The 144,179-nt window shown below is 44.5% G+C and overlaps 1 protein-coding gene across 2 annotated transcripts; it reads left to right on the top strand.

Annotated features, from left to right (window-relative positions):
* Positions 1-34,176: 34,176 nt before the first annotated feature.
* ELOVL6 (ELOVL fatty acid elongase 6) lies at positions 34,177-112,030 on the top strand. 2 transcript variants are annotated; one of them, XM_087737699.1, is made up of 5 exons: positions 34,177-34,306; positions 34,464-34,525; positions 86,390-86,521; positions 107,409-107,560; positions 109,543-112,030. In XM_087737699.1, the coding sequence occupies exons 2-5, from the start codon at positions 34,512-34,514 to the stop codon at positions 109,965-109,967; spliced, it is 723 nt and encodes a 240-aa protein (XP_087593825.1). In that variant the 5' UTR covers positions 34,177-34,306; positions 34,464-34,511; the 3' UTR covers positions 109,968-112,030. The 2 variants fall into 2 exon arrangements, with proteins under 2 accessions (XP_087593825.1, XP_087593824.1); XM_087737698.1 differs by lacking the exon at positions 34,177-34,306 and having other exon boundaries at positions 34,319-34,525.
* The last annotated feature ends 32,149 nt before the right edge of the window (positions 112,031-144,179 follow it).

Here is a 144,179-nt window from a genome sequence, read left to right as displayed (position 1 = left end):
TCAGGAATCCCTCAGAACCTCTCTAAGTGGAATACAAGTCAGCCAAAACTAAGATGTCACTGTTGAGGGCTATAGCTGCCCATCCTGCAGATCCTATCTGCATTGCTTTCTTTGGGATGTGTTGGTTGAGATAGTACCATGGGGTAGGCAGATCCTGCAGAGTGTCCTGGAGTCAGAACCCGGGACCTTATGAGACATGCTGTGACTCCCCCCTGCAAGGGACTTGGGTTTCTTCTGATAAGAAGGACTTCTTCAGCCTCATTGCTGGACCAGATCCTGCCCGTGTCTGGGAAGGGATCACTGAAGACAAGTGGCCTTTCTAAGTGAAGACCTTCCTGGTGGCTTTGAATCTATAGCTGAATCGACAAGGACCATTGTCCTCTGTTATAACTTAATAAATTAAGCTATGAAACCTTCAGGTTTATTTTATGAGTGATCAAAAATGTGGTTACATGACTGCTGCAGCTATTGTGCTTATTCAGTTGACTCTCTTTCCTACAACTTCCTTGAGATTTATTCTCTTGTTGGCACCATTGAATGGGAAAGCCTGAGATTGTCTGTTGTTCTCTTAACGTAGGTAGAAAAGGATTATTTTAACACTTGGACATTTAAACCCATTTCTTAAATTTCTAACTTTCAAGAAAGGAAAAAAATTCCATTCCACACACTTGTAGAATCTTAGAATCTTAGAATCATAGAATCATGGAACAGTTTGGGTTGGAAGGGATCAAAGGTCATCTAGTCCAAACCCTCTGCAATATAAGCAGTGACATCTTCAACTAGATCAGGTTGCTCAGAGCCCCATCCAGCATGTCCTTGAATGTTTCCAGGGATGGGGCATCTACCACCTCTCTGGGCAACCTGTTCCAATGTTTCACCACCCTCATCATAAAAAATTTCTTCCTTATATCTAGTCTAAATCTACCCTCTTTTAGTTTAAAACTATTACGCTTTGTCCTATTGCAACAGGCCCTGCTAAAATGTTTGTTCCCATCCTTCTGATAAGCCCCCTTTAAATACTGAAAGGCTGCAATAAGGTCTCCCTGCAGCCTTCTCTTCTCCGGGCCTAACAAACCCACCTCTCTCAGCCTTTCCTCATAGCAGAGGTGCTCCATCCCTCTGATCATTTTCGTGTCCCTCCTCTGGACCCGCTCCAACAGGTCCATGTCCTTCCTGTGCTGAGGACCCCAGAGCTGGACGCAGCACTCCAGGTGGGGTCTCACCAGAGCAGAGGAGAGGGGCAGAATCACCTCCCTCGACCTGCTGGCCACGCTGCTTTTGATGCAGCCCAGGATACGGCTGGCTTTCTGGGCTGCGAGTGCACATTGACAGCTCATGTCCAGCTTTTCATCCACCAGTACCCTCAAGTCCTTCTCTGCAGGGTTGGTCTCATTCCCTTCATCCCCCAGCCTGTACTGGGGGTTGCCCTGACCCAGGTGCAGGACCTTGCACTTGTCTTTGTTGAACCTCGTGAGGTTCACACAGCTTATCGAGCTTGCCCAGGTCCCTCTGGATGGCATCTTGTCCCTCAGGTGTGTCAACCGCACCACTCAGCTTGGTGTCATGAATCTTAATTTAATTTAATTTCTTGAATTTATTCAGCTGGGACTAGGTCTCATTAAAGTACCCCGAAGATATTGACTGTGCTTTTGTCCATAAAGAACAGTTCCCTTTCTCTTAAAATATGATAATATAGTGCATATTTGCAAAAGGAACTTAAGCTGCATTCTAAGGTGGATTCTTTTGGACAAACAAATGGAATAAAACTGTACCTGAAAATATAGTTTAGTGCAAGAACACAAGCTGAGTTAGTTAGAAAAATATTATTTTTTACAACCAGAGGGAATTAAACTTTAATTAAATAAAACAGAGAAGGAATTGCTAACTGTAATACACAATGTTAAATTAGCAATGCATCTGACAAGGATACATAATATTCTGGACTATCTTTGCAATTTACAACTACCTAAATTGTCGTTTCACTATTAGGAGGGCTCAGCAAGGTAAAAAGAAGTGACACAGGAGCAGAAAGCTGAACAAAAAAAGAGTGAAGGTGAAAGGAGAGAGGAGAGAAAAGTGAGTTAGGCAGCAGCAAAAGGAGGGAAGGTGGTCTCCACCAATTCAGCTGACTATACAGCAGCTTGAAAAAAATATGTTCAAGCTGTGAAAGCCAGCCTGCTATTGGCATCATCAGTGGCCTTTAAAGACACAAGGGAGAAAGCAGAAAAGCTGTTGTGCATCATCCCTTGCCGTACCGATTCATACCTGCTGCCGGGGACAGCCCAGCTGGCAGCACCAGCTGCCTCGGTGGCAATGAGGTGCTGCTGTGTTTCGCGCCTCTGCCCCTCGAGGCTGGCAAAAGGAGCTGTGCCACAGCGACTGCGCGACCCTGGGTGCGCCGGACCAAGGGACTTCCCTTTCACGGAGTGCAAAATTACTTTCTCCTAAGTTTCACCAGGCTCACGCAGGTGGTTTGTTTTTTTTTTTAAGCTTACAGTGAAAATAGGTCATTGCAGGAAACAGCTATTATGTCGACTCCTGAGACATTATTTTTGGATACCAACACTCTCAGAGTTTTCAAAAAGCAGCTGAGAGAAGAGCTGGTGCTGCAGTATGTGATCAACTTTGTCATCACCAGAGCTTTCTTCTTATCAACATCTTTGATAATTCTATTTACAAAGTAGTAGTAAAAGTTAATGTTCAGTGTATGGTTTGAATTTCAGCACTGTCAAAACATGACTTTTTTTAGCAGACTTGCAGCTACTTTTCAAGTGTTAGCATCAAAGATTCAAGGCAACTGCCGGAAAGCAGATAATCAAAATACATATCAGGGTCTTTTGTAGGCTCCGCAAAGGCAGGCGTAGCAGTGTCAGATGCTGGTGGATGCAGAGGTGGCCAGAGCAGCTCCCGCTGCCCGGCTCTGGGGCCTTCCTTGAGCAGGGCAGCCAGCTCCTCCTCCCACCCACCCTCTCCTGCCTGCTTTGGGGCAGTGGCTGTCCCTTGTCATATGCTTCTGGTGTCCCACACCATGGGACTGTTAAAGACGTAACTGTGCTAAGTCTGGAGTTTTGGAGGGAGTCAGGGCAGGTAAGGAAACTTCAGCTACAGCACTTTCATTTAGGTGCATAATCACCTCTTATCTCTAAGCTGTATTAAATCTAAGGGCCTCTCTGCCTTATCTGCTGCCAAATAAAAAGGGAGTCCGGATATTCTGGCAAGATTTATAGGCAGGCTGTAGGATAAAATCTAAAGAAATACAGGCAAAAAAGGCTAGAGACAGCATATTAATAGCCTCTTTTTGATTAAGTTGCTTTACTGGAGAAAATGGTTTATTTTTGGTCATTCCGTCTTTTCTCTGTCTCTTGGACGGCAGAGTTGCAGGCAGACAGTGGTAGTCGTAAATGCCATCCTCCTCCTTCCACTGAAGTAGCAGAAAGGCAGCATGTCTGTCAGGCAAGTACAATAGAAGAAATTGCTATGACGGTTTTGAAACGTTCAGCGAGATTGCAGAACCTGGAATGGCAATGCTCCCACAGGTCCCTTAGCGTTACCTTCCTGCTTCACTCAAATAAATTCGTACATTTTAGTCTGCTCCTGCCTATTGTGCCCGGTGATTGTACCAGAAGGTCTTTGCTACCAGTGTACATCCATTTTTAGCAGCTGAGCAGTACCTTTCTGTTTTGAGTTGGGTTTTCAAGTGGGAGACAATCTCACGAGAAGCTTCAGGAATCTGAAAGAGCAGTAAGTTATTTAGTAGTCATGAGATGCTGCTGTGAAGAAATGTAATCCCCACAATTTAAATATTCAAAACACAGCCCTGCAGTTTTGATCAGAAAACAATCTTTCAATTTAGATTGTGCTTCCATCCAGACAGCGGCACAATTTTGGTCACAAGGGAGGGACGTGGTTTTGCGTTAGCAGAGATGCAAGCAAGGCAGAAAGAAACAAAGTCAAATATTTTACCACATTATTTCCCATGGCTTTTTTAATAGGTCTCCATAGATTTGATATAGTACGGGTGCTGGAATCACCCATGCATCTAGCCAGTCCTATAAACCTGTTCAAGGAAACAGAGTGGACCAGATGTAGCTCTTCATACATTTCGCACTTAGTTGTCTGATAGTAAATAGAATTTGCCACCTATTGTTATCTGATTATATAAAACAAGCTTGGTAGTACTGCTAGGCACTGATTTAAAGCTGAGATATTCAAGGTCACAAATCCACCATTTACTCATGCGGTCTGTCAAGTGTTGAGGCATATTTATGGGGAAGTGTGGGAGGAAGTTTGTGCATTTCCAGTGACTCTCTGAGACTGTCGGTCAAGGAGCTTTGAACACAAAATTAATTTGATTTTATTTTTAATCCCATTCATTTCTGCCACTGCAGAAGTGTTTTTTTCTCAGATGATCTTTTGAAACAAGCAGTCATACCAAGGGGAAGACGTGAGGGGCTTGCATTTGTTTGAGGCCATTGACCTCCCAGGCTCCCTGTCATTCACACCGATGGAAGTGTGCAAGGAATTAACCCTGGTTCAAATTTCCATCATACTTTGCAGGCTTTTTTTTTGTAATGAAACCTGGAAGTTGCTTAGCCACAAATATCTTTATGTCCTGGAAAAAGCAAATGCACCGTGTTACTGATTATGGATAAAATGTTATGATAAGCATCTCTGGAGCTTTTTTTTTAAGAAGAATAAGAATGATAGTCAACTTCTAAATGGAAAGAGCTTGCTGAGTCAGACCAGCTTTGGTGCCAAGTTCTGTAATGGAAGTAGGAGATACTATCATTTCCAAAGTATTACTACTTTATTCCTTAATTGACAGTACCATGCACATGGGCGAAATCCACCTTCCCCACTGAGTCTATATAATAAGAGTCAGGACGTGCTTTTGTGAGGACGGTGGACTAGGAGTTATGGCAGCAAAAGGGCTCTTTGCATACTTGAAGCAAGATGTAAATATCCAACTGACCTAAAGCAAAGAAGGTACTCACTCATGCTGCAGAGCATGTTCACTCTGGGAAAAGAAGGAAAGTGTCATTGATTTAGTTTCAGCTAAAAATATTTAACTAACCAATAGTTAATAGTTAATTACATTCCACTTAAAACACTGTAGGAGACATTGGAATGAAACAGCGTTTAGCTGTATCAGTATACAGTGATCTAATACAATATCCTTCAGCTGTATACAGTATCCAGCTGTATATTGGGATTTTTTTAATTTCAGTGTGCAATTTGGGAGGAGAAAAGTGGGCAACAATTCCAACAATATAATTTCCCTTTCATTACTTGATTTTTTCATGTTTTTTGTCTTCAGTTATTATCCTGTTCTGTCTTAAACACACAAGCAAGTATTGGGATGAGCTCCAAAATGCCTATCTGTAATTAGCAGCAATGTCGAGTTCCACCCACCATTTATTTGGGATCACCCAGGGATAATCAGTACTAGCACTCTCAGGGACACCTATGGGCACTGCCCTGCAAGAGCAGCTAATTCAGATCCAGCCCCAGTTCTGACTGTTAAATTCAGCTGTCTGCTTTAACTGTGAAGAAACCTTATTTTCGAGTACAAGTTGGAGCAGTGTATCTACCCTGTGATATTCACTTTACATTTTTTTCTGGAAATGGGAATGGACCTGGGCCAACAACAGCAAAAATCAGCTTTTTGTTTAAGAAATTGCTGTAAATGGAGGTGTAAAGCACTGGGCATATAAATCTCTAAATAGCTAATGAAGTGTGCTTGCAAGATACTATCCCAAGAGCAGGTGAGAAGGGCTGGGATCTCCCTTGGCACGCTGCTCTTGGCAAGGCACAGATGGGGCTCCATGACTCAGCTTCCTTGCTCCACTGGAAAGACAGGACAAGTCCTTGGTAGATCGAAAGTGTTATTTTCCCTGTGCCTAGACAGGTCCAAAGACAAATTCAGTTTGGTGGTACATGCAGGCTTCTGCCGAGACCACAGTCCTCTCTCCCTACCTACTTACACAGGAGATGGAGTGCTGTCAGCATTATGTTGTATAACTGGCACCGTGTTTTTCCCATACAGCTACTGCCAAGGCAAAATCGCTACTTATCCATAGCCTAAAACTGTAGCTCAGGGGGCTTCGTGCCCCTTAGACTGCTTAAACTGCCTGCTGAAAATTAAATATGTTGTCTGTATGGACACAGGCGTTTATGACTGACTGGTGATACCAAGTTTTCAGAGAGAAACGTTACGCAAGCAGATGGTAGCTGCTTTCAATTGCCTTTAACCAGGAGATGAAGGGACCAGCTGGAGTCTTACTAGTGCTCAAAAAGCAAAGGCAGCCACTCATTGACATTTCCCTGAGCCACCCAGTTCCCAGCAGAATGATTTTTAATGTCTGTTCTGCAGTATAGAGTTCCAGCCAGGAGCTACAGCCCAGCGTGCAGAAAGGGAAGAGGAGGTTTTCTCAGCAGGGACTGATACTGATGTCGTCACCGGCCGTGAGCAGAGAAGTTGATTGCCATATAGTCATATGAGAGAGGGCCATCTAATTCAAGAATTAATTCTTAGCCAGGCATCCCACTGATAACTGTAAAGTGCTGACGGGGCTTCTAAACTGAAACGTGCAGTAGTTCAAAAGTAGCCAGCACGTGCCTCATGCATCCAAATTCCCTTAGTGTAGGGTGGCTTGCTGTTTTTTCAGACTGAAAGCTGAACAGCAGCCCAAGTTTTTTATACATTACTCAGGAATCTCAGAATTTCTCTGATAGTTTAGTGCTGTTTGCAAATTGCTATGCTGCATGTGACTGGCTGGTTCCAATAGGGAAAAAATTGCATGGAAACTGGATTGCTTGGAATTCAAGCACACAGGTTACTTCAATTATATTCTTAAAAAAAAAAAAAAAAGAGGTTTTCTCCTTTTAATTTGGACAGCCCCCTCTCTTCACCAAGCATCATGTATGCCAGGGCCAGCCTAGGAGCAAATCCCAGTCCCTTCCCTTTCTACTCGCAGTCCTTTTAATGACTGCAGGCAGTATTTTGGCCTCTGTTGAAGTACAGGTTTTTAAAGTAATAGAATGGATAATTTTGTAAAATGGCTCGCGGAAGTTCACATGTATGCGTGCAAGGGCACTCAGTAGATATTGCCAGTTCGGAATTACTGCCAGAATCCACTTGACTGCTGTCTGGAGAGCAGACTTCTGCTCCACTCTTTTGGAAGCTGTGAAGCAGGGGCTGGGGAGCTCTGCTGCAGTGCTGTGCTCTTCTGTAAAGCCTCTCTGTAGTGTGTGCACATCATCGCTTGCATAACCAATGCCCAGTTGACCACCAGATGGCCTTTGCAGAAGCAAGAAGATAAGGTCAAGATTTTTATTTCCGATTTGTGGGTAGACACTGTTTCCAGTCCTGCATAATCAGATTCTCTGTGCGCCAGCTGATTTCCTAAGGCATAATGTAATTGATGAGTAGAAAATTGCTTATGTTATTATCCTCAAAGCACTACAAAGGTAAGAAACATCCTCAGTATCCTTCTTGTACAGAGGCAGAATAGAGACATGAATTGTTAATCACAGAGGTTCTCCATTCACTCCCAACAGGCACTGCGGGGTAGCGGTGTCTCCAGCTGGCTCAGGAGGGTTCAGTTTGCAACAGAGCGAATAACATCTGTGTGTTGTACCCACAACATCACGGAGTGCAGAATGTGCTGCAAAACGGGTTGGAGAAGCTGAATGAGTAGCAAAGTGGTTACTTCAACACCAAGTTTTATGCTGCAGTGGTAAAACTGCTGCAGCAGTAGCTAACCTAAAGAATTTCTAACTTAGGTACGTCTGCACTGTTCTGTCGTTTTGGCAGCGGTGCCTGCCCAAGTGGCAGGGGCAGGAATAAAACCCAGCTTATCTAAGTCACTGTCAGGAAGCTAATCACTGAGCTGTGCAACTTTCAGCATTGGTAGTGATAATGATGCTGCACCTCAACCTTTACCTCTGTTGTATGTGGAAAATAGGAGTGTATACAGGACTGCGCTGGACAGAGTTGTGTCTGGTTTCAGGGAACTGGGTGCTGAAAAGCATTTCCAGGTGGTTCCAGCCCTGGTTAGAAGTTGCCCTTCCTGTGCCAGACTGGCACAAGGCTCCCACTCTTCCTCCCACCAGTCCCCTCAGGTACAGACAATCCCAAATCCTTCTCTGCTCCCATCTCACTTTTGCCTCTGCTGCAGCTCAAGGCCATCAGTCTGTGTGTGCACGTGTGTATGTGAGCGTGCAGTACTGCCTCCCACAGCAGCGCCAGGTACCCTGGATGAATAGGTGTGCTATTTCATCATTCAGTTTGCTCAAGGGCTATTTCTTTCTTCAAAAAGAAAAGGCAAAGGATGCTTGCGACTCGGTGTTTATGTCGCATGGTGTGCTGCTGGGAGAGAGACATGGCATTTCTGGTTGTGCTCATTCAGCAGATGTGGTGAAAAGAGGAGGATGCTTGGGGTACTTGGAATTACCCTTGTCTGTCTTTTTCCTCGGTGCCAATGGGTTAGCAGTTACCTTAAAGCCTTCAGAGATTCACAGCAAAGGGTGGACTCGAAAACACACTAACAAATTCAATCCAATTGTCAGCTTCAAATTAGATGGCAGGAATAGTCTTCAGCTCCTCTTCCAGGTTAGAGGAAAAGTCAGACCAAAATACTGATGGATTTTGCCTTTCACCATCAATAGAGACTTGTGAAACGGTCTCGTATGCCCTATAACTGTGGGTCACATCTTTTACTGAAGTAAATCACCACCCGTTTCTTGCCATTGTCAGAAATATGCCACTTTACGCAAAGCGCAAATGAGTAGCACTACTTCTGACCATATACATATGCATATATTCACATCAATGCATGGCGATTACTGTATTGTTATACACTTCTGTGCCTTTTCAGTCCTCCATTTTCAATCTCTAGCGACTGTAATAATGCTGTTTTCTAAATTAAACACTGCTTTACTCAATTCCTTAATACGTTTTAGAAAATGAATAACAAAAGCATTAAATGCTTCGTTCAGAATTAGTTAGCATTCATGATAGCTGTGGAAACTACTCAAGATTCAGCAAAATAAAAGTATCAAGCCGTAGGGACGAAGCTGAGGCAGAGCTGTTTCTCAGAGCATCCTGGCTGGGGGAGGTTTGCTGTTCCATGGGAGGGAGGAGTTTCAATTTCGCAGGTGCAGGAATAGGTTAAAGCATTATACCTTTGTCACAGGGCTTCAGAGAGTTGTAGACCCAGTGAGCAGTGGAGTTTACGTGCATGCAGAAAACTACAGCTCAGGCTCTAGCAAGGCAATCATGGGTGGTGGTCTTACTGAATATACCCCCCCAAAAGAAAGTGGGAGCAGAGGGTATGGAGGAGCTGCCAGTGGTCTCCTGCAGAACCAGGAAGAGAGTAAGAAATCTGTGCATCCTGCTCCCAGAATACCACCATCACAGCAAAGGAGAGGGTCAGTGTGTATCTCGTGAGAAAAGGTGTTTTTACAGTATTCCTTACCACACAGGTTGCGATGTCAAACCCAAATCATGACTATAAATGAATAAAAGTGGGAGTCCTGAGCAGGAGCTATTGCAATGGCTGGATTCACAGGTCAAATCTGCTTAATTCTGTGCTGTCGCTAATTGTTGCCTCGTAGAGTGCAATCAAGCTTTGGGTGAATAAAGCCGAAACCAGGGTCTTGTATAAAACCATCATGTGCTTTTTGCTAGGTAACAGATTAAAACCATGGTAGGTATTTATGGTTTTTTCCAGCTCAACTTAGAGCCTTGTTTTGGCACAAAATCAGGACATACCTCATTCAGATCTTTGGCCAGCCAGGAAATTTCACCTTTGGTTTCTGACCCAGCCACAGTTCTCCTCATTTCTTTTCCTTCCCCAAGCCAAGTTTCAGTTAACGCACCATGGGCAGAGACTCGGGCCCCACATGACAGCGTTTAGCTCAGTATGGAAACTGTGGGGGATTGCTGGGCAACCAGGCCTGCTAAGTAGCCCTTGGGAGCTAGTGCAGAAAGAAGAACTGAGGAGCAAAACTGAGGAGTTTGTGTGGCTCACGTTCACACAGGCATACGCAAGCCTGTTCTCAGTTGCAGTAGCTGCAGTTGTTCCTGCTAACAAATCTCAGCTGAAACCAGCTGGTTTTACAGTTGACAAAGGCTGTTTGTGCAATGTCAAATAGTCGAAACTAACATGTTTGGGTAATTTTTTTCCTCACTTTTAGTGTACTATACATTTCGTGAAAGCAATCCCTTATAAATCTCCATTATGTAAGGCTATTTTAAAACACTCTTAAGCTCCATGAAAAAAAATCTCTTTTAATTACATGATCAATTTCTTCCTTTAGTGTGCTTTTTTTGCATGCTACATACCTTTCTTTCTACCATATTATCATCATGGGAGGGTAAAGAATAGCACTATTTACTTTTCTAGGATTACAGTTCCATAAATAAAACATATAGTGAGAATTACCACACCTAAATAGGATTAGCATTATTTTTCTACTTATTTTTTAGGTAGATTATTTTTATATAATTTCTTCTCACCCACCCTTTCTATAGCAGGACAACAGCTTTAAGCTCCTCACCCTCTTCTCCCCTTCCCCTGCCTGCTGAACATTTTCTTAACACAGAAGTTGCTCAATAAAGCCAGAGGCCAGGTCATGTATGGCACAGGATCTGAACCTTTTATTTTTTTTACCTGGAGCCATAAACTTAAAAGTCTATATTTCTCTTTCATCCTTTGCTTGTGCTTCCCACCAGGAAACATGCACTAAATGGGACAGTTCAGATGGGCAAACATGCCCTCCCCGAGGCTGAATTCCCAGGAGGGGTTTTATGGGCTGTGCCTGGAGCATGCTGATGGCGGGGCTGCATGCATCCTTGGCCACACGGAGAGCTGGGCTGTAAGCAGTGGGAAGGGGGTCCTTGCTAGGCCTTGGCCCCAACTGTGGGGACGGATGCTTTAGGGAATGCAGCTTGAAGCCTTCACCTCATTTTAAATCCGGGCTGGTGGGAATCCATTTGGGACACTCCAAGCAGGAACATCCCCTGGAGATAAGGACCGCAACTAGCTCCTGTCTCACCAAATCAAACCAAAAAGCTCCAAGGAGCAGGTACCTTTGCCTTTCACACCACAGGTCACCTCCCTGGAAAGGACATAGGGGGGGCTCAGACCTCTCACTGAGCTTTGAGCAACGCCCAGACTAAAGGGGCTGTTAGAGATGCCTGGCGTGTTTTTGCAAGAGCTGGTTTTGCAAGTATGATACACGAGCAAAAGTACCAGTTTGATTGTTCAGAAGGGATTAGCCCCAGAAAGAGGAATACAGATGCAATGGGGATACGACTGCTTCCAGGGGCAGGTGGCAGCTGAGAGAAATCTTGAGGGCACCTACCTGAAACGTAGAGCCATCATTGATAGTTTTGTTTGTTAGACAGTCTCACTCTGTTCTCAGACATGTTTGAGACATCTTAGACAAAAACTTTGTTAAAAATCTCCATTAAAATGAGAGAAAGAAACTATTTTGCTTTCTTGACACCCAGGAGACTTAAATGAGCTGGTTGAGGACCTCGGTATTTCTATGATGAATTTTAAATAAATCTTTAGACAAAGAGGAATCTCCAGTGCTATGCCAATGTTTACAATCAGAAGATGGCATGACCTAGATGCTTTCAACTGCTATTTCTCATTCTGACATTCATTCTGGGTAAAATATTTTAAATGGGATACAATAAGAAAATAGAGGGGAGAATTAATGGGTTTATAATTATTACTTATTACTATTTATTAAAGAGCTTAAATGGATACTTTCATATTTGAAATAGATTGCTAGATAAAGATAGGATAAATTTGGATAGCATTGGGGATGTAATGTACTTAGACATCTGGTAAGAATTCGACTAGATCTTACATAATATTTTGAATAATAAATAAGAATGCCACTAAATTACCATAGCACGTCTTAAAAGTAAGATGGATGACAGGTCTTCAGTCATGGCTATAAGCAGGTAACCGTGAGCAAGCATATGTGCTTCTAGAGTGGTCAGCTGGTAACTGCTTCTTGGCCACCGACTAACAGCCAGTAACCAATAAGGTTTACAATGACAGCAGTGCTGGACTTAAAAGCAATACAGAACAACTTGGTTCTCTGGATAAACTGAGAATAAGCTAAACAATGTAGGTCTTTTAGCCTGAAGTTTATTACATACATACATGATATGGGTGCAATTTAGAATAAAAATGAGGGGAGAAAAGCTTCCTGCGTCCCTGAAAGCAGCATCTCTGTAAAGGATTGGAAGGGTAATTTGAGCTGCTTGGGTAAAAAGCTTCTCCTTGACAGGGTAGTGTCTAATGCAGTCCTTGGATGTATAAACAGAGGTAGCTCAAACAGCAATGGAGTGATGATATTTGTGTTTGGCACTGGAGAGAGCACTAATGGAATACTGTGTCCAGTTCTGTCATCCGCAATTCAAGAAGGATATTGGCAAACCGAAATGGATTCAGAGGAGAGTTATGAGAACAATTAAGAAGCTGGAAAATATTTACTATGGGCAGAAAATCCTGGATCTAGGAGCTAGCATCTATTTTATAAAAAGAAAGTTAAAGGGTGACTTATTTGCAGTCCGTAAGAGCTTACAAGGGAGGAAAGCTTTGCTGATGACTCTCTGCAGTCTTGAAGCCAGAAAAATGGGACTAGAAATAAGATACAGGATTTAACAGTGAGGCTTTCATTAAAATTTATGGTAGCAATTTGTAAAACTTTTTTGTTTGTTGTTTTTTTTTTTTTTTACAGTTACACTTAAATGAGAGTTAACATGGGGGAGTGCTGCTCAAGAGTCATCCCTGTTGGCCTCGGGAGCTATGATTCTGAGAAAACTACTGAGAGTATCTCAAACAACACGTGAGTGAAAATCGCACAATCATTCACACACCCATAAATACAAGCATGGGGTCGGGGTCTTACCTAGAATCAATTCTTTACACTGCTTTGAATGTTGAGAAAATTGTTCTAGACTGCTCACATGTACATAGAAAACAGCCACCTTGCAGCACACTGGCTGTCATAAGAGATACAAGAAGGTTCCAGTGTTTGAGGCTAAAATGAAAAAGGAATCCAACATTGGAAGTGAAAAGGGTTGGTTGGGCAAATAACACAGGTAAGGCATAGAGCAATGAGAGTAGCAGAGAAGCCAAGTTACTTCTTGGCATGCAAGGAGGTCTGAGAAGAGCGGTGTTTCGCACAAGCACATGAGGGTGAAATGAATCCTAAAAGGAAAATGGATGAGGTAGGGATTTGTGTTAGGCTCGCTTTTTATGCAGGTGTCCTCGTTAATGTAAGAGTAAGGGAAACTGCAGATGTGAAAGTATAAGTAACTGCCCTGGTGGAAACAGAAGAGACAAAAAAAGCTGTAGAGGATAACAACACGGGCATAGAATAACAGTGTGAGATTTGGGATGAAAATATGTAAATTAACTCATTGAGGCAGAGGAAAAGATGGAAATAATCCAAAGGAAGGAAAAATCACACAGAGCAGCTATGTTGAAAGATAAGAAATGTGCAAAGATGGGAGCACAGAGCCAGTGAAATGAGTCTGCAGTGTGATATGGTGGCATAAAAGATAGCATTAGTTCTGGATTTCAGATGTAAAAACACGAGCTTGGAGTCTAGGCTTTACCTGTAGGAAGGTCTGCTACCAGTTCCCAGGCACAGCATCAGGTGAAGTTGGCCTGCTAATGTTCTGCTTTGCTGGGAACAGAAATACCCCTCTGCGAGTTGAAATATCAATAATACAAGGCAATTTTGAAGTCATCGAAATGAGTTCAAGCAGGACCCAGATGTGGGCTGAAGTACGTTTGGATCAGAATTTAGCTGGGGTATTTTGATATTTGACTGGCTTTAGCCAAACTTCCCTTTGCACATTGAAAAGTGACGCGGATTGGATTCAGCACGTTGCTGGAAGTTATGGGCTGAAACTGGGGGAAAATGAGACTGACACTGATCTGGACATCTGAGCCTTCCTTGGTTGTCAGGCAGGGGATTTCCCTAGAAAACTTCTAACGACATTTTCGCCAGCTTAGGTACAGCGCTAGCGAAACTGTGCAATAAAGAAAAACCTTTCAGAGGCAGGGAGATGGATTAGATGACCCACTAGGCTTTTTTCATCTTTAACTTGCGATGACTTTATGAAAGCACTTTGTCAGCTCTTCACTAACTACTGTGTACTTAGCTCTGATCAGTCCTGTCAGACTATGGTTTGGGAAGTTAGATTTAGCTATAAATTCCTATCTGAGTCTCTCTGAAATCTAAAAATAGAATAGTTGAGAATGTACGGGCTGAATTATGGATCAAATGTGTCACTGCAGGAACCAAGGACAAAACGTGTGACATTAAACTGATGTAAAAGAAAAATTCTCTACCTGACTATTTCTCTACTGATGGAGTGCATTTGTCATGCACAGAGCTCTGTCAAGACATTAGCTAATTAATCCTCACAGCACATCAGTGGATCATTACTTACACCTCCATTTTTCAGACAGAAAAGAAAGTTTAGAGAACCTTTCCATGTTACAACTGGAATCAGGAATACGAATATCTTGCCCATTGCCCTGTGCTGAAGTCTCCAGTCCATACTGCCACCTAATGCCTGTCTAACACGTGAGAAAATGCAGCAGGCGCTTTGAAAAACAAATTAAGTAGATATTTTCAAACTATCCACAATGTTTAATAGTTAAAAAAATTATATGATACATAAATCGTTTTCAGGGAGGGAAAAGCAGGAGAACGTGTGATACGAGGTTGATGGTAATTGCATGGAGAAGCATTGTTTCCTCCTGTAAGAGGCTGCAGACAGCCTTCCTGCACTGGTTTGGTACAAATGTGATCCCTAGCAGCACAGTGCACAGCCCCGGCTCTTCCTTGCCTTTTTGAACATCGCTAACGTATCACCCTGATACCTCCTGGTTGGGGCGAGCAGTGACTGGGAGGAGTTTTCTCATCACTTAGGGGGTTTCAGGATTGATATTCCCCACCATTGCTGAGGCAGGCATTGGCATATGAGCTCCTCCTTTCTGGTAGAGGGGAAACTAGGCCAGCCTGTGAGTAAATCTTCTAAAAGACCTCATGAGCCTGGGAACCCCAAGCCATCATTTGCAATTACAGCAGCTGCTTTGCCCTACATACTGATGAGGCCACAAACTTGTCATGGGACCATGATGCCGAATTGCTGCTCCCTCCATAGCAGTAACTTCTATCGCATCATCAGTCACAATTTCATCAGTTTTCAGATCTGCCACGAACAGTTACAGTATCTATTATTCACAGATTCAGTGATAGCACGGTAATGTTCATAGCTACTCAGGCCTCTGTGTTGCCCCTAGACTGTTTGCAGCTGCTGAAGCAGACGGACGCATCCATACTGGCGCTGGACCAGTAGCAGAGAGTTTACGCAGCCTTCGACTGGACACCTGCAAGATGCAAGCGTCCTTGAAATAAAAAGATGTGGCATAGTTGTTGCACAGAGTTAACATTACAGTTCACTCTCATTACGTACCTACCCTCTTGACTAGCTAAGGAAGCATCCTTATAACTACAGCATGCAATTAGCAGTTGCCCAGAGGCAGTATAAAGCAATCATTCCTCTTTTTTTCTCAGATTCTGTAGCAGCTAGAGTATTCCATTAACAGTAATATTTGCATAGCCCTGCTACTCATTCAGCAATTTTCCTGTAACTGTTAGGTTTTGTCAGTATTAGTTTAATAAATCCTGGTATTTTATTGTCCAGGCAGTGCTAACAGCTTTGCCACTGGAAGAAAATAACAAAGGAAAATAAAATGATTTTGTCATCTTGTTGCCATTGTTATGAAAGTGAAATTCTGTTTTGCTATCGTTGATTAACCTTTAAATGGGGGAAAAATCAGGCCTACACAAGCACTCTATTTTTTTAAATACAGGATGCTGAATGGGGTTTGCTGACAAGCAGGGGAGCCTTTCATAATGAAAGCCAAGCTTTTACCGTTGGAGAATATTTCTAATTGTCTTTCTGACCATCATTCAGAAATCCCTTATTAATGTAATTAGTGACTTGTCCAAAACTAGAAATCTATGCAGAGAAATGTAATTCTCTTTGAGGATTTGGAGATTTCACAGTTTGGTTTTGCCCTAATTCGAGTGCAAAACCAAAACATTTTGAGTCCCCTATGTCAGTACTGAAGGCATCCTCACCCTCGACTAATGTTGTCTGCGTAGCAGACTCTGGTAGAACCTTCAGTCCTGGAAGTCCCCAAAATTTTGGCTGCCAGTGATCTGTATGCCAGGCAGACTAGCTTCCCTGGCGTCTTTTCCCCAGGGAAGAGAGCTGCCAAGGGACTGGGAAGTGGGACAGGCAAGAAACCTGCCGAAGAGATCTTGCTTGCTTTCTTTCTGAATTTCACTGGCATGGGCACACATTTGCAAAGCATTTCAGGTTCAGTTAATTCAGCAACTTGTAGTGAAAAGAGAGTTTTCTCTGTTCTGCCCTGCCCCCAGCGCTTCTAATCTTACCAGAAGATGGCTAAAATTACTGATTATGAACTTTCATTAGAAAATGTCAAAGAGAAAAATTCATAGCCTAATTTTTAAAAGGTAATGACTGCAAACTTTCCCACTGGAATGCTCATACCCCAAGAAATTAGGTTATTTTCCTGTTTCAGTTTCTTCCAAAATAGGCCGAATTCAGCTCTGGAGGAAGTAACGGTATTTATTGCGGGAGAACTCAGGTTCATTGGAGGTCAGTGGTTTTTTCCAGGACAGCCTTGTGTCATTATTTTTTTTTTTCTCTTAATTCTGTATGGCAGTCCCACTATGCTAGGTAATACAAGAGCACCTAAGAAAAAATACCCCTACCTCAAAGAAGGCAGATCCCAAGCAGACAAGAGCAGAGAAAGGAGAGGAAGGGAGAGGAAGGGAAACTGAAGTTCTTGCACAGGATCATGTGTATAGGCCTTATTGGTTCTTATTGGTCATCTTCCAACTTTCCCCCACTGCCACTCAAGTTTAAAAAGCAAATCTTTTTGATGGCATCCACCCGTGCCCCAGAGCACCACAGCGAAGGAGACATGTCGGTGTCAGTGTCAGTGTCAGTGCTCTGCTGCCGGGTTTCCAAGTGCATTCCCAAGCAGCCAATTAAAGCAGACAAGATAGGTACCAAAGGAAAATATAAATATTCGTCAGCCTCCACCTCATTACCGAATCCAAGCGCCTGTCTCTTGTCAGAATCACTGAAAGGTTTTTGCAAATGCATAAATGCATAAATTGTGTCTGCACGATTACAGCTACCATTGCTCCTGCAGAAGCACCGTGCATCTTGCTAGCTTGCTTTTTAAGTGTAATAATTAAAGGCATAAGTGAGGATTGTGCAAAATTCAGAGATACTGAAACTAGAACATGGACTTTTACAATCCTAACAGTGCTGCCATCCTCCCCATTTCTTGTCAGATATCCTCCTTTGCCAATCATTTCCATTCAGCTGTTTACTCGACCTGGGACAGACTGAATTCAGGAAGAAGCAAAATTCTGGTTTTGCCTAAGAGTGCAGACCCAATTTCTTGCTTGCACAGTCAGGTAGATGCAGTAGTCACTCAAACGTTGAGACTTAGGTATGTTAAAAATTACAAAATTCTCCCTCAGAAGAATAATATCCTATACCTATGAGGTGGCAGACTTCAATTTAGATTATTTATCAGGGATCAGCCATAGTTAGCATCAGGGGTACACGCTAGACTTGATCATTTTATCACCAGTTATGTGGATACTATATTTGTATAATAGGAATACTATCCTTTTTTTGTTGCTGTTGCTAAAACCAGGACATAATAGTGTGATTTGTACTGAAATAGCAACTGTGGCGTGTAGACCTCCCCTCTGCCCCTTGAGCAGAAGGTGGGACAGAGGGTATTTCAGACTGTGATTTTCACCAAGGCCTTTAATTGCTACTATTTTGTGCTTAGAGGTAGGTTAGAAACAATATGCATTTCTAAGCCTGACAAAAGAAACTGAGATTGAATGGTTGATCGTCTTCTTCTTAGTGACATTGCTGTAACTAACTATATTACCTGGGAATGCAGAGGTAATAGATACAGAAAATGGATTGGAAATGTTCCCAGAATACCTTAATGAAATTACAAACAAAGTAAGCATTTCAGCAACACACTGATCATCCCTTACAAAGTCACACACAACAGTTAGCGCACAGTGCAAAGAACTGGAGGAGGGAGGGCTTACGACAGTGAACAGCTTCCATTAAGGAATAAAAAACTAAGGACTGAAGATGTTTGCCTCAGCTTCACCATTGACGAGCCTTGATAACATCAGTGAAGTTTCTCATGAAACTTCAGGTTTCTCAGGTCATTTTAGGAGACAGCAGAAGGGAAAATCTTTCCATTACAGGTAATTGTTTTAAATATAGTCCCAGTTGCTAGTGACCAGAATGCATCACTGCTTGACAACTGCCTGCTGGCATACATGGCCAACACTGGCAGCCCAGCTCTGATGAGATGAAATTCCACATCTCGGAGATCACCGTGACTGGCTTTACTTGTGCTTTCAAGGAAGGGTTGTAGCTGGAAAGTGATCTGCCTTTCCACTTCTGGAGGCCAGTATGATCATGCACGCTGCTTTTGGTATTTCTTTTCTGGAGACGGATGATTGGCCTTCAGTCCTGAAGTCCGAGGCTCTCAAGGACACCTTACTGCCTTGCTGAAGGGGAATTGCCGGTGCAATAGGAGTGAGAGGAAGGAGTCCATTTCATTTGCAAGTGTGCAAGAAATCTGGCTATAAAAAATAATACCCACAGACCTTTGCAGAATAAGTAAAAACACACTTTCTGTGTCAAAATTCAAATGCCAATTAGCATTTTGAATTAGCATTCATAGAGAAAAACATGGTTTCCCCCACGACCTTTTAACTCTATGGCTCCTTGTAACCATAACCCTTAGAGACTGAGTACCCCATAATAATGCAGTAGGAATATAACAGTACCTTAGCTCTGCCAGTTCCCAGGTGCTTTCATGTAGTGCTTAAAAGCCTGGCACCTTCGGCAGGAAAACCCTGCTTTGTAGAATCTGGGTTGCTGTTTTTCCGGCAGAGCTGAGAAAGTTGTCGGCGGCTGAGCTGCACAGGAGCGCACCTTATTGTTCTGCTTGTCAAATACGATGCCAGGATCATTGCCTGCACGCTTCAGTGCACACCTCACAAATTATAGCTGTACCTGCATGTGGGTTTAATTAGGTACATTCGCGTACAGGGGAGCTGAAACATTTCAGTGCTGGCTCTGCCAGTACCTATTCCCAGCACTCTGACGTGGAAAGAAAGAGTAAATGGACTGCTTTTCACAAGAGAGAGCAGAAGAGCTAGAAAGGAAACCTACGGTTAAAGCTGGTCAGTGCTTCCCATTATAACATCTACAATGCAGGCTGAAAGATCCAGGGTAGCAGCAGGGGCCTGAGACGTGCACAGGCGATGGGGGAGGCAGGAGAGGAGTGCCGGTGGCACCGCGGGGAACCCAGGGCAGGTGGCAGGGCCAGAGGGAGGCTGGGAACGGAAGCAATGAGCTTGAGCTGGTCTACAATGGTTTTTCTCTTCTTTTTTTTTTGGCAAAATAGAAGAATGGAACCACTGATGAATATTTCTCTGGTTTTGTGGTAACTGAAGCCTTTAATTTTACTCTTGAGCTGAAAGGCAAAAAGAAAAACCTTTTCAGAATGAAAATTTGAACCTTTAGGTTTCTAAGGTGTTGAGATGAAACTTTGGATTATCCTAAAGCATGTTATTGGGGGCAGAGGGGAGCACAGGATCCAACCTAATTCAGCTGAATTCACGTGTGACCACCTGCGACTGAATTCTCTATTACACTTAGCTGCGTTTGCTAACAAAATTTTGTCCAGCCTTGCTCTTTTTTTTTTGTTTAATAATTAAAGTTTATGGTACAACTGTGCTCATGCTGTAGTCTAGATAGATCCCACATGTCTATACCTGGCTCTAATGTTACTTCTCATAAATTTGCACTCCTTTTTATTTTTTATTTCTTTCTATTTAAATGAAAATTATTTCTGATCTGAAAGTTTTAGATGTTGAAGAAAAGGTGTTATAAAAATGACATATTGCATGTTTGAAGACTTGATTTTGGTGAAGACAGATGGGTTTAAAAAGTGTTAGCACTTGCTTTGGTCAAACTAGACAGATCTTACCAGAAGATCCATGAAATATTTCTACCTAGGGGGCGAGGGATGGTTATAATCTATAGAGCAGGGTTTGCCCTTGAAGTGTCTTCTGCAGTTAAGGTCGTCATGCCACCTCTATTTATGAATTATTTGAATAAATGAGATATCAACCAACAGGTGATAGCTTCCGTTCCTTAACATCTGACTGAGGTCAGCGTTTGTCAGCTAGGCTCTGAAAATGTGAAGAGAGTGAAGAAACAGATGCTGGAGCAAGGCGGCGATTATTGTGGCCAGCAGGAGGACAGGGGCTACAGATACGCTATAAAAGTCCAAAACCTGCGTTTCCATCATCATACCGTACTTTGACTCAGTCTTCCCTGCAGCTTGAGGTGCACAGCTTTTTGTAGAGAGGGTTTGTCCTGTTAGAAAAAGAGGGTGGTGACTTTCCAGGCTGAAATTGCAGATGAATGCCTTTCAAAAGGCAGTAGAAAAACTGTCCTTAGTTTCAGCTGTCAAAAATAAAAAGTGTGCCTGTGTCAGTCATGACATACCTAGGTATATACAGTGCTGAACTGATCTCTGGTCCTACTTCATTTCAGTGTTACAAACAGGTTACAATATACAAAATGCTATTTTATTGCATGTTACATTGTACTTTACAAAATACCTAGGAGATATTTTACATTAATAAGGTGTATGGTAAAGTAAGGTGCATGGTTGTTTAAAACACAGGCATAGAAAAGAAATATATTTTTTCATTAAGTATTTCTATACACAACATCAGCGGTGACAAAGTTGAATGAATATAGTTGTGTAACACTCTGCCAAGAATAATTCCCCTTTTCCTTTGGTTTCCTTTTTCTCTTCTCTTCCTGGATCCTCAGTAGTTTTTGTCCCTGCTCTTTGTCTTCTAGTTCAGAGCATAGGCTCCCCTGTGGAGAAAACACGGATGAGAAGAGTTTTGCCATTGATTTCAAAAGGGGCTTGATTTGACTCCAGATCGTCTTCCTGGCCATCACAACACAAGAGTAAGGGCTGAAAGACAAAGTCTAGGAGCTTTTATGGAAATTCAGGGCTTTATTCTAAATGCACTCAGGTGCAGCATTTCACAGGGAATTTCCAAGTGTCCAGCCAGGCAATACAAATCAAAAGTACAGTCTCACAGCCAGTCTGACCACTTTGCCTGAGACTGAAAATGACGAGGATTTCCTTTGAGCAGTGCTGATCCCAACAAGTACATCAGGTCTTTGAGGTTAAATGTAGCCCTTGTGAAAGCCAATCATTAATGTCACTGGAGTTATAGCAAGGAGGTATTTAGGCCAATGTGCTTAGAAAAATTTGTGGTGTAGAAGTACAAAATGCCAAGTGCAGTAGAAAGGTTCTGGGGCATGTGTGTGCAGATGGGTAGAAAGATGTGATTTCTTTCTGCTCTGTTTGGTATTTGTTTTTTTTTATTTTATTTTATTAAATTTTTGGAGTAATACTTTATTCTATACAGTGTGTAGTGCTGTTTGTCATCTTTATTCCCTCAACTATTCCAAAATCAAGGCTTACTAGTTTTGGGTGAATTGAGAGGTGACAGGTTTCAGGTCACTAAATTGGGAAATGAAATGAAACTGGAAAGTCTGTAGAAGAAAACCACCAGGAAAAAAACCCTAAAAGACTGCTAGTTTCAGAGGACTGAAGAACAAATACGAAAAAAATATGTCTGTTTCCTATTTATCTGAGTGAAACGGTGACTGTGACCTACATAAGCTGTGGGCCTGATACGCTACAAGGTCTGTTTATCTAGGCACCAACCACAGCATGGACACATATAGCGCTGGCTTCAGGGCTCCCGAGGGGACACTTTAGACTGTCCATGGCAAGTCAGTCCGGAAGCTTTCATTTATAGATGCCAGAATGCTATTAATATGGGAGGATTTTCCAGTATCGCTCTGCAATTGGATCGAAATCCCTCCCATCACTATGCGTAGACCATAGTAATTGTGTGTGGGCATGAATATTAACTTTCATGGAGCACAATTTCTCTACTGAGGAGTCTCCCCTTGAAAGGAGTCTCCTCCACAGCTTAACTATTCTAAGGTAAATTCAAGGTGATCCCACACCCCTTCTTGTATGTGAGAGCAGAAACTATCCCAAAATGCAGATCACGTGCGTCAATAAAGGCATCCTAGAGACAATAAGCCAGTAACACATGTTTTATTATTCATTTTGGTCTCTAGGAGGTCTGTGCAAAACCATTTAATGAAAACATGATTTGGGATGTTTGCACTGGATGCGAAGGTGAAATAAAGTCCTTCCTTACATTGCTGTCAGTAAAGAAAAAAGCTGTGACGAAGTTCATAGCAGACTTGGACCAGCTGATGTAAACTGCCCTACCTCTACTGACTTCCACACAGCTAAAGTGGTTGACCCTCAGTAAAAATCTGACCCAGTAATTCTGGCCCTTACGCAAATCTGTCTCTTATTAGCAAATGAGTTTCATGAAGTACCTTCATCCATCTTGTGCCCCTCTTCCTACCTAACCATTTTCCAGGGTAGAATACGTTTCACTAGGTTCATTCCCCTAAGGTTTATGAACAAAAAGTTGCATAGGCAGAGCATCATAGTTGCTGTATCATCTGCTTCATTTAACTCTATATGAGCTGTGTTTCTCTGCACAGAAGGAAATAGCTTGCAAGTACCTAACAATACCCAGGACAGTACCAAAGATGGTACTGAGTAACGCACCCAGCACAGCTCAAACATCCAGTGAAGCCTTGACAAAAGACTCCCACAGTCTGCATCTCAGACAGCCAAACTCCAAATTACCTCTTGGTGCAACAGTCTTGATTCTCCCCGCCAAATCGAGGAGGAAGCAACGCTACGAGCTAGCTCAGCAGCAGGACCCCCTTATCAGGGTTTCCCAGTCCCAAGACTGGCTCTTGCCTTCCCTCTGTTCAGTGCAGGAGAGAGGTGGAGTTATCACCAGGGAAGAAAGCATTCTAGCAGGCTGGAAATTGCTGTACAGACTGCAGGAATTAATTAAACCCCCACTGGAGCAGAGAGGGACCAAAGCAGAGTGTTTCTGCACTCTGTGCTTAAAACTCACCTGGGAGCAGGGTGCCAGAGCTCAGGTGCCTGCCCCTAGGGCTGCCGGGGGGGTTTATCCAGTGACCATCCCACATCCAACAGCGACACCATTGCAGCCAACAGGGACTTTAAAACCCGCGTGGCAGAGCTGTTACCGGCCCCATCCCTGAAGCACCAGCCTGGGGAAGCACAGCCCACCTGGCCCTAAGGGGCAGGTGCTGGTGGGAGAGGAGGGGGGGCTGTGGATGGCTCACTTGGACTTTAGCACTGACTGGCACCTTTGCCCAAGCCTGGTTTTGGGTCTGGTCCTTACCCAGCAGTGTCCAAAATGCAGGCTCCACCAGAGGGCACAGCCACCCAGCAGAAGTGGGGAGCTGGGGCAGCGGCAGCAGCAGCAGGAGGATGCTCCTGGGAGCAGAGATTCCCCCAGCAGCTAGCAGGGCTGGCTCCTGCGGACCACAGCTACATCTTAAAAGCGGCTGAGGTTCTACCTGAAAAACACACTGGTCCCTGCCACTTTCAAAAGAGATGCAGCCTCTGCTTTTGGCACTGGAGCACATGATCTCCCGGTCTGGGCAGGTGAAAAGAAACTAGCACAGCCAGAATGATGCTTTTTTGCAGTGTTACATTTGATTTTATTTTTGGATATGTGCATCAGGCAGGCTTCCTTGAGGTAGCAAACGAGAGTTAGCATTTCTTCCCACTTATATGGTACTTGATCCAGGGGTAACTGATACGAGGTCAGGATGTATGACTCAGATCAGAATTTGGCTCTTGTTCTTTATTTACAAAAAACTTCCACTAATTTGGAGGCTGCCTGGTGACCACTGTGCTTCAATAATTAATTTTCTTGCATTGCAAGAAACAGGAAAACCACCAGCTTTAACTTGTAAGATGATTATTTTTTGTAGCTGTTGTGCCCAGTCCTCCTGTGAGCCGTGGGACTGAGAAGGAGGGCACGGAAACCTTTTCTCTCTGACCTGGGACCACTCTGCCCCCTTTCCCCTCCAATAGCCTGTGCAGCATTTCAAAGGGGACAAAGCAGAGGAAAGGCATCCCTCCTTTTGAGCCAGCATGTGCAGGGGAACTGATGTACATGCTTCAGGGAGGTACAAATCAGTAGATGTGCCCTCCTTGTGTGAGGGAGAGCTCAGGGAGCCCTTCTTCCTACGATGCCTCCCATTGCTCATTTTACCTCTGCATTCCCCCCAGTCAGGGCTCTCCCTCTGTGGCATAAGTAAAAACACACTTGAATTTTCTCTATTTGTCTCAGTAGATCATCATGGCAAGTCCCATCCTCATATGACATGACATCCTCCTATGACATCCTCATATATAACATCCTCATATGACATGACATCCTCATATGACATCCTCATATATAACAACATATAACATCCTTATATGACATGACATCCTCATATAACATCCTCATATATAACAACATATAACATCTTCATATGACATGACATCCTCATATGACATCCTCATATATAACGACATATAACATCCTTATATGACATGACATCCTCATATGACATCCTCATATAACATGACAGTAATTAACACCTAGCTACAGAGCTATGGCATCTAGATCTTTCTTCACTGATGAGCACAAATCACAGAGAAGCGTTTATGCTATTAACAGTATGGATATGACACATTTTAATTTTATGGACAATGTATGTAGCAGATAAGCAACACAATAATTACGCTTTGTATGTAAAATAACACTTCCCTTCTAAGGCTCTCCAAACTTTTAACGCTCAATAATGAATTTAGTCTCGCTGTATCTGCTATGATGGGAGAGCTGTTAGCTTTGCTCTTCAGAGAAAAACTGAAGCAGAGCAGTGACTTGTCAGAAGCATCTTGGAAACTCTGCCACTGACCCATTTAGGCTCAATGAATAAAAGTATTTTAAGTTCACAGTTTTGTGGTATAACCATAAATTGTGTTTGTGCGTGTCTGCTTCTGGGGCCTGACTGGAGTCCAACAAATATTTGGTTGATTCCTGTAAGTAAGCACTTTGACCTTTGGAGCTCAAGCCATGAGTTTTGGTGACAGAAGTTATACACGTATGAAGCAAGTGATGAAATTTTCTGTCTCCTGGTTTGAACAGATGAGGTGCTCAGATAAGAAATGCATTGATTCACTGTCCTTCATAAGGAAGTTAGTGTAGAGCCCTGGATGGAAACGCAAAGAATCTTCCTTTGGTCAGGTCTTCATGGTGATCAGTGGTCTTATCTGACCTCTGCATATTCAAACTTTCATCTGATAATCATATGAGCATGCTGGAAAACTCATCTCTCTTCTTTGCATTGTCCTGGAAAAGGGAGAGGGAAATGACTGGGAAAAGGAGTATGGGATCAAAGACAGTGGTATATTTCTGTATCTTCCTATGGAAAGGCAATTCTTATCCCTGGAAAGATCTTTCCCAATATCTGCACCTTTAAAAAAATGGTGAAAAAATAATAGGTCCAGACTTTATCACCCTTTTTTTTTCATATTCAGTAATACTTAAACAGATATATCCACATCCTACCTTATGTCCATGTGACAACTTATGGCTTAACCCCTAGTACCAGAACTCTGAAACTCCTCATTTCCAAACTGGGATCACTTCAAACAGGGCCCTCTCCAGATCAAGCGCAAGTCAACCAAGCCAAGCAAACCTGAACTTGCCTCTCTCTGGTCAGAATAGCTGGCGTAGGGCTAATCTGTTTCAAGCACTCTGCTCCTGTTAGTGAGAAGTTGCTTCTGCTGTAAGCTTGCAGTGGTGCAGGCTTATCCTTGGACAACACCTGGCTGCAGCAATACGCATTTCCCAATTTAAAGATTGGTAGATAGATGACCTCTGAAGCAGTAAAACAAGATAAAAACAAGCAGATAGCTGAAACTGAGAAACAACCTGCCTGCTCAGGAATATATAAAACCCAGAGAGAATTAACACTTCACATTTGAGCACCCCTGCCATACTTAGCAGGTGGTCTTTCTTCCTCAGTCCCTCCCACAGCCCCTAGGCCAAGTGCACTGTTGCAAGAGTTGGCCGCTGCAACCAGCTGGCTTGCTTGGCCCCTTTGAGAGAGACTGCAAGGGGGCATCCCAACTCCAGCTCCACCACCAGCCACACCACTCACCCCCTCCCTGAGCCAGACCTCACCCTTCAAGGAGCCAATGCAATTCACTACACAAGCTATTTACTTTCTTTTTTTTTTTTTTTGGTGACTTACCCACCCACTGTAGAGAGCTGAATCAGCTGACGGAGGGGTCAGGGGAGTGCCAGGCATGGGGAAGCAGGGGGAGTGCATGACCAACAGGAGAGCAGGGAGCAGAAACTCCCCTTCTGTGGCAACCAGGCTGGCTCAGCCCTTCCACCCAGGCAGTCTGTGCCTGCTAGTGTGGTAATCGGTTGGAGCGCAGAGAGCAGGATGACCTTTTATTTTAGAATGCTCCCAAATAGCACTCATCCTCCAGACGACCGGCAGCCTCCGGGAGAGTCATTCCCTTGGCTGCTCTGTTGGAATGCAAACAGCTTGTGGCACACAGGCATGGTCATGTACCCAACTGCAGGTGCCTTCTTCCACAGGTAGGTGTGCCAGGGTATCCAGCACATCCCTGGGGCCAGCTGATAGGACATGGGATTTAGAGGAACAGCTGCTGGAGGCCACGAAGAACACTGGAGGACATCTCAAATGGCAGTACCAGACACTCATCTCTGAAAATGGGTTGAAACTGAAGCAACTAATGTTACAGTCCTCAACAATGACACAACGTAGCTCCGGCTACACTGATAAAACTGTCTGGGAGATGGGGTACTCCTAGGCTTGAGTAGCAGTGGCAGAACCTGCCCGCAGACTTGCCCATTCCTCTGAAATAGTAACAGCAGATTGAATACACAGCAGGCTACAAAAGCTTCCCCTTGACCCTACTGACTTCCTACAAAAATCCTGGCAGTTTTATTATCATCTTAATTTGTTCTTATTTCTTCATGTATTCAATCTAATGCTAACATAGAACGCTTTTTTATGCCAACAAAAAGCACTTCTGAGGCCAAAAAAATACCTATGCTGTCCAGAAGATGTTCAAAGATGTGTTTAAAAATTAAAGGCATCCCTTTAAAAACAGATTCTCTGTGCAACTGTGCAACTACTTTTCTGTATGACTTTTCTTCCTTGTTCTCTAAAGTGCATGCAACTCTAAATTGCAAAGTAAAGTTCTTTTGTAGACTGTTTTTGCAGAGATTCCAGATGGCACAAAGCAAGTGACTTTGCTATGTAAAGCTAAAGATTTTAGAGGAGGTGACTATAAAGATTTACTGCACTTTTGTACCCCCTTCATAGAATCATAGAATCATTAAGGTTGGAAGATCATCGAGTCCAACCGTTAACCTATCACTGCCAAGTCCACCACTAAACCATGTCTTCATCACTGACTGCAGGATTAGTCCAACTGATGAAGTGAAAGAACAAGAGGAAAGCTCAGCAATCATTTCCCATTTTCAGTTTTGAAGAATCAGCCTAGGCATCATTTTGGTGGTTTTTTTGTAAATCCCTAAAATAGAATACAATCAATATTTGTATGGTTAAACATCACATTGTTACATGGAAGAGCAAGACCTTCTTTTTTCCCTCTCTAATCAGTGAGCCTTTGTGCATACCTGTATGATCTCGTCAGCTGCAGGGAGATTATACAGCATAACCGATGACTGAGTCTTGTCCTTCATTTTAATAATCTCTGCACAGGATTTGTGTAGCACATTCACATTTGGTTGAATAACAGTGGTAAGTACTAGTAATCTTAACCATAATAGTGAAGCAATAATTAACAGGAATGAATCCTCTTATTGCCTTCCTGCTGAAGGAGCCCAAGTGATGGCGTTCATCTTCAAATGGGCAGTGAGTGGGCTGAGCGCTATTTCCAAATCCCAGTGCTGACTCCATTGCCTCAGATAGCAAGTGTGCCACCACATCTCATCTCTGCTGACCTCAGCTTTCCAGGGCCACTGCAAGATACAGCACAAACCCCTGTAGCAGAATCACGATCTGTACGTATCGCAAGCTGTGACAGTTGGGATAGAGCCTATGAGCCATTTGGTAATACCACTGTTGCATTAGCAGTTTTTTTTAAGGAAGGGAGTGCACTGATTTGTTCAGGAGAGATAGCAATATCAGTTGTGCTGGCTCTGGAAGTAGCTAAACCTGCACAGAGCAGAAGCCAGTGAAGAGTCCAGACCTGCTTGATGACACTTTCCTAATCGCAGTTGGCAGGCAAGCTCCACGCTAGGCGCTGAAACCGTGAGGAGAAAAACCCAACCACGAGATTTTCAGGGTGCCCAGTATTTTGCTCTGTGGCCACTTCATCAAAGTGCCTGTCAGCTTATTGTTCACTTTCCAAGATTGTGAAATATGCAGAAACAGGCTTTCAAGAAATTGGAAGTATAAAAAAGTACAGAAAGTTAGGGTTGAAGTACACACACTTTGTATCTCTCCACTCATCACCCAAAATATACACATACCCACCCATAAATAGACATCTGTAATAACAGCACTAATCACTTGAAGCAGTGCTTTCTGCTTCTGTGGCTCTTTTGTACTGCAACGTAAAATTAAATTAGTCTTTAGAACGTGATTGCACAGACCCCATCATTTCAACTGCCTTTTCCGTTTTTAACCTAATTCAATTAAAAAGTAATATGTAGGAATGTCAAGTAAATATATGGATTGACATCAAACACCATAAAAGTCGGTTCCTATTCCAACTTCTACCATAGACTTTTTAGCATGACCTCAGCATGTCCACTTAGGTGGTTCAGTGTAGGCATCCAGCTCCAAACTGACATGCCTGTGTTTGAACTTGCCTTTTGCTTCTCCATCTCGCTTCCTTCCCATAAAATACAGGCTATTTTTGTTGACCTCTCAGCAATGAAAGTCAATTTATTTCCTCTCAGATTTACTGGTATCGTCCAACCCAAGGTTGTAGGGATGGAAGTATGCTGTTGGTGTCGTGCTTTCCCCGGCTTGTAGGGATGAAGCACTCCACAGGTCTGCAGATGTACTGGCAGATAATGTAGAAAAAAACTCGTGTCTTTTGCCGATGAATGAATACCATCTGGGATACGCTTAGAACTGCTACTAGTGTATGCAAAGATGGGAAATTAAAATTCTGTGATTTATATGGAAATGGCTATAATGAGGGAGGTCTTGCTGTTGGATTGTATTTTATGCTACAAGACTTCATGTGCTTCGAAACCGCAGAGATTTTCCACTTCTTGCCACAAACCATGGCCTAGAGCTTCAGCACGAATTGAAAAAAACTTCTGCTTCTTATGGCTGTGAAAAAAGTACTGAGAGGGGCTGAGGAGATGAGCTGTGTGAAGACAAAGATGCAATTACCCCACTTAAAACCACAGTGAGCTTTTATCGAGCCAATCATCTAAGCCATAGCCCCGACAACGAGGAGGGGCAGATTTCCATCTGCACACAAGGGCTGCACCCTGGAGCTGCTGCCTGGCCCCTGCGGTGCACTCTGCAGCTTGCTCCTGCCCATCGTCATTTCTGTTGCAACTGGCTTGAGCTGCACTAAAAATATTGCAGAAGAGCTCAGATCCAGGTGGTTTCAGAGCACACGGGTGATTTTTAAGTGCGTGATCAAGCTGAAGCCCCTAGGTGCTGTAGCAAAACAGAATGGGAGTACACTGAGACATGGCTTATTTTATAGACCTGAAAGATGACACAATAATTCTGCTTTAAATCTCATCGTAACATTTTAATTCTGATGACTGCTTACTATTGATTTATTATGAGCTGACACAATTCCTGAGTACAATGATTTGTTCATAGGGTTTGCTTAGGCTTACGGCGGGATCCGTCCAAGCAGCTTCCCAGCTGTCTGCCATTGAGCCCAGGCGTAATGCAGCGGCACAGACTAACCCGACTTGCAGGCCTGACTTGCCAGGTAGACTTGAGCTGCCCATAAACATCCTTTGGCCATTTTTTCTTTATTCCCTGGCACTTGATGAAACTTTTCTTTTTGTTAGGACCAGTCAGGACTGGCTAGTAGTCCTAAGGAGCTCCCTTATTCATTCTTTATACCAACTCTGTTATCTTATCGAAGGGCACCACCTAATTGTTTCTACGTTATGGGGTATATAGGAGAACCCAGTTTTCCGTGGCTTCCATTATTTGTATGTCTCTTTGCTTTCAAGTATGGCAAAATCGCAGACAGAGAGATTAAATCTAATGCATTAATTGATACAGCTGGAAAAAAAGCTTTCAAGCACACAGGCCTCCTTCACATTGTTGTTTGTTTTAGTAATTGATGTTATGTTTAAATCACAATGTCAACTCTCATCGCCACTTACTATACCTTATGTTGACTCGTCAGCAATATAGCATCTCATTTCCCAGCAGCTGCTAAGAGTTTAGCTGAGACTTAGCTATACATCAGTGCGACAAACTCCTTACAGCAATAGAAGCCTAATGGTTTTTGCAATAAATTAACACTGTGACAGGGAGGAAAAAGTATTTGCTTAGTAACAGGAATGATAATGGTAAGGTGCCCAACCTGATTAGACAGTTCTTTGTAAATCCTGAATGAACCTGCTTGCATTATTCAACCAAAGGGTCTTGGGTAAAATGGAGATGGCATTAATGTCTATCAGGTATAAAATGCAGCATTTAGTTGCTACGCCTTCTATACAGCCTTAGGAGACGTTAAATAAGGGGAATAAAAAGTAATGCTCAATCACTCTCCGCTTACTGAAGAAGATGGGCAAAAAAACCTCTAAAGGTATGCACATGAATGTGCGCAGAGGGACTAAGGTTGTATTCCCTGTCTCTTGAAACCATATCATTCTGCCCACATCCTTTTTCCTGAAAGGTATTTACAACTTTCACTTCAAGTTCCTGCTTTTATGTGAGAATTGATTAAATTATTTCAAAAATGGTTACATAAAAGTTATTTCCCCTTAAAAAAGACTACATATTTTTGTTTACTGTTCTTGACTGCAATTGATATAAGCAACTAGAAGCAGGGCTTACAAACTCCTCAAGGCCAAGAAGATCTTATACGTTCTTCCATTGTCCACGCAGATTTTGTAAGTGACCCCCAGCTTCGGTATTAACTTGCAGATAGTCTCGTGCTAGGGGGAATTTTCAGGTAGCCCCCATGGGAGCAGGACAGGAAGGGAAGAAGGATTCATTGCAGATTGTTTAACCTATGTAGAAGTCCTGTGAGCTATGGAAAACCTGGAGAAGGCCCTGGTGAGCTTTTGAGACTCACGAATCTCAGTAGGGTTTAGCGTTTTGAGGCTGTTACTGTATTTCCTGAAACTGTTACAGCTGATTTTCAGGCGTTGCTGGGACTTAACTTCTACGTCATGCCTTGCACGGTCAGCACTCCTGAACGAGCACTGAACGGCACACGGATGCTTTGCGAGTCTCGATGGCAGCTGAGCTCCCAGGGTAGATCTTTCCGGACAGAAACCCTGGGGGCAATAGTCAACCTCATCTGAAGCCCTGTGGCCGTAGAGGAGCCCTTGCCATAGCATTTTATAACCTTCAGCTTCATCCTGCGCACCTCGCCAGCTCTGGCACCAACTTTAGGAAGCCACCAGAGTAACGGAGCAGGTCTCAGACCTTCTGGCTCATCTGCCAGTTCAGGGTTTCTAAAGTCCATCCATGCACTCTGGAAACTTCACATTCAAGGCATTTCTGTTCTGAACAACCGTTTTCTGGGAGAAAGAAACCCACAGACCATAAACTTCAACCCACCAGATACTCATGAAATAATCAGATGGGACAAACCATTAAGTCACTCAAATTTCTACTCCAAAATAGTTTGGAGTTGCAGAAAACAGGATATTGATTTTTTTTCCCCCAAAAATTAAAGCTTCTGGTAACTGTCTCTCTGTAACAACTCCATTTTTAAGACAGAAAGAATATTTTGTCACTGGTGGGAGTAAATGTACAAGATACACAAATATTCCCTCAAAATTGTTAGAGGGCCCAGATTTCCGTGTTTATTTCCTAGTCATTTTCGACCAAAGAGAATTGACATACACCAGCATTTGTTGTGTCCCAAATGAATTTCTCCACATCTCTGTATTAAAGATATTGTTCAGATGGATGAGCAATACCACCTGAAGCAAGTGGAGCAATGGAGCAAGCACGGACGCACGCTGTGGTGAGGGCACCACCAGGAGATATTTCAGCTGGAGGTGGCGCATCCCTGTGTAAGCCTACAGGAAGCGTCTGGCAGAGCAGCAGGGGATGCAGGCCGCTATCTGCCGTGGGGCAGCATTTATCCTCCAGCATGATGGCAAGGAGCAGTCCCATGGCTCAGAGCCTAAGCATTGCAGCTGCGAGGAGCCCTTCATCCCATGCTTCATCCAGCCACACAATGTCATCTGTGGCTGCGCTGGAGATTTCTCCATCCATCTTCCCCCATCTGCCTTCGGGTCACCCGTCCACTGAAGCTGCCTGCCCGTGGAGATCTGGAAGAATAACACGCACCTTTAGGGGCAGACTCTTTTGGAGCAGCAGCGCAAATGAAGCCCGCTTTGCCCAAACACCACTCCACCAGCCAGTTCAGTGGCCATTGAAAGCTGATGCAAAGTAATTCTGAACACCCCTGCAGCTCTCTGAGCTTCTCCATCTGGAAGGCAAGGCTGGGACTGTTTCTCTTCCCCCTTGTCTTGTCTATACAGACAGTAATCTTTTTGAGAAAAGGACTACGGGACCTTCATCTGTTGAGGGCGTCTGGGTACAATAGTAATAAATAATAATTTAGCACCGTCTTGCAGTTTCAGTGTGAGCAGGTGATGTTTGGTGTTTTGCTTAAAACCCCCAGTCAGATGACAATGCAAGAAACAGCCCTCATTAGGAAAAAAGAAAAGTTCTAATTGTCAAGAAAAAAGAAGAGAGAAGCTGAAAAACATGACTCTGAAGAGCACAATAGTCAAAACGCAAGCAGGAACATCAGACTGGTTAGCTGTCGATGTCCTACAACTTCAGGGCTCTCTTTTGGTGGTTTTTTTTTGCAATGCTTGGGTTTAATGACATTAAGCACTTCCATGTCAATGAGAACTGAAGTCCACGGGAGTCAAGAGCGCGCTGACCTGTGCCGGATCTGCTCGCTTACAGCTGGCTTTCTTGACGTGAAAGCTGTTCTCCTCCTGCCTTCAGACCGCTGGCTCAGTGGGGGCTGGGACCGCTATTTTAGCCCAGCTGGTGCTGTAAAGCACGTCCAGGGTGCTGCCGGAGTCGGAGGAGCTCAGCTGGAGACATCAGCATGTGGCAGATGAGACGGGAAGGCAAAATCAAGGGACGACAAACACGGTGCGCCCTAGCTGCGGGAGCTGCTAGGCCGGTGATGGTTCCACTCAGGGTCTCTGCCCCGTGCTGCACCAGCCCCGTCTGTACCACAGCACCCACACGTGTATCTGTGCACCGCGGGGCCCGGGACGGCCTGGCTGCGGGACGGTGCCCCCGCACGGTGCCGCCGGCTGCAGCCCCGCGCCCCGCAGCAGGCCGGCGCTGGCCGGGCGGTGGGGGCAGCGGGCCCGCCCCGCGGGGTGGCGGCAGCCACAGCAGGTGCATGTTGAATGTAAATGCAAAAAGGACGGGGGGGTAGGGTATTTTGGGGGAGTCCATGCGTTTGCTTTTCTGGCTGAACCTCAGCTTGTGCTTCTTTATTTCCCGGGTGGCGCGGGAGGGCGCGCCGGGCGCTGCGGGCGCGATTCAAGACAGGGGTGGGGGCTTCCTATTTTCGTAGTTATTTTTGACGGCCCGAGGGGGAAAGGGGGGGGGGGGGGGTCCTCCGTGCCGGGCCGGAGCTCAGCCCCGGTGCGGAGCGGCGCCGTCCGCCGGGGGGCGGCGGGGGGTGTGCGAGGGGCGGCGGCGGGGGGCGGGTGTCCGGGCGGCGGCGGCGGCGGCGGCGGCGGCGGGCGGGCACTAAGACCGCGCCGCCCTCGGGCGCTGCGCGGCGGCCGCAGAAGAGGAGGAGACCGGCGGGCCCGGGAGGAGAGGCGCGGAGGGGAGCGGAGCTATGCTAAACCCGGGGTACCGCTGAGGCGGGGCGGGCCAGGCCAGAGGCGGGGGCTCTTCGGCGGCGGGCGCGCAGGGGCCCGGCTCCCGAGGCGGCGGCAGGCAGCATTTCGGCGCGGGGAGCGGCTCCGCAGCCACCGGGCCAATGAACATGTCAGTGTTGACTTTGCAGGAATACGAATTCGAGAAGCAGTTCAACGAGCATGCGGCCATCCAGTGGATGCAGGAGAACTGGTGAGTGCCGCCCCCGGGCCCCGCCGCCCACCCGCCCGCAGCGGCGGGGAGGCGCTGAGCCCATCCGGGTGCGCGCCCGCCCGGCGCGGTGCGGTGCGGCGCGGCTCGGCTCGGCGCGGCGCGGCTCGGCGCCGCCGTGCGCGGTCACACGGGCGCTGCCGCCGGCGCTACCTGCGCGCCCGGGCGGGGGCCGCCCCGCCGCCTCCCCGCCGGGTTACGCAAGGCCGGGGCATCCCGCCGGCGGCGCGGCGCGGTGCGGGCCCCGAGCGCCGCCGCCGCCGCCCCCTCCCGCCGTGCCCCGGCCCTCCGGCTGGCCCGGCGGCGCCCAGCCGCACACGTGCCCCCGCTCTGCCCTCGGCCTCCCCTGCCTCCCGGCCCGGCCCTCCCGCCGCCCGCGCCCGGCGAAACAAGTTGCGCCTCTGCTTGCGCTCCCCGCGGAGCCCCTTGTCCTCCCCCTCCCCTCCCCCGGCTCCTAATCAAACTTCATTTGCAGCCACGCGGCTATTAACTTTCCTGGCGTGTGCGTGCGGCCCGGGAGCCGGGGCGAGCCGAGGCGCGGCGGGAGCCGCCGTGCCGGGGGGCTGCGCAGAGACCCGGCGGGGCATCCCGGGCCGCGGCGAGACGGAGGCTCACGGCCGCGCAGGCGGACGCGGGCCCGCACACGGCCCTGCCCGCCGAAGGGGAGCGCCCGCCGGGAGCCCTCTCGCTGCCCCGCCCCGGGAGGGGCATCCCCGGTCCCGGGCCTCGGCCGGCAGCGTGGAGGCAGGGATGGAGGGAGCGCCGCAGCTGCCCCTGCCCGTTCCCGCGGGTCCCCGGGGCCGCCCTCAGGGCCAGGATCCCCCTCTCCATCACACCCACCCACACCTTCCTCCCGCTCCTCGCCCTGGCTTCGTCTGCCTGCGCTGGCCTTCTGTTCACGCCTTGCCTGCGCTCACCCGGGTGCTGCACCATCCCTGGCCACCCTCGCCTGGTGCCCAGTCTTGCCCTTTCTGCTGCTCCCGTGGTCTCTCTCCCCAGCTTGCCCCCAGCTTTCCCATTGCCTGCATGCCCTCCCTCGGCAGTGCCGCCTGCCCGCTCCGGCTCCCTCATCCCCGTATCTCCCGAGTGAGAACCTTCCCCATGCCACCCTTGTGTGATGATGGCAGGATAGGACTGTCTCTGGGTCCAAGGTTTGGGGCCTACATTTGCAGGGCAGAATGGTCCCAGATCCCAGGTGGATCTGAGGCAGGGACTTGGTAGAATCCTCCAGTGACTCGTCTGAGGACTTTTAAGGGCAGTATAATTGAAATGGCCATTTAAGTGTGTGTATGTCTCCCTCCATTCTCCTGCAGCTGAGCTCGTTAGCTCTTGCGGGGTGCCTGGTGTCACTCATGTTTCAGGAGAAGGGAGACCACATAGATATTCCTGGGCTGGGAGTGTTGGATGCTTCCCATTTTGTCCATGTTCCAGAAGAAAATTGGCATCAGAATAGGACAAACTGGTAAAAGAGGATGGAGGGGGTGATACCTGAGTGTGTATAATAGCCAAATAACCCAGGAGAGATGCAGTTTAGATTAAAGAACATGACTGGGAACCAGGACTGCTGTGTCTTCTTGGCTCTCCCGTGCTTCATGATGTGACCTTGGGAACATTACATAACCTCTCCTAGGCCTCAGTTTCCCCAGCAGGGGAAAACCGGGGGGCTGGGGGGTAATAATGCCAGAATGCCCTCATGAGGCACTTTGATGACTTGCTGAGTGCCTCGAAGATGTCAGGTACTATATAAATGCTAAGCAGCGTTATTAAAATCTCCCGGGCAGTCTCAGTGTGCTGCAGAGATCGCCAGCTGGGACTCCCGTAACGCCAGGCTCCCACTTCCCAGGTTCAAAGGAGGAGACCATCAGTTTTATGCTGCTGCTGTACAGCTAAAGAGACACGATGATCCCTGCGCACACGCTTTTCAGTCTAGTTTCGCTGCCTTTAAGGGAGCTGATGAATTACTACCTTTGATTCACATGAAAGTAAAGGAGGAGAGCAATCTGCTTGTGGCCCGGGAACGTTTCTGGAAACGAAACGGAGCTGTGCCCACTGAGGTCTCTGTCATGGCAGGCTTTTCCTGAGAATGCTGCTGAAGATTCTTCAGTTTCAGGTTGAATTGTGTGTTTTTATCTTCAGCAAATTCACTCGCTTAATGAAGCAGGTCCTGTTCCAGCACTTGAATTTTGCGGGGGACATTAACTGGTAAAATACAGCAGCTAAGAAGCCATGCAAGAAGGCTTCTCTACTTCATATGAGGATGATGCGATAGGTTTGCTTACGGAGACATCAGTGGCAGTACGTGGCTTCTTGACTTTGTAGTTGTAGCCTTAATGTACACATTGTTAACGTAAGAGCGTCCTAAGATGAGGTTGTTAAGTAGTAGTTTTTAGGGATAAACATGGTTGTTCGTTCTTTAGGCAGGAAGATGGACCAAGTGGACTTGCTTCAGGAAAGACTGTGGCAGGATTTTATACTGTAATCGCCATTTAAATTAGGATGCAATATTATTACAACGCCTAACATGGAGGTAAACAAATTCTATAGGTGTGGCATTTGTTATTTTACTTCTGTCGCAGAAATATTTCTTGATACCTTACAAGGCCAAAAAAAAAAAAAGGCTGTAGGGTGTTGGGGGGGATGAAGTGGCTCTAAGGAGTTGACCCTGCCTTTTGGATTTTGAGAAGCCTCTTTAGTGTCTGGCTAGGTCATATATGAAGATGTAGCCCAGTTTGAGGCAGGACATGAATCCCTTTACATACCCTCTGGGTTCTGAGCTGGTTAAAGCACTGACAAGCCTTTTTAATTATAACTGGGTAAGCCTAAAGCTGGAAAAGCTTGAACGCAAAGCCTAGGGGTAGTGGCATACCCCTAGGTACTGGTACGGTTGGTCTGGATGGATTGTGGTGCAAGGAATGAAGTGGCTGGTTCTGTTCAGCCAAGGCTCTCCCCTCCTTTGCCTCTGTCCTCCGAGCTTGCTCCAGGCTCCATCGCTCCCTGGGCCAAGTGCATGTTCTCTGCACTCACCGATGGCTGACACCCAGGCTTTTCCCAGGCACACCCCCATCCTAGGGTTTTTTTCCTCACTGTCATCTGCCCCTGGAAATCATCCCTCTGAGGCTGGCATGAATGGAGCCCATCTGATGGCGAATTGGTCTAACGGCAGTGAACGAGGTCCTCCTTGCTTCGTTCCAGATGTTCCTGCCTCGCTTTAGGGAGGCCCCCATCCTACAATGTGCATTGCTCTGGGACCTCTTTAGAGCCTAGGCCTAGATTAGCAGTGCTGTAAAGAGGCTACTGTTTTGACACAGAGGAAAAATGAATAGTTATAAGCTGATACTTAGAAGCTGATGGGTTTCGTGCCTCCCTGAATGCTTGGCTTTATGTGTACGCACGCCCTTATGGTATAGCCCCCAGACTGCCTGGCTCTCCTGCGGGGAGGCAGGAACGGCTGAGCGAGGTTGCAGGCTGCAGAGGCAGACCTGCAGCCTGCTGGTCTCTGAGGGTGAGAGCCACCAATTAGTTGTCTTCCCTAAACAAGCAATGGCAGGTTTTGAGGAGGTTAAAGAACTACCAGGTCCATTTACTCTCATGAAACTCCTTATGCTGTATGTTGTGGGAAAGCTGTTGTTGATGTACATTTACGTATAGTGCCATCAGGTAGGTAGCTTTTGATAGAAGATACAGTATTGCTTTGATCTTACCATGCTCGGACCGTGGGAGGTTTGGTTTCAGTAGATCAGGATTAAGTCAAATGTTTATTAAAATAATTGCTTCAAATGATTTCTCAAATCAAACTCTCCCAGCCCCACCTCCCAAACCTCTTCAAAGAGGGAAGAGGGATGAAGTAAATAATCTGCAGAAGATTTTTTTTTCCTTAAACTGCTGCATGAGAATTAACGCAGCTCTAGTCCTTTATTTCTTGCGAATAAATACATTACTGTTTTTGCAGAAAATTCGCAGTTCAGTCAGACGTACAGCAAAAAGGGTTGCAGCGCTGAGATCCCGATTCCCAGCTGCAGCCAGTGAGGTAGCAAAAACCGGCCAGTGCTTAGGAAAGCAAAAGTGACAGAAATGCATGGACGGAGTGGTGACCGCCGGGGTCCTTCCCCATCGTGCTGCAGAGCGCCAGGTTCAGGCATCAGCACGAAGTGACAGTTGTTCCTGTTATAATTGTCTGGCCAATAATAATTATCTTCAGATGTCTGCTGACGAGGGGCTCGCCAATGGGGAAGCAGGAGGCCTGTGCTGACTGCGCCGAGATTATCTGGGCGAGATGATGTCACGCGAGGGCTTGCCTAAAATCACAGAAACTTTTCCTCCGCTGCTCCGCCGGCTGCTGCAGGGCTCCGGCCATCCCTGCCCCTAGCGCCGCTGCCCTCCTGCAGCCTGCTGCCCTCGGGCAGCCTCCCCTCCATCCCTTCTCTTTTACCTTCCCTGACTTTTTCCTCTCCTGTTTTTCTCACTGAAAAGCCAAGGTTTAACCCTTGGCAGCCGTCAGCGTGCTCGCAGGTAATAGCGGGAGCCGAGTCGGGGCGGAGGAGGACGAGCAGGATGAAAGCGGAGCTGGTTATTCCAGAAAGATGCTGTGGGGCTCTGCTGCAGAAAGTGGCTGTTTTGTTAATGAGCTTTCAGTAAAGAGGGAAGCACTGTGTAAGGGCAGCTGGGCATTTTTTGGCTTTAAAAGGCACTGGCAACTCAAACTGGACTCTGCAATTAACTCTGTAAACCTCACATGAGTATAAATGTTTGTGTATTTGAAAAAAACATCCTGGTGCAGGAAGTTATTTTTAACCTTTTGTTACTTGAAACTTTTATGTGGTGAGAGACAGAAAGTGCAGCTGATGCTGAGAGAAATCTATCCTTTGTAATTCTCCTTCTGCTCAAAACTGGAGATGGATGTGGAAGAGCGGAGGGTCAACTAATTTGGATTTGAAAATGCGCTTGCCTTTAAATAATTCACACAAGCACCATTGTCCTAGGCAGGTTTGTTTCCTAAATGCAGAACAAGCTTCCTTCATCCACTTAAGCTGCTCTTACCTCATGCAGAAATCAAGAGTGAGAGGCTGTGCCGTATCTCTCCAGGCATACGTGCGTGGCAGCCAAAAACTGATGTAAATCACTACTTTTTTTTTTTTTTTTTTTCCCCCCTGAGCTCTTGCGAAATGCCAGTGAAGGATGTGGAGGGGATGCTGCAGTCACCCTGTCCTTCTCTCTGTGCCGCGGCAAGGACTCGAAGGGAAGATGTACGAGTTGCTCTTTACCACAGGGAGACTGTTTTACTTGAGGAAAAATCGGTCAGCCCAAGACTTTAGCCTGCCACCACAGTTCATCCCCCAGAGGGGCTTTTTGCTGCTCTCTTGTGCAAACTGGCCATTAAGCTGACAGGGCCACCGGTGCACGGCAGCTTTGGTGCTGCAGAGATCAGAGGATACCTGCTCCTTTGCCGTTCCTCCATCCTGCAGGCCTTTCTGAGCAAAATATTGGAGTATCACAGGGCTTTGGCTCCTTGAAAATACAAGGATGGAGATGATGGGGAATAACAGTTCATGTCCTTTCAGAGTTTAGCTATTTTCTGTCCGTGGGGGTGCTTGGAAAAAAAAAAAAAGATGGTGGCACGAAAATGTCATCCTGAAGATAAGTACATTGGTGTCTTCTGGATTCAGCCTACCACTGAAGCATAGGCATTGGCCTTTAGCTCACCCTATCCTTAGAGTATGAACACATCTCTTATCATGTTGCTTCATTAATTTTTAAGCCTCTGAGAGTGAAGCTCTCTCTTCTGCTTCGTGAAACACCATGTGCTTGTGGGAACAATAAACTTGTAAGAATGGAGCAAGAAGTAATTTAGGAGCTTGCCATCATTTTCAAAAGTGAATATGGACATTCAGGAGCATTTTGGTTTGGGATGAGATGTGGGACACTGAATTGTTTTGGCACTTTTGAAAAAGTAGCTCGTATCCTCAACCAGGCATACGCTGTGAAAGCAGAGGGGTGTTTGTGCACGCACAGGCTGAGCAGCAAGTGGTAGCGTGAACCCCCAGAGAGAGGGTGCTTTTTGTGGGTGGGCAAAGGAGCGACGGGAAGAAGCTGATTTCCCCTGGGAGTGGGGTGCAAAGTGCCCACCTATCTCCTTCCTTCTCTAGGCACCCTGGCCCTGTTGAATCGCAGGGAACTTTTCCCCTGGAAGATGGTATTTTCACCTCTGTGCCTATTTCCGCTAGCTTGTGGATACAGGCACCCATGCAGAGACAGACAGACCGACCTTTATCCTTCACTGGTTAAATCCACGTGGAGTGGGTGGGAGGAGGCACCCTGCGTGCTGGTCCAACTTCCCAGTCTGCCAAGCCGTGGCTTCACAAGGATGTGGTGTTAGGGCTGTTGGGGCGGCACGAGGCGGATATCCTTTCGGTTACGTGGTAACATCTCTACTTGATCAGTCCTGGCAAAAGTGCAACCTGAAATTAACTTCCGTGGGCCCTTCTGCACCCTGGGCAAAGTGCGTCTTTGGCCAAGGTCATTGCCCCACGCTGAGAAGACAGCAGTTTGTACGACGGCACGTGAGTTGCTGTTGGCTGTTTTGCTGTCAGGTTGCACGCGCTTCCGGGCCCTTCCTAGGCACCGCAGCGGCATTCCTTTCCTGATTGCCAATTTTTAATCATACCTTGATGATGAGCCACTGTTATTTAGGTTGGCATGTTTTTTCCTCCTGTTAGTTTTGCTGAGGTGGAAGCTACGTGCGTGTGTCCCTTGCAACCTAGAAATCTTTAAAAAATGTCTTCTTTAAAAGCAGTCAAGAAAATTTACGTGGAGACAGCTTCCATATTCTCCTCCTCCCTCAAATGCGTGCAGTCAGGTTGTCCGTAATCTGATAAGAGAAGCAGTGCAGACAGGCTACAATAATTTGTTAGATCCTGGTCTTTTACTGAACTCTGTGCTGGTAGAAGTTGCCCTTTAATGGGGTTCAGAATGAGCAGGAGATCGGTGCGTGTAACTCATGGTGTGATTAGGGGTCTCGATTACTCAGTTTTCTGCAACGCCTAACATAACTGGCCTTTTCCCTGACCCCCCTGCTGAAACTGCAGTGAGCGTTCCTGTCCAGTACATCTACTGCTCCTTAAAAAGTCAAACATGGTCAGGTTCCCATTGGTTTCAGCAGAGAAAGGTCTGGCCGAGTATTTAACTCTCAAATTTATGCGCTGCGTTTGCCGTCGGTCTCTTCTCCACAGCCGTCTATAGTGGTACTGGGAATAAAAGGATGTTTTGTACTTTTTTTCTTCCTTTATGTCATTGCGTGGTCTCTGCCCCTTGCTCAAGAGTCTATCCAAAGCCCTTTTCAGCTAACTTTGATCTGCTGACTCTTAGAGATAAATATAGAGATAAAAAAGGGGAAAAATTTGTAAGGGAAAGCCTGTAGTATTTCTGTCTTCATGACTGTGTTAGCACTGGCGGGCTGGTACCCCTGGTGCGCTGGGGGTCCAGGGAGGGGGGACAGACTGATGGGGAATGCAGAGACCCTCCTCTGCAAAGGTGGTGTCAGTACAGAGCTGGAGACGGTGGAGGGTACAGAGCTGGGGTTTCTGTTTTCGCTTCAAGGGTAAACTTTTATTGGTGTTTATGGAGCTTTCTGCCGCTTTGGGAATGATTTTGTAGTACAGGGTCCACTGGGGCTGCACAAGGCAAGATGACGTAAAACGCTTTTTGGAAAGCTTAATCAAGAGAGAGTTTAGGTGCTTTTTCTTTTAATGGAAATGGGCAGAGGTTAAAACATATTATTATTTTAAAATTTAAATTAGCATTGGCTAAAATGTAAAATAAACTTTTCACTGATTCAGCTATATCAACGTGAGCTATTTGTGTAACCGTTTTACCCGCGTACTGCTACCCAGTACTTTTTTCCTTGCCAACTGTTTTGTCAGCCCATTCGAGCCTTGTCCTGGGTTGGAGTAGAAGGGTTTTGCGTTTACTCGGTGTCTACGCAGCGCCTAGCACAGTGGTGCCCCAGCCCTGACCAAAGCATCCCAGAACTGCTGCTACTACAAGCCATGCTGCTGCTGTTCGTGTCACAGCCTCACGTCCGCTGGGGCTGGGTTTGCTGGGGGAGGCGGGTGCAGCCGGGTGGGGTGCTCTGCAGGGACACCCAGGTTAGTGTTATGCAAGCCGGCAGCAGAACGGGAAACAGGGGGGCTGTGATTCCAGCCAGGCTAACTCCAGGAGAAAATTGTGTCACTTCTTGTGCAGGGTTTGCCGATGTGGTTATTGATTTCAGATCCGAAGTAGCAAAGGTGGCTGATGCTACCTTTCACTGTGTGCCTTGTACTATGTGCTCCATTACAAAACTTCAATTGCAAGTCTTGTTGACTTTTCTGAGGACATCTTGCCCTTTGGTTGCCACGAGTCTTACTTATGGACCAGCAGCAAGGTGGAAGGACTCCAAAACCAACATGACCTCGGTTTGGCTAGAGAAGGGACCCAGATCCTGCAGGGCAGACATGCCATGAAATGGTGAAATGATGGACAGATCTTGCATCTGCTGAGCAGTCCTTGACCTTCTCTGGGAAAAGCTGGTATTCAGAGTGAGGAAGAAGGGAGGGTGATGCAAGCTAACGGTTTACCTCATGCCAGGGGACTTGTACAAAGGTGATCCTGAGGTGGTAAGACCTGTATGAGTAACTACATTAAAACAGTACAGAAATCATAATGATCTTACAGTATTACTGTGCAGCTTTACACTTGTACTAGCACTGAAGAATACTTTATTCTTGCCAAGGATGTGGGGCAAAGTTTGTCTCCTTGATTGTGGTAACCGAGGAGTAAGAAGAGCTGCTGTAATATCGAAGGCAAGGCAGTTTATTGTTGATATCATGGGATTAAACTGCAAAAGCCCAGACCATTCTTAGTTGCGAATTTATGGAAGGAACTGTCCTTCAAATAGTCCAATAAAACTGAAGACTATTCAGCATCTTCTGATGATAACTTCTAAACAGAATTTTAAAAACTTGTTGGCAACTCATTTCAGTGTATGAAAGCTGCAAACTGAGTGAAAAATGAATTGGACATCATCCATGATTACGAGCTCCTCAAACTGAATGCATTGGTTTTGATTTCTGATGGCCTCAGTTACCCCTGGACATAAAACTTAAGGTCAATCAAGAGCATTATTAAGGACAAATATCTGCCCTGCATGTCTTCAGCCATCAGTAGTATGACTACACCTAGAAAGAGCAATCCCAGGGAGTGCCAATTGACATTTTAAGGGGAAGAAACAATGAGGCAAGTTCATCTCAGTAAAAACACCAGAATGATCTTATTGAGGAGTCTGATCTTCTGTCTAATAAAATTGTCTGGTTTTCTTTTTTTTTTTTTTTTCTCCTTCTTTTATTTTTTATTTAGAACCATTAAGAAGTACTTAAGATGATAGTAAAGTCCCCCAAGTATAAACAAAAGCAGGAGGCCAAAGTTGTTGCGCTGTCCCATTCAGATAGTGGGTTTATTAACAAATATTTACAAAGTCTGGCTTTTTCCTTCTGTATTTCTCCTTTTAGCTTTAATTGGGCATTTTCGCTCTAGGTCTCCTGTTGTGCATCTGCTGAGTGCAAGTCCTCTGTAAACATTAATGGGAATTTTGTGGTTTTCAACATAGGAAATCTCCAGGCAGCTGAAAGTCCTGGGTTTTTTCCTTTTTGTTCTACCCGGAGTGGCTGGCTGTCTCCAACTCCTTTTTCACATCTTCCAGGTCAGAACCAAGAGAGGGACTGGTTATTAGCAGGAAATTCTGTGGACACCTTACATTTCAATTCCTTACTTCTTGTTTCTTCATCCTCCTTGGCTTGACAGCCAAGCAGAAAACTCCAAGCTATTTTGATGATGTCTAGATCCTCCTGTCTTCATTAGCTACATTCACTTGCAGGAAGACTTTTGCTCTGTTGACATGGTAGCTCTGGGGCTGATGGCTGCTCTGGACCATCTTAGACCTCAAGGTCTCATCATCAGGGGGGCTTGGTGAGTCCCCTCTCCCGGGTGTGGATGGGGACCCGGCCCTTGTGTGGGGGCATCTCCATGCTCATGGGCAGCTGACCCAAAGCCAGCAAAACCCGGTGGTGATTTCACTGCGCTTCCTAGGTAGAAGCTGAAGCTGTGAGGATGTGCTAAGTGGAACTGCTCATGAGAGTGCTCAGCATTGACTGCAGACCCCTGATGAAACAGGCTGTTCAACAGGTAAAAGTATTTCGAGATGCATAATGTTTTCTTTACGGTAGTTTGTGAGGGCATTGCCCTGTTAGTTTTTTTCAGAAGATATTGTTATTGGCCACTGTCTGAAACAAGATACTGACCTAGTTCAACCTTTGATCTGACCTAATCGCTCCTGTGTGCTTAAATACCCTTTTTTGATCATATGCCTGATAAAGAAAATACTATTTTTGGTACCAGTCATGCCAGAACTGTCTGGAAGCGACCTTCCCTCTTGCAATGGCTCTGTGTACACAGACCATCAGTTTATTTTGTTAAATCATTATTTGTTGTTTCAGAACTCTGTAAATACTGGGGAGTTAAATCCATTATTTTAAAATCTTACTTGGATTGGCAGTTCATGCTGAAAATGCCCAGCAATCCAACATACAGCAGCATTTCTGGGAGTCTGATGCTAGGTGAGATTCCCCCCCTGCAAGGTGCTGCCCATGAATGCTATGAAAAACTTTGTCTTGTCCCTAACAGCTTGTGGGTTTAGTTTAAGACTAGTAATACCTCAGGCAGACAAAACTCATTCTTATTTTTGAAAAGGTTTAGATAAACTATTGCTTGGACTATGAGAGCCAGATCTGTGCAGCCACGTTGCCACCGTCTCTGTGATCCAGTGTGGAGTTTTGCATCTGTCCCAGTGGAAGGAGGGCAGCTCCAGACAGCCAAACACCATGGGTAAAAATAATGTTATAGCACTGAAAGGAATCCTTAGTTAATGTGTCCTTGTTCACTGACTTCTAATATCATGTCTGAAATGTATTTTTTTCATTCTTAACAATTTCCTACAAGCTTTCCAGCATTTTCCAAGAGCTCCCCTCCTACTCAGTGCTTACATCATGGACAAATTTCAAAATTTAGTTTGAAAGATAGGATCAACGCCAGGTGTTCCTATTGCAACACTTAGAGCCAGACTCTCACAAGGCTGTTGTACCCAGGATGCTCATGCTTGTTAGGAAATGAAAGAAAATGTTTTACTGAAAGAAACATTTTGAAAACCTGGCCCTAGGTGTTCATGAGAGGTGGTCCTTGTGTAATGGTACCCCTGTACAAGGATGGTAGTTACAGTGCATGCCTTTCCCAGATTTCTCCACATATATCTTTTGATCCTGCTCGGGAGGTTTGCATGTCTGGGATCCTAGTATTTGGTGATTACGGCAGGTTTATATTACTGTTCACTCATTCAGTCCTTTGAGCACCCTGCAGGCACTGGTGATGGGATTTGTCTGACCACACATAGATGCCTGCTACGTAAGGTGTCTGAGTCATCGCATCCTGAAACAGGGAGCTGAGAGAGATAAGTTGCATCCCTCCCTTCTCTGCACTGAACGGAGGGAGACTCCAGGGAGCAAATTGGACCATAGTTATTTCCAACCATCCTTCTTCCTTTCTGCCCCACCATGCATTTTCTTCTTTTTCCAGATACCTGTTTTATTTTTGCTTTTCATCACCCTTTCCCCCTCCCTCTTTCATTTTCTGTATATCTTTTTCCCATTTAGGAACAGTCCAGCCGGCAGCACGGGTGGCTGGGGAAGCCCTGTATGCTTAGGTAAAACAGCCTGCGCAGTGGGGAACAGCTGGCGTACGTTTTGGTGCTGGGCTGATGGAGCTGGGCAGCGCGGGCCTGGCCCTGAGCTGTCTCCGGATGAGCAGAAAAAGTACTGCACTGGGGTAGTCCTGCTGCCACCTTCTGATGAAGTCGCTTGGCCCTTGATTTCTGGAATAGGGCAATAACAGAAGAGTCCTTGCTTGTAGCTTTCCTCAGCCCTCATCTTACCCTGGTATAAAAGGGGCCTCTCTTTTAAAAGCTACTTTCCAGTCATTAGCTGGAAAAATCCTAAATAAAGTCTAAGTAAAACTTCTGTTGGCTTCAATGTAAGAGGTTTAGTTCCTAAACTTGTATGTGTTGGCTAAATGTAATGTAGCATCTGGTACGTAAAATGATGATGACAATTCACATATTTTGAAATGATCATTACTGTAAATGGAATAATTAGAAAAGATGCTAGAAGAATATGAAGAGAAAAGAGATTGTGTCTACATTTAGGGAAAAATACACACCAGGCTGATAATACGGGCAATCCAGAGATGAGGGAGAAATAGTAATTATAAGAGATACCACAGCATTTTACTGTATGGTGAACGAGCAGAACTCCCCTGTGCTTTCTGTAGTAGCATGCCCTTGATCGAGATGAAAAATGGATAACAAAAAAGGATCTGTTAGTATCTATTGTGTATCGGCATTAAAGCTGGGAACGCAGATTTTGACCTCAGGCTTTCCAAATGCTCTTCTTGCCTTGGTCCCCGTGACTTCAGCTGTTGTGGTGTCATGGAGCATCTTCCCTAATGAAATGCCGATGGCTTCAGGGTAGGCATGCAAAGTATGAAAGATACTGAGGGCGGTCCTTTGGTCTATCTTGATGAACTCGTGCGAGTACGGTGAGCAGTTTTGAATTGCATCAATTAAAATGGCATATACAATTGAGGGAGGCTTTTGACAGACCACAAGTATCTTGCCCACACTTTTCTTTTATGATGATGTTCCAGCATTTTGTCTTCATAGGCTGCATCCTGATGACCTTAGTTACGATCCATATTTATTGCTGGCAGAGAGCAGGCCTCTTTCCATTAAACTAGATCATGTTGTATCTGTTTACAGGGGACCTGAATTTGGCTTCAGACATCTTTAACCCATTGCCTTGTTTAAGTTTTCAAGAATGAGTCTTGACTCGGTGGAATTTCAAGTAGCTCTTGTGTTGTTAAAATAGCTGTATATCTTGAAAGAGGGACACTTGTGTTCACTGTATTACTATGGAGAGTTACGGTATTTTAGTATCTTTCTGCCCTTTGCTAGGGTCTAGACTGAATCCCACAGTCACATTCTTGGTGAGTTAGATGCTTTAATGACAGAAAGCTCTATAATGAAACATGTCTAACAATACGAGGGATGCCTTGAAAGTGGTGGATCTGCACAGCTACCAGGGCTGCTCTGAGAGCTGCCCAAAGCCATTGCAACTGGAAGTCTTGCCAGATTAGAATGACCAGTTCCACTGACTTTCAGCTGAGGTCTCTCTTCTTAGCTCCCAAGTCCTATATGACATTAAAAGAAAGCAAGACTTTGATCCCCGGCACTTTTTGAGGGCCTCCCATGGCATGTACAGTAAGCCAAAGCACATCAGACATAAACTTGGTACCATCATGCGTTCTCCCTGGCTGCTGGATGAAATTCTGCCCCTTGAATGTCAGCCAGCCTGGGAGGCAGCAGGGACAGCCTCCCTGTCACCCACGTTGCACAAGGGGTGATGTCAAGGTGGGTTGCCTTGGGTTTGCTGGCACTGGAGTAGCTTCCCGAGGCTGAACTTTTGCCTTCTGCCACGCAGATGCAACCACCGCTATAGTTAGGTGAACCAGCCGCCTGCGCCAGGGCTGCCTGTCTTGACTTCTCCCGGGGCCATCAGCTCCCATAGCGGCGCGGAAGGGACTGACCAAGGCGGTAAATCGTCAAACTGCTCCAGCTGCCTTTCCTGGAGGCTGCCCGTGTGGCCTTCCTGAAAGCAGTCCTGGAGACAGCATGGCATGGAGATGATGAGTCCTTTGGTACCCGTGACAACACGTATGCTGAGGTGCTCGTGGCTTGTGTGCCCAGAATGTTGCATCCATGCGGTCTGAGCGGTTTCCTTCTAGCTGCGTGAGTGGGGACAAATACTCTGAGTGGTGAATTAGACAAACATTCCCCTCTAACTGGATCTCGCAGTCTGCTATGATGACGCCCTGTGGTCTGGTCCCTAGACTATGCTGCTCAACCTGCTTCATTCAAAGAGTGAGTAAGGCACCCCTTCCGGAGGACTACAGACTCTCCAAGTACCTTCACTATTAAAATTGGCGTCTGGGATTTGTCCAAGTCAATGGGAGGCATGCCTGTGACTTGAATGGGAAGAGGATGTAAATTTTTGTGCATGAGTACATGAGGTGGCTCTAGCGTTAGCCGTAGCTTTGATTCAGACAGAGATAGGAGTGCTGCTGAAGGCGGAATAAGCCGCCATCCCACGGCCTTCCTGCAGGAATACCAATGAAGAGGATGTAAATGCAGGATGTGGCTACGGTGTAAACGGTAACATGTGGGGGATCACTAGAAAGCGTGAAGATTAAACTGAAAAGGGCTTGTTTCCCAGAGACTGGCTGAGGTGCAGGCCTCCTTGTGCAAGTGCTCCTCTTCCAGAATAAAACAACCCGTCTCCAGTGTTGAACTAGTTAACGTGGGCAGGGGCTTAGGCTGCCTTCTGCCATGCTCTGGGGTAGTGGCTGTACGCTGGAGAAAGCCTTACAGAACAGGAAAAAAATGTCAGTTCGAGTCAGGGTGTGTTGACTCATAGGAGACATTTTGAAGGTTATGGATATATGTTAAGCAGGTATTAAATAGCTCTTGCTTTATAAATAACATTTACAAAAGCAAGTATCCTCTTCAGGGAGCCAGAGTGTTTAAGAATATGAGTTAATTAGAGTCTGCATTTTCAAAGTGGCAGCAAAACAGGATTTAGATCAGAAAAACTGCAAACAAGTTTGCTGGTGACTTGAAATCCAGTGACTTTTTTATACCACTTCCTGGCCTCGTACCTTGCTTTTTCTTCCCACTCACTGCTTTCCGCAGTTGTGTCCATTGAACCCTGTGCAGCTGTTTGTGATTTGCGTGCCCCGAGCGAGGAGAGGGTCGGAGCTGCAGGCCGACGGCCGTTTGCAGAGGGGCAGGTCCGCCCGCTGAGGGGGGCACACGGCAGTGGCCCTCCGAGGCACTAAGTCACTTGTTTTGCAGGGAAACGCGGGCTGGCGGGAGGATGAGCCAGACCACAGGCTAATTTATAAACAGGCTGGGTGGAGCGTCCATGGCCTGCAAAGTGACCGGGCTCATCCTGGAAACCTGCAGCCTTTATCAGGACACCTGACACAGCAGCACGGCCGCCCTCCTCTGCTCTACCAGATTTCCACGCTCGCATCTCCGTCTTTCTGAACACGGCACAGATTTTTTCCTTTCCCAGACTTAAGGCGCAGGGGGGACAATGGAAGAAATCTGCAGCAAAGCCTTCCTCAAAACAGTATGGAAATGCAGAGGCCCCCTTGCAAAAGGAGGGGCCCGTCACCCCGGGGTGGCGTGTCGTCCAGGTTATCGGGGATGTGACTTTGTCTGCAGCGTGAACAGCCTCGCGGTGCATTCAGAAATGCTCGCCTGACTAACGTATTGCTTACATTTGCTGACTCACTCTTGCACTGCCTTTTTCTTTCTTGTTCCCTGGATGTGTTGATTTTTATCTCTGTTACTAGGGCTGTGCCCCAGACGCTGTATAATCAGCGTGTTTGTGTTTGGCTCCCGTGGCAGTGGGAGGTATCTACATTTGGATATGAACGTTAATATAATTCACCCGCAAGTGAATAATAGCAACAAAATACAGGGGCCTGAAACCTCTCCGCGCGGGAGGGAGGGCTGTGAAACGCTGCTCTCAGGGCAGGGCCATCCCCAGCATCGGTGCCCGGGACTTCGCACCACCAGCTGCATTCGGTCGTGCTGTCTGTTCAGGTCCCGCTCCCCAGCACTGTTTTGACCGATTAATTTAAATTCAGCCTCGTGCTTTCACGCGGAGAAGACATCAACACAGGCAGCCTGTGTCTGAAAGCGCTTTCAGGGTGGGAGCCATACACGGGTATGGCTGAGAACCGCGGCGGAGCTGCCGGGTCCCTGCTGTCCTGCTTTTCCCGGAGGCGTGTGGATGATCAAAGGCCCTGCTTACCACCCGCCCTGGTCGTAGGGTGCTCCCGGAGGGGCTTCATCTGGCTCCTCCTCTCCGGGTGAGCCCTGTGCCTGGCAGCCCTGCTTGCTTTCCCACTTTTGATCTTTCACTTGGAGCCATTAAGCGTCCGTGTCTCTTGCCACTTCAAAGGATGTCTGGTCTTGATGTGCAGTGCTCGTGTACTTCAGGAGGTACGGCTCCTTTCCTGCATGTCTTCTCAAATACCAGTAGTCTTGAGCGATGCTCCTAAAATGTTTGAGCACCCAGGTTAGTATGCAAGGACGATTATGTCTTCAGGTTTTTTCCGTTTACAACCCAGGCTCCTAAATTTTGTCTGTGGGTATCCCAGATACAGACTATCTTGTCTCCTCAGTCTCTTCTGAACAGGCCACCGTTTATTTTTCTTGTCCAGCTTGCTTAGGGCTAGTTTGAAGCCCATCTCATTACGTTGCTGTCACATAAGGCTCTTTTCTGTTTTTTTAATCAGATTACGTCCAATGTTTTCCCAGCAGTCCTCATGCAAGGAATGACAATGCATGGCCAATTACCAGGGAACTCATTAGCAGACAACTTCTTCCCTCGTGGTTCAAGGAGCGTTACATACGCATGCCCAGGAGATCATACCACACAGCATCACCTTGCAGCAGCATTGCTGTGAATGAAGCGTGCTTTTTCCCTCCGTGCCTTTTCCTGCTCATCGATTTTGTGTCAGGCTGGGAGCAGACAGACGGCGCTCCCCAACGTCACCGAGCAGAATCCAGCACCGGCGGTGCCCTCGAAACCCTCCCTGCGTTGAAACTGCGGCCCCGGTGCGCCGGCTCCGCACCGCAGTGGCAGCTGAACAGAGGCACCCTTCTGAGTGCCTGGGCACGGGAGCTTTGCTTTAAGGAGCTGCAACCTGGAAAGGGCTGCCTTTTTGCTTCTTTTTAGGCACGATTGATTTTTTCAGGCTAAAGAGTATTTATGGCGTTTCTTATTGCAGATTTCAGTATTCCAGGTTCAGTGAGATCAGTGATGTTTAGCATTTGCAAACAGACGTTCTAGGTTTGAAAATCTTGGCATTTTTGATTGTGACTTTTGTAAGTGCTGGAGGGCATTAAACACGCAGCTTCTCTGGTGTCTTCTCCTGTTAGCTGTTTCTTCATGGTGGGAATGACTGTCAGCTTCTTGAACCAAGCTCTGAAAGCCCTCCAGGCATTGCAGTGGCAACGCTAAGGACTTGTGACCAGCTTTACTCACTTTTGGATTTACATTTTTGTCACTGATTCTGAATACATATCGGACCAAATATGTATGCAAACTTATCAGGAAGGTGCGTGCTTGTACTCTCCCCACTTATTTTTACTGATTCTCAAAAGCAGCGCCTGGCACCTTGGACCCGTTGGGTGAGGACAAAACGATGAGCAGAGCTGTTGTTTTACATTAAATTAGTCCATCTCCTCTATCCCAGCTTCCTCTGAATTTTTGTTATATTTAGTGGCAAAGAGCATCTGGCAGCACCTATTTGTAAATCGTAAATTTAGATTTATTTTACCCAAGTAAACAGAAACCAGTCCCAGAACAGACAATAATACGAGAGCTTTTAAAAAAGATGCCTTATCTTTATCAGTAAGTGGTAGCGTGTACTCTGTTGAGATCTGCTCTACTAAAATATTTCTTAGTTTCTGTCACCTAAGGTGAGCAATAAGCTTTTTCTTCAGGATGGCACTCTGTCACAGGTCGGGGTGAGCAGTGGTACTGGAGCAGATGAGCTCTCCTCCGCCTCCAGACTGCAGCACCTGCTCCCGGTAACACTTTTATGTCCCCTTGTGCAGCTGCACGATGAATTTCTGGGATGAATAGCTGCTTCAGTGCAGAGTTTAAAATGGAAACCAGGACTTTGCCACCCAACTTTCAAATCCCCTCTTTTAGAGAGTTGAGGAGGAGGCTTCGTTGCCTTACCAGAGTACTGCTGCAGGCTGGAAACCTTAAGTCTGCTCCCACCCTGGTTGGCCCCCGAACCACTGGCCCTACAGCTTCGTGCCATAGCCCCTCCCCAGCCCAAAGCTGGCCACTTGGCTTTTTGTTTACGACAAGGAAAGAGATTTGTACCACTGGAAGATGCTTTGGGCTGTGGGCAGAGTCAAGGAAATATCCATATATTAGTTATATGGATAGTTAGGCCAGATTTTCCAGCTGTTTATTTTACAAGCATGTTGAGACATCTTAATGCAGTTAGAGGTTATTAAGTCTAAGTTGCTAAGTTAATTTTAATGACTTTAATAAACTTTTAGCATTCATGTTTAATCCAGTACTACTTATTGGCCTACATGGTATGTTGATACGTTTTAAAGCTTCAGACTTGGCAGCTCTCTGAAAGAGTACTTGTATTTCCCAGATACTTGGATGAATTTCTTTCTGTTGTTGTTAACCCACGTAGACTTGAGCTCTGCATTTGGACTAAAATTTAGAACCATCTGCAGAAGGGAGCCTGATGCTGTAGTTGTAAGCAGCATCACTGGCTGGCTTTGAAAAGGGGGCCTATATGTGTCTGCCAGGCAGAGGCATTGGGTGGAAGGCTGATGGAGAGAGAGAGAAACAGATTTGGTTTGGTTCAAATGAGGCATAAAACGTTGTACCAGCCAAGGAGGTCTGAGAAGCTGCCCAACAGACCATACGACTTTGTTCACTGAAACAAAGCCTAGCCCTGGATGCTTCCAGCCCTCTTCTGATTCCCGGGGAGAAACATCCAGCTGGTTACAGCACAACAGAAGAAGTCTCAGCCACCACTTTTTTTTTTCTGTGGAGTTTGAACATCTTTTCTCTTGGCATAAGAGTGCTTCTCCAGCAATTCAATTTTAAGTTTCAAAGTTTCTGGATTACATTAATGTTTAATCTGCCCTCTACTAGCTGACAATTTCTATCCTGATTCGCAGTGATTAAAAATTAATCTATCTACGATTTGGTGGTACTCCAGGATTCAGGCATTTTGATCTTCTAAATCAGGTTTTAAAGTAAATGCACATTACATATACATCTGCTTTATTTAAAAAATAGAATCAGTGTTTCATCTTTAACGTAAAGATTATTAATGATTTCCTGGTTCATTCAGAATTGCAGGTGTATCGCTGCAGCAAAGCAATCAGAGAGCATCTTCCAATTGGCTGTTCATCCCTTTGGAGGGAGACCTTTTGTGGTTGGTTTCAGAAACACGTACAAAAGGAGATTTTAAGTCTGTACCTGGGACCGCTATGCTTTTGCTATTGTGTTCCAGCTAGCGAACCCAGCCCTGCCACGCTTTGCTGAGGCAAAGCTTCCACTAACGCTATAGGACAAGTTTTCTTCTTTACTATGAGCATCCATAAAAGAATGGTAACTTAAAAAGAGAAGAGATTCAAAGCCATATAAAGGCTTGATTCTCTTACAGAGATAATCCTTATGCGATTTTCCTAAATATTTTGTCAGGTTTTTCTCTCTCTTGTTTATTAAGTGTACATTGGCACTAAAGGCCTGCTGACCTTCCTCGGTTCAGCTTTCATCGTCTAATAACTTGAGGTAATGTGTGCAAATCCTGGGATTTACATATTTGACTGATTTATGAGTAAATACCTCTCAGTCTCTGTTTAAATCTGCTTGAGTGTAAGGAGGTGCCGATGTGGATACCCCACAGATGTATTGCAGTCGTATTCCAGGTACTCGCACATGACAGATTTTGTTCATTAACTCTTCCCCAACTATGACAAAATACTTTTGCACCAAGTGGAAGCACCGGTTCGGCTGTTTTCCATCAGATCTGTGCAGTTTTTGCGGAAGTTGTACTAAACCTGTTCTTCTGCAAATATTAACATGATTTTGTTTTTTTACAAGTATGCCATAATTAGTGTGCCTCTACATTCTTCCTGGCAGTTTATTAGTTCATGAACGGCTACAGCATTTTCACTGGTTAAATTCAGTGGTTAAGGCGCATATGATGAAACCCATCTAACCAAAGTTGGAGTCTTCGGTTCCTGGTGTCGGTGCTCCGTCCATATGACTTTCTTGGCTTACTCCTCGCCTTTTTCAAGTTATGATCTGTTTAGCTTAAAACATCTTTTGATCTTCGGCTTGTAAACAAAAGCAATAAGCGCTTCTGTAAAGTGTCCAGGGCTTTGTGGAGAGAGGTGTCCAGTTGTGCCATTAGGTAACTGTTTTGTGAAATAGCTTATCCCAGTAGACATTGCAATGTACTTAAATGGTAATCCTATTTCTAACCCAAGTTAGGTAAATAAGTATGTTTGTATTTGGACTCCTCACCAATGGTAGTGTGTTACCCTGTAGGCTGCAATCACACTAGTGACAAACATCGTTTTATCACCCTTGAGTAGAAAATAGTACCACCCTTGAGTAGCACCATTCAGTGTCTCAATTTTATGGCACTGCTCAAAAGCAAACGTAATAAGCGTTGCTTTGTAGAGGCTTAGCGCACCCGCAGTCACTGACACAAGGGGATAAACCCCTGTTTCTGCTTCGCTATGCGTTGTGTTTACCCCGTGTTTACGAGCCTGGACTGTGGTCCTGCCTGAGGCGGTACCCTTTTGCTGACTTCTAGGAGCTGCTTCCAGTTCACCTCAGGATGAAGATCCAGCAAATCTGCATGCACAAAGTGAAAGATTCAGGCCCAGGGTTCAGTTATATTAGAGTTTTTGAATGTTGAAAATCTTTGATTTCGGTTCTTATTCATCTCTTACAGTGAATGTGAACTAGGTCTAAAATCCCAACATGCTGTACATTTTAAAGTTCAGATAAGTTCATTTCACCGAATTCAGAGAAGGTTTCAAACCTTTCAGGGTTACTTTTTCCAAGTGAAATGTAGAACCACCACTGTTACTGTTCTTTTCTATATAATTTTATTCTGTAACTTCTCCAGTAATACATTATGACAGTACATTTTTGGTGTCACTTCGGTAACCATCCCAAGTCTGATAAGAGGTTAATTTGGGAGACCTAAAACAAGTCTTAAACCTGTGCCATTGGAGCAATGTGGGCTGGAATATAGTAGCAAAGTTTTCAGCATTTTACTTTAATGCTTTTCTGCAGGTAGATTCATAAGTCAGGACCAAGTTTTAAGTCAAATAAGTAGGAAGTGAAGCATAAAGTACAGACTTCCAGAAACAAAAAGCACACGACCATTTCAGGTTTTAATGAGATGTGAAATGTTCTCACCTTGCAGAAAAAGCTCTCCAAAGAAAGATCACCATTGCCTTTAGGTTATTCTGTGGGTAAAGTCGTACTTTCTCTACTAACAGGTAATCTCTAATACAATTACTGTTCAGTTATAAAGTAATAATTTTACTTGAGACGCCAAGGCTTTCTTCTTCTTCTTTTTGCTCTCCGTGGATGGGACCATAATCGCTGTCCTAACCGTACAACAGACATAGCAGACCAAATATAGGTGCAGCAGTCTTTTCGCAAAGCAAAGGTTTTCCTGCAGATCGAATAAAGTACAATCAGATAGCCAAGTCCCTGAGAGCACTGAAACTTCAACACATGATGTGTGGGAATCTGGATGCGTGGGACTTCGCATGAGAGTTAACTGTAGAGACAGACTTAGCTCCGTATTTAAATGGTAACCTTTTAGAAGGTGATAAAATAATATCTCAGCTTTTACATAAGCTATTCCTCAGTAACAACAGGCGATGCAGTAACCTGCACAGCTTGGTTTGACCAGACTGGAGTACCCAATATAGAACTACAATAGCGCTGTTCTTTACCGTCTATCAGTAGAAGAACGATGGACAACCCCAACTGCAAACTCATGTAGACACTAGGTGCTCTTTCCCCAGTCCCCTGCTCACAGAACTGCACAGAGATCCATCTGTTCTTCTCTGCCCTTCAGTATCTGTGTGGGGAGAGAAAAATCACAGGTTTGTGGATGTTTTTAGGGTCAATCACAGTTTTCACAAAAGGCAAATTTTGAAGTCAATTTAGAAGATCATAATGAATGAATCGTCTGGCTCTGGATTTTTTAATTGTTGTTAGGATGATTACATAACTCAGTATTAGATTTAGTTCAATTCAGTATAGTTTAGGGAGTTAAAATAGCTAGGAAATAAGCAGGAAGACTGGATAATGAGTACAGGAAAAAAAAATCACCAAAGCCTCCTGGTCAACATCTCAAAGGCTTAGAAAATTAGCTTCTTTGCAAGGGACTTCAAGCTGCCATTTCCTGCAAGGCCAGAAGGAATTCGCTGTATTCTGTCTGATCTTTTTTGATCACTCCTCATGGCTCCCAAGTGTAAAGATGGCTAAACCTAAATGTGCTTAATCGTTGGTAGAAAAGGGCCTTTTATATTGAAACCTCTACCTCTGAGTCCAGGACAGAGAGAATTTGAAAGAGAAGAAAGGGACAGTCTTTGAGGCATAGCCTGGACCTCTCTTTGCAGACCTGATTAACCTGGGCAGCCCTTAGCAATTACGATGTTTGCCTTTATAGGGTCCCTTCAATGCTGGGTTTCATGTAAACAGGAAACAATTAGAGAAGAAATGTGGTGCTGTATTTCCATTGCATTTCCTGTGCAAAACTGCGGGCTGAGCCATTTGGGAATTTTCCCCTTGGTTGTGTGAGGTGTGTTGGCTGACTTTACGTGATGCCTCTACACACACCTGGTTGCAACCAATTCAGGCAACCCGCCTCGCGTAATGAAAGGTATTTCAGCTCGGTTTGCTATCTAAAAATACTGAGGGCTGGATTCAGTCCTCCGTTACACAAGAGGAGTTGCAGAGAGATTTTGCCTGTCTTGCCAGGCACGGGAGGGAGGTGGGACGGTATGGGCTCGGCGCCGTCCTCCTTGCAGGCATTCCCGGGGAAGGATCGGCATGATTATGGCTTGAGCTGGCTGCAGGTAGTCACAGTGCGTGGTTGGGGAACCGGAGCTGCGCGCCCCAGCCCTTTGCTCACACAAGATGTTGTGTGCATTGCACAAATAAACATTATCATGTCTAATCTCCTGAGCTCTGTGGGATGAGCTGCTCTGCTTGCCTCGGGGCTCCCTGTTTGTTGCCATGTCACAGTAGTAATGATAGAGCTCCCAATCAGAAGAAGAAAAGACCACCTGAGGCAGGCAAGTCCTTTGAAAGTTTAGTAAGTGCCAGCGAAATGAAACTAGGGCATCAAGATATCCATAAACCCTTGAAAGTTCAAGGAATTTGTGCATAATTAATAGCAGTAACCAAAGCAGAGCAGCAGGGGAACACCGGTCTCGGCTTTCTTTTGGCAACAGCTTACTATGTCCATTTTCTTGACTGAGAAGAAGCGAGACCAGAGGCAAGCTTAAATGCTATCTAACTCTACTCAAGATGCCACTGGTAAGTTTTATCACTGGTGAAGATCTCAGAATTGTATCGTACTTTCATTTGGCCTCAGAGATGCATTAGCTCTGAGGCATCCGATAGAGGAATTTGACTGCATATACACGAGCCAGAAAGCTTCTGGAATTGCCCAAGAAGACTAAGATCTTTCCAGAACTGTGTAGTGCTAATTCAGACCAAGATGCAGGCAATGGTTCTCTAAGTCCCCCTGTAAGTCTGCAACTAAAAACTGTAGGGTTTTGTACCACTTGCTGGATTATTCATCTGGATTGTTCAGCGTATGTAGCTGTGATGTATGGATGGATGTATGCATACATATAAACTTCTGAAAGGCAATTTTTATGGAGAAACAATGAAATAACACAGTAGGGGGATTACTGCCAAAAATGCTTTGTAAGCCACAGAAAGGGAAAGAACAAATAAATACCATCTTCTAACTCAAAATCAATTTCTTTTTGTTTGGCTGGTGATACGTGCGCTCTTTGGCAAGGAGATTCTTCTCGGTATTACTGAGATACGTGTGTGAAGATACTGTGGTTGGGCTCAGAAGTTTCTATGTGAAGTGCCACTTTGCTTCTGCCCCATAAATTTTCATTAAAAGGCATTTTATGACCATCCAACATGAAATATGAGATTGGATTGATAATATGTCCACAGCTAGAGAAAAGGATGCCTTTTTAATCTATGTGCGTGCTGCAGAATTGATCTTTTTACATAGTTGTGTTGGAGGGATGGTATTTAAATTACAGCCTAGAATAATTACAGGAAAGCAAGCAATTACATTTATGCATCTAACATTTTAGAAGTTCAGTTTCTTACATCTATTTGTTGAATAAATGTCACCTTGCTGGAACTTGCACAACTAGGTGATGTGTTCACTTGCACAATCAGGAGCAACTCAAACATGCAAGAGGACAAAGATAAAACTGGTTTTGTAATGATAAAGCCGAAGGCCTTTATTTTTGTGCAATTACAATTTCACCTCGAAATTGCGTAGTGAGTTGTTTGCACAGCATTTCCTTTGATTCTTCAGCCGTCTTACCCTGAGAAGGATACATAAAAGAAGTGTTAAGCAGGTTCTGAGCTGCAGTTTGTTTGGAGCCCTTCTGCGCCTTGGTGCTTCCTTCTGATGAGGCAGTGGTTGAGGTCTTAGGCTGTGCTTTTAGCTGTAGCCATCCCAAGTTTTTCTGCTTTGATATTTCTTCTCAAGGGCTGAGAATGACCTGCAGTCAAACATTTCTGGGTAGCTTAACCGTTTTTTAGTTTGTCTTGTGCCGCTCAGCTGGTGAGTGCTTTGGTATTTGTTTTTTATAGCCAAGAAGGAAGAAATCCCAGCTTTTTTCTTTATGTTTTTAATCTTTGGCAAAGCATCTTATAGAGAAAACGAGCACACACAGCCAATGTTTAGAGGCTTTAATGGTACGTACAGGGGTGCTTGGAGGTCCTGTGATTTCGAAAAGCTTTTTTGGAGGATGTGCCTGTGCATCAGCTGTTACTGTTCTAGGCAAGTCAGGGTTTTCCTTCCACAGAACATGCTCGAGTCAGTGTCCAAAGAGACAAACATGGAAGAAAGGTGAAAGATTGTTTTGGATATTGAAAAAAATATTATGCATATTTCCAGCATTGACAAAATCTTCGGAAGATTGGAGAAGTTGTGAAAGAGTTCGCAGATGATTCAAGGGCCACTGGAGATGTATTCTGAGGAAAAATTTAATCATTTATCTGCTGATTTTATCCAAAACCGGCATGTTACCACTGGAAAGGAAAAAAAATACTGAGCACTAAAGAGCTCTTCCATCTTGAAAAGGGAGGATGGGCAATGGTCTGTGCCTGGGAGGTGAAGTCCTGTGCACAGCAGTTGTGACTAGTAATAAGTGTGGTTATGCATTGGAGCAAATTAGTAAGGGAATTGGTGCATTCGTATCTGGATTTCTTCCTCTCAAGAGCAGATGCCTCCCTGGCCTTAGTCAAACCTAGCTGCTTGAGCTCAGTGTAGGAGTTCCTAGGTTAAACGTGAGGACTTGAGACACTCAGAAAGTCAGATGAGATGATGGTCCCTTCTGGCCTTTAAGCTGTGAGTAAATGACTGATTTTGAACCTGTAGTGTTGTCCTGATCACGAATATAAACACCCACCCACCAGTTTTGTGAAACACGTGGAAAGCTACATAATGAGAGCGCTGTAAAAGGTTTCGGCACCTTGGAATATTGTGCCCTTTTTGGCAGTGTTTCCTGTCAATTCATTTTGAGATAGTCACATCTTTAGAAGAAGCATGTATTCTGATAAGTCCCTACCTAGACGCCTTGAATGTTGAGTTTCTGGAATTTCTTGACTGAAACAAGATCCAAAAATCGTATTAATCTAACTCCCACGTATATTTTCTCATTCATAGCATTTCATGCGTTATCAGCAGTGATGGTGGCATCTCTGGGAGATCAGCTCGTCGCCACATAAACAACTGCTGGAAACAAGCTGTGTCTCTTTCTGTGCTCTTACTCACTGTCATTCCTGGGATCAGCTTAAGTGTTTGTTTAGTCTATTAACTACTTTTATTACATGCTAGGGATGTAACAATGCTTATGGATACCATTGCATTTCATTTCCCACTGGATTGTCGTGTTCACTTACTTACACCTTTGCACAAATTAATCAGCCAGAAGGTGAAACTCTGAAAATGAGGAATCGAAAAATAGCGTGTCCATTGAGCTTTGGTTATGAATAGCAAACCATTTTTTTTTTCTGAAAGGAAAAAGTGTTGGCAGTGGATAAAGCCAAAGGATGACATGGTTTTGATCAAATACTGCTCCTCGGAGCTGCCACTGGGGCTTCAGAAACCAAATTTTCAGATATGATAGAACTAAATCCTAAAAAAGAAAATTATTAAACCCTTGTGAAGTAAGTTTGCATCAACACGCAATTTTCTGCCTGATAGCTTGAACTGAATTGAGTGTCGCCTAGTTTCTTTTCCATAAGGCACCAGTTCTGAGGTTTAACGATAGCAATTTAAAGGCATTTTTGCTGATGCCTTTGTGGGCAAACACAAAGGAGGTAGGCTGGGGGCATCACGTCTGAATGCTGTCTGCCATCACAGGAATGATGAGCTGAGTTTGAGAAAATAGCTTTGGGTTTTTTTCCAATTAAGTGCCCTCCCAGTACTTCCCAATATTGGTGTATATACAGTGTGTATCTACAGAGTATTTATCCCTTTTGCACAGTGCAAGAGACATAGCTGGTCCAGACAGTAAATTCCGCGAGCTTCTTTTTCCTAAATATGTTAATAAAAAGCCCATTATTGACCTTTTCTGGAGCAAAGGCAGGAAAGTTCATGGCAGGCAGAGGAGAGGAGCCTGCCTCTTATGTAAAAGACGTTGCCGCAGTCGGGCTCAGCCCCGGGCCGTCCCCGCTGGTGCTCTGATCTGGCAGCAAGTGACCTCACGCTCTCTGCGGGGACGCAGTGACTCAGTAGCAGACGGATCCCATATAAACACCGTAGTGCTGATTGGCGAGCGGTCAAACACAGCAGCCAGCAGGGATTTGAACACAGTGTCTGCTCCTGAGAAAATGAATCCGAGGCAAAGAAGAAAAAAAAAAACCAAAAACCTAAATTGCTGGAAATTAAAAAAAAAAAAATCCACACACAACCTTAGCACAACATCGATTTGCTTATTGAGATGATACCCGTCTCTCTCTCTCTCTCTCTAGTAATCTCATTCACTGTTTTTTGATATGCCTGATTTTTGAAAGACTAGGATTTTTTTTAATAAGAAACTAACAAAATCACTATGTTAATTAGTCAATTGTTGTGGAAGCAGGCTGCTTATTTTAGTTTATTGTAGGAGTAAAATATGCAGTTAGGTCAGCAGAGACTAGCTAAGCCTTGTAAAGCTGCTTACGTTGTATTAGAGAACCTGTAAAGTAAGGGGAGGCTCATTATTTCTTCTTCAAAGTTATTTCAGGAATGTCACTGTGAAGTGCAGAAGATCCCACGTTAGAAGAATCCCAAATAAAAAAAAAAAAAGAAAAGAAATTATCACTGCAAACAGCAAAAAGATCTGTCAATAGAAAAACAGTGCCATAGCTTGCTGTTTGAGGAAAAATATAAATACAGAATAAAATGCCCCATTTCTACAGAATCAAAGCGTAGTATTCAAGCAGTGCTATTAAATGCACTTTTTTCCTGTCAAGTCTCTGAATTCAGACAGATTCAGTTTTGCTACATCGAGGTAATCCTTATGTCACCTTTGCCTTGTAATATCAATGTTTCAGAAACTGCCATCCAATCCGTTTGGATTAAGTATGAAAGTCAATAAACAAATAATTTGAATGCAGTTGTACTTAAGATGACAACACTGACCGACAGCGTGGCTTCCTAGATAAAAGTACTACCCACTCATCAAGACGCAGTAGTTAGTCAAAGGTTTTTTTGGTTTGAGCCTTCTTTAGTGTCGAGGGCTTTACCAAGAGAGGCTGTCCCAGACTGGGTGCAATCAGGGGTTTACTCAAGGCCTGCAGGGACGGCTCCATATCCCAACTGGAGATGGTCAAGTGAAAGCACGGAGCGACTGGGTTGTTACTGAAGACTGCACGGGGACTAATATGGGGAAAACCACATTTGTTTATGTTGCTGTGGGGTTTGGAGGGTTCTTAACTAATTAATGAATTGTTTGTTTGGATCTTACCTGCGGCATTTGTTACTCTGCTGCACATATTTGTGTGAAAGCTGGAAATGGAGGAAAAAGACTGCTCCTGAGTGGGCCAATAACTATGAAGTTAAGGCTACAGAATGTAATGTGACAGTTTCCTTTGCAACATGCATGAAGTGAGATGCTTAGCCTTGCGTATCTACTGCTGTCTCAAGGTTTCCAAAATGACTAATGGTTACAATACCTCCCCAGTAGGTTCCTAGTCAGAAACACCTTACGAGAGTCTGGTTTGCAAAAGGTAGTGAGCAGCTCCACTCTAAAAACCAGACTCACTGCAAAGATCTTGGCATCTGAAAACCTCAGGCATGTAGAGTCACTGTCCCCTGGGAAATCAACACTGCTCAATAAATTCTTACTGGCTCTTTCATGTATTGTCAGTTGCTGATGCCCAGTCATATATATATATATATGTACGTATGTATGTACAAGTAAATATATGACAGATGCCCAGTTAGATGAGTGACTGATTTTTATCCGAGCTGCAACCCTTTTTTACAAAAAAGAATAAGCTAGAATTACTATCTTATATGATGTGACTTTCAAAAAAAATGAGCGCAAAACTGAAACCTAAGTCTTGATCATTATTTGTAAAATTTCATGAAATACCAGCCCCCTACAAACATTTCATTTATCCTACATCTGCACACATGGACATTTGAAGACCGTAGCCCATAACTACATTTGAAAGAGTGCTCTCACCATAGTGTCGAATCGGCACAGGCCTGGGTGCCACTCAGCAGTTCTAATTTCGTTTTCCATGGCCGAGAAGAATGGTGAGGGTTTGTGAGATCTCTCACCGGTGATCTCTTGCAGAAGATAATCTAGTCCAAATAAAACTATATTCTTAGGAGACTAAAGAAGGGGAAAGCTAAGGTAAGCTAGGGAATTGAATTTATTGCATGTATTGCCTATATTTATTGCATTTATTGCACGTGTTGCCTATTTGTTTCAAAATAGGTGCTTCAGGAGGGGGCTTGTTCAGGATTCGTTACGTGGCTGTGTTGTGGCTCAATGTAAAGGCAGGAGTTAGATGGCAACGCGAAGGAATATGGTGCTGGAGGTATCATCCTGTTAGTGAGACACGTAACCTCAGTCGTGCCCATGTGCAGTCATAAGAGAAGGGTTGCCAGCTTGAGTGCAGCGTTTGAATTTCTGTTTGAGTAATTATGTTGTGCCTACCCTTCCTAAAGTTCCCCATGAAAACTTAATCAGTCCCAGTTCCTCTAAGTCCTTGAGCAAATAATTTGTTGCATGTCACATTTTACTGTCTGTGGAGAGGCAGCAGTAATTTTTAAGGCTTGCACTGGTGTGCTGTCAGAGTGAATTTATTAATTTTGGGATGTGCTTATGTATGGGCTGAATTATATCACTACCCAAACAGAAGAACATCATTTTTTTAAAAGAGTGGATGCAGTATGTGTTGGCCGCTATTGAAGGTCATGTGTAACCTTTTGGTTTGCTGGAGTGGGGATAGGGAACAATATACCAGGAATAACACGGTTCACCTCTGAAATGCTTTTCTGAACCTAATGAGTGACTGGCTACAACTTAGAAATACCAAGTATGATCTTTTATGGGTTTAGTATTTATTTATTTTTCCAGTTCTCTTTAGAAGTGTGCTGAAAGCAAACAGTCTGCGGCAGGGAGTCAGAGAGGCTAATTGTCTCTCGCACAAAAAATCAACAAGATTTTTCAACTCAAATTATTTCTCTTCTACCCTCATTGAATTCATTGCTGGTGAAAGGTGCTGGGTGAACAGTCCTAACGACTGAAATTTTCTGACTGCAGCTATGTAAAAGTAGCACACTGCAGTGACCTTTCTCCGCTTTCCTTTTCTGCTGAGAGCAAATTGTAAGGCTGTTTCTTGCTAAGCACGGGCTTAATGCTACCAACTTGCCTTGCACAGATGATCAAATAGTCTTCAGGTAGTAATGACCTTTGGTCATGATGGACATGGGGCAGATCTGAACTAACAAACTGTAAAAGGATCTATATCCCATTACCAAACCACTATCCAGTCTTACTCATTAACATTTTAGTGGCAAAAGGTCAAATTAGTTATTTCATTAATAGTCATGAAACTAATTACATTGAAGTGCATCTGTCAGTAGTAAAGGCAACTGACTTCTGTGCTTCTGAATAAATTCAGTCTGCATTAGGAAATGTTATTGTGCTTCTAAATGAGAGAAATACATTGCAAATCATGAAGAGGTATTAAAAAGGAGAATGCAGATGTGTCCTAAATGTGATGTGCCTGATGCTGCAGTTCCCTAATGCAATCAATTAATGAAATGAATAATCAGGAGTGTGTTTGATTAGAGGAAGGGTCTTGGGCAATATTTTGTGCCTTATTTCCTCCTTCAGACACTGAAAAATCTGCAAGATAAGAAAGGTTGGGGGGCAGGAGGGTTGTCATTGACTTGGATAACATCAAACTCAACCCAGTATCAAGATTAGTTTGGATATATAGAAATGAAACCTGAGTATACTTAGGAGGTCTGACCAGAGCCCACAAGGTATCTATTCAAGTGATTTCCATGGGAATTTGGCATCTGATTGTGACTAAGGACATGGTCAGATTTTCTTTGCTCAAGATCACAGGAAAGTTTGTGCTGCTGTGGAGCAGCTCTAGCTTCCTGAGCACTAACCCAGCAGCCCAACACTGTAATGACTCCAGTTTGCTGAGAGCGTGTGAATTTGTCCACCACATCATTCCCGTACCCAGTATAGCATGTCAGGTCAGGTCTGGTCCCACTGCCGCCGACAGGACTGTTATTTGCCGTTGCTGTCATCCCCCTTTTCCCATGTCTTCCTGAACCTGCATGCGCTCCACAGACACCATAGACGCACACTCTTGGAGGTACCTGCTGCCTTTGAGAATGAAAAACAAAGTTGTCCTCATCGTGTGGTCGTTTATGGTCCAAGAGGTGTTCAGTGGGGCCAGTGAAAGAGCCTGTTCCTCCACATGTGTGCAGGGAGATGGGGAAGCAGCTCCATGTGAGACACAGGAATAGGTGTAGGCTAAAAGTGGTTTGTAGACAAGTTTCAAGGGTTTCCAAACCATTAAGCTGTTCCCTTACAGTTACAGATTGAGAGTTGGCTGGATTGACCCCAAAGAGAGAGTTCTTTGCTAAGGATCACCCGAGAGCACCATATTTATAATCCTAGACCCTATAAGAAATTAATTGGTCTACAGTCTAAGATACGTTTATCTCTTTCCTAGGGTGAGTGAGTGGAGGAGAGAGAAAGGGGAAGAAGTCATAAATCTGTTTCTGCTAATTCTTGCCATTGGACAGCATTCCCCCACAGACGGGGCTCAAAAGCAAAGACAGGAATGTGGCCAGCTCTATTTTTGTACCACAGTCTCCTGTTTGCAAAATGGCACTGTCCTTTTCTGAGGAGAAGTAAGAGCATTAAAGAGTGTGAGCAGTAACAAATTACACAGGTATTTAAGGTAGATGAACCAGTTTGTATAGTAATTATGGCCTGAAGTCAGCTGCATTTACAAACAGCCCACTGTTAGGAAAAGTACTGTATATGAGTATGTAGTAAAAGTAACTGCTAGTTATGACTGTGAATCTATCCATATTAACATGTCTTTATGTGTCTCAGAATGCTGTAGCATTCTGCACAGGTATGAGAAGATGATAGGGAAAAAGATAGTTTTCCCTCTTGACTTTACTATCTATTATTTTTGTGTTGTTAACAGGCTCTAGCAAACACAATTGTGTTACAGACACATTGCAGGAGATGGTGTCTCCAAAGTTTAAGAAGACAATGCAGACATTGAAAATATCATTATATATTTGTTTTACATCTGGGCAACTAAACTGAGATACTTCAGGTGACCTACAACGAAGTTAATGAGGTGGTACTTACATGCGTAACATACACGCTGTATCCAGTCAGCTGTTGTAAACCAAAGATGAAGCTCGGTTACTTTTGGTCCCAGTAAGTTCTGGTTTTGTTCTTCAGACATACTCTAGAGAAACCTGCACTAGAATAACTATAATGAAGGAGTTACTCAATGCAGATTCATAATGCAGACAGCCTGGCACCAGTGCAAATACCATCTTGTAGTACGGCCATGAATGCCAATGAAATGAACTGTAATGGGCTCAGCTGTGTTGGACAGGCCAAAATTTAATAGAAAGAGACAAATCAGATCTTTTCCTTAGTGGAGAGCACCTTGCTCTTACTTTGTGTGGAACGTTCCTCAGCAGCCTGGGGTCTTTTCAGCTTGTCTAGAGAGGAAGCTAAGCCATAGTGGGAGGTGGGGGTGACAGCACCTGCATGCAGCGAGTGGGAGTCACACGAGCATGGTCTCCAGGAAGCAGGGAGGCAATCCTGCAGGGATATCCAGCCGCTTCTTGCTCCCAGCTAATGGCTGTTGTAAGAATGCAGAGGTTGTAAATGGCTTGGATTGACTCCAGCGGTGGACCAAAGAAGGAACGTGGTCAGATGTGTTGTTCCCCTCTTCAAATACCTTTGTTTAACTCACTCTTGGAAGCTGGGCCATGTGAAATTTTAAGATGAGGAATAGCTTTTTCAAATGTTTCTTCTTCACTTAGTAAGCAATACGGATATAGTCAACACACCTGCATAGGGAGTGGCAGTCTAATCAACCAACTCGGCAAACAGCAGTATTGAACACTTTAGAGGTACCGCAAGGAACCCCAGGGAAGTGGAACAGATGTTTGATGCACCACTGCCTGTGAAGAGGTCTCACAGAAGGAGAGATCACTGAAAGCTGATCTGTCCCGTAAGAAGGGTTGCTTAATCAAGAAAAAGTATTGGATGAGGGACTTGGAGGAGTAGGAAATAAGATAAGATTGTTAAAGCTGTAGAGTTTTGCCGTCTAAGTTAGGGAAGGCAAATGACAAAAACAGTATCCACCAACTAATATGCAACTTGAACAAAGTGCTCTGAAATTGTAGGGAATTCTCCATTAATGGCCCTGAGCTCTGGACCGGACCTAAGCATTTCCCTGGCAGTAGGAGAGAGGTGCAATCTCTCCTAGCTTCTGTGCAGTTTCACCATGTATTTTGGCAATGTTTGGCCTTCTTGCTCTCTTATTTCCCACTGGGCCTGTGCAGATAAAGAGAACAGGATACGAATATGTTTGTTATTTGACAGGCAGTAGAGCAGCTTTGCTAGCAGCATTTATGTTTGGCTTGGAGTTGCTGAGCTGTATTTCCCAGCTGTAGAAATAGATGCTTTCTGCCTGGCTTATGCCTTAAGCAAGGGTTGTTCCCTCCCCTCCCTGCCCAATAAGTTGTAGTAACCTATGCTACTGCTATTTTTTCTTGATAGATGTATGGTCACAGCTAGAGAATTATGTGGAAAAGCGGAGTGTGCTGCTCCTGTGTGTGAATTTACAACGGGGAGCAAACACCAGCTTGGTAGGCCTGTTGGCTTCCCTTACGGGTTGATCAGCGCAGGTCTCTCCGCACCACCTCAGCCGTGACCCGGGCTGACCTGACCTGGAGTGAGAGCGTGACTCAGTTAATTCCCCTTCAGCCCTTCTGGCGCCCGCTGCAGCGCTGGCTGAGGCTGCCAAGTGCCATCCATGCGGGGCTGTCCTTTAGGAGGTCTCTCAGGAAGGGGGATGAGACTACCAACGACTTGTCAGCATCAGCTGGTAAAAACTTTTGGTTACCAAGACTTCCAGCTCAGATAAATACTGTTTTCTCTAAAAGCTAGGCTCCCTTTCTCTCTCCTTTCTGCACACCCAGTGTAGGACCAAACCTTTACCTTTACCCTCTCCTTATTCTGTGGTGATGCATAACGAATGCCACTGATCCAAACCAAGCCAAACAAACACCTGCTCTTATTACAAGTGACATATTTACTAGAAATGGGCTAGCAAATAGTTTACTGTTTAGTTCCCAGAAATACACTGTTGTCAGCCAAATCGATGCACTGATGCAGCAAAGCATTTCAGTGAAATAAATGAAAAGAAAGAAGAATCCATGCATGGGCACAGCTTGGTGAGGTTTTCCAAGAGAGGTGTTTAAACATTTTGCTCTGAGTTGCCTTCCAAATCAGAGCCCTTTAAACTGTTTGTGTAGTACAGGGATGTGGAGTGCTGAGCAAAGCCGGGCTTGGCTTGGGGCGGTGCGGGAGCCTGGTCTTGCTTCATCGTTCTGCTGGTGAGGGAGATGAGCACATGGGGGAAGGGAAGTGCAGGCCAGTAAAAAGACTACACTTCTGCTATAAGTCAGTCCCAAAGGAATGTTAGTTTTAATTTATTTATTTTGGGTTGAGCTGCCAGCATTTCTCGGTGCAGCACTGTGCTGGGGAGGCAGGCTCGGTACCTTGCCAGGGACCTCTTTGGGATACCCACTGCCCCCACTGCCAGAGCAGCTGCAGCCGCTCCAGCCCATCTCAGGGTCCAGAGTAATGACACGTGTCCCAGGCCTCCTCCCAGCTCCTGGCCTCCTCCCAGCTCCTGGGCACTGGTCGGAGTGGTTTAGAGAGCCCTGGTCTTCTGGGGTCCTGGGGACAGAGACCAGCCTTTGCCACTGGGGCTACAGGCATGCAGAAGGGATGCAGAAGAGCAATTGGGTTGGGTTGACAGTCACTGTATGTGCAAGGGCAGACTTAATCTCTCTGTCCCTTAATGCTTGCAAACTTACTTTTCCTTTCCTTCTTTCCTTCTCTGAATTTCTCTTCCTTGCTGATAACTCTGCAGCTCTCCTCACGACGCCATTTGTAGGAAGGTGCCTGCGCAGAGGACGGCTGTATACTGTTGTTTCTATCCTGTCGTGCTGCTCAGGAGTCTCAGTCAGAGTTTCACTGTGTACATCTTGCTCAACAGGTCCCAGCCTTGCAGCCTGGGGGGATTTGCGTTGGCACTGGAAATGCCAGAAAGCAAGGGAGAAGCTTTTGCAAGTTAAAGGTGCTAGGTTTGCGTGCTTCCTCTGCTCGGTGGTAGGGTAGAGGCGAGACTTTCGTGCCACCTCCGTGCATCACACCCAGCTGTACCAAGCACCATCAAGCCTTTCCTCTCCCGGGTCTGTGTTCCCTGTGACCACTTTCAGGACAATCATCCTGGAAGTGATGGGGTGCAGGCAGGAGTGCCCAAGCCCAGGTTTATTTTGTAAGGGGCCTGCAGGGTCATGCAGCCCCTCACCTGGTCTTTAATTTTTTTTCTCCAAACTTGCCAAGCCCCATCTTTGAAGCAGGCAAACCCTTTTGCACTTGGAAAGCAAAGTCACACAGAGTTAGGATGTCCTAATGGCTGGGAGTCGTCTGTAGTGCTGGCTGGCGTCTGCGAGTTTGTTCTGGTGCCAAGAAAAGTGGAGAGATTATATACCTTCCTCACCTTCCCCCTTGCATGACAGCAAACTCCACCTGCCAGGTTTTTTTAATAGACATGTAGCAGGGAAGAGCTGTGCGAGCCTATATAAGGCATCAAGAGATTTTTTTTTTTTTTAATGTAAAGCATATGTGGTTAGCACACGCTGAGGATCAAGATAATCTTTCAGACCTTGCGAGATCAGGCACCCGCTGTGTTTGTTGTGATAGATTTGCCCCAGCCTGCATGCTGGAGACTGTTTCTCACTGTTATTTTGTTAGTGTTTATCATCTAATAAGAATGCAGAAGTCCTCAATCATTTAAGACACTTGCTCATTCCCCCTCTCCCTCCCAAATTAAACAAGGCTAAAAAGTAAGACTGTATTTAAGCAGAGGCAGCAAAGCCTTTTCCCAGTCTTAAAAATGGAAATGGCTTGTGTAAGGCAGCTGCGGTATTTTTTTTTTTTTAAATGCAGAGAAGCATGTTTCCTTTTCATTTGTTAATTATAAAAGAAAATTGACAAAGGAGAGTCTTGTTAAACATGTCTGGCATTGAAGGAGAGAGAGAAAGAAAGAAAAGGACCCCCCTTCACTCTGTAGCTGGTCAACCCAACTCACAGCGGTGACCTGAATTTAGTTTTCTTCAATTTTTTGTTTCCATGTTTTTCCTCCATTTTTTTAGTCCAGTCCTGACAGCTTCAGGAAGGATGGCAGAGCCCTGTATTTTGGCCCCAGGCACACCATGAAAGCGGCAATTTAGACACTTAAGCGTGAGGTACGGACTTCACGCGACACACGCTTGCAGCCCCGGGAGCCTCCGGAGCAGTGGTGGGTGCCCCTTGCTGGCAGGCAGCCATGGGGACTTTCATTTCCCAGCCTTCTTGCTGCCTGTCTGCCGTCCTCTTCCTCAGACCCATCAGAGCCAAATATTTCCTCAGCCCAGTTTACCTCATTATAAAATGTTTAATTTGGGGGAGGCAGAGAGTTTTTTTTTCCAGACACACTAAGAGGCAATGGGGGTTCGAGCATTTGCGCAGAGCTGGATGAGCTGCCCTTGCAGGAGGCTGACCTGAAGTCGCCGGAACGTCTCATGCAGAGCTTTGACTTTCATGAGGAAAGAACTACAGCTCTTGCTCTAAAATTGTGCCCTCAGAGAGGCCATGAGTTTGGAGAGCTCCTGAGTAAATGAGGTAAACACTGAAGGAACCCTCCTTGTGTGAAGGAGCCCTGGTCCTGTTGGGTTCAGGGAGCCCCGGATGCGGGGAGTTCTCCAGGACTGTTCACGCTGTCCAAAATGGACTAGCATATAAGAATCAGCCATGCCAGCATCTCTCAGAACATCAAGCCTGTATTCTGTCACTTTTCAGTTATATTAAGTGCAGGATGATTAAGTTTCATACCAGGACTTTCACATTTTCATTTTGGCTGCAGGATGTACGCCAGAAGGCTGCTTTATATGCCACCCCTATGGTTTAAACCACTCCATGGTTTAAAACGCTTCAGTGTACCATGGTGGGAAAGAGAAGCAGCTGCTTGAGAACATTTCTCCGTTGCTGTATTGGATAACTGCAACCACTAAATTCAGATAGGCCCATCCTTGGCAGCTTTTTCTTGGTCCCAAGGAGCTCCCAAACTCTTGCTCATTACCACCTGCTGTCATCTGTAGGTTTTAGGAGATCGGATAGAACCAATTCATTTTCTTGAGCCTTCTCAGAAAGGTGTCAGCCTAGCACAGGCTGTGAGCACCAAATTTAGCCAAATCATGTCAATGTAGTTTTACTCAAAGTTTACAGTCTTTCTGTGAATGCAAATGTTGCAGTGCTGTTGGGTTAAGTTTCAATTACATGGGGCCACATTCTTGCGTACTTGCCGGTTTTGTGAGCGAACCCATCTTCTGTAATTATTATTTAACAGGGTCATTTAGTATGTTACCTGTAGTAGTATTACCAGTATTATTTGGTTTTTATCGGTACTCTTGGTATGATTTAACAGGAGTGAGTGGGAAGTAGAAGTGGCGTTTATTCTTCCCACCATCCAAGCAAAGAACAGCGCTTCTGAGCCATGAATAAAATGCGTTACAGTGCTACAGGGAGTTTGGTGTCTATCAGCACAATATTTAAATTCACAGACAGAAGAAGAAAGAAGCACAAGCTAATTTAAGTAATAAGGACTTGTACTGTTGTGACTGAAGTCTAGTTAGGTCCATCGTCTGGTTTGTAGCCACACAACACCCTTGTTTTATTTAGGGCAAAAGCTGCCAGGGGTGGGGCGGGATGGGTGGAGTGGCAGCTATAGCACCAATGCAGCATTTTTCAGAAATGTGGATGAGAAGCTCAAAGCTGTATTTATCAGAAGTCAACCCCCAAAAGAACAAACTTCTGCAACTGCAGGTTTGATACACCTTTGAACAAGGCACAAGCGTTGTGTGAGGTGATTGCTAAACATCTAAGGCAGGGACATGCTGATTCTCTTTGCTGATACACTAGGTAGCTAGAGGGACTAAAACGTAAACTGTAGGCTGAAAACAAATCATTTGCAATGAATCATGAAATTAAATATGTTTTTCTTGGCCCAACCTGTCATGCTTGCTAGCCTCTGCTCGGGTGAGGGATGCAGGGCCTCTGCTAGGATTGCTGGTCCGGGCGCCGGAGCAGCACGCTGGGCTCTGCCCACTCAGGAGGGGCTCTGCGCTGGCTGGACGCTGCGCTGCTGACGGGGCTGAAGCTGCTGAACTGAGGGGCACTTTGAACATGGACTTTGTGCCTTCTCCGTAAAAAGACAGAGGACTTGAACATATTTCATCAGAGACCTTTCTCTGCCACTCCTCCCTCTGCACATGCAGTCGCCTCGGAGCCCCAAAGCACCAAAGCAGAGGTCATGCCCAAGACCATTACCGCTGGCTCTCAGTGCAGGTACGGGTTGGCCCCAACGCAGCAGTACCGTGTCCGGGATGCAGGCAACCACAGTGCCACGTGTCCGTGTTTGTCAGTCATTGTTGGTACAGGTCAAGGTCTCTCAAATATTTTTGTTTTCAGTGGCCTGGAGTCCCAGTGAGCCAGAGAAATTAAAATAAAGTAGAAAAGACCTTGAAGTGGAGGAGAATCACTGCCATAGGTCCCTAAAACATGAATAAACTCTTTCCCCTTAGCATTTTGAATTCAAGACTGGCTGCCTTTTGGAAAACATGCTGGAGTGAAATCTCTGTCCAGATACAGAGTAATTGTGAAACTCTCTGATAGACATTTATAGTGTGCTTACACTCATGAATCTCAAAGCAGGCTACAGCCAAAGGAAAAAAAAAAGACAAACCTGAAAGCAGTAGACATGAGCAAACTTTCATTTGCTCTAGGGTATCACGAAAGTGGAAAAACTTGTTGAATACACAGTGTTACCACTTTTTCTCTGGGCACTTAGGTTAGCAAATACTTAGGTGGCAAATACGCAGTTGCGTTGATGATTACCAGCCTCAAAGAGATAGCATTTACCCTTCTGAAGTAGAGAGGCTTGTAAAAGCAAGCTATTGTTAATGTGTACTTAATGTACAGAAAGTGGAGTGCCCAGCCCGTGGAGACTGCGGTAGGCACTCAGATCGTGTTGGTTTTAGCAAGAAGGCTTCAAGCTGCCCAGCCTCAGCGTGTGCGAGTTGTGTGACGGGGCCACCGGTTGCAGCACGGGCAGTGAGGGTGACTGGTGCCTGGGTGGTTTTTCGGTTCAGCTGCTGGCACGGACTGTGGTGGGAGCCCTGCAAAGCACTGGAGCACCTCAGGGCATCCTCTGGGGAAATAATATCTTTGGGAAGATCACTTTCTTCCCCCTCTGTGTTGCCCACCAGATCCTGCACACAAGTGCCAAGGCACTCTCATATTCCCTTTGCAAATGAAAGAAGAAACAGAGCAACAGAGCATCCTTGACTGAGATACCGATGTAAACAGGTTTGTGTGTAGTTACGACATCTGGTCATAACGCGACAGAGACAGTGGGTAGATGCAAGAGGCAGATTTATTGGCGCTCTTACAACAGCCGCATGAAAGAAAAGTGGTAAGAATAGGTGAGGAGAATAGAGGTTGTTCTGCTATACTAGCTGTGTGATATGGAAATTAATTTAGGAGTAGCCTGGCTTTTTACTAGAACAGATTTTTTATTTTACATCTTTATAGGCCAGCCATAAGTTAGCAAACTTGCCACGGAGAGAAGTTTAAGCAAAATCCACAAGTTACGGAGGTAATCAGTGGTGGACAATCAAATTAAGAAAAAGAATAGCAAAAGGAATATGTTTGGAGATGTAAAACAAATTTTGGTTATGTGACCTTTGGGAAAAAACAAAGGTCAGATCATTTATTTAATTTCTCTACCTTCATGGGAGGCTACTTGCTGTTTAAAAAACATCTGGAACAGTATCACTGACATGCTAACAGGCTTTCCTATTCATTTGCAGTAATCTGGTTCTCCCTTTTGCCCCTTAACGACCATGGCCGCTGAATTCTGTCTGTTGTTGTATTTGAATTGTTTAAAACTGTATTTATTAACGGTTGGACTCGATGATCTTAAGGGTCTTTTCCAACCTTGACGATTCTATGATTCTATGATTCTGTTTCCTTCCTTTGCTCCATTTATCTGCCTGTCCAGAAGAGCTGAATGTCAGTTACTGCTCGCTCTGGGTAACGCTCCTTTTCCTTCTCGTGGTGTCATGTATGCAGCCGCTTCCGCCATAGTCCAGATTCATTGCCTTGTTTGTCCGTGGTTTCTTTCCTTTTGGCATCTCCTGTCTTTTAACAGGTCCCCTGTGACCAAGATTTAGCAGAGACTAGGACAGGCAACTCTCTGTGTATATATAACACTTTAATGTTATACTTGCTAATCCTTTAGTAACCTGGGCTCTTTATACCGTGATGGAAAGTGAAATGCTGCTAAGCAGTTTAGTATCCCATCTAATTAGGTGAGGGGGTGGCTAGGGGCAAGATGCAGTCGGCTGAGCCCTCGCGGCTGGAAGCAAAAAGAAAGACCCAGACTCTTTAGTTTGGGAGAGCTGGTGGGTCCTGCCGCCTCTCGAGAGGGACGAGGGTGCCCGTGCCAAGCATGAAGCTGGAGGCAGAGGTGGAAAGCCGGAACAAGCTGTCACAAACATCTTGCTGACAGGACAGAGATAAGCTACATTAATGCCATGTACTTTGTACTGCCTCGTGCCACTCTTCCTGGTTTATTCCAATTGTTTCGGGCTGGTTCAGGACTGCAAGTGTGATGCCTGCAGGAAACGCCTGAAAAACAGCCGGGCTGTGATATTTAGTTGAGGAACAGGTGCTGGTGATTGTACCGTGTTTGCTACGTTCCTCTGTCCCATCTTCATTTCCCCTACAGGTCTAGGAATGTCATCCTGCCTCTTAAGTTTTGTCCGCATTGGATCCTGAAAACTCTGACAGTAATTAGAAAATTACTTCTAGTGGTTTATCGGTCGCAATATTTCTCACGGTGTTTTATGTTCTGTCCTCAAATAATTTTAGTTGGATTCAGGCCAGTTTGCCTCTTCCTTTATCTTTGAAAGGGTCTGCTTTAAAGGTACTGCCTTGACTGATTTCAAGTAGAGTGATTCTGGATTTAACGAAGAAGCTATAGGTCAAGGTCAATGACGTGGGAATCATGACAGATTGAAAGTACTGGGAAATTTATTAGCAGATTAGTCTGGGGACTGAAACCTCTGCTGTGAATGAAAAACATAAAATTCTTACATAAGTAGTGGCTAGGTTTAGTCCATGAAATGCTATTTGATAATGATAACGTAGCCAGCAAATGCACAGGGCTGCCTTCTCTGCTGGTGGACGCGTTGGGCAAGCTGCAAAGCATCGTGTTGTAAGGAGGTAGCAGCATGTAAACCTGCCTCCTAGCTACTCCGAATTGCTCCCTGTTGCAAGTTTCGAGCACTGCTGAAACACCTTTGTATTTTTCCTGACCTGCTTCCCAGTTGATGAAGAAAGAAAATGGCTGTTTGGCAGGGCTCTTTGTTTTAGAGAGGTGATTGAAAAGAGTATGGCAAGATTGCCCCATTTTTTTTCTGGATTTTGCTAGTTTCCTATCAGTCAAGAGTTTGGTCCAGGTTCGCTGCAGCGTTTCCGTTAGCATCCTTTGTCACTTGATCTCTCAGCACTAGACAGAGGTCAGATGTCCTTGAAGATTTTATTAGATACATCAAGCAGTCCTTGACATCATGTATCAAAAAGTGCCGCGGGACCAGTCAGAGCAGGCAGTTGTTCTCCAGGTGACCTGATTTTTCTTCACTAAAGGATGCTGGAAAAGATTCTTTCATTTGCTTCTCTACCAAAATGTCCTTTTCTATGAGCTCCATTTGCTCCCTTCTCTTCTACAGGGCATGTGAGCATTTACAGGGTTTGAAAGCAAGATATTTTATTCCGCAGTTCCATTACTGCAATGTCACTGGTACCAGTATCCCCTTTTAATCAGACCCAGGCCACGGAATGGCATTGCTGGCTTGCTCCGATCTGTCTGTATGGTTTTAGGTCTTTAGATGGGGAGGAGAAGGGCAGCAAGTGTATATTCTAATTTATTATCCTTTTCAGACATCACCCCTATTTGGTTTCCTCCAGGATAATTTAATGTTTTCCAGCACTGAAAGAGTTATGAAGTGATCCTTTCCCTGAGGTGGTCACCAAGCCCTAGCTGTAAGGCTTATTTGTACACGACTTTTGGCTGTTTCTAAGGTTGCGCTCTTCTCCATGGGAGAATCCTGCATGTCTTTTTTTGGCTGGGAACACTCAGGAAAATCAGAACAGTTTTTGTTAGTTTGTGTTTTGCAATCCACTGGCAGTTGTAGCTACACCATTTTCTGAGGTCATATTGCAGAAGGCTGGAAGGGAGCAACGTCTGCTGGAATGTCTTCTAGGGCGAATAGACGGAAAAAACAACACACTGCTTGCTTGCAATCCCTGCACTTTTGATGTTTCATTTTGAATGACTGCTTTTTTTCTACTTAAATATTTTTTGAAATCCAACAGACATTATTTACAAGACTGTTTACAAGTTGCATTTGCAGTGGTAGAGAGATCTGACCATGCCACGGTGGTGCATATGCTTTCCTGCAGACGTGGGGGCAAAGGTAGCTTTAGTAAAGTGTTCTTGTTGATGTCTTACTTGTAGTGTTGTGTTGTGTCCTGTTAAATAAATGAATATCTATCCCCAAAGCAGTGAAAAAAGCAGTACTTGTCTATATAAATAACATTTGTGAGTTGCTTCAGGGATCTTCCTGGATCTGAAGGCCTTAGGTTGATGTACTCCTTTAAGTGTAAACTTATTAAATGTCATAATCATTGATTGATTTGATCAGATAAAGCAGATCAAATGAGTAAGGCAGTATGCAGATGTAGTTATTTTCATGCTATGCCTGTATGACATACCTCCCCTAGCATCTTCATTAACCGCTTTCAGGTGACACGTGGGTACAAACAGAATGACTTCAACTGGGAGAGATGTAGGTTAGTAGTCCCCAAGTTCAGTTGCAGTTGTGTTTACTAGCTCCAGGTTCTTACTGTGGAAGCCAGAGGTTTAAATTTACATTGATGAAATTAAAAGTGAAAGTACTGTAGCTTTTCATCACAACTGCGGTGCCTGTGACCTACATTAGCTTCCCTGCTCTCTGCCGTCTCTCCACCGACTGCCTGAAAGCCCCAGCGAAGCCTGGAGAAACCCATGGTTGTTCCAAGGGGACACCATGGCGCCCTACTTTGTCACCTGTTATGTCCCCAAGTCTTTGTATTAACAACTAGGTATGTTGTCAGAGTGATACAGATGGATTTCGCAGAGGCTCCCAGTAGAGAAGGAGTTTCTCTGACTACACTGAGCTGCTATGAAGAGTATTAACAGGGACAGGGATAGTCATCATTTTGCTGGTAGGCTCCAATGACTGTTATGGGGTCAGATTCAGTTCTCAGCTCTGGTGACGTAGGTCTTTGGGGGGTTGTGCAAAAATGGTTATCACTTATGATCAGTGCCAGTAACAGTGTCGGATGCTGGCCCATCCCTGGGGAGGAGTGGAGGCATTGAAGATGGGGTGACACAGGCTTGGCACAGGCTGAACAGTGTCACCTGGGACACCAGCTGGGTAGGAAGGTATGATGGGGCTCACCCCGGCAATCCAGCCCACCGGGCTGCAACTTCCACTGCGGTCCGTCCGAGGTGGAAAGCCAGGGATGGCTGTCGTCACTGCGAGCACACTGTCACCTGCCATCTCCACCGGGTGGGTCCCCATTCAAAGCGTAATTTAAAAGTGGAGGAAATCTGGGGCAGAGCCAGAGAGGAAGCTGATTTGCCTTCAGTGCTAAAAAAATTTTGGCAAGCTGGTTCCAAAACACAAAGTTTTGGAGGTTGTTTGTTTTTTTTTTCTGAAGCGCCTTCCATTTGAGGGGTAGTTTTCTCTTGTGACATTGCTTATATTTGGGATTGTAGCTAATGGGTTTTTAAGGGTTTATGGTTTGTTCCATTAAGCCTATATGAGGCTTATAAAGAACAAGGGACTTCATTTACTTCAGAGCTGAGTTTGCCTCTTCTATCTGAAAAAAAAATAATTGTCCCTGAATTTTAACTTCATTTTCTTACCCTTATGGTTCTCTTACATTTTCCCACTACAAAGGGAAAGCAAGAAAAATTTGCTGCTGCTGTTTTCGTCCCTAGCTGCACACATTTTGGTTTATGGCTAATACTCTGTAACACGTGTATTCTACAAGCATGAGTGTGACAAACTCCTGGCAAACGCATTTCAACAAAACAAATGCAACCATCAGGGAGGTGCAGGACACGAGCCACCTTCCCCCGTGCCTCCACACTACCGTGCCCTTGTTTCTCCTCTCTGCAGTTTTAAGGCTGTTGCTTGCCCTGCCCACGGCATGACCTGGGAGTGCTTTCCTGCTCCTGGGTCTGATTGAATGCGATGTGGGGGGAGGCTCGGGTGGGCACAGCCCCTTGCTCCCCAGGGAGGATGCCCATGCAGGTTGGCTGGTGGGGAACTGGGGCTGTCTCCAGCCAGGACTCTGGCTGGGCCACAGCAGGCTGTGACCTGGTGATACACCACAAAAAAATAGTTGCTCTGCTCTTCAGAGGTAGCTGGCCCTGCAGCTCTCACCCTTAGTGCTCCAACCTGGGCAATGGGGGACCTGGGCTTCAGGCTATGCCTCGGCTCAGCTGTTAGCACTCGTGAGCAAGGAGTGCACATGCAAGTCCCTCTCCTCCTCCATCTTTTTTGGCCGAGTTGAGCGTGGGACAGTTCCCACAGCAGTCCCTCTGGCAGCCTCCCAGTGCCATGTTTCCTTCCTTTCCGTGGGTTAAGGAGTTGGGCCGATGATACAGGTGCTGTCTGTCAGTAATGACATGAATTAGGTGATGGGAACAGGACCCCAGAGAAAAGGCAGATGTGGGGGAATAGCAGTCCCTGGCCAGGACGTGTTCCCAGGGCCCTGACTCCTCTTCCCTTGCTCCCAGCAGGGAGAGGGGTGCCTGGGGAGCTGCCCCGGCCTTGGGGGGAGCACAGACCTGCGTATCCAACAGTACCTGTCACGAAGAGGCTGAAGTGGTCTTTTGAGAGGCAGCCTTTAGAAATCGAGCGATCAGATGATTGGTATGAGATACATCCCTGTTTACTCTCTGATAGCCTGTTACGTCAAAGACCATCATCAGTGAGTCACCTACCCGTGTGTGTGACTGTTGTCGTTGCTGCTCTAAATATAAATGTCAAAGGATGTTGAGCTGTAGGAATAAATCAGACTGTGTTGGCATGCGTGTATCAGACAGGTCTTCCTCTTCTGCGTGTCCTTCTCTCCATTATGAAGGCTAGTACGGTCAGCGGGAAACAGCTGCAGAAACTCAAATCCAAGCCAGGAGTACAGGTTATATTTTCATATGCAGATCTGGTATATCCACACATTGGATTTCTTCTTGCTCATTCTGTCAAAGTTATATCTGGGAGGAGAGAGAGAAAGGTTTACTTTGACAGTATTTCTGAGGTAGAAACGCTGAGACTGAGAAGCGTTTTCACACCCTTTTTTATGCATACAGAATGTGTGATTTATAAATAAGCACCAGAGAGAAAGTAACTTTGCCAAGGCTACCAGCCACTGCTTGTGAGCCGTGGACATGGGTATGCTGTGTGATTTACACTGGTTCAGGTTAAAGCACTTTAAGTAGACTCTCAAGTTAGGAGTTTCAGTAATAAACATAAGTGGTTGTTGTTGTTGTCTGTTGAAAGCCTGGAGAAACCAGTAAGAAAACTCCCTTATCTTTCATCTTACTGAGCATCCTTTTTTTCCTTTCTTTTTTTTTTTTTTTCAGTAAAATCTATTTTTTTAAGTCAATAAAATGGTGATGAAGGCTTAAAGAAAAACACCAGGAGCCTGAAATTGCCTGTTTACTTGCCAGAAGCACTCTGCTCTGGCAACTACAGTGTTGGTTTTTTTTTTTTACCTGTTGTGCTCCCTTTATAGCACATGGAGAAGTGGTAATGAATTTAAGAATGAGCTCTGCCTGTGCAGAGTGAATACATCTTAATAGAAAGTTTTTAAAACCCTATAGAATGTAAATAGAGGGGGCTCACGCTGCTTCACTTTACTACTCCCCTACTGAATGCCGTTATGAGGATAATCCTGTATTACATGATGGAGGATAGTTAAACGATCGATGATAAGGTTGTCCTTTGTGCATTTCTATAAGGATCTTCCTTAATGATTAAAGAAAATCCTACGGAAATATTAAATTTTATAGCACATAGCTATATCTGTTTCAGTTTACTCATTAACATCAGAGAACTCTACAATAATGACTCAGGCAGCTATTTTTAGGGGAAAAAATGACAACAGTGCATCTGGGCTGAAACCACCTCCTTCAGCGGCACTGCAATATTCGGGGCTATTTCGCTTTGCATCAGAGAGGCCAGGATGTCTGGCACTGCTGCGCATGAGGCTCACCCTCAGGCTTTGCCCCTTAGTTTATAATACTGTGGTAATTCCTATACTGTCAGTATTTGATAAATAATGTACTTCTGGGGGAGTCAGGATTTCTTACTCCTTAGCTGTCTGTCTACCATTGCTTTCCTCTCTGGATTATTTGCTGCCCCTTTCCACCTTGTGTTTTCCTGCCTGCGGCTGGGTGGCTGATCTCTCCCTGTTGCTCCTTGGTGCCCGCGTGGGCTTCCCTGGGTGGGACTCCCTGGCTGCGGACGAGGAGAAGCTTTGTTCCTGGTGGCGTGGGTTTCCTCTGTCTTCCTTTGCCAGGCCCAGTTTCTGCCTCCCTCTTCTCAGTTATACTTCTTTTCCTTTTCTGCTTTCCTGTCTCCATTCCTCTGCCATAGGGCAGACCTAATAAAGGATTTCAGCTTCTAAAAAGCACATCGGTGCCCAAACCTTCATCCATCCTGGACAAAACACATCACCTGCCTACAGTTTACTTGGTGCAGAGGGACAAGCAGAACCCATGGGCTGTGGTCCGAGGGATGATAACACCACCTGTCCCTGTTGTAGGATTTTTGCAGGAGAGTGACCGAAGCTGTGTGGTCAGCGTGGGTAGCCTGAGCCCATTGGTGTGCCCATGGGTGCAAGAAGCATCCCTCCAGGGGCTTCAGCAGAGAAAGGGCTTCAAGCCTCCTTCCCTTCCATGCTGTCCCAGCTTCACATCCATTTCTTGGCCGCCAGCTCCCGTCATTTGCTTACCACTCGTTCTTTCTCTTCTGCTTCTCCCATCGCATCAGCTGCTTCTGCCTGTCCCCTTGCCTCGTGATACGGCCACCTCTGTGCTAACGTCCTGGAAGATCTGCCTCACATCTTCAGCCCGTAGCCCCAAACTCTTGCCTCCCTTTCTTGTAGTAACCCCCAGCCTGAGCAGAGCATTTTATAGGTTCTCCAGAAAATTCCCCTGCCTCCCTTTTGGGGGAAAGAGCTGGCAACTTCGGGGAAACATGGAGTTGTATTCAGTAGAGATAGTACTTAGTCGCGGAAGTCTGAAAATGTAGGAAGGTGGGAGACAACTGTGAGAAACAGAAATGCCAGAAATATGTGGAGGATTTGGCAGCCTTGTCTTTATGTCTACTGTGTTACCCTACAGAACAGAATTGAAGACAAACATATGAATGTGCTAACGTTGAAGTTGTTGGATGCGAGTCTGTTACTGAATTACTTTGGGAGGTTTTTTTATTTTCTTAGTTTCAAGGTTAATTTTTTGGTCATTGTTCTGCTCTGTTTAGTTTCTCTTCAGGTAATAGTAATGAAAAGTTACAATGCTCCAGAACTTCAAAACTCTGTCTTTAAAAAATGCTCATTTGATATTAGCTTCCTTTGGCTAAAACCATATCAGATAGAATTGAATGCTGTCAGATTGCCATTGCCTTGTGTCACCAGCCCACAACCAGACTGTAGTCATGCACCTTTCAGGAAAATCCATCATAAAAACACTGATGGGAAGCTGGGTAATACCAGTCTAATGCAGTTAAACAGATTATCTTAGGAGTACATACCTCTGCAACCCCTCTGTAACTGTATCACCTGAACTATGCAGTCCTTTAACCATTATTATGCTGCAAAGAGGGGAAAATTCAAAGTCCTTTGGATGCAAAAAGTTATCAAAAGTCGTCAGCAGGTGTCAAAACAGAGAGATGATTTCAAAATCAGCCTAATCGTTATTCAGTATTGTGCTTACTCTGATAGGGGATTATACTGCTGCGTCCTTCCTTGTCTGAAACTGCTTACAGCTGCTCTCTACAGTTCACATCAGGCGTGCAGTCAAATCTCGTGTCTGCCACCACCAATACAAAGCTGTATACTGCGGGAATACCATTTACCACCATGGCAAATAATGCTGAACTCATTACAAAGCTGCTAAAAGTGACCTAAAATTTGTCTGTTCTAATGAGTATAATGTAACTATTGACCTCAATAGACTGACTGAACTCACAAAAAAATAATTTCAGTAATAAGAAGCAAAACGAAATGTTACTTGGTGTAAATACATGGAGTATCTTGCCCAGGAAGAAGGGAGTCAAACAGAGCACAGACCTGAACTGCTAACTCATTCAGACTGGTCTTTTTTTCTTGAATTGGAACCGAAGTCGAACCATTACTATGAAGTCTTGGCTGTGTTTGATCCAGAACTGAAGTGCTTCCTGACTGCCTGCCTTCCTGCAAAGCATCTCTAGCTACTGCTCTTAAATCCTGACCTCCTCCCGTGCCAGCCCGCGAGGCCCGTGTCCTGTTGGCAGCTGCATGGCAGCGCTGTGTTGCAGTCTTTTCCCCTGCACCAAGATGTCATCCTGCACTGCTTGAGATGTCTTCCTGCACTGCTTTCGGTTGCTTTGGAGCTCCATGCATGGACCGGTGCAAGACAGACCTTTCCTGCCTCTGGTGTGAGGGATTCCCGCTGCAGTGCTGTGAGGTGGGGGGTTTGCACCTCCCTCGTGGCGTGAGGCTGGAGGGTCCCTCCTGTGGGACCCCTGCACGGGACCTGGCTCTAGCGGCCATATGTGTGTACGCATATCTCCGTACCTCGTTGTGCGCATTGCTGGCTGTCTGCGCTGAGCGCTGTAAGCCCAGACTTTTGTGGGATTGAAGGGGCAGAAGCATGCACAACAGACGTCTCTCCCGATGCCCTGGGGCAGCCAGGACAGCACTACAGACTGTGGAACAGCCCATCACACTCCCTCTGCCTTCCCTCGCCCATGCCCAGGTTGGCGACGGGCTGCTCTGCACACCACTGCTGAAGAGGCTGCAGAGGGAAGGAGATGGGAATGCAGTCCAACCTCACACTGAGGGTGTGCTCCTGTCCCGTAACTCATAACTCTTAACAGTTAGGCTGTTTGGTATGAGCAAGTTTGAGATGGTTCATCACTACCCAAGTCAACAAATATTTGTGGACCTCCACCCAAGCTAAATTGCAGTCATGCTCTCAAATGTGGTAATTTTGCCCCTTCCCTGACTGTGAAATTCAAGACCATACTAGTGAATATGAATGCTTTTTTCTCTGTCATGAGATGAATAAGGGCTGAGGCTTTGTGGTTTTCAAAACCCGGTTGTGATAAACATTGCCATGGCAATTAGACCATCTCCGTGCACAAGGTGAGAGGACGCTGGCTCTGTGGTCATCCTGGTCTTCCTGGGGCTTGTTGCCAGCGCAGATGCTAAAGCTCACCTGGAGGACTGCAGGCACCAGGGTCCTCCCTTCTCAGTGCAGAGCACCAGGTGGATTTTCATGCAGTTACCTGTGTTTTGCAACACAGAGATATAAACATGTTAATAGAAACAGAGGAGTTTCTAAGCGGGTAGAAAATAGCGTGCTGCTGCATGCATACTGATAAGCCTCTGTCTCTTTCGACTTTGCTTTTACTTAGCTTTCAAACTCATATAAAAGTCATTTATCTCCAGTGAAGGCTGCATGTGCTTTCTTCGTACTTCCAATCAGATGTGCTGCTACAGCTTTTCTTAGTTTTCATGGCCCTCACGGGAAGACCCTCGTCCATTGAGGAGCTCGTGATCCGTGTACCAGTTGCCTTGAGCGGGCACAGACACATGCTGTGCTGTGCCGTGCCGTACTGCGCTGCACGTAGTGCTTGGCCTTCAGGACCATGCTGTGCTGAAGAGCCTGGAGGTGGTACCTACTTGGTACCAGCAGTGATGCCACAGGCACGTCCTTATCTTTATCTTGAGGTGAAGCAACATGCTTTCATATAAACATCCAATTGAAAATGCTAGAAAAAATCTAAAGACCACAAGGCAGGTGAACCTCACCTCTGATGGGAAGCCTGGGCAGCGTGCCGTGCCCTGATCGCAGGTCTGTCTGACGCTGCATCATCTCGGGGTTCCAGCGTCAGAAGGAACGTAAGATCTTGTAGCTTGCTGCTGCCTTTTCTGGGATGTTAATGAAGTAGTTACCTTTCTTGAGAGTGTTTGTGTTTCTTTTTGGGGTCCAAAAAGAACCAGCACTCTTGGTGCAAAGCCATGCTCCACTGGTATTTGTGAATATAACTATAGATTTTGTAGAGAAAAATCTGTTCCTAAATATACGCCTATCCAGTTAGGCCACCATTAATGCTGTTTGTCATTAAGTCTTAGTCAGTGTAACATTGTGCTGTGTGGGAAGGAATCCCAGGCTGAATCTATTTTTGACCTCTAATGGTTGATTTACAGTGAGTTACAGTAGCAGAGTTCAAATGTTTGCTGATTATTGCTGAGCTGGACTACTATCAGGCAGTTTTAAAAATAAAACTTGCAATTCTAAGAGTATTATTGAAGTTCCTGAACAGAGCCCTGCTTGACCTTTCAGCAAATTCACTGTTTCCTGAACCGGCAGTCAGAGGCAGGGCTTGTGCGGCAGGGCGATGCCACCCAGCAGGGTCGCTGCGTAATAGGGCTATTGAGCTCTCCTTGCTGGTTCTCCGCTTTTCATGAGGCTCTTCATGTTGTGTTGCAGTGCTCAAGATCTTTCTTTAAGTGTCTTCTTGGATGAAACAATGGGAAACTAAATTGCCAGGTAGCAAGGAGCCTGCAGGAAACAAAAATTGATATGAGAAAGATAAATATGCCACAAAATGTGATCAGCTGGTTCACCTCCCTGGACCAGGGAGGTGATGGTGCCCCTGTACTCGGCACTGGTGAGGCGGCACCTCGAGTACTGTGTTCAGTGTTGGGCCCCTCACTACAAGAAGGACATTGAGATGCTGGAGCGTGTCCAGAGAAGGGCAACGAAGGCGGTGAAGGGTCTAGAGCACAAGTCTGATGAAGAGCGGCTGAGGGGGCTGGGGTTGTTTGGTCTGGAGAAGAGGAGGCTGAGGGGAGACCTTATTGCTCTCTACAACTACCTGAAAGGAGGTTGTAGCGAGGTGGGGTCAGTCTCTTCTTCCAAGTAACAAGTGATCGGACGAGAGGAAACGTCCTCAAGCTGCACCAGGGGAGGTTTAGGTTGGATATTAGGAAAAACTTCTTCACCGAAAGGGTAGTCAGGCATTGGAAGAGGCTGCCCAGGGAAGTGGTTGAGTTTCCATCCCTGGAGGTATTTAAAAGACAGGTAGACGTGGTGCTTGAGGACATGGTTTAGTGGTGGACTTGGCAGCGCTAGGTTATCAGTTGGACTTGGTGATCGTAATGGTCTGTTCCAACCTTAATGATTCTATGATTCTAAGTATCAACCGCATTGTGCTTGCAGAAGTGTGGCTGGGCTCTGCAATATCTATTCTCTTCCTCACAGAAGTTCAGTCTTCGGAAACTGGGGAAGAACGGCAGCCAAATTTGGCTGTCCTTCTTCAGAACTTCCCCAGGGTCAGTTTTGCCTGCACCTGGTCCTGGCCCTGTGTGCAGGCATGTAGGTACATACACTAACGATAATCTCAGCTGAGCTGCAGGAGCATCTTCAAAAGAGTTGCCTTTCAAGGAAACGCACAAGCCCTTGGCAGTTATGTCCAGATGTGACTCTGCTGTGTATCTAATACTAATTAAATACTTGACAGGTGTTTTTTGGTTTTGTTTTGCAGGAAGAAATCATTCCTATTCTCAGCTCTGTATGCTGCCTTTATATTTGGTGGTCGGCACCTAATGAACAAACGAGCAAAATTTGAACTGAGGAAACCACTAGTGCTCTGGTCCCTGAGCCTTGCCGTCTTCAGGTAGGCGTTTCTTCACACCAGCTGCCTTTGACAGTAGTCCATGAAGAAGGTTTGGGGTTCTTCACATACAACAGCACTGCTAATGTGACTACAAGCTTACCCAGAAATGGCATTTTTTTAGTTCTGCTATTCAGGGTTTTGTCCTGATCCACTCCTCACCATTGAAATGATCCCCTTTGACTTGCCAGATCATACGGTGTTTGAAGAGGAGAGAAATCAATAACCCTCTTGAAGAACAAAGGTGAAAATAAAGTGAGGGCACAAGAAAAAGCAATTATGATTGCAGTAAATTTACCATGCAAGTTACAAATGGAAATAAACTAAGATGTTAGTCTCGTTCTCACTTGCTAGTTAGTATTATGTTTATATGGGTGCATATAAGGAATATTTAGTCAAGACTCTGGTCTCCATTATAGTGAGGTAAACCTAAAGTCGCTGCTTTGATGACAGGTACATTAGGCCACTGTAAGTGAAATCAGAATCTGGCTTCTGGTTTTTCCATCGCAAAGAGCTTGTGAATGTAGCAAAAGGATGGCTCCACAGGGAAAGGCTATTTTTTAGTGACAGACATCTCTCTAGCTGTGTGTTGACTCTGTCTCATGGAGTATGGGGAAAGTCAGGTTCAGATTCTTGATAGCTGCTGAAGTCAGGAGTAAAACTGACCAACCTGAATTCCACTTTATCTGCTTAATATGCTAATTTTCAATGAGGCTGAAGATAAATGAATGAATGAACAAATGCTTATAAAAATAGCCCTTATAAACACAAAAACTTTTGGTACAATTTACTAATAACAGTACACAGAAGACCTGAGGATTATCCTTCATTTCAGTGCCTATTGGGAGTGTAAGTTATAGTTCACTCAACAGCATAGAAACCATTTGCAAACCATTATCAAACACTGACACCTGTATCCCTGTATCTTTTTCTAATATCAATATAATAATTACTGATTATATTAGTTCACAAGTATATAAAAAAGGTTTGCTTACTGAGCAGCTGTGAATGGTGTATGATTTTTCACAGGATGGGAGTAGTTTGAGCTGAGAGTTTCTACAGAGTAAAATAAAGTAGGAGTGGAGAAGTTTGCTTTCTTTTGTGGCTTTTCCTTTTCTCCTCCGAAATTGTTCTGTCACATTGACACTTTCTAAAACTCCAGCAGTTGCGAAGTTGTCTCATCCAGCTAGGACATGCTAACAGCAGAACTTTATGTTGGCTTGATTTTAACAGTTCATCAATACCCTTAAAAAATACCCTAGTGCAGACAAAACTTTGAGAAGTCTAGATAACTCTGAGAGCAAGTTCTAACACTGTGAAAATTTATAATTTTCATCTGGTTGCATTTGGCACTGTACTTCTGGCTGTGTGTCTAGCACAGTTTTGCTGTTAGGGTCCTGTAAGCAATTGTCATCGTTTGTTCCAGAAACGGCTGAATTTCAGCAGCTGTTGAACTGATTCCTAGATGGCATGCCATTTGTGGATCAGTTTGTAAACTGATTTGTAACCAGCAGGATCCCAAAATGCATATGCCAATTAGACTTTCATATTGAACGTAGACACTAGAAAGTAGCTGACCTACACAGAGCGTTTGTAGTTTAATTCCCAAGCCGAAGCGGGGAAGCATGATTTCAGAACTGTTCTTTGCAGAAGGTGCCTAGGATGAATTTTAAAATCACATTTGAGTTTGAGATGGATTCACCACTGCAGGGTTTGCTTCCTCCATCAGCTCCAATAGCGCCGTTCCGGGGCAAGTGCTCCCCCAGCACTGCAGAACTCACCCTTTCCTCTGCACGTAGGGAGATGAGACAGCAGGGCGGAGAGTGGAGGAATGAACAGGAGTGAGAGATGTTTGGGCTACACAGAAGCACTGAGCATTTAAGCTGTGGGATTTGCTAGTGGGGACCAGTTGATTATGAAAATTATATGGCTATGCTTAGAAAGCTTTGCTCTTTGGAGGCGCTGGGTAGTATGCAGAAGAGTGAAGTAGGGAAGGGGGAAAATGACCCAAAATGTTTGCGGTAAGACAGAGCATGAAACCTCTGTAGCTTCCATAGTAACATGCAATCCCATACGAAACCAACCCAAACACAAAACCCCTTGACTTCTTGCCTGGAAAACAGGAAATGCAGAATATTCATTAAAACCTGAGATCAAGACTTCTTATAAAAAGTGTTAATTGGAACATCCATTTCCTGGTGTTTCACCACCGCTGTCCTTCCTAGGGCCATCGCTCACTCCCAGCCTTATTGACTCTCTTAGCAAGCTGCACTAGACTTTGAATGCTGTAAACTTTCCAAGTAACTTTGATTTATTTTTTTCTGGCTCCTCGCATAACCAGGTGTTTCATTTACATATGCTTGGCCTGAAAGACGTTTCTTCTTCCTCTGAAGGTCAATTCAGATAGATTTAGATGCCAGTGTTCTGCCTGTAGACTTACTATGGATCCAGGAAAATGCTCCTTAACTTTAAAAAGACTTCCTCTTTGGCTTTCTGGGATGCTGAAATGCTATGACTTTTACAATACCTTGCAGAAATTCTAAGTAATGTATTTGTCTGCTGTGAGTGGTTTTACTGAGGAAGAAAAAACTGCCTGGAGAGCCCTCAGTATTCTGCCTGAAGGTCAGTGTGAGGCTTTTTTCCAGAGTCCTTGTTTATCTCCCTTCTAGCACTCCTACCATTTTACCTGCTTCAAATATCCTCAGAAATAGTAACACTTAGCAGAGGCTGGAAAGATGTGTTTTGGGCTTAAAGAAAAAGGAAATTGCCTGCCAGGCAATGACATGGTCCTTCTTCAGAATGTATCCCGTACGCCTCGCTCTTGCCAAGATCATTTAAATGTGGTAGCAGCTACAGTAGGAAACTTGCCACGCTTATAAATAAACAAAACAACTACACCACCCTACTGAGCTTGCTGAGCATTCAGGAGCTCAGTCAAGAGCAAGTTTTGTGTCAACACTGGCAGCCAGCAGGATTTCTGAGGCAGAAAAGCAGCTTTATTTCCCTTTGGAAGCATCGACTAGTTTGAACATTTTGTCTCTGGAATAAGGTTACCAGTTCTCAGTGAAAACTTCTGTAGGAGCAGTGACAGTAAATCTTGCTTTTCACTTCGAAACCAGTGTGAAAACATGATCTTCTGAAATCTTTTGCTAAGGAATTAGTTTGGGATATTTTTCTTGGGTTGTTGGGTTGGGTTTTTTTTTTCTCCCTAGCAGGATTGTTGACTTGTTTCAAGCATTGAAGATTTATTGTTGTCTGAAACGTTTTCAGTCTTTTGTTTTGTTTTGTTTTCTACACTTTAATTGAGTATTTTTGCCCAGCCTGGTTATGTACTGGGGTCCTGGGGGAGCAGCTCTGTGCTGCTCCATGTCAACGGGAGCCCGCTGTTAGGAAGCTGACACAAAAGTTAATTTTTCAGTCTTGTAAGACCCCAAGGAAACTGTTGCTGATTCGCCTACATATCAAAGTGACAGTCAGCCCTGTATTTCTGAATATTTCTTGGGGTTAAAAATCTGCAAAAACACATACAATCTGAGTTGCCAGTTTTATATTCATGCCACTTTGAACATAAAGTTAGGGTCATTCATTGAATTTTTTACTTGGAGTATATCAAAAGTGTCATGCTGGCACCTCTAGGAGTCAGCAAAGCTGAGACCAAGACTCTCACAGAAGGCTACGAAGTCATTAATTCATGTTTTCATTACCTCTCAGCTGGATTTTTGTAATTCCTTTTATAGGCCGTAGAGTCTGCGTATGGGTAGCATCGCTATCAAGGAGTTTTAAACATGTATTTGATCACCTGGTCTTCACACAAGACAGCAGCATGGTGCCATTTTCACTTGCTCTCCATCCTTAAGGGGCTGCCAACACAAGTCTCAGGGTCAAGGCACTAACTAATAACAGTAAAAGGTTGCCTTCCCTCGGGAATACTGTCACGTCAATACAGGAGATGAAGAAGCTAAAACATCCAACGTGATGCCGTCATTGGTAGGCAGAGGCTAAGCCTCTGACCATGACTGGTGCAGCGAGAGGAGGGATTTCTCTTTGTCTAGCCAAACCACACAACCATAACACTATTATCATCGCCTGAGATCACTTAGATTCTAATCCAGATTCAGCCATGCTTTGTAGCAGTGGTGGAAGTCAGTCAATGTCAATACAAGGTTTCAAATGTGTTTCTTCCTGGGAAACACTTTCTCTCAAACTAGTAGAAATGGTATCAAACGTAGCTGAAGGGTCGCTAGCTGCTTGCCACAAAGCTAACCAGAGCGTCAAAAGTGGAATATTCCAACAGCAACAGGTCTTGCATTTGAAGCGCAAAACCAAAAAGGCTCACTGGAAGAAGGTGACTCACTTTGCTTTTGTGAGAAGCAAATTTTGCTTTTGTGAGAAGCTGGTGTAATTGATCAGTCACCGCAGACACAGCAGCATTTTATAGAGGGGTTTGCACTTGCTCCGCAGAGAGCTCCTGACAAGGCAGTCCGAAACACGTCTTTATGTGGGGAACTCAGTCCTGAGCTGAACTGAATGGAAAAGGCTAAATGTAAGTTTAAAGAAAGGGTTTCAGTTGCTTGGATTTGTGATTCTGAAATACATTCCAGTTATCATGCTTATAAGTAGGAAAATTGATGAAAAATGATTCAAATTTATGTCCTATGTCAAGAGCTGCCATTCACAGATACTTGCCATGGTGATTAAAACACAACTTTATTTCATATGTTGCTGAGCAACCCATCAAAATCTTAAAATACTCCGAAATTTTATAAAGGTCCTGACGGTACATTCAAAGAGCAAATGAGTTACTGAAAAGGCCAATATTTGCCAAATAACATTGAAATTAATAAGCAGCATTTAAGGTGAATTAATAATCTTCTCTCTTATAAATTTAAAAGCAAGTGAATTCCATGTGAAACATTCCCTATATTTGTAAAGCATTAATGCATATTCTCAGTAGGACATTTCTCAGAACCCAAATTAGTAAAATGCTTAATATATACCTACTGAACAATTTATTTCGATAGGACCATGTTCATCTTTATGTACTTACCTCATTTTCTTATATAACAGATATTGGAAACATCTTTTTAATTACCATCTTAGAGCAAAAGTTGAAAGTTTGGTGAACAGTAGGAATTCAGAATGATTGGAGAGAAGACAAAAATCCCTTGGATGAGACTTAACAGTTCAAGAAGAAAAATTTCTTTTCCGTAGGCTGAACTGTCATCCCAATAGGGAAATACAAACAGTGCTGTGTAGGGTGACTTCATACATTGCAAATCAAATGCTGGCTGGCATTAAAAAAACAGTGTAGAGGTGATGAAAATATATAGACTAAGAGCAATAAAGTACTGTCAAGAAGATGTATCTCCAATAGGTACCTTATTTATTCTAAGTAAGAAGAGCATCCCATGACAAATATCTTTATTCCCAGAATTGTAATTGATGCCGTGTGACAAAATGCTGTGCCCATCCTCTTTTGAAATCTTACCTCTTCATTCACTCTGCTGTTACTGCTGTGGACTCTGTTGTGTCCATCGAAGTCATTTTGCATGTAAACTGGTTTTACTGTTTTTACCTAATCAGGCCTAATTAAAAGTAAACCAAGGATTCCCTGTGAGACCTGGCTGATGCTACTTTACAGGAGATATGGATAGGACTGGCTAAAAATTCCTATGAAAATCTCTTTTTTCAGTGCTAAGCTGGGCCTCCTTTCTTTAAAAACTTCTTTTTTTTTCTGACTGTTTGCTTGCTTGCTTGTCTTTATTACTGGAAAACCGAATATCTTAGCGAAGTGAATTCAACACATTATTGGGAAAGCAGCTGTTGCACTCGTTTTGCCCTTATTCCCTCCTCACTCTCGCAACCAGTGAGAGTGTTGACACTCAGTTTGTCCCCTTAAAGTACACCTTCCTCAGGAGGTCGCCCTGTCCCAGCCCACAGGAGCCCTCGCAGGCCACCACTCAGCGTGAATGTCCTACTCAAAGCAGAGTCCCCTGGGAGTGAGACTTTTTCACTCCCATTTTAAATGGGGAGCAGACTGAAAAGTGTATTTGAGGAATAAAGAACATGTGTCTGGTGGCTTAAGAAGGGAACTGTACTAGAGAGAAAGTAGGTAATTCATTCAAAAGAAGTCAAACCTCCCATCTGTCCCCCTGTGGTGGCACTTCTGCATTTTACTCAGCCTCGGTACTTGGTTCGTGTGCCTGGTAAAAGGTCCTCCCCTGTGCAGAAATCCCTGGGGAACAGAAATCTCCATGTGTTTTCTTCTGAGTAAGTCCCCCAACAGCTTGTGCTTGTTGGAGACAGTGGTAATAAAACACTGAGAGGCGTTAACTTGCATGACCTATCAAATCAACATTGCATCTGCGGACGAGTGTGTTAATAAACACTGCCAAACCGAGCAGCGTTCACACGCAGGGTTGCATACGGGTGTCAAGCCGTGGTTTAGCGAAATCACCATTTTGCGACGAGTTTAACTTCTTCTGAACAAATGTGCCTCTTCATGCCTGTACCATTCAGCATCTTCCCTAGGTTGCTGAATAAATAAAATATTTTTATTATTTACCAACTGTGGAGAATCCCTGAGATCTGAACTTCTCTAAATGCTTGCAGGAGTACTGCCCTGGGGAGGACAGAGTGAAAAAGGAAGATCAATGGCTCCAGGCCTGTAATTGCCATTAAATTTATGGATCTGAGCAGCTCATTACAGCTGTATTATAACTTTTAGCTTCTTTAAGCCTTCTTTATTCTGTCAAATGCTAGTCTTTTCCTGTAACTTAGATTTTGCTTACTTTGTTATCTGCCTGTTTTACAGCTTTAGTGATGGCTAACTCCATTGGTTGGCTTGATTCTCTGCTAAATCTTTTACTTTATTACTTTTTGGCTTTATTTGCCTAGGATAATTTCAAACTCCTGAATACATACATTTCAATGCTGTACATGACAGTCACTCTACTAACTTGATGCATTTGATCCTGAAAGTATCTTTAATTTATCCTGCAGAAATAGATATGCCGCTTTTTTCGGATTATCATTTAAATCACTGCAATATTACAGTTATTCTAAAATTTTCTTGAGATAATGGATGCTGAGAATAATTTCAGTAACGACACAGGAACAAGTGCAAATGCCCCTGAAGCAGTCATTAAGGACTGCTTAAGAGGTACCCTGTGCTTATGAATCCTCATGGGCTACTTTAGTAATCCTTAGACGGATTCCTTAATTTTTACGAGATTTTGCACCAAACACAGGGCTTAAGTTGAAAATTGATTTTTTTTTCCTTTTTAGTAATATAGCCACAGTCAAACTTCCTGAAATAAATACCTAAGCTAGGAAATGTTTCTTGACAGAAAAACATCTCACCGAGTATACAGCCTTCACAGGGTGCCAGGGATCTTCAGCTGCAACAACAGTCCAATTATTATTTAGTGATGGAAGAGTGAGTTACTGCTCGAGAAATAACAGCTTTCATTAAGAAATATTGTTCCTGCAAGTTCGTGCCCTTCGTGTGCCAGATAATCAGGGAGCAGCGTCAGGTAACAGCACATTGAGGAGGACAAGACCGGATGATAGGTAATTACTATTGATTAGCTTGTAACTGACTCTTTGCAAGTCAGATGAGATGCAGGAATGCGTGAGTACAGCTGAAAAATTATTTGTCATTCGCTGAGAGAGAACAGTTACATGTTTTTCAGCAGTGTATGGTTACGCGGGTGTCCCTGTAAGCAACTTATGCTATTCTCTCGTGTTCCTAGGGTAATGATTGAGTGCAACTGCCCTTCAGCCTGACCATTGCTCCTTGTTTATCTCTACCAAAACCCAATGGGCCTTGTATAGCCACCAAGTGCTCTGTGTAAGACTCTCCATGCAAGTATAACCCTTTTTACCTCCACCAATTATCTTCTCCTCTGTTGTAAAGACTGCTTGTAGGAATCTAGCCCTGGCATTTGTTTTTCTGCTATGCTTTATAAGCGGCGCAAGTTCTTCCACCAGCTCACAGAGCTTTGCTTTATTGATTATTTTTGTACTCTGCTCCTCAGGATTGTCTGAATATAGCTAATCCCAATCATAAAGAAGGAAGGTCTGGGGGATCCAATTGCATTTCCTGGAGAGGGAATTCAGGCTCCATGAGGAGGGACTGGAAGACAGTAGCTGTGGTAGATTGATTTTTATCCACACATATAAATAAGCCTTCGGACTAGTAGTTGCAGCAATTGGCAGAAGTGTTGAGCTTGCCACTTTAGCAAGGGAGAATCAGATGGATTTTACTCTGCTGTGGTGTTAATGTGATTAAAATCTCCAGATGACAGTGTCCATTGATCTGAAGCCCTGCAGAGATGTCACTCTTTGGATATGCTTAATGAGGTCCCTGGAGAGGGAAGGAAATAAGTTAAGCCTGGTTTTCTTTCCAGTTTTGTCAATAAAAAGGACAAAGAAATGTTTTTGGGAGCCAGGTGAGTTGTGACTAGGAGACGTGCCGACAAGAGGGAAGGGCTGAAAGGAGTGGATCCACGTCGAGGGATTTGTTGCTGAGGAGCAAAAAAAGACTGATGCAAGGAGCTTGGTATCTGCCCGCACTTGAAAACCACAGAGCGAGCTGTCACTTTAATATACCTCATTTCCCTCCCCAAAATTTATCACATGGGAAAGTAATAACCACCCAGGCATGTATGCATATGCTTATGGGTATATAAACCTGCACAAATGATATATTATTTCTTAGAGCCATGTAAAATATTTGCACAATTTTTAAATCACTCTGAGCTGGCCTGGCTTCAGTTTTTGCTCCCAACTGAAAACTCAAATGATTTGCATTGAAAAGCTTGCTAGAGAGACATCTGGATCAGATACAGTAGAAAGGTCTGAAAAGCAGGGCTTGTGTGTTTGGTTCAGTGATGGGATATTTTTTTTAGAGATGGAGGGGAATTCTCTCAAATTTTGCTCTGGGATTTTGATAGGACTGAACCCAAACCTCAAAGTATGCGTGAACTTCTGCAAAGAAAAGTCTTCTGCCAAAAAGAGTGATAAAAACTGCAAAGATCAGCACAACTTTTGCTCACACACATGGTGCTGAGTCCCAGAGCACCCCGTTATAAAACACTTCCAGGACTGCTGACCACCAGGTTTTGGGGGTAAGTGAGCGCCACACTGAGAAAAGCTTATGTTATTCCTCATCTCCCCCTTTTCTCACCTTCTTCTTAACAATAATGTGGCTTGCACTCCACCCTGAATGGGACTCGGTCACCTTCAAGGAGGGCAAGAGGACTCTGCGGGTGAGCTGCAAGACCCATCTGTTCTCCTTGGTCAGGAGATGGGCAGGGGGAGAAGCTGAGGAGCAGCTGGGCAGCAAGGCGGTAGAAGGAAGATTTGGCTGTTGGGGCTTGTTAAATTCTTGGTGTTCTCGTGCCCTTACAGAGATGGTAACTAGTCTAGTAAATATGTTTTGGAGGCACCCAATTCTATTGTTCAGAGCAGTGGTTTATACAGAGAGAATATGTAACAGGCATATATAATGGGAATGGTACTTAATACAGCATTGGTATGGTCCCTGCTCCATTCTCAACCATATCCTGAGAGTATTTCTGAGCTTTTGAGTCAGTCCTGGGATTTTCTGTCACCCTCTTAAGGAACCATATTTGAAACAAGACCTAGCAGAGAGATGCAAAACAGTGTCTTAAATGCCGTTTCAATGGCTTCCCAGAGCAGAGTAGCTGTTGAGAGCACAGTGCCACAGTTTGAACTCTGTAGTGCCAAGGCTGGCTGGAAAGACTCCTGGTCTTTGTTTTTACCGCTGTGACTGAGAGCAATGAAACCACATCATTAAAAAAAAAACGGAGGAGAGACTATTTTAGCTGCATCATTCACCAGTCCAGTTAAACAGCACAGCCGTGCAACCAGCCAAATCAGCGCAACTGGGCAGGCAGCAGGGAAGTGGAGGCAGCAGCCTGCCTGCGGAGCGAGTGGTGGAGCAGCTCCGGCGCGGGAGGACCAGCGGAGCTCACGGTGGGACGCGCGGGTACGGGAGCTCAAAGCAGAGGAGCTACAGAGCGTGCCCATCGCTAGTTACTGCATACACCTCCTCCAAGAAAATGAACATTTTTCAAATAATGCATTCCCTCGGCTGCAGAGGTAAAATTGCAAGTGGGAACAAAAGCGTTAGTCATTTCAAGCTTTCAGGGAGTTTGGGAAGCTAAAACCATTTCTTAGTCTAAAACACTTGTGAAAACTGTGCTCTTAATTACAATAGTTTAGTCATTATGAAGAATATAGATACCTTATGGCCTTTCAGACACATGGGCTGAAGAAGATGAGTTCTCTGTTCTTTTTAAAGAAAGAGATTAACATAAGTGCTGTTAAAAGACTGTTTTGGTAATTTTTGAGAATGTGCTTTTAAAGGTGTTCAGTTACCATAGGAAAAAGGTTCATCACGGCACCAAGGTGCTTTTTCCATAATTTTTTCTTGTTCCTACCCATTGTAAGAGAATAAATAATGGTCCCAAGTAATTTTATCAATAGGCTGGGCCTTGGAGGACACAGGTGCACAAGGGGGTTGCTGTGCTTTCAGTTATCTGCTAGCAACTGAATTGCAACTGAGCACGTGGTTGTCTGAACACAGATACAAAGGGGTGAAATATGAATATGAAACTTCCTTCTCTGATATTACAGTTTTACACTAAAATTTAGTTTTACACTAAAATTGCCATAGACAGAATGAGCACATAAATAGTTACCATAGTTCATCAGCACCAGGGAAGCCTCAGTAACATGTTTTCACATCTGTGCCCAAAGTTGGTTTTGTTAAAGGCAAATATGGGAAAATGATAGCCAGTGTGATTTTTTTCCCAGTGAAATGCAAACGATATAGAGTAGAAGTGAGTTCAGCTTAGGTGCACAGTAACATCATGATAGTCCTAAATCCCAAACGTACAAAAAACAAGCATTGCAGTCCTCTGCAAGGCTGACTCGGAAATAATGAGGTTTTTTTCATTTTACAGTGAGAGTTTAGGGTTCTGTTTTTGTCTGTGGTTGACTCACTGGTTATGTCTTCAGGCTTTTCCTTCATAGACTTGGGTAGATAGAAGCCTTTTAAAATGCACTTCCCACAGAACCAGTTGCTGCTGGATGAGATTAAACCCTGCATTTTTGTAGTTTTATCAAGTGACAGCATTAATAAAGGAAAACAGGAGTTTTTAAGAATACTGGCATTGAATCTTCCACCTCACTAGCATGGGTTTTGTACCTGCCCGTGTCACAAGGAGTTAAGCATTTAAAGCCACCCCCCACCGTGGATTCTGATCCATACCTGATTTTCTTCTGGAGTTCACTGGTGCGAGTAAGGGGATCAGCAGGGAGCATTAATACAAAACAACTACAGTAGTTAGAACAACTGCAAAAATTCCACAAGGGAGAAGAATCCAAATATTTTCTCCTATGGCAAGGTCGGCTGCTGGGGTCTGGTCCTATGCAATGTCAAGGGGTGGGACAGTGGAGGGGAAATAGAAGCAGGGATACTATTAATTAAAATTCACTCCGTAGGTTCACATTCTCTGTGGCTTGTGTCAGGCCAAATCCACAGTGGTGTTTGCCTAATACATCAAGGGAAAACAGAGGGAAAGCAAGAGTCTGACTGAGTCTGTGGAAGGCACGTATTGCTTTTACCTGGTCTTCCAGCTAGGTCAAGAAGTTTTCAACTGTTTCTGTTTCTGGGACAGCACAGCTTTGTAAACTCGCGCTGTACCTCTCTGTGCATCACTCTGTATTTTTAGGTCTTGAAAGCATGCTGCCAAAATGTCAGATGTGCAGATGATGAAAATGTGATGTTACAAGGTATAACAACAGCTTTTATGCCTATAAACTATCTTTAAAGATATTGATGTACCTTGGGTAATTAAGATGGAGGGTTTGGGACTTGAAGGTTTAGAGAGTAACCTTAAAAAGTGAAAAGAAAATCTATAGTAGGTCAAAGGACTCTGAAGAAAATTCCTCGTACTGGAGTGTGTTTACTGTTAATTCAATACTGTTTTCACTGATACAGAGTGAGGTCAGACCTCTATCTGCTTACGTCAAACGGCCCTCACGGGTAGGGCAGTGAACCACAACTCATGATATTGCACATCATTTCTCATCCTGGCTCTGACACAGATTTTTGACAGGACATTTACATTTCAGTTTGCCTCACCTCTCTGTCTTTGAAATGGGTGTTACAGTTAGCCACCTTACGAGGCTGTCACAAGAGTAAAGGCCATTAAGGGCTGTGAAATATTCCCAAATACAATGCTAAGGGCCTTGGAGGTGCCAGCACCAACAGAAGAAGTGTGAAGGAAGTTAGGTCTGAACGGGAAGAGACCTCAGCTTACAGACAGCTTTGTACTTAGCAGTTCTTCACACAGGGACGTGTGACCTAATGCAGTTGCTGGCCTGAATATTGTTGAGGCCTTGGTAATTCTGGGAACAGCCCAAGCTGGAGGCGGTAGGTCACTTGACTGTTGGAAAGCAGACCAAAATTTTGCTATGGCAACAGAGAGGTCTGCTCTATGGAGAGGATGGAGATGTCCTTTTCATCACAAGCGGATTCGATGAGGAGGCAGGATCTTCCTGGGAGGTACCTGAATCAGTTCTGGGAGGTAAAATAGGCAAGTGCTTTACAAGTGTTTTACAAGAACAGATCTGTCTGCAGGATCGTGTCTCCTTCTCTCCATTACTAACCTTGGCATTGCTTGAAACCACTTCAGAAATGTTGAAGGATGATGAAACAACAGCCTAATTACATTAATTTTCTTTGCCATTTCTTATAAAAATAACAGTTGGCCTAAGTTCATCAGCTGTAATTTGATCAAGTGTCTCTCTAGGATCTCAAGGTAACTCACTATTAAAAAGACTTCTCTTTTAAATGCTTGTAAAATACCTCATAAATGTTACATTTAGAGCTAAGAGAGACCAAATCCATAGTCAGTACTATTCTTTTTCAAACTTTTTTATCACTTAAATGAATACCATATCGCTGTGTATCTTTCACTTACCAAGAGGCTGATTCATTTATTTTGGAAAATGTAACCCTCAGTTCCACAAACCTAGCAAAACATTTTTAATCACCAGGTGCAGTCTTACAAAGCTGGTTCTTCTAGTCAGTTTTAATATATATGAATATTTCATATAGGCTGTCCTTGTCTCACATTGACCGGTTAGGATGTTGGGTGCCAGCTCCTTTTCTCTGAGATTAGAGGACATGTCATACTGCACTGATTTAACTACAGCTCTCATTAACTCCTTGAGATCAAAATAAGATCCATTAATTCCATGTAGGTCACTGAACAACAGCCAAATGATATCTTTCAGTCATTGCCCACATTTCATTTGTACTTAATGATCGGTTTCTTAGTATATGGTTTCTCACTGTACAGTAAAGATGTCATGATTTTGCAATCAAAGATAAGCCTAAAGCAACCTTATAGTTTCTACACCTGTTTAAATACAAGAAGACTCGGGATTTTATGGAACTGCATTTGAATACAATCAAGGCAAACTAAGACAGGAGTCACATCTGAGATAATGTTTAGGTAGTCTGACAACCTTCTAGTGAAACTATATGTTAAAGTTGTCATAGGATTAATAACTTCCTTCTCTCATTTGGAGGATTTATACCATCTGGAAAATCCAACTTTTTTAAAATATTGCACCATCACACATTGCGCATTGCCCGGTGAAGGTAGTACTGCTCCTCCCTTCCCCCAGCAAAGCTGGCCAGATGTGGATGAATGTGCACATCATTGGGGAAAAAAAAAAAAACAAAAAACCATGTAAAGAGTTAAGAAGTGATTAATTTTTTTAAAAAAAAGAAGGGGAGGAACAGCTGCAATGACATCTAGCCAGTCCACACACCCAAGAGCAGCTTGGGTGTCAGAAAGCAGAGCAAAGCAGTTGTGAATTCTGGTGGGTTGTGCTGCTCCTTTGCTATGTTCTTGCACTTGTCCACCCTCTGGAAAGGGAGGCCCGCAGGACCCATATTTGCTCTCTGTGATATCCTGTGAACATGTGCCCGTAGACTCTTAAGGAAACTTAATTAGCCAGGAAACATATTTCTCACTCACCCTTTGCTTCCATATTCTGGAAGGTTGGTGTGTGTGATGGCAGGTCTTGCCAGTCCCCTCCCCATGGTGGAATGAATGCCATCTCTGTTGGGCAGGCTCTTGGGGAGGCTACTCTCATGGTTTTAATTCTTTGCTCAGCCTTGAAACAGTCTGGCATGTCTACCCACAAAAGGATTTTGGAACAATAGGCTTTAAATAAACACCCAGACACCAGTAAAAGTCAGCAGGCTGTTGGTCCGTAATTCTGGTCAGCACAACCTAGACCCTAATATCCTTTCTTCATTTGACTCTCCCCAGGTAACCACTTTAACCTGGACATGCCCTTGTATGTTGGCTCAACTTTAAAAACAAACTAGCCTGACTACAGCAATATCATGAGGGAATTGGAAGAAATGCAGTTTCATTTTTTTTTTTTTCGCAGATTGAGGGCAGACCCCCATAAACCTCCTGATTTAGCTACTAAAATTTTGTTTGACGGTCTTCTCTTCTTGACAGAAAGGTTAGCAGTTTCCCAGAGTACTCTGCTTCTGTGAGACTTGAACCCACTGCAAAATGTAAGCACAGATTTTAGGTTGGGAGCAGGCCAATGGTTCATTAAATCTTCCATCTTTCCCACTGGCTTGATGGTATAATAACCACAGCAGCAGCAAAGCAGCAAGCACACTGTGATCTGACTACCTCACCTGTCTACACAGATAATAGTTTAGGTATATCTTCTTATAATACAGCTGTATATACGGTGTGTGTGGTCAGCATACAGATGCATGTTCCCAGAACTCCTGCCCTGTTTGCTCGGACCCATCCTCTTGTGCTTCTTCCCTGGAAAGGGCCATTTCCCAACACTGGTGTGCCGACTTTATCTGAAGTCACCTAGGAAAAAATAATTCTGTGTCAAGCTTGGAAAAAACCCTTCCTTCTGCTGCTTTGCAAGGCAAGCGGCCCCTTCAACGCTTGCATCCTCTGGAGGTGTCTCTGTGTCTTTTTAGGTAGCCAAATGTACTCTTCCTTCTCACACAGATGAAGCAGGGTTTTGTGGGAGACAGATAGAAGTCTCCTACTTTTTTATTTCTGGCAACAAAATCCATCGGTTCCGTAAGAAAGCTGTCACCCAGCCCTGCCCCTACTGCCTCATCCGCCTGGTGCATATCACTGATGGGCTGGTACTCTGGGACCACGTCTCATGAGACTGCAGAAGGTAAGAGTGATTTGAAAGAAGCTCATCCTTACCAGGTGGAGAAGAAAGGCTCTATAAATACTTCCAACCAAAAGAAACCTACTGGTCGTGTTGCAGCGTTGCTTTGTTACAAACTTATTTTTGGGAATTCATCAAAGAGCACAGGGAGCAAACGGCTGAAAGGTATTCAAAGGGACATGCACCCACGTCCGCACATGTTGCTTGATAAAAACAGGAGTTTCTGAGTTTCTTTACTGATTTGGGGGTAGCTGCCCAGTTGGGGAGTTCAGAGCAGTCTGATGAAGGTGGTTTCAACTGCATTTCTTTTCAAGAAACTTAGTTCACAGAGTTGTTTCCCTTATAGATGCTTTCTCTGTGCATTTTCCTAGTATCAGTTCGTATCTTGCATATTTTCTGTTGCTTGGCTAAGCACAAAAATATTCTGTTGCCCTTTTCCAGTAACTGCTTTCTGTAGGGGTGCTCTCAGACTACCGGGCCGCTCTGACCTGTCAGACCGAGGGCTCGCTGTGCATCCCGCGCTCCTCTGCCCCATCAGTAGCACAACAACTTGTTCCTCTTTTATGAGGACCACAGGTTTTAAATCAGCAGGGCACAGAAAGGCCATTTTATTGTGTTAAGAGAGCAGCTCTTCAGCAGCGGAAGGGAAACTTGGTATGACCGCTGAAACCCTCCGCTGAACAGAACGGAAAGGTGGATGTGGTTTGATTTGTCACGAAGGAAGGTGTAGGAAGCTCCACGTTCTTCACCCGCTGACCTTTAAACATTTCTTTCTAACTCACAGTGCTTCCTCTGTAAATAATTTGCATGCTAAAACAAACAAAAAAAAAACCAAAAACAAACCCCAAAACCTGCTTCCCTATTTTCTCACTGTTACAATACAAGCAAGCAGGCTGCAGTCTGAGGGCTGTGACTCCGCACGTAAGGTGATCTCGGCTGCTCTCCCGGGACCGCTGTCTGTTCGAGGTGGCTTTCGCTGAGGAGGACCACATGCTCTCCGCCACCTCCCTCTGCTCCCAGGGCACAGACTCACCTGCTGGGACTCCTGTGAGTTGCCATGTAAGCAGGTCGGGGCAGCATTAAGATTTCTTCTCTCCTCCAGCCAGGCCTTGGGCTGGGAGCTGGAGCTGGACCCATGGGAGCTGTAGCTGGGTGCCCGACTGGCTCGCTGCCGGACTAGCCCAGCACACCTACTGCAGAAGATAGCCTGACACCTCTGAGACTGGTCAAACCAGCTGGGTGCCTGTGCTTTGGGCCATGTTGAACAGCCTGTGGGCCTGGGTAAGGAGGGCTCTGCTTGAAGTCCCTACCAGCCCTTAATTTTGCGCAGCACAGCTGGGTCTTGCTGTCTGAGGACTCCCTGCTGCTCTCTGCTGGTGCTGTGTATGCAGGATGGCATGCTTTCGAAAATAAAGATACTCCACTTTTTACATGTAGCTTGTAGCTCACGTGTTTTACATTCACCTTAGCAATAGTCAAGACTGTTATTCCATTCAATGCCATCTTTACCTAGTTCTGCAGATACAGTTTGCATGGTGCATTTGGTTAGTTCAAGGGTTTTTTTTTGACTGGAACAGAGAATTTCTGCTCTGTGATTATCACAGCACTAAAATCCTTTAGCAGTTGTTGCTATATTCTGTGCTGAACTTTTAAATTTTTTTTTACGTAGCAGTCACCTTCCCTGCTCAATTCTGCAGCGTTGATCCTGAACCGGGATGTCCAGAGGTGTCAGGAGCCCATGCAGTGATGGGTCTGCATAGAAAGCAGCCCTAGCAAAAATGGGCAGTGTCCTCCTCGCTGCGAGGAGGAGCTGGGCCTGCTACAATGGCAGCTGGGGTTGAACTGAAGTCTTGAACTACCTGCTGCCCTTTCAGGCTGTTGAGGAACAAGTACTTCACTCCCTCCTGGTAAGCAGGATGGAGGGAACAGAAAGCAATAGCAGGCTAACTAACGCCTGTGTTGTCCTCCCATCAGCTACCTCCCCAGCCCTCAGTTTCCCTCCTTCTTAATGCTGCGCCTAATCCATGCATGGGATGTGTTTTGAGGCCCTCGTTTGAAAACAAGTTTGCGAGGGAAAAGTATTAGGTTTTATTTTACTCATGGATATGTTTTGATCATATTATGGACAGGAAAAATATCAATTGGGCACTTGTTAATCTACCAGAGAAGTCACTGCCTGAAGGGAGGAGAATGTAGGACATTTTGAGTCTGAATAGATGAGAAAGCTGCATTAGCTGGTGCAGTTTGTTTCTGATCAGTCTCTCTAGTTGCAAAAGGCTGTAATTGTACAGTAATTCACTGCTACCTTATTTCTAAAATCCCTGCAGATGATTCCCACCAGACAGACTGCTTTGGTAAGCAGTTCATTTCAATACCTCACAAAAGCTACAGCAGAGAGCAGGATGAGGACAAAATGAAGCAGAAGTGATTTACTGAGCAAGCAATGTCATCACTCTGCTGCACATCATGTCTTTGCGAGACAGAAATTTGTTGGTTGATCTTACCTTACAGAACAAACAAGATTAAGTGGCAGAGGCACAAAAAGCAGTCCTGGCTCTCTGGGTCCAAGGCACATTTGCAGGCGTGCATTAGATCTTTTTCTGTCTCCGGTGGTGTGTGCTTGTTGGCAAGATAGCATTTTGGCATGCAGCACATCTCATAAACAGCTACCTCCTCATGGCGTCTGTTTAGGTAATTGAATCAGTTATTTCCAGTTTGCCGTCCTCCTTATTTATAAAGCTTTCCCTTGTGAATTATGCAAAAATGTAACTTGGTTTTTACTGATTAAAAATTCACATTAGTCTGACTCACACCATGTAGAGCAGTAGCTGGAGTCACTTCTTCTAGAGTCACGGAACTAGAGGAAGCCACTGTGCTGTGAAATTGCAGAAAAGTAAGTGTATGAGTGTGAGTGTGAGTGTGCGCGCGTGCGTGCAGTCCAAGGAGAGCTCTGCGGTAGTTGCTAAACAGAAAGACAGGAAGAATTACATCGTTATAATCTCAAAGACAGCAAAGTTAAACTCTGTAATCCCCACAGGGCAAATACTCTTTGGCTCTGTTATCAGTCCAGATTCAATCCCTGGGTGTCCGTACTCAATCGCTTACAGTTAAGTCAACGTTTGCCTGTTGAGTTTGTGTTCATGGCACAGAATTCTCTTTGGTTTTAAAACTTTAATAATAAATGATATTTTAGAAAAGCAATACAGCTTCTGTACAAGGAAAGGCGTATTGCTTGCAGCTATTAGATTTCACGATTTAAAATTTCCTTTTTTCCCCCCATTTTAATGTCAGCACTGAGGTATTTGCTAATGGGATAACCAGCGTATCATTAGATATTCTGCCTGATCTTCCTCCACCCGGTTTTGCCACCACCCAAAACCCAGGAGCAAGCAGCAGCCTGCCCTGGCTAGCCTGAGGAGTTCACTGCCTGAGGAAGCGATCAGATCACATCTCTGTCAGGATCTCCTGTCTTCTTGGGAATGAGAAATGCAGCTCCTGAGAAAAAAAGGGCACATGTTAAAAGCCAGAGAGAAGACACAGAACGAGTTGCGCCTCATTTCCAAACTCCTGCAGGCTTTGGCACTCTCTGCTGAGTTAAAAGGACCGATCCCCAAAAGACGTGAGAAAAGCGTACTGAGAGAGCATTTCTGGGAGGGAACAACCCTACACGGAGAGGATACACTACAGGCTGCGTAGATGCTAAGAATACTGCACTTTCTCTTCTGAATGCAGGGGTGGATGAACGCGAGAGACTGCAATGGCTGTCTTGCCTAAGCCTGGGAATATGAGCATTACTGTGGGCAGTGCTAATGGGAAACCCAAACTCAGCTAAACTCCTTCAGTACACCTGTACCACAGCAGGACGGTTTTTTATTTGCACATAGCATAGGACTCATCTGGCAGTAGAGCCCATGAGCAAATACCACCATACAAATAGCAGATAATAACAGTAGCTTCTTAAGTGCTCACTGTTGTCTGAATTTCCTGATGGCACAGTGAAACCTCAGGCATCAAAATGTAATGGTGCGGGAGCCAGGATGTGACACTTCTCCCCAGGCATGACCTGGCTGTAGAGCCCCAAAGAGCACCAGGCAGCATGGTGCTCCGCTCAGTTGTGGAGTGCATGCAGTGGACAAGGGAGAGCAAGGTGCATTGCTCCTCAGCAGCAGGCAGGTTTGACTGGGTATATCAACGCTGCAGATTTGGAAATCTAAATACTTTGTGCAAAAAATACAAAACCTTAGGTCAACAGTTTTTAAGCTTGGCAGGCTTACTTGAACCATCTAGTCTGACCAAATGCCATAAGAACTGCCATAGACCTCAACTTTGAGGCTGCCTTGATGATTTTAAAACACATTTTTTTAAAGAATATTGACTTTACAAGACAAAGACAAGTAACAGAGAATCTATAACTTCTGTGAACTGTTCCTTATTTCACACACTTTGCATAAATATTAGCTTGGATTGCCCACGTGTGTCTACACATCAGTTTTAGGTGGCTTGGTTTGCTTGCTGCCAGGTGATAGTCACAAAAGACACCAAGGCAGAGCAGGAACCAGAGGATTCATGAGTAGGACAAGGTCACAAAGAAGTCAGAGGGGAGATAAGATGGAGCTGGGTAGAGGCACAGGGACGTATGATGTAGGCATAAAGTAAGATATACTCAACCCCAAAGGAGATGGGGTTTTTCTTTGCTCCATTTTTCTGAAAGCTGCTTGTTTCACCCAATATTCATCACAGCTTTCGAAGGGCCAACAAGCTACAATGGTAGACAGTGGGCAAGCACGTTCTTAACATAAAACAGTGAGGCAATTCCTTCTGCAGAGCTCCTCGCTGCTGAGACAGAAGCCTTTGTTCCTTACATCACCTGGATGTCTTCTGTTACCTGAACCTCTCCCCTCCGTAATTGCAGTAATTAATACCATTGCAAATCTCTTACGTTTCTCATTTACAGAACACTGTTACTTTGCATCTCACTTTGATGAGGTGAGGGTGAATCTGCTGTTTACAACTTGACTCAACTAGTCGATTCCTCTGTTAGCAATGACCTCTTCAGAGGTGAAGTGTGAAGTCAGCACGTGCACCCAAACGCCAGCCCTGACTGAGACCCCCATCAAAATCCGTGTGCCCTACCTGGGTTTGTCTGTGCTCAGAGCTCCTGTGGGTGTAACAAACACAAGGAGAGACAAAAGAAGACTCAGAGGAAAGCAGAAGAGGGAATTGGTCCCGATTATGTTGATGACAGCTCTTTATCAACTCACTTCTTGTAGTCTCCTAGCCGTCAGCATCAAAATTTTGCATGTTGTTTTCAGCTGAAGTAGAGGTCTCCCACTGCTCCTGAAAACTGAAGGATCATTCCTGTAGTAATGAAATAAAAAGCATTGACGTTACCGTTCCAGACTTTCACCAGGGGATATGGCTGCAGTCCAGTTTGCAAATCTGAGTTCAGAATAACTTCCTAGAAGCCAGCAGAGTTGCTCCAGCTTTAAGGCTGTCTCAGACTTATTACTTCAGCACATTTATGGCCATTTTCTCATAATGATTTGAAGTGATGGCATGTAGATTTCAACTGTTCACTCAACTTTCTTCATTTTCTCTTTTTGTTTTTAAGTATATTCGGTGCTGTTCGAACTGGTGCTTATATGCTGTACATTTTGATGACCAAAGGCCTGAAGCAGTCAGTGTGTGACCAAGGTTTTTACATTGGACCGGTCAGCAAATTCTGGGCATATGCATTTGTGCTAAGCAAAGCACCCGAATTAGGTGAGTACCCTCTCTCCCTTTCTCTCACTATGCATATTTAGAGCAGAAATGTCTGTGCAGGAAGCACAAGAAGGGTTTCAGTGCTGTCAAAATCTCATTTTAGTCTTAGAAAAACTGGGTAAACAAAACCAAACCCAAACTCTGCATGTTTTAGTCTCTAGAGATTAAGTCCAGCTTGGCTGAGGTTAGAGTAATGTGCAGTTGAATAAGACCATTCCCAGCCCAGGAATAAACTGCAGTGATTATACACAGCAGGGCAGTCAAGAGGTAAGAGCAATCTGGTCCACACTTCTTCCTTAGCTACTCATAGGCAAATACGAGTAGCGTAATTGGCAGTCACTCACCCCATGGTTGCAGATGTAAAGGGGGGGCTCCAGCAGCTGTGTCAGCAAGCAGCTTTGAGTCAGGTTCTGCCTCCATTCTGCAGCATTCATCCTTAAATACACACGTAGGCGTACAATTATGAACAGTAACGTGCTTCCTCTCTAAACATTGAAAGCTGTGGCTGTCTGCTTCCTCCAAATAGAAACCAATTTCCTATAATATCCCTAGCTTTGCCAGTCCTGATTCTTATAAACTCCCGTCTCTCCAGCAGTTTTTTGGTAGGGATATTTATGATATGCGTGCCAAAGCCAACTTAATAGCCAGTCTGCATGTGTTCTTACCCCATGGCTTATTAGTGGAAGAAAGGATTGTTTTATTGGGAAGGAGGAGGCAGCGATTTAGCAGCCCTCCAGCTTTCATTTCGGAGGATGCCCTTACTAAACCTCAAAGGGCTTCAGCATTCACTGTGTTCAGGTGTACAGTAAAAATAAGTCTTTACCTTTCAGCAAAGAATTTGATTCAGCAAATTACAGGACAGCAATTCATCAGCATAAAAACTGGAAAGAGAGACACCGGTTGCCTTGCTGTGTCAGAATCCCTTGGTTTCCTGCTGCTTAAATTACTGCAAAACCACGGAAATTTACTTGTTAAAACTGGAAAACATCAGCTAGAACTGCACAGCAACAGCAAATTGAACATATGATTACTTATTAAAATGTGAGTCAACATCTTGCAGCTAATGAAGTAAACAGTAGCATTATGGCTTATTACAGCCCTTGTGCAGACAGTGCAGTTTTGGTTCCACACATCCCTACTATTCATGATTTGGATTTTCTGGGATACATATACGTAGAAATAAGTCCCCAGATTCAAATCTCAGGGATCTTTTTGGAAACACTGTGTCTATAACAATAGAAAACAAGCAGTGTACATATATACATATATCTAATTGAGATGCGGAGTGCAATCATGAGAAGCAGAAGGAATAAAAAAGCAGGAAAGAGAAATAAAATCTACTTTTCTACAGTAGCAACATGAATTTGCAGAAAAGGATGTGCATTTCAACATAAACTAAATTTCTTTCTAGAAGCATTTTTTTCTGGCAATTACATGCCTTTCGGTATTGTAGGTTGCATATGCAATAGCTTTTTGCATAGTAGCTCAAAAGGCTCTACTGAGTGTAACTAGGTTTAGTTTGCAGGTAGGCATTTGAATTGGAGGGCACTGTGCTTCTTCCCCTTCAGGTTTTCTGCTCTCGGTCGAGCTGCATTTCTCTTCTAGTCCCAGTATATAATGGACGATCTCACAGTCAGAGAGGATATACATCCACCTACTTCACCTCAGACTTGCACGGATTATGTTTCCAGCAAAGGGCTACCAAGTAAACCTATGGTGTTTTCAAACAGGGGTTATCCACACAGGAAAATGTGGATACGTTGGTTTTCCAAAGATTGCGTAGAGATTAGGAGCCAAGGTGGCTCTCGGATCAGACAGGCTCTCAGATCTAGAGCTGAGGTGGTTTTTCATGCTCCAAAATAGTGTATACTCCAGCAACATCAAAGGGAAGAGAACACTGCAGTAATTATGGAACTGTTCAATATGTTTCTCATTTCCTCCCCTCCTTTTTTTTCTTTCTTTTTTTTTTTGTTTTGTTACAGGTGATACAATATTCATTATTCTTAGGAAACAGAAGCTCATCTTCTTACACTGGTACCATCACATTACTGTGTTACTTTATTCTTGGTATTCCTACAAGGACATGGTGGCTGGCGGTGGCTGGTTCATGACCATGAACTATGGAGTACACGCCGTTATGTACTCTTACTACGCCTTGCGGGCTGCTGGCTTCAGAGTCTCACGCAAGTTTGCCATGTTCATCACCTTGTCGCAGATCACTCAGATGTTGGTCGGTTGTGTGATCAATTACCTGGTCTTCTCCTGGATGCAGCATGGCCAGTGCCATTCCCACGTGCAGAACATCATCTGGTCCTCTCTCATGTACCTCAGCTACTTTGTGCTCTTCTGCCATTTTTTCTTTGAGGCCTATATCGGCAAAACCAGAAAAGAAAGGAAGGTTGACTAGTGGTAGAAACGAGACAGAAGCCATAGCTCAGGGTCATCAAGAAAAACAAAATTATAAGAAAAGAAAATGGCACAAGGAAACACATATATGTATGGTGCAGCTAAAACTTGGCAGCTTAGGGAAAGTTAGCTTGGTTTAACCCAGGAAGTTTATGATCCTATCATGGTGAGGACTCACTGAATTCTACTCTATCTCAAAGGACTGCTGATGAAAGACAACTTCCTTCTTGTACCTGTCTGCTCTAGAAAAGAAAGGAGAAAAGAAAGAAGAGAAAAAAGACAAGAAAAAAGAAGAAGGAGAAGAAAAGAGAAAAGGAATAATGTTGAGAGGGAAAAAAGTATATTAAATAAGCAGTGTGTTTCCCCAGGGTGAAGAAGAGACTTATTTTAAAAAAAAAAAAAAGTTTCTAAATCCTTTCTAATAATTTTTCAGTGTTAAACTTGAACAAAACAAAGCAGAGAGGTGACAAAAAAAAATCTGTCTATGATAACAGTAAGATTGCAAAATTAAAATCTTTTCCATAGCAGGTTGATACCTTTAGCCAAAATGAAACCCAAAAGGATGTTTCCTGCATGGAACGTGGCTGAACTCCACACTGCGGTCATGAATGGAAAAGAGAAGAGATTGATTTCTCCGCTATATGTACTCTGCCGGGGGAGCAGATCACAGAGTCGCCTCCCTCAGAAGGTGGAAAGGAGCAGTACTCTTACAAGAGTTTAATGTGAAAAGATGCACTGTTGCAATACATATCTCAGAGAGTGCATTTTCCAAGTGCATTTTTCAGTTAAAGGCAAGGAATTTCTGCAGCAGGATAAGTCATAGAAGGTTAAATCAATCAATATTTGCTAAATTACCAGGGGCTAATAGCAGAGGGGTGTTCAGGAAGGAGAGGGAGACAACTCCCCTCACGTGATTTTTAGGAATTGTCTGTTAATCTCAATTTAACCCGCAGCGACATTGATTTAAATGGGGGAAATCGGAAGAAATCCTAGTTAGCGAGAAGAGAGTGATGTATCTGCCCACTGTTTTCAGAACAGAGCCCTGTGGTACAATACGGATTCTGTATTTTTGTGGACACAAGGATACCTGCCTGGGTGGGAAGAGGTGGCAGGACTGTGCGACATTGGGTAACACTGTGCTTCTGCATCTGCCTCCCGGGCAGTGCAAAGATGTTCAAAGTGCCCTCCTCTGGTCATGTGGAGATACTACTACAAAACATACTTGGAATAGGTTTTTCTTGAGATTTGTATAGAAAAAATTAGTCTAAACGGAGTAATTTTGCTGTAACAGCTTAACTCTAAAGTCCAGAGAGAATTATCCTTCATTAAATATCTCTCTCTCTCTCTGCAGAATCTGTACTGTAACATCAGACTGACCACTTAAGAAGACACTCTTTCTTCTCTGAAGTCAGCTACAGATATAAGGAGAAATGTATTTCACTCTGAACCTTAGAGTGTTAGTTGAGAACAGCCATATTCTTTCAAAGACAAGTAGATTGCATTATCTGTGATATTTCAGTCCTTACAAAGCCAAATAAAATGTGTAAAAGTTCCTAGTATTTCAAAGACGCAAGTGTGTAAACTTGATGTTAAATGTGTTAATGTAGTATTCTAAATTGTATCAGTTAGGTAGTTTAACTAAACAATTAGAAGAACTAGATCAACAAAATAGGGACTGCTGTTCTGCATAGGATATACACACACCTATAACTACACCCATATACACATTCTGTGAATTGTCAACAAGAAAAAAAAGCCCAGTGGCAGAGAATCACGTTTCCTGGCTAATGCAAAAGATTGTCATTATCTTTCTTGCTTTAATTTGAGATTGTACAGTACAAAGTTTTGTTTTTTTTTTTTTAATTATGATTTTTAGCTTTAATTGTGCTGTCATTCATGAAACAGAGCTGCTTTAGTATCCTGTTAAGAGATGACAAGGGCTTTCGGTGTCTCATTATATACAAAAGAAAAACAAATAAAGTTACATTCCATGTTATGTGAATGGTCTTACAAATCAAAAAGCTTTTGCAGGCTAAAATCATAATTATAACAAGCAGAAAATGAGTTTACATTTGTGTTATTTAAGTTATTGATGTGCTGACGTTATTTTATGGTACACAACAAATAGCAAAATGTGATATGCAGTAATGAAGCTATGATATTCATTAATAGGACTACTGTATACGTGGAAATATTAGACAAAACCAATTAAATGTGTAAACCATTTTGTTATACAGCTTGGGAGTAGAAAATTATAATGCTGAATAAGCCTTTTTCCTCATGCTTAATTTTGCCCTGGCTAAGAAGTAGGATAAGACAAGTTAAGAGTGGAAAAGGCAAAATTAAAGTCGACTGCAATTAGAGGAGAAGCGTTGGTAGAGGCCCACCATCGTGCCATTTAGACTCTCAGTCCTGTGTGTCTTAGGTCTCTCAAGTAAAGCAAGAGGGGGTGGAAGTGGTCTGGCGTCTGGAGCTGAAGCTGGAGCAGAAATCTTGAGCCCTGGGAGGTCAGTGGAGGCTTTGCTCTGCTTTGAACAGAGCCGGTGTGTCCAACTGCCTGTTATCTGAGCAGAGGGGGAGGAACCGCACACATCTGCTAATTTGAGGCTTACGGCCAATGACCTAAAGGCCCCACAAACTTTTATCAATAAGAAGCGACACCACAGCAAGGCGAGGACTCGCAGCCTAAGTTTAACACAGGCAGAAAACAGGGTGGGTTGCAACCAACCTACCGTGTTTTATACACTGTTTTCCTTAATTGCATAAGAGAAAAAAACCACACCTGTGCATGCTGGATGGCAATGCTGGCAGTGCCGACACTGACTTCAGCGGAGCAAGAATTTCACCTGCTCTTGCCCCATCCTCCCAAAGCCCTGGCAGGTACCTCTGCACTGTTGCCAGCGCCTGCTCCCCGATGTGCCCACCGCCTCACCCGGCCGGGCCGCCGAGGGCCACCTTCCTTACTGCCTGGGAAGTGGCTCCAGTGCAGAAACCTCCTCAAAACGCAGTGCAGGCGTACCCCGGCGTGCAGGGGGGACTCGGCGCTGAATTCAGTGGGCGTCCTGGCAGGTGACTAGGCTGGAGGCAAGCATATGTGTAGGGAAGGGGCAGCAAGATCAGGCACATAAGGGACAGTGGTAAATTGGGGTACATTTATCGTCATGCTGGAAATTGGCTGTCGCAGTGCCATTTGCTTCAGGAGCTGACACATCACACATGCATTTACACAGGTCCTATGGCCCTGCTATACTGTTGGGCTTTTCCTCTGAGGTTTTCTGCTGGAGTCAAATGTGGTAACTGGCATTAAAGAAATCAAGGATAAGATGAAAACCAACTTACACTGGTTTTCTTCCTTTTTTCCTTCCTTAAACATGCACTCATGATATTTAGACATCACATTTAACCCACTGACGTGTACTTAAACACTGAGCCAGTCAACCCTAATGTAATGACACCTCCGCAATACTCCAACTGTTCCAACCTACGAGCCACAAGATATAAGCACAGCTAATTGGTCCTTATTTACTTCCCCTGGTTTGAGCCTTGGGGTCATACTTTCAAATTTTTCTGTCCACTACCAGAACACTTTTTTTCCTAATTATTTTAAATAAAGCTGTAATTCTGTTGCATTCACATATACCATGGGGAACTCAAACTTTATATAAATTACCAAGCATTATGGGACCTGTGACAACCACCACAGGTGCTGGAAATGCTGTTACGGGATTCACTATTAAAGTCTGGAAAGTTACACTGGTGATAAGGTCAGTCTGCCAGGGTTGAAGTCTGTGGTTTATGTTTTGACGCAGTAATTCAATGTACTGAAGTAAAACCAGAAAGGTTAGTTTGCGTTTACACTTAGGCATTTGCGAGCAGAATTTGGCTCTTGCTGTGTAGTGGACGCTTTAAGGAAAATATTTTCAAATACTTTGTGGAAGAACAAAAACTTGGGTGATTTTGCAGCCTCTTTAAATTGTGCCTGTGATGAGAAGGAAACCCCTCGTCCTGACACACCTCCTGTAACTCGGAGTCACAAATGATTTATGTCTGGGCTCACTGATAACACCCAACTAAGAGCGGCTGGCTCCAAAAGAGACCTCTCACCAAAATCTCACAGTAAACTAATACAAGCTTTTGCTTGCAAGATAAGGGCCAAAGCGTGCAAAAGGAATCACTCAAAAGAGCCAAGCTGGGTAGTAGGAATAAAGTATTGACCACAAGTTGCAGGAGAGACAAGGAGGGAGAAGACCTGTTCCATATCCCAGGAGAAAGTATTTCCAGGCTGAACGCTTCCTTCCCAAGATGGGGAAAGGCGAAGCGGGAGGAGGGTGGGCTGCATAGTGCCCGGCACCCAGGATGGGCTTGCTGGTGGAATAAGGCTTGCGGGAAGGGGTCCCTCCTGCAGAAGCTAATTACGCAGTGGCTCCCCGAGTGCAAGCGTGAGTCTGTGGATTTGTTTGGAGGAAGATCTGTGGTCTAACAACTTGTGAACTTCAAGGCCTGGGTGTATTTCATTTTTCTCTCCTGAAAGTAAAAACCAGGGACAACATTTTAGTTGAGATCAGTGGTACTTCGGGGATCAATACTGAGGTGGTTTTCAGGCAGCAAAGAGCGTAAGACACCAATTATTGTGACCGTGAAACAGCAGCCCTTGTAAGCAGTGCCATTTACAACGTATTAGTGCAGTAACACCTCTAGTAGTTGCAGTCTGTCCTGCACTTCAGAACCAGTAATGCAAGTATAACATGTTTATATATGAATCATAAATACAGACATACTGTAAGTAATAAAAATGGCTTTGATAAAGGAAGAAATCAAAGCAAATTGCAGGCCATATCGTGTAAGTTCAGGACTTGGTCCAATGCCTACTGAAAGTGAGATTGTTGGTGAGATGTCCCGTGGCTTCAGTGAGCATTGCTGCAGCCCGCTGCAGCCCAGTTGCAGAGGGCAATGCAAGACCTAGATCCACTTGTTGTCTGCTGAGTGGTGACGTGAACCACTTGGGGCATCGCTCAGGCCCTGGCATGGGTCTTCAGTCATCTTTTCCAGCCTAGTGTCAATGAGCCCTCTAAAAGGGAAGAATTACAACTCAGAATTGTTGGTGGGTCTCGAGTGTTTTATTTCAATACATTTGCCATTCCATTTATTTTATTAAAAGCAAGCTAAAGGACAAATACCTGATCCTGCTATCATAAACCCCCCATTGTGGTCAGTGCAGCTCTACATGGGCACAGAAACCTTTGGCTTACAGGGGTAAAGGCAGGATCAGTGCCTTGTTACAGACTTAATTTCTAGCAGAGCAAACACCACAGGGTAGGATTTGATTTCTTAAATTAAACCAACTGTACCAACAAACATAAGATAGATCTGCACAAGAACTCAACAGGTAAGGGGGACCAGGGCCCTCCCCAGTACATCATAAAGCTCAGCAAAATGCTGCATGAAGTGGGGTTAGATTGTATTTCCCAATGGGTATAAAATAATACTCCCCTGAAACAGTGACCTTCCTGAGAAGTCTCACTTCCGTCCAGTCCTGGACAGCTTCAAGCAGGCCTGTCTGTTGAAAAAACGCAGCTTTGATTGACTTATCTGCTTTCTCAAAAGCGCCAATACATGCTTTAGGCTTTTTGGAGCCTTAAAGCTCAAGCTAGATTTATATTCAGAAAAAAAAAACAAATATGTGTACAATAAATAGGAGAGAATAGTATGAGAAATATCTTTATTTTACCATTTTCAAATGGCTATTTCACTACATAAAAGGAAGTTTTTATTTTTATTTTTTTGGGGTATATTGATATTCCAAATAAAATTTTAACTTTTGGTTCAAAATAAAATCTGTCTCTGTGTTTTCTTAATCTGTAACGTCCATTTCGTTCTCTATACTGCCACCACGTCCAGCTATTGAAAAAGAGAAGTGGTTCTCCAGCTGTGAGACTACCGTGTGGCTCCTCGGTCTTTCACTTCCCAGCAAATCTCTGTCAGGTTCATATTTTTGTATACCACATAGAAGCATTATATGTTTTTTTTCTCTGTGTATATGTGCACACACACATCTGTAGGATATGAGTTCATATCATACCAGTGCTTGAATGCCCTGCTTCTACAGGCACACATTGGAAATCCTAATCTCTGCATCTCTGGTAAGAAACAAAATCCCTGTCCATCATGATGCCTTTTGAGCAGGGGGACCATGCAAACACAGCAGCACTCGCCAGCGAGCCCAGCCAGCGCCGTCGTACAGCTCCGGATGGCACTGTCTGCTCTGTAACATTTCTGCACCAGCCGCCTTCTGAATGATCGTGTGCCCTTTGTTCCCCGAACATCACTTTTACCCATCCCTCTGCCCGCAGCACAACTTGCGCGGACAAGCACCCATGCTAAATGATGGGCACAGCCGTCCCGGCTCTGCACAGCAAGAGCCTTTCATGGCTTGTTTTGCTCTTAGTATTTTGTAGTTAAACCAAGCAGTCTATAGAGGAAAATAAAAGCTTTGTTGTCCCATATACACAAATCAATAAGGTGACTTGCATCTATCACAGGACTAACCAAAGACTGAGGCAGGACCCAAAGCATAAATGATTGGGCTGCAGCATATCCCTGCTGAAACCCCACCACTCTCCCCCGGGAAGGTTTTCGGCCCCACAACAGGTTTCTGACCAAAGGCAGCATGAGCTGGAGGTGGAAGGAGGAGGGTAAAGCAGAGTGGGAAGCCCACAAAGGGCACACATGGGGCTGTGCGAGACCCTGGTGACCTTCCTGAGGACTGGTTTGGGAACCAGCCCAAGGAGCAGCCTGGAAGTGGAGCAGCAAGAAGAGGGAACTGGATATACGGACCAGGAAGGGCTGCTTACCATCTTCAATATCATTACAGGGAGAGTGGAAGAGCAAGTGTAGCAAAGCAGAGCGGGATTTCCAAGGTAGGTGCAGCTCTGCTGTTGGGAAGAACTCTAACAATAACTGAGAAGAAAAAAAAAAAGTATGTGGGCAGTATAGGATTGTTTCAGGCTTATGGTGGAAACTACATTTCCTTGGCTCCACCACCCGCCTCTTTATGCTTCTGACAGCTACCTGTGACCCAGGCTGGACTACAGCTCTATTTGAGGTAGGAGCAGAGATGAAGCATTCAAATCCTTCTTTCATAAAGATTCTGTGGAAAGCAAAGGGGTACAGCTTTTGTGGACGTACTACACACTCTGCCAGCACCTTTGGCAAGGCTATGGGTAGGGAGGGTCATCCTTTATAGCCCAAGCAGAAATAAGCTCTCCCTTCTAGTTTCCTCTGTCAAGATGCCATGACTTGCAATGACCTTGTGCTGAAAGTCCCCAGCAGAATCGGTCATCCTGACATCCCACCAAATGTGGGCTGCCGCTTACTCAGAGAGATGATATTGGGACAAAAGAAATTGTGCTGTGCTTGTCCTTCAGCACTGTGTGGCCGGGCAGGTATCCATCACCACATGGCTCTAGCAGTGCTCTGTTGGTTGCCATCCCAGCAAGAAAATGTTTTCTGGCCTGGAGCAGATGCCAGGCATGAATGACCAAAGCTGACCATGGGCAGGATCCCAGCCACAGCAGAGGGGATCCGTGGGGCTGTAGCTGCCACTCTCCTGCCTGCTTGTCCAGGAACACAGCACTGCCTTACCTTCAGCTACACTTTGTCCCTCATGCGTAGCAATTGCCTCAAAGGTGAAGCATTTGACACAGCTGATGGTAAGTCCATGCAAGCAAACAGAGTTCACAGTGATGCTGGGCTTGGCCAAGGAGTTTCTTGAGGCTTTGCCACGTCACTTAATGTGAAAATGCTGTATAAATATCCTTCATCCGTGCTCCACCAAGCAGCTTGGTGCCCTCTGTGCTCCCTCAGAGCGATGTGCCCACAAAATCCCTTCTGGAAAAGCCCACAGAAATGCCTTCAGCTGCGCCTGCTCTGCCACCTTCCAGCCCTTCCGAGGCCTAGGGGCTTCGCAGGGAGCAAACCCTTGCTGCTGCTCTGTCACAGGCTCACTGGAGAAGTCTTAAAAGGAGTTATTTACAACGTCTTTCATAGCAAAGGAGTAGGCTATGTTGCCTGAATTACTGATCTGGGGAAGACAGGTGAAGCCAGATGAACTCTGCTGGGGCACAGTGCTGTGTCTTGCCTCTCATCTGCATTGCTCTTCAGCTTTCCTCTCTGCTCTACACAATGAGCCTAAAGACAGCCCCGTGCCCTGCTGCTTCAAGGATTTTGATGGTCTGCCTGTTCAGCCCAGGCTGAGCTCCACTGCTTTGCTCAACAGATTAGTCCTCGTTCCTGAGCTGCCCTGGGCTAGCCGCGAAGGAGGACTTTTCCATCCTGTGAGAGTACTGGCTTCAGTCACCACCTTGGTTACCACCAGCTGCAGTTCCTTGAATTGCATTTGCAATTCATTGCTCAAATCCTTTCTGCCGCTACTGTCACTGTAATTCTTCACGTCCCAGCAATGCACCTCAGCTGCTGCCACCCAGCGCTGCCAGTACCTCCGCCAACCCATGCGGCAGATGACAAAGAAAATTGCACTAAGCTTCTCCACGTCCTATTTTGCACCTCTAATAGGAATGAAATTGCAGAGCGTGGTGTCACCTGTTCAGATCATGCTGGTTTAGAGATGTTAATGCAATTCACCATTAATAGAAATAATGCATTTCCATGCAAAATTATTAATGAAGTACCAACTCTTAACTGTGTCAAATGATGCTGGAATTTAGTTTTACCTGTTAAAAATGAGCCATGTGACTTCTTGTGTATTTTACATCTAACTCATCTAACCACAGAAACGGTACTAGGTGAAGTTATAACAAAGGAAACAGTAATAGAAAATACCGATTTTGGAATGTGTTATATAGAATAATTTATTTTTGCTAAAAGAACCTTAAAGGTCACACTTAAAGAATTTTTTTGGGTCAGTATTTTTGCCTTTTAAATTTTACTAGAAATACCAGGGATCCTAGGTTTGGTCAGTACAATGCTGGCACTTACACCCAAATGGTGGCAGTGGAACTGCTGAGGGCACTTAAATCCTTTTCCTCAAGTATTCAGTAGACAGACAGCTAAATATGGTTAACAAAGACTTCGCTGTTCATGTCTTCTACTTTCTCACTAAAGCTTTTCTTTCAACATGGCTTTATCTATATAAGATAAACTGAGCACATGTAGGCTGATGACCATTCAAGGTATCTGTCTGTAAGATAGGTAAGGTCATAGATATTTGGGGGAGCACTGTTCGCTTAGGAACGTTTTTCTGGTGTGTAATGGAGGCTAGGTCTAGGGAGATAAAAGCAGTTCAGGCCTGTTATCACTTAAGAGGGTTCTGCATTTCATGAACGCAACTCTGTGCCATTTCAGAGTTTAATTCACAACTACTGATGCCCGTAGAGTTTTAGGCTGGAAGGATGTTACATCACTTCAAGCATAGCTCATATAACTGTTGCTTCAGGTAGAGCTTTTGCAAGCCCCAAGTAAACATCGCTTCATTTGCCCCACATCTGGCAACCAGCATGATGCAAGCACGGGGCCTGGAGCCATGTGCAAAAGCTAGAGAGAGTGCAGGAGATGTGCTGGGCCTAGTATCCCACAGGTGTGAGAAATATCCATCCCAGGGGGTCCCTGGCCCCATCTGTGGGCAGTGACTCCCCTGGAGAGGAGGATGCAGGTCTTGCCAGGGAGCCTGGAAAAGACTTAGCCAGCTTCGGCCAGTGGGCTGGCTGCCAGATGCGATCTAGGCGATGCTCCTGGTGGGGCTTCTGCCCCTCATCTCGCCCCATGCAGCTCGTTTTTTAGGTTGGCAGAAAAGAACCTTAACCCACCCATGCAGAGTGACTGAAGCTATAAGATGCAACTCAAGTGTGTGGCTGCTAATGCTGGTAGTACATTGAGGATAGTATAGATGGTCATATTCTTCACAGGGCTTATTTAAAACAGAAAAGAAGAGTACATACAGGCATCTTGGCTTCTCAGAAACATCTGCTGTTTTCAGCTGAAGGGCCATTCAAGAGAAAACTGGGAAAACTACAAAGACTCCAGCCTAAGGTCTTGGTTCTATCTGAGTTCTTCTGTGAACTGCCACCCCACTTTCCACCACTGCAGCCAGCCTTGTCAGTACAACACCATCCGGTGTGATACATCTTGTGGGGCAGGAGAAATATTTGTGTGAGTTAAACATTTTTAAGTATGCCTACACCCAGGGAACAAACTCCCAGAATATCTGCTCGTATGCAATGTATGTTTCTTCAAGAGGACACCTTTGAGCTGGTATTTTCTCTGCTTCATCCTAAACTTGTTTGAATTAAATCAGGCAAAACCTGTTCCTTCAAGCAAAAAAAGAATAAAAGAAATGAGATGTGGCAGTTGGCCAGGACCATTGCATGCAGTGTATAATGTTGGTGGCTTGTATGGATTTGCATATAGAGGCTGGGAACAGCTGGCTTGCTCAGCATGAGCGGATCAGATGATAGAAATCCCTGGCAGACAACTACCAAGGACTCAGACAGACTTGGTACCAGGTTGCTTTCTTCCCTGCAGCTGTAAGCAACTTCGACCTTCCTTTGCTAAATTGCTCATCCCTGCTGTTGCAGGAGGGGGTGGGCAACATGCGGTAACCCTCTAGCACCCAGGGGAGGCTCTCTTCTTGCGCTGCCTTGACAAAATATTACTCGCTCCCTGCTGTGCAACCTCAAGATGTGGCCTCTCTCTGTTCATCGATGAGTGAGGCAAAGGGCTTTGCTCTGAGCAGAAGAAATGATTCGTTTGTAGCAATGAAGGAGGTGGCTGCTGTGTTAAAGCTGTGTGCTGTCCCGGAGAGCAGCAGGAGTGCTGGCGACAGGTCCTGTGTGCCACCTGTGGGACTGCTAGGGGCTCCGGGCCACGCACATAAAACAGCACGGCTCAGAGAAAGCTTGACAAGGAAATACTGCAGGGCAGCCTCAGAAACAAAGACATCTCTGTCTTGTAGCGTCATACTCTCTGTAGTGTCTCCTCTGTGACTGCCCCACCTTCCCAGGTGCCCTTGAGTAATAGGTATGAGGCTCTGCAAGTGGAACCAAACAATGACAAGCACGATGGTTCATCTAGCTTGGAGGTGTCACCAAGGTTAAGTCAGCCTAAGCCCTGCGCCAAAACCACTTCCATAAAGAAAAAAAGACGGGTCATTGTCGTAGGAGACACTCTTCTGAGGGGAACAGAAAGCCCAACGTGCAAACCAAACCCACTTCTTAGGGAAGTCTGCTGCCTCCCTGGGGCCTGGGTTAAAGAAGTGAAGAGAAAGTTTCCTACCCTGCTATGGCCCTCATCATATCCATTATCCTCATTACTATTTATTATTGATTTTTCAGGTAGGCAGCAATGAAGTTGCAACAAGTAGTCTGAGGGCAATCAAGAAAGACTTCAGGGCCTTGGGGTGACCAGTTAAGGGATCAGGAGCACAAGTAGTATTCTTCTCTATCCTTCCAGTTGCAGGGAATGATGAGGGAAGACATGGGAAGAGCCAGCAGATCAATACCTGGTTCCAAGCCTGGTGTCACCGGCAGAATTTTGGGGTTTTTGTTCATGGGTCAGTTTACAGGACACCAGGCATGGTGGCGACAGACAGGGTACACCTGTCTCAAAGGGGGAAAAGGATCTTTGCACAGGAGTTAGCAGGGCTCATTGAAAGAGCTTTAAACTAGATTTGAAGGGGGAAAGGAATAAAACCAGGCTCACTAGAGATAAGCCTGGGGGCAGCACGCCAATGTTTGAAGGACGGTGTGCTAGCGGGGTCCTTTGGTCTGCTGTCTCAGTGGAGGTAGGCGATGGAGATCCATGCGGCAGCAAAGACACAAGGGTTATTGATGTATTAGAAACCATGGAAGCACCTGAGAATGGTCACGTAGGAATTAGAGCTTCTCCCCCAAAAAGGTAGTGGGATCAATAGCCCAACTGAATTGCATCTACACCAATGCACACAACAAACAGGAGGAGCTGGAAGCCATTGTGCAGCAGGAAAACTATGACATAGTTGCCATCACGGAAACATGGTGGGATGACTCACATAACTGGAGTGCTGCAATGGACGGCTCTAAACTCTTCAGAAGGGATAGGCAAGGAAGGAGAGGCGGTGGGGTAACTCTGTATGTTAGGGAGTGTTTTGATTGTCTAGAGCTTAATGATGGTGAAGATAGGGTTGAGTGTTTATGGGTGAGAATCAGGGGAAGGCCAACAAGACAGATATCCTGGTGGGAGTCTGTTATAGACCACCCAACCAGGATGAAGAGGCAGGTGAAGTATTCTATAAGCAGCTGGGAGAAGTCTCACCATCGCTAGCCCTTGTTCTTATGGAGGACTTCAACTTACCAGATGTCTGCTGGAAGTACAATACAGCAGAGAGGAAACAGTCTAGGAGGCTCCTGGAGTGTGTGGAAGATGATAGATAAATTCCTGACGCAGCTGGTAAGCGAGCCAACCGGGGGAGGTGCCCCACTGGACCTCATGTTTGCAAACAGAGAAGGACTTGTGGGTGATGTGATGGCTGGAGGCCATCTGGGGCATAGCAATCATGAAATGACAGAGTTTCCAATTCTTGGAGAAGTAAGCAGGGGAGTCAGCAGAACTGCTACCTTGGGCTTCCAGAGGGCAGACCTTGGCCTGTTTAGGGGCATGGTTGACAGAGTCCCTTGGGAGGCAGTCCTGAAGGACAAAGGAGTCCAGGAAGGATGGTCATTCTTCAAGAAGAAAATCTTAAAGGCGTAGGAGCAGCCGTCCCCATGTGCCAAAAGATGAGCCGTCAGGGGAGAAGACCGGCCTGGCTGAACAGAGACCTTTGGCTGGAACTCAGGAAAAAAAGGAGAGTTTATGACCTTTGGAAGAAGGGGCAGGCAACTCAGGAGGGCTATGAGGATGTCGTGAGGTTATGCAGGGAGAAAACTAGAAGCACCAAAGCCCAACTAGAACTTAATCTGACTACTGCTCTAAAAGGCAATAAAAAATGTTTCTATAAATACATTAGCAACAAAAGGAGGGCTAAGGAGGATCTCCATCCTGTATTGGATGCGAGGGGAAACATAGTGACAGAAGATGAGGAAAAGGCTGAGGTACTTAATGCCTTCTTTGCCTCAGTCTTTAACAGCCAGACCAGTTGTTCTCAGGGTACCCCGACCCCTGAGCTGGAAGACAGGGATGGGGAGCAGAATAAAGCCCCCATAATCCAAGGGGAAATGGTTAGTAACCTGCTACACCACTTAGACATGCACAAGTCTATGGGGCCAGATGGGATCCACCCAAGGGTACTGAGGGAGCTGGTGGAAGTGCTGACCAAGCCACTTTCCATCATCTACCAGCAATCCTGGCTAACCGGGGAGGTCCCGGCTGACTGGAGGTTAGCAAATGTGACACCCATTTACAAGAAGGGCTGGAAGGAGGATTCGGGGAACTACAGGCCTGTCAGCCTCACCTTGGTGCCGGGGGAGGTTATGGAGCAGATCATCCTGAGTGCCATCACATGGCACGTACAGGACAACCAGGGGATTGGGCCCAGTCAGCATGGGTTTATGAAAGGCAGGTCCTGCTTGGCTAACCTGATCTCCTTCTATGACAAGGTGACCTGCTTAGTGGATGAGGGAAAGGCTGTGGATATTTTTTACCTGGACTTTAGTAAAGCCTTTGACACCGTTTCCCACAGCATTCTCCTGGAGAAACTGGCTGCTCATGGCTTGGATAAGTGCACTCTCCGCTGGGTAAAAAACTGGCTGAGTGGCCAAGCCCAGAAAGTGGTGGTGAATGGAGTCAAATCCAGTTGGTGACTGGTCCATGAGTGGTGTTCCCCAGGGCTCAATATTGGGGCTGGTTCTGTTCAATATCTTTATTGATGATCTTGATGAGGGGATCGAGTGCACCCTCAGTGAGTTTGCAGATGACCCAACGTTGGGTGGAAGTATTGCTCTGCCTGAAGGTAGGCAGGCTCTACAGAGGGACCTGGACAGGCTGGATCGATGGGCCGAGGCCAACTGTATGAGGTTCAGCAAGGCTGAGTGCGGGGTCCTGCACTTGGGTCATAACAACCCCATGCAACGCTACAGGCTTGGGGAAGAGCAGCTGGAGAGCTGCCCAGCGGAAAAGGACCTGGGGGTGCTGGTCAACACCCCGCTGAATATGAGCCAGCAGAGTGCCCAGGTAGCCAAGAAGGCCAATGGCATCCTGGCTTGTATCAGAAATAGTGGGGCCAGCAGGACCAGGGAAGTGATCGCCCCCCTGTACTCGGCACTGGTGAGGCCGCACCTTGAGTACTGTGTTCAGTTTTGGGCCCCTCACTACAAGAAGGACATCGAGGTGCTGGAGCGTGTCCAGAGAAGGGCAACGAAGCTGGTGAAGGGTCTAGAGCACAAGTCTTATGAGGAGTGGCTGAGGGAGCTGGGGTTGTTTAGCCTGGAGAAGAGGAGGCTGAGGGGAGACCTTATTGCTCTCTACAACTACCTGAAAGGAGGTTGTAGCGAGGCGGGGGTCAGTCTCTTCTCCCAAGTAACAAGTGATAGGACAAGAGGAAACGGCCTCAAGTTGCGCCAGGGGAGGTTTAGGTTGGATATTAGGAAAAATTTCTTCACTGAAAGGGCTGTCAGGCACTGGAAGAGGCTGCCCAGGGAAGTGGTTGAGTCTCCATCCCTGGAGGTATTTAAAAGACAGGTAGATGTGGTGCTTAGGGACCCGGTCTAGTGGTGGACTTGGCAGTGCTAGGTTAACGGCTGGACTTGATGATCTTAAAGGTCTTTTCCAACCTAAATGATGCTATGATTCTATGACTCTATACAACACCATAGGGAGAATCTAGTGAAGGAGCCATCAAAAACTGGGCAAGAAAAAGGCTCCTTTCCTTCCCACCTCCCTCAGTAGAGCAATGCTAATGAGCCTGAGGGTCTTATTCTGGGAAATAAAAGCACTAAATTGCTGAAAAAATTAAATAACTTCAGATATAAAAGAGAAAAAAAAAGTTGCTGGTATTTGGAAGAGGACAAACAAGTTGTCATCATTACCCAGTCAGTCTTTCCTAAGCCTGCCTTTTTATAACTGCAGATACAGCAAATCTGACCAAAAGTCTCTGTCACAACTTGGAAAACCAGCACATGCTGTGGCATCTCTGGTACCGTACATCGGTACAACCGGGGCTGCCTGCTTGCCTGCACGCCCAGGGGAGGCTGAGCCATGCCTATGCAGGCTCTCCAGCTGCCCGGGGCTGCCGGTGCGCATCACTCCTTGATGGGGAGAGGTTTCCCGTCTTTTAAAGGAGTGAACTTCAATTGCACACAGCTTCAGTAAGTCCAAGCTGTACGAGGGACTCTAAGAGATGCTTTTAATTGCTCTCAGCTGTGTGGTGGGTTTTTTTAATTTTTTTTTTCACTTTGTCATCCTTCTCTGTGTAAGATGGTGACAGTACCAGGCACCAGGAGCTAACTTTACTGCTCAAATTCTGTAGCAGTCTAGAGAACTCATCAAAAGTATGTGTGCATTTATACACAAAAATATAAACATTTTAACTACAAAGGTCTTACCGGTGAATATTTGATATATAGAAGGTTTTGGAATTATTTTCTTAAAAGGTAGCAACTAAGTTTGTTCTTAAAATCAGAAGACTTTTAAAGGAACATATAGCTTTCATTTTGAATGACAGCTCACTGCTTGAAAGTATCCTATGCAAACTTTGAATTTGCAATGTTGCAAACAGAGCTGTGAAATGGCAACCAAAGAATAAAGCAAGTTTACAGAGCACAGTTTTCTTTCTGATGCTGCCTTCAAAAAGGGCTTGTATAACTCCATATGCAGCATGCACTTGCCGCTCCTCCATGAATTCACTCAACCAGTGGGAAAGGTCTCAATAGTTAAAAACCCACAGTGCCGGTCAGCTGCCTGCAGAGTAAAGTGTGTTCATCAGACATCAACAACTTGGTTATTTTGCAGCTGTCGCTTTTTCTTTTTTAAAGTTAAACATTAATGGCAGTTTAAAAGAAAAAGTCCAGGCTATCGCTTCACTTATAACTGTTATTCACTCCTACTGATAAGCTTAATGCTACATGGCAGGCACTCCAGGTTTAAGATCTGTATTGTATTTATGTAGACCTTCCTTTATAAATTGTTATCCACTGTAATTCTACACATGGCCTCCTGTTTCTGAGTCGTCCCCTGCTGAAGAGGAGTGAAGCACACAGGTTACATTTGGCTTTGTGTCTATTACTTTGAGCGAACGCTTCTCCCAGTCTAGTTCCGCTATAACACACTGGCAAGTCTAAAAAAGGGGAAAAGGGGGAAAGGAAATAAGCTGTTTTTCCAGATGATGGCTGATGAAATAGTAAAAGGGTCACCCGAACTCGCTTCACGTGTCTGAGGAGATGCAGGTATGGAAGCTGCTCATGGTCATGTTGTCACCACTGGGGATTCTGAAACAGGGCATCCGCGTCTTCAAAGCAGGTGCCCGGACTGCCAAAGGCCTGGGCTGGTTGGGCACTGTATCCTCTCTGCGGTGAGGAGTTCAAAAAAGTGAGACTGAGGCATGTCCCCAAATAAAACACAGAAATGAAAGTACTAAGAATAACAAGAAGCAAAGGCTTTGCACGTGCAGTAGCCAACAGAGCTGTGACGGTAGCATTGCAAAGTACTGAACCAGCTCGCATACCAGCTCTGGATGTAGGATTATTTATATCCATGGCTTAATGACTCTGCTTGGTGAGATGCGTATAAGTGCTTGTAGCTGGTCAGTTGTGAACCTGCTGTTAGCCACAATATGTTTGTTAATAGATTATTTTTTCTTTTTTTCTTCCTGATAACACTGGGCTCAAGTGCCAGTGATGTGCTGATGAGCTCTCAACAGTGATGGCCCCATTGATATCAGTGTACAAACCCAGTTATCTGATTACAATCAGTGTCAATTAGGTTAAACTTTTCAGACTTTCTAGTTTTTACTGAAATTGCCTAGATAAGACAGACACCATCCAGGTAAGGCAGTGGTTGCAATTCTATAGGTCTCCAGAGCTTAAACTCTTTATTTAACTTTTCCCTCAAAGTTCTGCTCAGATATCTACAACCTACCTCTTTATTTCATCATCTGTTACTCCTTTTGTTGGCATGCTCCATTTAGATGCCTTTCACTGGTTCCAAAAAGTAAGATAATACTATCCACCAGCTTTCATAATTCTTTACAAGAGCTGCAAGCGTGAAACTTCCAGTCCTGCTTGCTGTTTGGTTGAGCTATTCCAAGTCACCCTTCCCTGTACCTACTGACGTCCATGGCAGCAGTCATAAATTGTGCAAGAGTAGTACAAATAGTCCGTCTTGAATTCATAGAGATTGTTTATACTGTTAAGTAATATATACCTTACAGGGATTGTAACTCTGTAGAGGGAGGAACAGTTAGAATAACAAAGTCAAGTTAAACTATAAAACTTTAACTTTAGAAAGGAGCATTCGTTAAAGAGTGACTCATCAGTTCTTTCTTCAAGCATCTTCCACAGTTGCAGCTTGAGCCGAGTACTGTTATAATTATTATTAACTGGGAAAGCTTCCAAAGCCAATATATAGAAAGACCTAGAAGAAAATATTTTGGTATTTTAACTAAAGCTAAACTCTTCATTGGTCATGTAAATGGTAGAATGGGACCCAATGTTTCCCTTAAAAAAAGATATTTCATCAGCAGGACTTACTTATGAATCCTAAACTTTGGAGTAACTATTGCATCAGCACTTAGAATCATAGAATCATAGTATCATTAAGGTTGGAAAGGACCTTTGAGATCATCGAGTCCAGCTGTTAACCTAACTGCCTGGTCCACCTCTAAACCATGTCCCTAAGCACCACATCCACACGTTTTTTGAATACTTTCAGGGACTGTGACTGCACCACTTCCCTGGGCAGCCTGTTCCAATGCCTAACCACTCTCTCCGTGAAGAATTTTTCCCTAATATCTAATCTAAATCTCCCCTGGCACAACTTGAAGCCATTTCCTCTTGTCCTATCACTTGTTACTTGGGAGAAGAGACCAACCCCCCCACTTCTTAAACTTGCTTTCAAAGACAAAATTAAAATCTTGATGTCATAATTAGAAGGTGGTACATAATTACAGGATTTGTGTGACCTACTCTCTAAGCATGAACCCTCTTCTAACAAAGTTCTTGCCACTTGTCACTTAACTCATGTTTCATTTGAACATGGCTGTCCTCACTTAGCCTCACAGCTCTCCATTTGGAGGCCAGCTAGATGTGCACAAGAAATGGGTCTAAGAACCTCTTCTGGTTTATGAGAGACGGTACTGGTATTACCAGTTTCTGCTCTGCAATGCAAAATTACCACAGATATGCAGTCCGTGTGCAGGCTTTCTACTGACCTGCCTTTGTCTATTCCTTCTAGTCCTTCCAAAAATGGGATTTGAAAGGCAAAGGCACTGCATATGTTGCAATCTGCATGTTCATGTGTGGAGCAAAAGGGAGAGTGAGCTCTGCAATGGCCTGCAACCCTACATCTGGATTGCACCTGGCTGACCAGTGACTGTTGCTCTTCACAAGTCCCTTCTCTCCAGAGATGGTATTTTGGGGAATGAGGGGGTATTTTACTTCCTTCTGCCAGCTGGACCTGGAAACTGTAAAAGCATATATTTCCCCTTAAAACTTTCTGGAATCTGTCATTTCAGGAAAAATACTTCATAGCTTTCATTGCAAGCTTATATCCTAAGCTACTAGGTTTTCAGCTTTCTGGGCTTGAACTTTAAGGGAAGCTTAGTTTTGTTCTTGGGCTGACTCCTCTTCCCATTCATTCCTCTGACACCAGGATTTCAAACTTCGAAAAAATTACCTTTGTTTGAGATTGAAGGGAAAACAATCTCTATTCCTGCTTGGGACAAATTTTATTCCCATAGAGGAAGCCATCAGGTAGCTGCTAGGATGTCCTTGCCAAAAGAGAGCATGACTGGGCGAAAAGCTAGCAAGTGGGGTGACAGACCTGTTGACAAAGGCACTCACTTCAGACGCAAAGTGTGTGGAAGAAGTTGGCCTCCAAGACTCTCTTTCTGAGACACTTTCCAACCAAGAAATACCATGCCCTTCCCAGCGTCAGCTTCCTTTTCGCCACACAGCGTGAAGGTGAAGCCTCAGTGCCAGCCTCCCATCCCCTGCCAGCAGCACAGGGACAAGCAGGTCAACACATATACGTGCCTTGGCGTTTGAAAAGCCTTGCTTCTCGCTGCCAAGGCCATGAGTGCCGGGGGATCGTCCATTGCCTGCAAGCAGAGACCACGTTGCTGAGTCCCTGAGTGAAGAGGAGCAGTAGCAGCAGCAGCTGGGCAGCTCATAGCAGTGAGGACCACTGCGATCTGGAAAAGCAGCCTTCAGTTTCGGCAGTCAGTACGTTTTCTTGCTAGAAATACATTTTGTAACTAAACTCTTGGCTAAAAGCAGAGGGCACCGATCCTAAAATTGCAGTGTGCCTAGGGTTTTTCTATCGCAGCTCAGGAGGAGCAGAAGCAAGTGCTCCAGCCAAACTCCCGAGGTAGTTATTTCGGAGGAGCTTGGAGGCCCGGTGTTGCTACTACAGGGGGGAAATTAATAGCTTGGGCAGGCCAGCCTGCAAGAGGAGGCTAAGCAAGCCAGTGCACCAGCCTCTGGAGTAGGTATCAAAAGGGCTTTAATTTGCCTGCCCTGATGTCATTTCATACTCTGTCTCATGATACTCAGTTACAGGACGGAGGAAGCAATACTTCTTCAGGCTCTGGAAAGGGATTGTCGTATGTTTGCATTTGTATGAGCTTTCAAGTATGTAAAGGGATATTCATGTGGAAAGTTAGCCCTAATGGAAGAAAACATGCGGATACTCAGCAGGGACATGGCAGGGAGGAAGGAGTGTTTTATCTTATATATTCCTCTTCTTCCTTCACATGTAAGCCTATTTGAGGTTTTCTGGACAGAATTTAAAGGAAAGAAAAAGAAGCCAGTTTCCACCAGGAGCACTGTGTTATAATGAACCTGTACTGTGGCGGACGTGGATGTCATGTAATTCTGAGCATGCTTCCACCGTGCAGCATGGCACTCTGTGATCCATGAGCAAAGTCTACAGTTAGGTAATGTGCAAAAGCTGGGAGAGAAAATGACTGGGAGAGTACCTGACTGCTAGAGCTGCATACCTTCCAGAGGAAAAATACCTGTTTGATAGCCCTCTCACGCAGTCTAATAACAGGAAAAACTTCCCATTCCCAAAAATTCCTGCTTTATAGACAAGAGAGCTGAAATCAGGTGGGAGCTAGGAAGTGACTGCAAATGAGTGAATAACAAATATATGTGCCAACACGTATCATCGGAAGAAAGTGAATGTCTCTGGGGCTTTCTTTAATCATCCAGGTATGTAGCCCTTAAGAGGAGGACAGCAGACATTTTGAGAAGGAAGGAATCTCTATTTTATCTTGCTGTGGAAATTAAAAATGAAAACCAATGGATGTCGTGTGCTGCATTTCTGCACTCCTCCCTTACATTGTCTGCCAGGCAGCGCAGAGTGGGCAGCTGCGGGCTGCGAAGCACTGGGAGCGGGCAGTGCTTGAAGTATATACCTGTGTACTTGTGCGAGTAAAAGCCCATAGGCTTCCTTGCTTTCCTATTATCCCTTGAAATAAGGGTCAGGCAAGCAGCGAGGGAGGGAGTTGTGTTGGGAACCTGAAGGCTCCCCCCTTCAGAAGGAAGGTAGGATGCACCCATCTAAGCTGCGGGTCTCCGTACCGACACAGATGCTCGCAGGCGGTGCAGCCACAGCCCTCCATGAGAAATATGACCTGCCATAGACCCAGCCTGCACAGCATGCCTGGTGCCCAGCCAGCTGATTGCTGGACGAAGCTGGGCTGCAGCCTTGCTCTTTCATAGCAACGTGGTTGGTCATGCCGTGTAATACTGCGAAATGCAAAAGAAATCTTAACAGTAATTTGGATGCTCTGTGGGACACCAACCTGAATGCAGAGACCCTGCTAAAAGCAATTTGGTCTAGGAAGTGACAGCTGCCCTGTTTTTCTTTTGCATGAGTGAAAACAAGACTCCTGAATTTGCTAATCAGCCTACTTCACTAGCTAGTAAAACACCAGTCCCTTGAATAAAAATTTACAGCCTTCAAATTAAAAAAAGTCATGTTTCTCCTCCTGCCTGCAGACTTTTCTCAATGGAGTTCTCAGAAATTCTGCTGGAAAAAAGGTTAACTAAAATGATTTTCCTCTCTAAATCGTCACGCAGCAGGACAAGGTGACAGGCACTAAACGTGACAAATCCAGAGAAAGGGAACCGAGTAAGTGCTGGCACAGTGCTGCTTGCCCCACGGCTTCCCTAAGCACTTTTCAGTCCCATTTTTTTACACACATTAAATAGCTGCTTCCTTCTGGATAGTTAAAATTTGATGCTTGGAAGAGCAGAGAGAGTTTGCAATGGAGCGGCTCACTCAATGGCCTGGTGGATCTGGTTTTCCTGTGTAAATGACCATAGTTCACATTCCTGCTCCTGTAAATATATTTTGTATATAAAAGGGAAGGACTGTGCATGTAGAAGCTGTGAAGAAAACCTACTCTGCTCACTCTCTCTTCAATTAGTAGCCTGGGGGTTTGTCTGATTGATGAGTAATGCCTTTTCTTACTAAGTCTGATATGAATCAAGCAGAGTGGGATCTGGCAGCCGCATTTCCCACACATCTGGGAAAGCCCTGCCTGACAGCCGTACTGTCTCGCTCCTGCTCTCGCCCTGCTTGGTCACACTTAGCAGCCCCGCGTTGCCTTTGGCAGGGGAGCAGACAGGCAGGGGTACTGGGAATTTCTCCTGGCTGGTGCCTCTGAGAGGCTGGATCACCCAGCAGGGCTCTGATGCTGGGAAGTGTCCCTAGTGCCCCCTGCCACCATCCTTCCCCATTAAGGAAAAGGGCGATAGGACATGGATGCAAGTGTTGGCTGCTTGCACATAAGGGTATAGACAAAACTATTCTCCAGAGATGATCATGTCTCCACGATTTCTTTGGAAGCATTCAGAGGACCAGAGGGAAAACCGCAAGCCAGGGAAACTTGTATCAGCTTAGAGCTGACAGCACGGTGGAGACGTTCTCAGCTGATATGCCCGTGTGGCAGGGTCAGGTCCCTCTATGATGCCTGCTAAGACTGTGCATTTCAGGTGCATATCCTCGCTCCCACCTCTTGTCCCTTTCATCCTAGCTCCCTTCTCACTCCTCCTGTCCGTTGCCCCAGGCAAGCAGACCAGGAGGAGATTGCACACACATGGTAGATGGGTCAACCCAGTGGTTCTCTTCTCTCACCTGACGCTCAAAACAACATTTTCAGGTCCCAGATATCACTCATGCTTTTGGGTTAGTCCTCAATGCCTACAAAGTACAAACAAGTATAAGCTAGCCCCAGGGGTTTCTCTACATTAAATGTGGTGTTCATGCGATTTGGGGGAGTGTATAACAGAGTAGGAGGCGCTTGCATAAGCTTGTAGTTTAGCAAGTCAGTGCAACCGGCTAATGGCATCAAAGCAATAGACTTGATCCCTATAGCTAGGGCCAGCTGCTAAGCCAAAAGAGAGAAGGCAAGGCTTACAATTTTTTTCCTCATGCTGCATAAATAATACAGGCCAGCCAGTAAGTCAGTGGGAAACTACTCACCCAATGCAAATTGGCAGAGATGGCAGCATCCTCTTGAGAAGATTCAGGAAATTACATTGAGGCAAAAAGGTTCCTGGACCAGTTTCTTCCTGTTCACTAGAGATTAAGTTTTTTTCAAGAAAAACTTCTTGGTATTTCATAGATTAATATTACATACTGCTGTTACTAATGTCTCGTGAAACTGTCCTTGAAGGAGCTACCCAGAAAGTCAGCAGCCCAAGGGAACAGACCAGCCCTTAGGAAATGATAAAGACAGAAGTGGGGCTAATCCTCTAAGGGTGTAACCCTGCTCACCCAGAGTCAAGACAGATGCACAAGACTGGAATAAATGTGGAGAAGGGCAGTGTGAAGAGCGAACAGAGGCTCTAACTAGAACTGGGCCTTCAAGCGAGCATGAGTTCATCTCACAGCATGGGACCAGCTAATGGGAGATTGCTAGCAGGGCTTCCCTGGAGAGGAGGAAGGGGTATGCCTTTTGGTTTTTTTTTTTAGAAATAGTGGGGGAAAAAAAGCCCAACAATCCTAAATGTGTTTGAGAATGATGCTATTTGCCAGTCCTTTTGTTTAGCACTTGTCTATTCTAGGCTAATGAATTTGTAAGTTTTTTCATTCTGCCTAAGAGAAAGAGGAAGCAGGTTGCTGTAACACCTGTGCTGTCTATGGATGTTATTTTTTTCTTTTAATTTGAGTTACAGCATAGGAGGACAAACTCCAGTCACAGGACTAGCAGTTAAGAGTTTGATTCAGGAGTTAAAGTCACTGAGAAAATAAATTACTATGCTAACATAAAGTGTGGTAAGGAAGAACAAGAGTTAATATATGATTGTAAGTGATTAATGTGAGGAAAAAAAAAAAAAGGAAGGAAGGAAAAGAGGTATTTGTTTCCCTTAGTTTAAGAAGAGCCCATACATTGTGGTATTGGCAGAGGCGAGCAGTTATGCGATGATGTAAGGAATTTTAGCAGGAACAAGTAATTTTTTTCTGAATTAAGGGAGTGAACTGTAATCCTTCCCTCCCCAGAAAGTACCAGTACAAGCTGGGTGAAGTGTCTGCAGAGCAGCATGAATGGCATGTGTTCCTGTTAGGACAGCTCAATGCATAGGGCAATACATCAGCCAAGAGACCAGCCTCCTGAGATGTTAAACGCTTGGTTTCTGCAGGTCTATGCTTTGCCACTAGAAGAAGTGTCATAGTCAGATTTCTTTGCTTCAACTCACAGTGCCAGAAGACCTTTCAGAATTTTCCCTCCTTCTTATTTTCCTTTTTTTCCTTTCTGAGGAGTCTTTGTATCGTTGTGACAGATGCACTCCACCCCTTAACCAAACTAGCAGTAGTTTGGTACAGGCTCCAAAGGAGGCAAAGGCCTGAGCTGTAGCTGGGCCAAGGACTCCTCAAGTTTCAATCTGCTCTCTGAGAACCCACAAAGGAGCAGAGTGACACAGTGAGCATCGATGCATATGAGCTTGGAACACCGATCATGCAATTAACACATGAATAGTGGGTGGCTTTTCCAAGACTCATTTATCAAGGAACAAAGAAAGTTGTGGGTACAAGGAGTCTCATGCATACCTTTCCCATCGCATTTAATTTGACTACGAGCCAACCGCTTAATTCCATAAATATGACAGCCTAAGTGAGCCTTCTTTGAGCTCTCCCTGCCAGGCAGCATGGCTGCATGGCAGTGGTCTCCCCTTGAGCTGGGACACCTCTCAAGGTTGCTCCTCGAGGCAGAGAGACCTTTTACCAACAGCATATCTTTGGTAAGCAACCGATATCACACATAACTTCATAGTATGGTAACTTTGATTTTGTCTTGGTAACTTTGATTTGTGCCTTGGTAACTTTGATTTTGTCTTGGTAAGTTTGATTTGTGTCTTGGTAGTTTTGACTCATTGTTCAAATGATTATGCTGTACAGTAATAGAATGAACCTTGTCATCAAACTTTGTTAAGTCACACTTTTACAACATCATGTTAAAACTAATTTTACACATTTGACAGTGGTTCTTTAAGCAATCTAAATCACCCATTAGTGACAATCACACAGCTTGTGAAGTTGTTAAGGTCAGAACAAAGTAGAGCAAATCAATCATTTCTCCATCTTTAATGAAGTGATCAAAGAAAGAATGAACATGCACACTCAAAGTGAAGTGGGTGCTCAGAGGTTTCGACAAGACAGACTTTTGTTTGGGAATAGAAACCACTATTTTTCTTTCTTATGATGCAGTTATTTATTTTCTGGGAATCTGACGTAAAGTATACTGAAGCAAATATATCTTTCCTAATAGCTTGACTACCACATGGAATTTCAGCAGCTATATTAAAAAAAATAGCTATATTATTAGTCCAAAAAATAGCTTAAAATAACAATGCTAAAAGATGACAGAAGAATCCTTATTCTAAGACATCACTCAATTACTGCTAAGACTGTAAAGATCTTGCAAATGGAGCAAGATCAAAGAGCATCGCTAGAATTTAGTTCATAGCATTAACTACGATATCTGTGTGTAAAACACAGCAAATTAGATGTGGTTTGTTTGCCCACGCCCCAAAACCCTTCTGTAGGAACAAACCAGCATTGCTCATCCTTCTGTTTTTAATCCAGGGAAAAAGAATGAGGAAGAGGAGGAGATCTGACTCCTAGGCCTATCTGCTACCCTGCTAATACCTCTAGCATATGGGGTATTGCAGCACACCGGTGTAGGAGCTTAGTGAGTAATCCGGGACAGTGGTAACAGGGGCTTCTCCTTGGTTTTAATCCACCCAGGCAGTACAACTGCAGCAATGATACACAGCAGGACTGCACCAGCTCAGCCAGGCTCTGAGCAAATATTTGGCAGTTGAGGTTCATCCTCCTCTGGTTTCTTTGCTCTCAGTGCCAGGCTGGTGGAGTTTTAGTCTGTAGGGTCTTTTTGACCCTAGGCACACTCTGCCCAGAAAACCCTGAGGTGCTGAAGATGCTTCCTGAATGCCCCCATAGTAAACCTCTGTGTTGAATTAGCATTTGCAAGCCTCGCCTAAGCTGCAGGGCCAGTTGGGCTTTGCCACGAGACAGCCAAATCCCCAAAAGCAGGCTATCTGTTTTTATGTCAAATTTTGATGGTAGGCTATTCTGGTAGTCGTATAGCAGGTACGCTTTGAACATATTTTTCTCCCCTGTCAGTGTACCAAGCCATAACGCAGGCTGAGCTCTTCTGTTAATTCACTGCAGTATAATTTTTCCCTTAGAGTATCAAACCACAAAAGCAGCTTATAGAAAATCTTGGCAAAAGTTACCCCCATTTATCCAAACACAGCATCTATTCAGTGTGATAGAGAACAAACGAGGATCAGTGGTTTGCTGCTATTCCTAAGTTACAGATAGCAATTCAATCATTAGCTATTTATGTATCAGCTGAGATTTGAATTTTTTTCCCTAGTGGTCTCCTTCCTTTACCTTAATTCTTTATAAAGACGTCCTGGGGATAGGTGGAAATTTTGCAGAGGCAGCAATAGTTTTTAAAATATTACAGTGGCTTTCAGTTGAAATGACTGAGCACGGTGGGACATCTTGTTCTGTGCTATTGAGTCATTTCAAAACTTTGTGAAATACCACTTGTGGAGCTTCTGAATCTTGCAAACCACAGAGCAGCTCCCTCTCTGGAGGTGAATAGGAAACTAATTCTGTTTTCAAACATACACATGCATATATACGCAAGTTGCAATGTTATTTTTCATTTCACACGATGTACAAAGGCTTTTCTTTTGGGGACTTTTTTCACTACTCACAGTCATGTTGTCATTTGCTAAAACAAACCCATATTTCTTGATCATAGTCCCTATTATTCTTAAAACAGAAAGCCCCAACGCTTTCAGTGATGCTGGTTTTGCAAAACTGTCATTTTGAGGAAGGTCATTTAGAAAGTTTTGTTCTGAAACAGACAGGTGGTTTGACCTTTTCAGGCTCATCTATTATATTTCAAAGCATCCATGGAATGAGTGAAGGATTTATAGCACACGCTCTTTCTAGGTTAGACATAGGGTAGTGGTAAGAGGTAAGAGTAGTTCTGCAGTGGATTGTATGGCAAGGTTGTGGTGTGGTGTTTCCATCACTGGAAGTATTGAAGAACGTATTAGGAAGATATAATACGATAACAGAACACAATATTATTATAAAGGTAATTGATGTTATCCTGGAGCAGAAAGAACCAGGCAATCTATTGAATTGCCTTTCAGCCCTGTCCTTCTTCTGTGATTTTTATTGCAACCCTCAACGGGTTTTCCTAGCATTATTTGCTAAGAAACATAAAACTCATGATTACCAAGTTGTGTGCTTGGTGATAAAGCTACAAAAGTTCACATTCTAAAAATGAACAGACGAGTTTCATTCCAGAGGATCAGATATGACCAAGAAAGTGTATTTAACTTGCAGAAAATGGCCAAAAGAAACCCTCAGGCAGCTATTAGGCAAAACAGTATTAAAAGCATAATCAAACTATATGTCATATATGAAATCAATAGCAAATTACAGTAGAAAACCAGTAACACTCTAAAAAGCAATTGGTATTTCTCCAATAGCCACCCTGGGCCAGTGATGGTGGCAGAATTTATATGGATTTTCAATAGCAAGTGTTAATGTATTCTGTGCTAGATATAAAACTAGGTGTCAATTTTTATTTCTTTTTTTTTAATATAATGGGGTATCTTGTGTCTTCCTACTGAGCTTCAGCATCAAGACAAAGGATTAAACTGCTACCACAATTTAGCGCAGGACTACACGTGAAGGATAGGTTCCAATATTAAATTACAATGCATGGTCTTTGTGCATCACTGAAAACTTGCTATATTAAAATTACATGTTTAATAAGTAAAGCTTACTTACTTACTTACTTGCATGGGAAGTTTTGGAGTTTGGCTACTTGCTGTTGGACATGCCTGAGTAGGAAGAAAAAAGTTGAGTCAGAAAAAAGAACCTGAGAGAAGCACTGTCAGATTTGGATTACTTGAACAAACTATGCTGTGCTAATTGTTATTCTTTGTGGCTGTGCTATAATTCATACAAATATGGATTCCACTCTGTCACAGGGAGTCAAATGTTTAAAAGGGAGAAGGGAGTGCCAAAAAATTCAAATTGCTCAAGCATTTTTCCCAATCAAGCGCATTCCATCTCGGTTCGGACATCGCATCCTTTCTCCACTGCGGCAGCAGCTCACCGACTTAACCTATTTCACCTGCATTCCCTTGTATAAATCCCTCTGCCTTGCAGAATCCTGGGTCCAAAGTCTCAGATAGTTTCCTGGATTTTTCCATCAGTATATGGACTTGCTGATTAAAATTTTTGCCAAACCAATAATAAATACAATACACAGAAGTGTTGAGGAAAAAATGGTCACTCTGAAAGCAAGTTGCAGGGAGAGGTCCTCATGAAATGCAGATTTCACCTTCCTAGCAACTCTTGCATTGCAGCAGCCATGGCCTTCCTACAACGCTCTCGGTAAGGCTTTAAGGATGTCCCACACCTTTTCCCCCCACTTTGATGCCAAAATACATTTTTCTTCACACGTGTCTGTTAAATCATACTTTCTTCTTGTTGAACGTTATTTGACAATACCCTACTTGAGGAGGCGGTGCCAAGAAATGTGCAGGTTGCAAACCAGTTGAAATAAAAACGCTGCATTTATAGCAAGAAAAAAAAAAACACAACCACAACCAGCTAGTACAAAAAATTAACACAATTAAGATGTTAAGGTGAGTCTGCCCAGAATGCTTATGGCTGTATATGCAGCAGTATATAGAAATCTTAGAAGATGAATGGCTTGCAAGCAGCAGCAGATTAAAATATACATTGCACAGGGACATAGGATGCCAGTGGGAGTCACGCCTGGATTTCAATAGCCACGGTCGCTCCACAGTAGAAGGTGCCTTAGCTGAACTGTCATTTCTCACTCCACATCTAAAATGAAATACCAAACCTTCAATCATGCTAGGGATATCTGAAAACATATTAGTTTTTTGGTCATAACTCAGATCTGCCTCTGCATGAAATAAAATAGCCAGCTTTTTTTTTTTTTTTAACAGTGGGTGAATTTCTAAAGGCCAGTCATGCCCAAGGAAGAGCTTGCCCATGGCTCTGCACAGAGACTGGCTAACGACAGGAGGAGCCAGGACATGCTGTAAAGCATGTGTATGGCTATTTGCAGGTCTGGCACATGATTTTGGGATGTATAACTGAAATCTGAAGAAGGCAACGCACCCACAGTGGGGCTGGCTGCAAGGAGTGGGGTTTAGCGGTCAAAAACAAGGTCATAAGCTTCTCTTATCCACCGAGGCCCTGCTTGCACAAATGACCGATTTTCATTTCATGGAGTTTTAATTTTCCATGCACAGGGAACTATCTTAAAAATCAAACAAGACATTTCAGAGCAATGACTAAAGCTTATTCTATGTTATAGAGGGTCAATTCTAGCATAAATTTAATTCTGCATAAATTTAATTCTAAAACTTTTTGAGGTTTTAGATCATTACTTCCTCCAAGATCATATCACTGCTGCTACATTTCAGCATGAGCATATTTTATAGCAGTTATTGAAACATCCTATGATTGGGAAGGTGGAGTGACAACGGGGGAACGTTTTGTTATCAGACATAACAATACAGTATCAGTCGTCTTCAGGTGACTAGTCCAGGCACAAATAAGAAATGCCAAATGTCTCCTGCATCACAAATTTAACCTAACAAACCCATGGCTGTATTTACATACTAAGTGCTGTAAGTGGATTCTGGTCAGACTGCTGTTTCCAGCTGCAGGAGCACCTGCACCTTGATGCCAGGAACTGCACACAAGAAACTGTCTCTCCTCTGTGTAAAAGCCCCCTCTGCTGGACCAGCCTGACATGTAAGCAATACATAAAACTACCGGATCATCTTCCTTCCCCCCGAAAATGGACAAGTCGGTGAAGCAATTCTCCATCAGCTGCCCTTTCTGTAGGGAGCCCTTTTCCTGACGGATGCAACGTGAGTCACGGAAGTGGCCAGGTCTTCTAAAACGCAGTGTGCTTTGATGAACACATACCTTATCTATTGCACGCATGAGGTGAGCAGAAGGCCTTTTCTCCAAGTTTTGGAGGATTCCCAAGTTTCAGGTTGTTTCTTGATGTCCCACTGCATGCCAAGGAGGTTCTGATCTGGCTGAGGGAGATGCCATTTCCCAAGAGACATCTTGCATTACCAATCCTTTCATCTTTGTGGAGACGATCCTCCAAATACTGAGGAACGTCTAAACTGGGCGAGATGTCAGGAAGTTGGAGAATAAAACCAATGTGCCCCAGTGAACTGAGCGTGCTGCTCTGCCACCTTGAAATCACTTAGCATCAGAGAAGACCTAGAGTATAATTAAAGATGATTATTTCCCTAAACATGAGGTTAAATAATCATTTACTCTGTTCAGAGAAAGATACTGAAAGACAAATCTGTAGCGCTACAGCCTCCTCACTCTGGTTTAGCTCAGTGTTGTGTGTGGCCCCTTCACCAATGAGCCTCTAATGCCAAAACACACACACCCCCCCCCGGTTACATTTGATAAGTCCCCATGGCTATTTGATTCTTTAGACCAGCTCCATCATTAAGGGTTGCCTTCTTTCAGCTGGATCTTGGCTCCAAGGAAAGCTTCCCAGTTGCCCCTTCTCCTTGCTGGGGCCCCCACCCAGTATCTAAGCTGCACCCAGGGACAGCTCCTGTCCAGGTGCTCAATAATGCATTTGGACATCAGTTAATACAGCTCTTTTCAATGAGCTGCTGTCTACAGCAGGCGTAGCTCTTAACATGCAAGAAGTGGAAGACCTGTGGGTACTTGCTGGACAAAACTGAATGCTGTTACCACCTGACTTTGTAGTAAACCAAATTATGCTATACTGTCAGCGTGAATTTTCCTGTCAGGCACTTCTGCTTAAGCAGTCAACAATGGTACAAATCTATGAGTTCAGCATCCAAAGTCATTTATACAATCTATGTGAGGTTCCTCCTGATGGCTGGTGAGAGGAGTTTTGTGTTTCAGGACTAACAAAATGGATTATCTTCATCATGCAACGTTTTATAACACATGCTGAAAATGACATTTAACACACGCCTGTAAGTGAGAGGCAGTGATGCAGCCACTCACTCTGACTTGACAGACACGACAGCAACTCGAGTAAACATGGCGACTATTGTTAGTTTGCAATAAATCTCTCCTACACGTGGCTTGCTGAAGCTGTGTAACAGCATCTCACAAAGCCAAAAGAGGAAGCATCCCCAGTGAGCAAAGGGAAGAATTGGAGAGGAAAGGCCCACAAACCATTGAAGGGTGAGAGTAAAAAGCAGCTGAAACATATGACTGAGGAGAAAGGAGCCCCATAATTTTGTGAGGACTTAAGTGAAAAGAATGTGAGGCAAGGTACTCAAGGAAAGGCTTACAGCTATAGTTTTGCATATGGAGTCATTAGTAGAAGAAGAAATTTAACGAACATTTTTAGTGCACGTAAAAATGGAAGAGAGGCATCAAGATGTGGGAGAAGAGAGAGACTGATCAGTGTAGAAGAGGTGGCACAGTTTCATGGAAGAGCATCACGGGGCTGGAGGAGGAGTTGTCCCTACAGCTGTCCAAACTGTTCTGTGAACCATCACACCTGGAAAGCAATGAAAATAAATATTGTCCCTTTCCTTTGGCAAACACATTGTAAATAAGTATATTAAGCTGAGCCCTCAAATGACTTATTTTCTGGAACGTGTGTTCCACGTGGGCAAATTGTGAGATAATGAGACTCAAGTTTCTGCCTCAAATATGATTCTGTGACAGTGGGCAAAAGTTACTTACTCTTTCTCTTCCTGACTCCCCCACCTGTAAAATGAGAATAATAGTGCTATCTGGCTTTATCAGACCTCCGCAAGGATAAATACTCTGAGATTGCGAGGGCTCAGGTACAGTGGTATCCTGAAAGAGGTGAATACAGAGCACTCTTACCAGGCCTTCTGCTCCAAAAATGAACATCCACCTCTCTGACACAAAATAAGAGGCACTGTTTTCCACTTTGCTGTTGTAGTCGCCGTCTCTCCCTGCTGGCCAATCTCAGAGCCCAGGTGAAAATCAAACAGATCAGTAAAACCCTCTTCAAAGTGTACTGTTAAAGCTCACTGACTTTTTGACCAAAAAACCCTCACAAGTCTTGGTCAGCACTGTTAGCTAACATGACATTTCCCAAGTTCCTCCTTTAAATTCCTTGAAACGGGAGACAAAAGAAAAATCAGGCAGGAGAGGGTATCACCGAAGCTTTTACAACTCAACTCCTTGACCTCCAAAGCATTTGCTGAAGTCTGAAACAGTGCAGCTAACTTTACCCTTTTGTCTTTACCATCTCCCTATGCACTCTACAAATTTGGCTTTCATTCCCTCCAAGCAATTTCTTGCTTGGACGAAGGCTGTGTCAAAGGGATCTCATCCCAAGTCGTTATCTCAATTTGGCCATGTGGAAATAGCTCTTCTTCATTTCTGAGCTTTCACCTGCTTGAATTTTAAACCTCACAGTTACGGCTCTGTGTAATTTTTGATCAGTTTAAATTCTGCCTTTCATCCACAATTGGAGCTGGAACAACTCATTCTCAACAAATAACACATCCCGTGATGTAAGAGTCTCTTTCCATCTGCAGAATATTTGAGACCAATTGTGATTTCCTCAATTGTATTTCTTGTTCTACCACCACCAAAACAATTATTTTGTTCTGTAAAGTTTTAGTTGTAAATACCATCCTGCAAGCATCTATGCAACTGTTTAATTTACCAATTATTTCAATAAGTACATGTATAATTATCTACCAAATCAGCTTGTAAATAAATACTTAATGTTCCAGACTGAGGCTTGCTCAGCTATTATTGGTCATGCTTGGGACTGGTTCCAGCCCTCGGCTGAGAGAGCAAAAATGATTGTGTAGCTTCTGTACATTTCTGTTTCACTGAATCCTTTTGCATTAGAGTTTGAATTTACCTCTTCTCAGATATTTTCCTGATAAAGTTTTTTACCAGAGAACAGACAAAACCAGACATAAAACTAGCTGCCAAAATTCCCTCAAATGTTAATTCATGGCAAACATATTTTTGCAATACCCACTTTCAAGCATACAGCTATACATCCTCAGCCAGCAACAGGGCCTCTCATTGATAGCGCTAAGGTCAAAATCTGTATGATTAAATTACAGTGTTTATACCAGCCTCCCTCAGAGAGAATAGGAAGGCTTGTTAACAGATTCATAAATCCAGGTGAAAAGCTTAACCCAGACATCCAGGCATATATGTTATTACTGAATATATGTGTTTTTAGAACGCGGTAAATAATCAGATCTGTGTTTACTGTTACATGCTGAATGCAGATTGGAGTCACTCTTTCCCTCTGTATTAGGGGGCATATATTAGATCCTGAATACCTATCAGCATTACACTTCAGTATAGCTTTTATTCTACCCGGTCAGGTTAAACAGCTCCTGGATTCCTGATTATATCAAGTAGTGAGCAGAAGTAACACATGAAGAAACCAGCTCTCCATGTTAGCACACTACAGAACTTGCCTTCGCACTTATCTGAAGTGACAGCCCCTCTGGGCACACGCTCGTTGCTCTCCTTTATTTAAATGCTACAGCTTCTTTTCTTTAAATGTACTTACTTACTTTTAAATGGAAGACTAAACAACAGCTGTTATATCCTAATTTAATCTGTGTAAAACCTCACATCTAAAGGGTTTAGTCAATAAAATGAAAGATGTTAGCACTGAAGACAAATGCCCCAAACCAAACTGCAGCTCTCAGTTCTCTTACGAATGGAAACTACATGACATGCCTCCAACGGAGTTTAGAGCCCAGTGTACCGGCCTCTCTGCAAGATGCACACACTGAAATCTTGAGAGACACTGAACCCCTGGGCAAACGGAACAGCTAGTTTTATCAGAGATACAGTTAACTCCTGGCTGTCCCTGGACAGATTCTCCAGGTTGTGGCTCAGTGGGGTCCTGCTTTCCCCAAAAAGCCTTTGGCCATCCCTCAGGGCCCAGCATTTACATCAGTCACCCTGCTGCCTCTTGCAGTTTATAGAGGCTCTTGATATCTACCCAAAGCTCTTCATAAAGTTTTTAAACCTTATAAAGGTTTACCCAGTTTATTTCCTATTAGCCCATAGGATTAAGAACTGGCCGTGGCCAAACACTTTTTGAATGTTTTGAACACGAATCTTCAAATTTTCCTGTGAGAAAAAGAGTTTCTTTCTAAACCAAGCCCCCAAAATCCTCTTGTTTTTTTTTCTCCAGTTGTTACACATTTCAAGATAGAAATTAAATCAGTTCTTTATCTCTTCACCTTCATATCTGCCAAATCAAAACAATAGCTCTAGTTTCTATTCCTCTTGTGCACATTTAATCAAATTTCTTCCCAATTGATAGTTTGGGGAGAATATAAGACAAAAAAATTGCTGTAGATACCTCCTTTCCCAAAAAGGAAAAAATTCTGCACCAATTCCCAAACATATTCAGGGCTGTTACTATGCATTTTCTCAAATGTATATCAAATTGCCAAACTCTCCCAACACT

The sequence above is a fragment of the Nipponia nippon genome, unplaced genomic scaffold (assembly GCF_047370975.1).
Source record: "Nipponia nippon isolate SJK-2023a ecotype South Korea unplaced genomic scaffold, ASM4737097v1 scaffold_6, whole genome shotgun sequence".
Classification (NCBI taxonomy): domain Eukaryota; kingdom Metazoa; phylum Chordata; class Aves; order Pelecaniformes; family Threskiornithidae; genus Nipponia; species Nipponia nippon.
This window is presented reverse-complemented; position numbering and strand designations above follow the sequence as displayed.

Excerpts from the sequence above, each read along its gene's own strand:
- ELOVL6 (XM_087737698.1), top strand. The coding sequence starts at position 34,437 with ATGAACATGTCAGTGTTGACTTTGCAGGAATACGAATTCGAGAAGCAG. Across the intron at positions 34,526-86,389 it reads CAGTGGATGCAGGAGAACTG|GAAGAAATCATTCCTATTCT; the intron begins GTGAGTGCCGCC and ends TTTGTTTTGCAG. Across the intron at positions 86,522-107,408 it reads CTGAGCCTTGCCGTCTTCAG|TATATTCGGTGCTGTTCGAA; the intron begins GTAGGCGTTTCT and ends TTTGTTTTTAAG.